This window comes from Pseudochaenichthys georgianus, chromosome 8 (genome assembly GCF_902827115.2).
Source record: "Pseudochaenichthys georgianus chromosome 8, fPseGeo1.2, whole genome shotgun sequence".
NCBI classification, from domain to species: Eukaryota; Metazoa; Chordata; class Actinopteri; order Perciformes; family Channichthyidae; genus Pseudochaenichthys; species Pseudochaenichthys georgianus.
The window spans coordinates 10,808,331-10,952,509 of NC_047510.2; the positions used below are offsets into that span (position 1 = coordinate 10,808,331).

Consider the following 144,179-nt stretch of genomic DNA (forward strand, 5'->3'; position numbering starts at 1 on the left):
CTAATGGCTCTTCGGGCTTTTTACAGGAAAACAAGATCTCCACTCTTTCTTCCATATACACACTCTCATTCGCTCTCTCTCTCTCTCTCTCTCTCTCACACGCACGCACACACACACACACACACACACACACACACACGCACAGGATTTCAACACCTCCTCCTGTACTCCTTGCAGCAGCAGAGCTGTTACCTAGTTACAGGCGAGAGGCTGTCTGTTATAATGTCGTTGCGGTGGCTTCAGTGTATCACTCGTGGAGAGAGGACGGAAACTGACCGACACCCCGGAGGACCAGACACTTTCACAGCTGATGATGAAGATAAAACCCGTCCCGACAGGGAATAAACCAACGTCAGCTGCTAATGAAATCTATAAATCCTAATATCACACGACGAGAGCGGGCTTAAACAAAATCGCGGTTTGAAAAGTCTCCACATAAAGGTAAGTGTATAGGTCTACGTTAGGAAATGTCTAATCATGGATTCTTTTTATACTGTATAGGCTATGACTGAGAAAGAGCCGTGTTATAGACTGATGTCACTGCAAATCTGTCTCCTCACTTCTGTATTAAACACCGTTTACGATACCATCCAAACACAAAACACCTAAGGGTTAGGGTTTAGAAACTTTATTAGCTTCTCTGTAATAATAAACTGTAGCTTTTCCGTACATTATTAGATTATATTATGTATTCATTGTAATCAAATGTATGCCAAATAAACACAAAGACACACAATTGTTACACGCAACACTTTACTTTGTTTCTTTGTGTTCATTCCGTGCTCTTTGGCGTCATTGTATGTCTATTTTAATTGTTGTGTGTCTCCTTGCAGCTGTTTCTGTGTCTTTTTGGACGTGTCTCATTGCAGTTGTTTTATGTCGCTTAATGGCCATTTGGTATCTCATTTTGGTAATTTAGTTTATAGTCATTTTTCATTTCTTAGTTGCTATCTTGCATCTCTAAGGTAATTTTCTGTCTCTTTGTGGTCATGTAGGGACTTTTTAAGGATGTGTTGTGTCGTCATTTTTGCACTAGCTATATGTGCGTTTTTTATTGGCAAATGTTGTGTCCTTGCGTATAATTGTGTCTCTGTGGTCATTTTAGAATTGTTTTTGTGTCATTTTGGCATATCTCTGTGAGTTTTTTGCATTCATGCCAAAGTCCATTTTCCTCAACTGAAAAATGATATTCATTTTCATAATAGTGAGTAGTTACAATTCATTAAAAAAGTCTCCAAAAAGCTACGTCAACTTCATTTTCCTTTAACAAGCGTGCACCTGTTATGTTCTTTGGGGTTTGGCATCACACGGTCAGTGGCCTGCCTTTCTCAATAAAGCACATTTCCCTATGAGTACAATGTCCTTCAAAGTCAAACCATACTAAAACAATTGGAACCGTAATCTTATCTGTGTGTGTGTGTGTGTGTGTGTGTGTGTGTGTGTGTGTGTGTGTGTGTGTGTGTGTGTGTGTGTGTGTGTGCGTGCGTGCGTGTGTGCGTGCGTGCGTGTGTGTGTGTGTGTGTGTGTGTGTGTGTGTGTGTGTGTGTGTGTGTGTGTGTGTGTGTGTGTGTGTGTGTGTGTGTGTGTGTGCAACACGTTCTCACTCCCATCCCGTCACATATTGACGGACGGTCTGGGCCCCTCCCCGTCGCTATATTACGTACAGGGTACCCCTTGCCCGTCAGGCTTCTACGGGCAGGGCGTCCCATAGACCTTCATTGCGGACAGCGGACCCCTTGCCCGTCAGGCTTCTATGGGCAGGGCGTCCCATAGACCTTCATAGACCACGTGATCAACAACGATGGCCGACCTTCGTGTTATTCTCGGTGGAAAATGCCTATTTTAAGGTTCATTTGGCCATTAAAATGCGTTTTGATGTCATTTTATGCGAGTAATGAGTTTTTATTTCTGATTATTTGTGCAGTACATGTACATGATGTTTAGTTTGCTATATGACGAAGATTACTTCATGAATGTGTACACATGGTTGCTAACGTTTTTTTGGTGGAAATGTGTTTTTTCACAGCAAAGTCACCCTCTGTACTTGGACTTATTGGGAGAATCTAAAGGCAAGAACATCCCAAATATTCATTTAGGTCTTTATTTTAGACCTTTAGTGTTGCCGTCTGTGAGGAAAATACATGGGGCTCAGAGCCTCGTATTTTTTAAATCTTTTTTTCCTTCTAATTTGTTATTCTTTTCAAAATAACACACTGTTATTTACTCACCAATAACACACAATTATCCTTGATTTTATTTATTGGTTTAATTCCATAATCTCGGTCTTTTTTGGCGTCCGTCAGGAACTGAATTTCAAAATAAAAATAACCGGAAACAGACGTAGGCATTTCGAGCGATTACCCAAGATCCTCAGCTACACTGATTGGATGTTTTAGCCGCAATGCATGCTGGGATTTGGTGTTTATATTATATGAAATCCGGAAAACATTTTAAAAGAATAAAATAATACTTAATTCCGAGTGCTCTTGCTTTTCTCTTTGATAGTCATCACATAATGGCATTGTAATACACGGTTCGGCTGCATTAAATATTACAGATCTGCCGTAGTTCATTATTTATAGAGCCCTGATGAGAAGACCTTTGGAAAAACTGAAGAAATGCCGCCGAAACTGAATAATTGACGTGGATCATAAATATATCAACAATTAAAATACATCTTCAATTTCTCTTCACACAATACGTCTCCTTGCAGTATCAACACTAATTTGGCTGACTTTTACATTTGATATAATTCATAGATAGGTTATATTTACACCATAACGGTGCACAGCTGATATAAAAGGACTTGTAGTTTTTAAAGATATTACTGATTTGGATTGAATTTTGAATGTAAGAATGTAAATACTGAGTCTGAAATAGTATAGCAATATGCTGTAAAATTATGTGAAAGCATGAATAAAACTACACATCTTCAGATGTTGTACATTACAACAAGTGTCTGTGTGTACCTTGTGTGCCTAGTGGTTAAAGCACGTTATTGAATTATTGTTTTTATGTGTTATATTTGATTAAAAAAATATTAAGAGTATATACTTTCAGGGGGAAAGTAGAAGGTCTGTGATAGAAATATAGAATATAAAAAATCAAGAAGATACTATAAGTGATCTCTACAATAAAACTGTTTAGTGCAGGATGTACAAAGATATTAATAGGAGGAGGTGCAAAACAGAAAAACGAATTAACCTTTATTTAAACATTAAATAACAGATTACGGTCTTCTTTTAAATAAGAAAAAAACTTTGGGGGTATCTATCTACAGATAAATATTAAGCCTGACAAAGTACTTAACGTCTAATATATTGCTTTCCTGCAATGTTAACTATGTTGAAGCACTTATTTTAACTGATATTATACATATGAATTATACTCTTATGTATGTAGATAGTATAAGAAATGTGCAGAATATGACAGTTTAATGGTGGAGGTACACACATATTGATAGATGTCTTGTAATGCACTGTTGAGGGAACTGTGACCCAAGTTTTTCATTCATTGCATAACTACACCGTAGTTGTGTATATGATATGTCAATAAACCTTTAAAATCTTGAAATCTTGAAAGGGATGTGCAAAATAGCCATAATATATAGTCTTTAATTAACTATTAGTAGAGAATAACGAGTAATTAATATACTTTATTACTCGTTTCCATTAATGTCAACTGCAGATACATGTTTAGTCTTCTCAAGCACCAACTATCAAATATCTCTCCTGATTGTTGGCACTTGACAATCACCTTACCTGAATTTTACTCAGGTGTAACTAGTGCTGCGTACCTGGACTCACATTCAGGTTCAGGTCCGGACTCAAGTCCAGAGGTTCAGGTTCAGGTCCGGACTTATAAGTCCGGACCTGAACCCATGGCTTGTGTCAAGTTGTGTGACTAAAGTGAACTTATTGTGAGCTAATTATCAATTGAAAATTAACTCATAATCAACTCAAATTCAAACTCGTCAGGTTTATTGCGCTCCCTTCCAGCTTGTGTCTACATTTCTCTACAAAGTACAAATGTAAAAAAAACACTTTTTGCCACTTTTCTACAACTCTGCTTGTGTACATTATACAGTACATACTACATACATAGTGATGTACATACATACTGTTAGAAATTAAAATCAATGTTGATATGGCGTAATTTTGAATTAAATACACTATTTAATTTAAATCAGTTTTATTCTGAAAAAACCGGAAGTTCACAATATTAACTTAATGCTTTTATTCTGAAAATTCTTCTCTTCCGGTTAGCATTAGCATGTGGCGAAATGCTACCTTTTCAAACCGTGAATCGAAGGTGAAATTACATGTGATGTTGTACACTGAGCACACTGGGATTAGCACTCATTTATTGACGCTGAATAACGTTTATCAGGGAATGTTTAAATAACCACAGACACCAGAATATACGTAAGTGCTAGTTTTTTTTCGAGTCCAAGTACCGGTTCCCGACGTTCCGGTTTTAACCGGACTTGAACCGAAACTTTTTACAAGTCCAGTACCGGTTCGGCGTACCGGTACGCAGCACTAGGTGTAACTAAAGCCTGATTTAAGGGTTGTTTATATTTCACATAATTAATCAGAATCTGCAAAGTAACTCAAATAAGTGTAGTGGAGTAAAAATACCAGGTTAACCTCTGAATTGTAGTGGAGTAGAATTACAAAGTAACAATGAGCTGTCATGTGGGTATATATTAATGCTGCGCATTATGAACAGCGATTTTCACCCATTTATTAATTATATGTTTTAAATTTGATAACACCAATGTGTTTAATACTGGCAACTTCTAATTGTGGGAAAAACGAAAACGTTCAGTAGAGACGTCCCATAGGACATTTTCGAAACACAATAGTGTAGTGTGTAGTTCTGGGGGGGCGTTCGATTCCAGTTTTGGATAGTCTGGCGTGGTTTCGTTCCATTTCAAACAGCTGTTTGACGCTCGGCGTAACCTTGGTGCACTGCCACTCCAACATCCAATCCCAGACCTTGAAGAGTAATCACGGGGACTGTAGTCCTAAACGATAGCTGGGGATTATGGTTAGTGTAGTGTCTTCGGCCATCCTAAACTCAAAAATGTTGACAATCGCAATGATGCTCGAAATGTCCCTTATAGGCCTACGTCTGTTTCCGGTTATTTTTATTTTGAAATTCAGTTCCTGACGAACGCCAAAAAAGCCCGAGATTATGGAATTAAACCAATAAATAAAAGCAAGGATAATTGTGTGTTATTGGTGAGTAAATAACAGTGTGTTTTTTTGAAAAGAATAACAAATTAGAAGGAAAAAAAGATTTTAAAAATACGAGGCTCTGAGCCCCATGTATTTTCCTCACAGACGGCAACACTAAAGGTCTACAATAAAGACCTAAATTAATATTTGGGATGTTCTTGCCTTTAGATTCTCCCAATAAGTCCAAGTACAGAGGGTGACTTTGCTGTGAAAAAACACATTTCCCCCAAAAAACGTTAGCATTCATGAAGTAATCTTCGTCATAACTAGCAAACTAAACATCATGTACATGTACTGCACAAATAATCAGAAATAAAAACTCATCATAAAATGACATCAAAACGCATTTTAATGGCCAAATGAACCTTAAAATAGGCATTTTCCACCGAGAATAACACGAAGGTCGGCCATTGTTGTTGATCACGTGGTCTGGGAGCTGTTGCAGCGTCCATAGCAACCACCTTAGCAACCATGAATGTGTACACATTCATGAAGTAATCTTCGTCATAACTAGCAAACTAAACATCATGTACATGTACTGCACAAATAATCAGAAATAAAAACTCATTACTCGCATAAAATGACATCAAAACGCATTTTAATGGCCAAATGAACCTTAAAATAGGCATTTTCCACCGAGAATAACACGAAGGTCGGCCATCGTTGTTGATCACGTGGTCTATGAAGGTCTATGGGACGCCCTGCCCGTAGAAGCCTGACGGCAAGGGGTCCGCTGTCCGCAATGAAGGTCTATGGGACGCCCTGCCCGTAGAAGCCTGACGGGCAAGGGGTATCCTGTACGTAATATAGCGACGGGGAGGGGCCCTGACCGTCCGTCAATATGTCACGGGATGGGAGTGAGAAGGTATTGGTGTGTGTGTGTGTGTGTGTGTGTGTGTGTGTGTGTGTGTGTGTGTGTGTGTGTGTGAGTGTGTGTGTGTGTGTGTGTGGGTGTGTGTGTGTGTGTGTGTGTGTGTGTGTGTGTGTGTGTGTGTGTGTGTGTGTGTGTGTGTGTGTGTGTGTGTGTGTGTGTGTGTGTGTGTGTGGTGTGCGTGTGCGTGCGTGCTTTTAGATGACCTATTTGGCATTTATAAACAGCATGTAAAAATTCAGCCCAATTAAAAAAATGTGCTTGAAATATTTCGGACACTCTTTACCCCATACATTATGGAAAAAATTATTATAATGCATTCACAGCTTTAATAAATAGGTTTGAATCGTTGTACTTTACTTTTTGCTACGAGGACTGTATCTTGTTCTCAGAATTGTATCATGATTGTTTATTTTTCAGTCAGTTTAGCTTGTGGAAAAAAACACATTATTTTCCTGGAAATAAAAACAACTTCCCAACTGTGTTTATGAAAGTGCGTGCGTAATTACCATCCACCAAGATTTATTTCATTAAGCGAAGCAAAACAGCATCATGCTCCTCCATTTGAAACCACTTATGACAAAATACTGCAATTTATTAATTTTTCCAGGAATAGAAGAGTTGAAACTAATTACGGCATGGAAGCAAAAGATTCAGATGCTATTCAATGTGCCATCCTGAAAACTGAAATTATAATGCATTCACACACACGTAATCGACACACATTCAAAACAAAGAGTCACACACACACACACTCAGACACCAGGTGGTAAATTAATCTGCACCAATCCACAGCATAATTTCAGGCGAAATTGGCTTCAAGGAGATGAGAAAGGAGGAACAATCTGCTGCCTCCTCAAAGACCATAGCAGCATTTGGAAATAACAACATTTAATATCTATCTACAAATTGATGGTTGGCGGTGTTACTTCCTCTCAAGCCCTTTTCAGACATAAATAGGTAGTACCACTGGCTTCATGGAGCTGTACAAGTGGTGGCTTCATGTGTCTTTTATGCAAGTTTCCCTCATTCAGTCAACAAAAAACGTTTATGGTTAGCAGCTCCATTGCTTTAAAAGGTAGAGTGCATCACTGCTGGATCCTAAAAACTAATTTTGTTGTGGAAACCTTGGATAATCATAAATCATGAGATCAAGGGAGGCAAATTAATCTACTTCTCCTCCCTCTCATCAGTTCCAGAAGAATAATTGTATAGCTATTTGCTTTCTGGCAGAGAGTTAGATGAGGAGATGTATGGTAAATAGCTTAGGAGAAGAGAATGGAAGCTTAAAAAAGGAGCAAGGTTCAAGGTTTGCGATATTTGTGATATGTATGTGAAGTCATTTGCCTCCATATTCATCCAATGGAATAGTTCTACGCATCTTATACTTACAAACAAAAACATATCATATCTTATTTAATATGTGTAGATAATTTACTTTTGCACCATTTCTCTACTCTTCTTTTCTGATTCATTCTTTGTTGTATAACAGATATATATTTTTATCATCCTTCAGAGAGAGAAGAAAATATAAAATAAAGCTAAACAAACAAGCTATTCAAACAGCTCTGCGGACGTCCTTATCCATGACCATGACCTCACTGCGGAGAACTGAATCAGTCCAGTATGAGTGGCCCTATGAAACAAGAGAGAACATTTTGTACAATCGATTGAAAGTGGTTCTAAACTTTGACTGTCACACTCAAAGCGTCATGAATATAAAACTGTGATATTTATTGATACATTTTATACTTTTTATAATCAGCTTGAGTTTCTTCAAGCCAGATTAGGTGTATTGGTAAAACGATGCTTCACTTTAGAGCTGAAACATAAAACAATTACTTGTCAACTTTTAATTTAGTTTATTGTCTAATTCAGGATTTTTTTAAATGTGGCTTTTTGTTGCTCTCTACCCCTCTATTCGAGTAAACTGAATGTCTTTGAATTCACGACAAAACAAGAAAATTAAGGCTATCAGCTTGGGTTTTGGGAAACATATTTGTTAACAACTAATGGGTAATCCGGAAACTAACTGAAGGATTAATCGAAAAGGAAAACATTTGTTGGATACAGCCCTAGTGTGCTCAACATTTGAGGTTGCTTTTTTTCAACATATTTATCATCCAGGAGTCTTTAGTTTTTTTCCACCTGATGAACATAAGTCCAATGTTCACTCCCTTTTAGCTCTGTTTTTGGTCACCTTTTGGAATTATCTCGATCTTTAGCTGCAAAATAATCCACTATTTTCACCAGCTTGTCTCTAAGCGTGTCTGCTGTTGGGTGATGAGCCGGCGAGAGGGTCGTTATTGACTTATTCTCCAAAAGATAAACAATAGCAGGCATAATGAGAGTGTTGAATTCATTGTCACCTTCTCGTCAATGTGTCCTGGAAGATTTTCAATGTCCCAGACTATCAAGCCTTTTAAAATAAATACACTTTAAATTGGGTAACACTTTATGGTAAGAGTACATGAATCATCATGAATTCATGCATGTAGTACTCATGAACTATCAGTAATGTATAAGGATTAATAGTATATCATGCATGACTTAATGCAGGAACAATACCTTAATAATGCATCAACTAAGGTATCTCAATCATGGCTTCAATCCACGTCCTCCCTAAAGTAGGCCTCATAATCTTGTGTCTTTGCCAAACATTTTTACTGCTTTCTTATGTGACATATGTGAAAATGTGATCTTGTTGGCTTTGGATTATAAATTAAAGTTTGTTAATATTATGAATGAGTTATCTTTTATGGTTTGTGAGCTTTAAGATAATACTGTATGATACATAAAAAAAGTCCTAACTATATCATTGATAATTGAAAATAAGTCAAAAATTATGATTGTCACGGATGAGTGAAGGAAGCAGGACCCAAATGCAGATAACTCTTGAGAAACCCTTTATTCCAAGGATACAGAACAGAACACTCTCCGGTGAACTCCGTCACCAACAAACAATGACCCAACACTGAACACAGACAGAGACAAGACTAAATACAAGAAGGGGTAATCACGACAACCGGGCGGACTGCCCGGGGACAAGGCAGAGAACCAGGAAGGGGTCTCGGGCGGACGGCCCGGGGTCAAAACAGAGTCCAAGGTGGGGACCATGGAGGACCGAAGGCAGCGGCAGGAAGAGTCAGGGACCCGGGTCCGAGGGCGAAGGCAACGGCAGGAAGAGTCAGGGGGCCGGGCCCGAGGGCGAAGGCCGCGGCTCTCAGGGGGCCAGGCACGAGGGCGAAGACCGCGGCTCTCAAGGGGCCGGGCACGAGGGCGAAGACCGCGGCTCTCAGGGGGCCGGGCTCGAGGGCGAAGACCGCGGCTCTCAGGGAGCCGGGCACGAGGGCGAATACCGCGGCTCTCAGGGGGCCGGGCTCGAGGGCGAAGACCGCGGCTCTCAGGGGGCCGGGCTCGAGGGCGAAGACCGCGGCTCTCAGGGGGCCGGGCTCGAGCCGGTGTCGACCGGACAGGATCAGGAGGCCGGGCAGGAAAGCGCTGATGGGCCCGTTCCGGAGATCGGGCAGGACCCGGTGTCGGCCGGACAGAAACCGGAGCCGGTCGGACAGGCTTCGGCAGGATCCCCCACGGAAAAGGACCAGGAGTTGGCAGGAACCCCGGCGAGACCGGTGATGGACATGGGGCTGGCAGGGCCCCCGGTAGCACCTCCAACGGCACGGGATATAGGGTTGGCAGGACCCCCGGCAGAAGAGTCTTCTGCGGGACCTCCCACGGGACAGGAGAAAATGTTGGCAGGACCCCCGGCAGGGGAGTAGACGGCGGGACCTCCAACGGCACAGGACACAGGGTTGGCAGGACCCCCGGCAGGGGAGTAGACGGCGGGACCTCCAACGGCACAGGAGAAAGGGTTGGCAGGACCCCCGGCAGAAGAGTATTCTGCAGGACCTCCAACGGGACAGGAGAAAGGGTTGGCAGGACCCCCGGCAGGGGAGTAGACGGCGGGACCTCCAACGACACAGGACACAGGATTGGCAGGACCCCCGGCAGGGGAGTAGACGGCGGGACCTCCAACGGCACAGGACACAGGGTTGGCAGGACCCCCGGCAGGGGAGTAGACGGCGGGACCTCCAACGGCACAGGACACAGGGTTGGCAGGACCCCCGGCAGGGGAGTAGACGGCGGGACCTCCAACGACACTTGCGTAGGGGCTTGAATAGGGAATGGAGAGGGAACTCGAGCGGAGACTTGAGAGGGGGCTCGAGAGGAGACTGGAGTGGGGACTCCAGAGGGGACTAGAGAAGGGAACACGAGAGGGGATTTGAGAGGGGAACTAGAGAGGGGACTCGAGGAGGGACCAGAGGAGGGACCAGAGGAGGGAACTCGAGAGGGAACTCGATGGGGGACTGGAGAGGGGACTCGAGATGGAAACAGAGAGGGAACTCGAGAAGGGACTACAGAGGGGACTAGAGGAGTAACTAGGGAAGGGAACTCGAGAGGGGAACTAGAGAGGGGACTCGAGGAGGGACTAGAGGGCCTAAAGGAGGGCCTAAAGGAGGACGGAACTCGAGCGGGGACTTGAGGGAGGAACTGGAGAGGGAACTTGAGATGGAAACAGAGAGGGGACTCGAACAGAGACTAAAGAGGGGACTAGAGGAGAGACTAGAGGAGGGACTAGATGAGTACTCGAGGAGGGACTAAAGGAGGGAACTCGAGAGGGAACTGGAGATGGAAACAGAGAGGGGACTCGAGAAGGGACTACAGAGGGGACTAGAGGAGAACTAGAGGAGGGCCTAAAGGAGGGACTAAAGGAGGGAACTCGAGGGGGAACTGGAGAGGGAACTTGAGATGGAAACAGAGAGGGGACTCGAACAGAGACTAAAGAGGGGACTAGAGGAGGGACTAGATGAGTAACTAGAGAAGGGAACTCGAGAGGGAAACTAGAGAGGGGACTCGAGGAGGGACTAAAGGAGGGAACTCGAGAGGGAACTGGAGATGGAAACAGAGAGGGGACTCGAACAGAGACTAAAGAGGGGACTAGAGGAGGGACTAGAGAAGGGAACTCGAGAGGGAACTCGAGAGGGAAACCAAAGAGGGGACTCGAGGAGGAACCAGAGGAGGGAACCCGAGATGGGACTGTGGCAGCTGGGACCAGCTCTGGGTCTGGAACCAAGGCAGCTGGGGTCGGAACCATGGCTGCTGGGGCCAGAACTGGGGCTGAAACCATGGCTGCAGGGACCGGAATTGAAGCCAGAATCATGGCTGTTGAAGCCAGAATCCTGTCTATAAGCTCCAGCTTCGACGCCAGAAACACGGCCGTATAGGGCGCTCCCGGAGCCGGGACCATAGCCGCTGGGGCCGGCCTCGGAGCCGGAAACATGGCTGCGGGAGCCTGCACTGGGGCAGGAACCATGGCTGCTGGGGCCCGTACTGGGACTGGGACCATGGCTGCTGGGGCCCGTACTGGGACTGGGACCATGGCTGCTGGGGCCCGTACTGGGACTGGAACCATGGCTGCTGGGGCCCGTACTGGGACTGGAACCATGGCTGCTGGGGCCCGTACTGGGACTGGAACCATGGCTGCTGGGGCCCGTACTGGGACTGGGACCATGGCTGCTGGGGCCCGTACTGGGACTGGAACCATGGCTGCTGGGGCCCGTACTGGGACTGGAACCATGGCTGCTGGGGCCCGTACTGAGGCTGGAACCATGGCTGCTGGCGCCTGTACTGGGACCATGGCTGCTGGGGCCCGGGCTCCCTGTCTGGTCTTGCGACGACTCCTCTTAGCAGCCGCCTGAATGCTCCGTGGGCCTCCATAAGCCTGACGAGTTCCAGCATAAGACTCATGAATAGGAGCAGGAACTGGGGAAGAAGCAGAGGTTGACTCCAGACGGAACACTCCGAGACGTCTGTAGTCAGCAGGCTGGAACTCACACCTCCAGAGGAAGTCCAACATCCAGTCAGGTAAGAATTCCACCAAGTCGGGCTTCTCCATCGCCAACCGGTGCGCCTCTACCAGGGCGGCCTCCTTCAGCCGAACACTGGACGCTTCCTTCCACCAATTGTGGCAACATTCCAAAGGAAAAGAAAACTGTTGCAGCTCCACCTCAAAAGGGTCATCTGCTGGGTCCATTTCAGGTTGGGTCATTCTGTCACGGATGAGTGAAGGAAGCAGGACCCAAATGCAGATAACTCTTGAGAAACCCTTTATTCCAAGGATACAGAACAGAACACTCTCCGGTGAACTCCGTCACCAACAAACAATGACCCAACACTGAACACAGACAGAGACAAGACTAAATACAAGAAGGGGTAATCATGACAACGAGAAACAGCCGGGCAAGGGAGGAGAAACACAAGGACAACAGGTGAACACAATCGGGTAATCAGGGAGGGAAACAGACAGAAAGCAGACAGGCAGGAAACGGGGGTGAACACTTAACACAATAAGACAGGAAACCCAAAGACAAGAAAAACACCAACACAGACAAAACTACAAACGTGACCTAACATGTGCATTGTGACAATGATTTAATTTGCATTTGTAATATTGCCAAATACATGATGCCTAAATAGACATAAGGGCTGACTTTATTTGAGGGATCACAAAGATGATTGATGCATGAGCACCAAATGGTTAATAAAGGTGATTTCACATACGCCATTAGTCATATGTTATTTATCAGTGTAAACGACGGAACAGGTCACCACTTTATTTGAAGGGGCACAAATGTGATGAAGTATGCTTAGTTAATCAGATCTATATGAAGAAGACATGAACATCATGAATAACTCAGAAGCCATGATGATTGAGATACCTTAGTTGATGCATTAAGGTATTGTTCCTGCATTAAGTCATGCATGAGATACTATTAAGCCTTATACATTACTGATAGTTCATGAGTACTACATGCATGAATTCTTGCTTTTTCATGCATTAAGTTATGCATGAATTCATGATGATTCATGTACCCTTACCATAAAGTGTTACCTTAAATTGTACTTAGGGGGATTAATACCCAGCAGACATTATGACGGAAGAGGTTTACATTTGGTGGGCCAGCAGTAGCCTCCTGGATAATGTCCGGTAAATACCAGCTAATGGAAACACTGTCATCGTATTGGCTTGGGATCCAGGGATTCGCATGCGTTTTGTTTTTGGTGGAACAACATAAACTAATTTTCATTTCATTTTGCTCTATAAAAGTGAAAGGAGCTGCAGATTCAGGTGATGATTCTCTGTGGTTTCGTAAACAAGTATATGGCATGCCAATACAATCCTGAAGTTGAGTACAAGTACCTGCAGGTTGGTTTGTACCTGGATGCATCTGTGGATCTGTGGTTTGTCAGGATGACAAAGCTCCTCTCTGAAATACTCTGAACCTTTCAAGTGCTCCGGCTGCAGAGACTCTGACCTTTGTGATGGATGCTCAGCTCGCCGCTGCAGCACAGTGTTGGCATTTCCGCTCAAACCTGTGTGAGATACAAATGCTCCCTCAACTGAAGCTCATTATGCTGCCTTGATGAGGGATGTTATATTATGTAGATGTATTTAGTCTGTTATCTACTTAATTGTTTGCCGACAGAGGGCCATTTATATCAACACAGCTATAAAACCCTTTAACTTTAACCCCATGTTAAGCATTTATAAGCACTAAGTAAACATTTAATCCATGGCTTATAACTCACTATATTGTACAATTTCACCAGACCTCGTTATGTTGTAGGGAAACCATTTTGTAACAACTGACAAACCTTTATATTTTGCATATGTTGCTAGAAACATACTTGTGTTTTTATTTAAGTCACAGTTTATAGTGCACAATTGGCTGTAACTGTAATTGTGTGCAATGTTTCATAAAACAAACAGAAACAAATTCCTTAGTATTTCTAGATATTAAAATAATCAGTGGAGGCTTATTCATAACAACGTTTTATATATTTTGAAACTATTTCAATGATTATTGTCATTTATTGAATGAAATAATTATTTTCACATGCAAATGTGAATACTCAAATACTACACATATAAAAATGCTCACTGTCAGTTGCTAATGGTTCAAACAGTAAAACATTCTGTTGTTTGTATAATTGTTCAACAAAGATTAGAAGTTGCTGTGAAGAAATGAACTTCAAGTTTATAGTACTTATTGTTTGTGTGTGGGTAACTTCAGAGAAACATTTCTGAGATAAGCTTTCACCTTCAGCAGCTCTGATAGCTGCATGTTTGTTTTACGGCACTTCTGGTAAAAATACAAATAATAATTTGTTTAAGAAGTCCTAGATTGCTTAAATCAACTGTGACATCCGCTGTGAAAAGATTTAGAAAATAAAAAATTGTAATAATGCTTACCCAGTGCTGAATAATAGCATATCCTGTTGTACAGAAAATCTAACCAGTGACTGCCAGTTGAATTATTTTAAGCAGCAACAGAAATTATTGAGTTATTATTAGCAATAATTTCACCCAGCTCTGATTGGGTGCAAAGAGAGCGAACGACAAAATGTAAAACTTAAAGCAGTCAGTGATACAAAGTATAGTATCCAGAGGAAATCAGTGGTTATACAAGTTGGGGAAAAGTGTGTCACAAGTAACAGCATGACCTCAAGAGAAGTGTCCTTGATACTTATCACACTGTAGAGTGTAGACCAATAACAACGCAGTGAACATCAGAAGATTCAAATAGATCACATTTCATTTTAGCCCTGTCCTCTTTGATCAAATGTCAAAACGTTTTCTTCCTTTAACAGGGGACAGCAGCAGCTTCTTGCTTTTAAAGTCAAAGCAGAAAGATATTGATCAGTCTGATTGTTTGCATTCAGATATGTTGGCTTTGTCGGTCACATGACCTGCACTGATTGTTCTCCCCTCGTGTCATTCAATGGAAATGAAGACAGACGAGTATGCCACCAGGCTCAGGTTCAGAACCTCAATTTACAAAGTGAATAGATTTCCTCCCTCAGAGACAGTTGAAAAGCCTGAAGTAGATTAATGAGGACACTTTAAATAAAATACAATGCAGATTTCAGACTTCAGGGTGTTTGAGATGAGAGAATTGATTTCTCTGCAGCATTACAGCCTGCAGCATTACATGTTATAGCTGCTCTTTACTGAGGGTTTGGCTCAAAAGAGATGTATTATCTGCGCGAGTCGCATGTAGTTTTTTTGGAACCATCTCGTACCCTGATAAAATCCAGCTGTGATTTAATGCACTACTATTTGCATGCTACTTGTTTTTTGTATCATTCTCTGTCTTTTCCATTGCATAAATTAGCATTTACCCCGAAAGATACAGTTAACAGTATCAGATCACTGTAACAGGTAGTTTACTAATATTCCAGACTAACCGAATCAAAATCAGGCCAAGAACGTGGGGTGGCAAAATAAATAAAATACATAAAAAAATAATAACGGAAACTAAATATATAGAAATAATTTGCCTTGATCTGAGCTGTTGTTATCTAGTTTGTATTCTATCATTTAGTATTCGTTTATGCCCATCTGTCTTTCAAACATTTTCACTTGAGAAGAGAAAATGTTGTGTCTTTGTTTGCGGCAATGTGCTGCTGTTGTATTTGTTTGCGTTTGATGTACGACAATGATCTCTGGGTTTTATCTTCCGCTGGTTTCCATGGTGATCCAGATTTTCAAATGTAATGTTATCACTACAGGAATTGGAAGATATTGAGAAAATGATTGATGTGACAGTGTGGTAAAATCAAAGAAACCACGCACTCTGGTCCCATAAAAAGACACACAGCACATTTGTTGATTTGCCTATAGGTTTTGTTTTTTTGGTTTGTTTTTCATGTGTGTTTTAAATTGAGCTCCAGGAATATCATTTATAATATGATTATAGACTCTACCGCTGTCACCACCGAAGTGACAATAACCCTCCAGGCGCTTTGTTTGATGAACTCAATGAGCACACGGTCTATGTGTGTTTTTCTCGCTGTTGATTTTCTCACAGCAACATTAAACATTTGGTGGAAGAAAAAAAAGAGATATTAAAGAGATAGTTTGTATTTTTTGAGATGGGGGTTGTAAGAAGTACTTATCAAAAGTCAAGTGTAATACCTACATTAGACAGGCATCAACCCAGTTAGCAAAAACCAACAGGAGTACCAGTAGGAGGTAAAGCAATGTAGTGATATGTGGGGCAGCAGTAAAACACATTTTAACTACTTAAAATGTTATCAGTTTAAGTTTGTGCTATATTGAGAATATTTCCAACACTTTTCCTTGCTCTCAGATTTTCTGTAACTGTAGCCGTTATCTATGATATCTCCTGAAAGGCATCAGACTCCAAAGAGAAAATCAGTAATGTCACCTTAATTTGTGTTATTGTGTGACTTTGGTGAATCAGAAGGAACATTTAAACACTGAAGTCTCACAACAACACAAACTGATCAGCACATGAAACTTTGGAAAGCGATGTTGCCACGGTGTTTGAGTGTGTAAAATACAGCTTAATGCGTTGCTATCAGCTGCTATTGCTAACAATGGCTACAGCTAACCTGGCTAGAACTTGGTTTTCAGACTTGTTTCAGGGTTGCCAACTCTCACGCATCTGGCGTGTGACACACGCTTTCACTCTCAATCTCACGCTCTCACGCTGCCCAAACTATTCTCACGCCAAGAACAAAGAAAAACAAGATGAACCGGCGATCGTTTTTGGTTGGTTATTTACAATGTTGAGTTGACAGCTGCTCAAGCTATCGATCCGCTCCCTCAACAAATTAATTTTGTTGGATACATTTTCCCCACCACTCTTAAAAAGGTCCCATGTCATGCTTTTCCGGTTATTACCCGTCCCCTTGTGGGTTATGAAGGTTTTTATGCATGTAAACGGTGTGCAGAGTCAAAACCCTCAAAGTACACCATGTAGCGAGTAAAACTCTAAAACAGAAAATACCTCCCCAAAACACCTCGTTAGAGATACGTCACTGTCCATTTGATTCTTCCGGGTACATCATGATGTCATGTCGTCCCCGGAACGAAATGGACCAATCCGTGGAGCCGTTACGTTACATCCGCGGAGCCGTTACGTTAAGCCCCCGCTGATTGGTCCAAATTGACCAATCCACGGACTTCCTCACACACACTCTCAGTGCATGCAGCTCTGCTGATCTCTCCTCCGTGGCTGCAGGCTGATAACAGACAGTTGGGATCGCGGCGAAATTCTCTCTGCAGACCCATTCTCACAGCGTTTATCAACCTTTTTGTTACTCAATATCAAGCCACACTTATTGTTTTTACTTCGGCTGTGACTTTGTGTGTGCTCAGGGTGAGTTTGGCTGTGTTTCGCTGTGTATCGCTAAACAAGGAAATCACACCTCCACGGAGTTGGTATTGCACAGATCTAAGATCCAGTAGAAATGATAAAAAGTAAAAGTCTGCTGCTTATTGTTCTACTAGGCCAAAATAGACCACTGAGACAAATGTAACATTTGTGATATTGGGCTATATAAATAAACATTGATTGATTGATTGAATAGAGTCAAAGAGTATATGAGAGTAACCCCCTGATCCCACCAGAAGCGTCTGCGCAGCGAAGCGTCCCAGAAGCTCCTCGCCGCAAGGAATTTCTAAAATATAGGATGAATCCTATTTTTGACGTGCAGCGCAGGCAGGAAGTGATGAAAATCACCTTGTTGTCTGCTTTGCTGGTTGAGGGGGTGCACCGGGTGCACCCAAAACCGGCTCCTTCTCCTCCCCCCCACCACCGTTTTTCAAGGAGAATACATGCCAGCGTTCTCCTCCGGTTTACAGGCACTGTAAATTATATATATATAGAATAATTATGATGATGAATGCATATTTTTTTACCACTAAAATACAGCAACACATCTTTGATTCATGTCGTTTATAACTGGAATATTACAATTATTATTAACTGTGTCTGTAGTCTACAACACAACACAATAGGAAATAACAACAATAAACATGATTTAAACAGACACAAACATAAACCATTTAACTACGTAGCCTACTACTTGTAGAAGTACAAATGTCCAGGAAATATTCCAAAATCAACAACAACTGCGAGGCTGCACACACGACGCTCCGCTTCCGCAACGTTTTGAAATGCGCCTGGTGGGTTATGACGCAGCGCAGCGCAGCGCAGACGCTTCTGGTGGGATCAGGGGGTACCAGGCGCGTGGAATGGAATAGCACCCATTGACTCGAGTGGCCGCGATCGCTAAAAACGTCGCAGCCGCAGCGCAGACGCTCCTGGTGGGATAAGGGGGTGGTGAGAGTGCGTTAATTAATATATTTGGCAGTTTGGAGTAAGTCTGTAGATTTGTTTGTGTGCGTGTGTTTAGATAATACATTTTAGATAATTAATTTTGTTGGATACATTTTCCCGGAAATGATTGCGATAAACGATAATACCGTTGTATGACCATTTTAGATCACTGACATAATGATAATATATAATAATAATTCAAGTACATCCTTTCAAACTGCTAGTCACATCCTCATGTAAATGGCAATTTATCGAGGTCAGAAAAGTTATGGAGTTCATTTTTATTTATCGTACGATAAGTCAATTAATTGCTTATTGTGACAGGCCTATGCACACAATAAAACAGTGGAAACAAACATGTGTTTGACTTTCATTAGTGAATGAAACGTTGTGCCCTTTATAGTCTGTGTCCAATATTGTGTATTTGTATATTTTATAGCCTATATATATATATATATTAGGGCTGTGCATCTTCACTGGTCTCACGATTCGATTCGATTACGATTATCCTGTCAACGATTCGATTCGGTTCGATATCCCGGTGCATCACGGTGCATCACGATTCATACCAATGCGTTGCATCCTCAATTTTCTATATTACTGCACATGGCTTATTTTTCATCAATGCATACATGCAGTAAATACATATGAACTCTCTTTTTATTAATTAGAAAGTGCTTCAGAAATCAATAACATAAATGTCTTGACATTAATTTATAAACCAAAATAAATGAATTGTATAGGTCTAGCCTCCGTGTGTGAAGTTGTTCCATCCTCAAAAACAAAAAGCTAATGCTTCTGCAGTCTAGCTGCAGCTTCTAGCAACGGCCTTCTGTTAAGAAAGGACACTGAATGTCCTGAATGAGGCATCACATACATGACTTGAGTCTGAACACAGCAGACAACAGGAGTATTTACAACAGCATATACAAACAAAAATAGTGCATGTGGGTGCACACTTACATTCTCTGTCTTACTGTTACATAAATCCCATGAATGTTTGAGATTAAATTAGCTGCATTATATCTCAGTGATTAAGTGAATAATAAAGTTTCTATCGGGTCACTATCAGCCTGTCACTCATTATTTTTCAGGGAGGGGGCGGGGCTTGGAGGAACGGAGGGGAGACGGTGATCGCGGAAGCTTTTTTCCTCCTGCCTTCACAAACTTTACACACGTATATATCGTCTGAAAACTGGTAGAGGACATTCATACTTTGCAATCCAAGACTTAATTAAATCCACCAAAAATCTGACATGATTGTAACGCGATTATTTTTGAAAAACATAAATCCCTATCACACACTCCGTGTTGCTGCGGCTCGGAGTGATTGAGAGCGGGTCCTTCTGCTGTCGGTTCTGGACTGGTGTTCTTGTGTTGGTGGATAAAGCAGACTGCTCCGTGTTGCTGTGCCGCTGTCACGTCTGTTCCCTGATCTCTGCGTCACCGACCGATTTGATATTAAAGTGACAGAAAAAATGTTATAGTAAAGCCGCGGCCGGAAAATCAGGAAGCAACGTTACTACTCTATAACCGATTATCTTCCGTCACTGCATCGAGACCGAATCGTCCACGTCCGCATCGCAATGCATCGTAGAAACGATTATTTTCAACACCCCTAATATATATATATATGCTAAGGTCCTGCTACTGACACGATAGCAGTTATTTAGTGCGCATATGTGTAATTAAACCCATGATATCAAAATCTCACTCCAGCCAGGTACCCAAAGTTGGCAACCCTGTTGTTTTACTGCTTTAAAGCTCACATGTCTGACTTATATTCCAAAAGAAGCCATTAACCTTTCACTACCAAGTTATAAGTCAAAGGTATTGCTGATTGGTATCAACATTTGATCTGTTAATAAGAGTGAGACATTTTATCAAGCATTGTTTTAATGTAAGCTAGGCTAACTTAGCCCATGGTAACGTTTCGCGGAATTAACGTTATAACAAAATATTATTACCTTGACTGCTAACAGCTAATTGCATCCTCATCAGGTGTAAAGCTATACAACACATAACAAAGGAGTGCTTGTCTTCACTCCTAAATCCCATTTTATAATATCTCAAGACAAATTCTTAAAACAAAAACAAACCCTGAAAAATCACACAATCAGCCAACATATTGTTATTCAAAGCTTGTTGCACCAAAGTGTCACTTCATGCCTTACACGGTTTCTCTTTATTTCAAACTGATAGGTGTGTTGCTCTCTAGTGTGTCTGATTGTTATTGCCTGTTTATATGAACCTGAGAATATTTAAGACTTTTTATATAAATATATAAATCTATTCAGAAAATAAAACACAGCTCTAACTGTAGCCTATATAAGTTAAGACAACCTTTCAAATTGAAAGTCATCGTTTGCAATATAAATGCTACATTATGAGATTATCTTCATGTTTTTTCTTTTTTGTTCATTTATTCTGGTTAACTTGAGATAGGCACTTTTATCAGATGCTTATTTCTCACACCGTCTGTTAGTTGTATTGTTAATACAACAAATACAATAATTATTAAGACAAAATAGGCCTCTTTCACCACAGAATTAAATTACAGTAAATTGTCAGAAAGGTAAAATTACTGTTTTATTTGTCTAAGGACACATTAGTGATGTCCATAATTTCTACTTAAATGGAGTTGATTTACTGCCATATTTTTCCACATTTGTACACAGCACCGCACACAGTGAAATGAAGACTCTGCAAGTTAACCATCCTATAGTGGGCAGCTTTAATATGTAAAAACGCCTGGGGAGCGTGGGTGTCTGTCACCTTGCATCTCGGGGCTCGTCAACGGTGCCCGGAAGACAAAATGGCCCCTTTTAAAATGTATTTGTTCCCGGTTCCTAAGCCAAGTTCCTACTGTGGTTATTTTTAATTTATATTTTTGATGACATGTTATATTCGTATCGTCCTTGTGTGGTGTGAACTCTTACCTGTCCTATCCTGTGTTTAATTCTTATTGCTGTTCCACTATGACTGAATTTCCCAATCGGCATTAATAAAGGTTTAGCTATGTTATTGTACCTTGAAACTATTCCAGAAGCATGTTTCGTCTGTAAAAGACTTGAGCCAACTCAAATCAAATTTCGCTTAATAATTCATCCTGTTTCTGCACCCCCGCAGTGCAGAGGAGAGTGCCGAGCTGTCTGCTCCTGACACTGATGTCAGTATTCTCATGCATTCTGGGTACACATGCCGGATGAGGGTGTTTTATCTTTTCTGCACAGATAGCTGTCAGTTTTAAACAGTTTCAAGTCGATCAGAGTGACAGTGGGATGTAAAGGAAATAATTCCAGATAAAACTTTATAGCTGGCCATGGCCACCCTGCTAGCATGGCTAATATATTAATATATTTTTTTATGAAAAAAGGCTAATTATCTTTGCAATTTTCTATATTAAAATGACTGTGTGAATCTGCTGACGATTGTGCAAGCTTTTAAGAGGTCGTTTAGCAAACGTTAGTCTCCCCTGTGTGTTCTCAGTTCATATTACCAGAGTGCTGCTGGGTTGATCAGGAGATGTCAATTATCAGCCTCGCCCACGTGTGGGAACACGCACTGTTTATTTCACCTGCCGTGTCAAAAGGAACAAATATAGCTGCTGTTGTTAAATCAATCTACCAACAAACATCCATCTTCTCCCGATTTTAATTGTTTCCTTTCAGGCTCATCATTTCCTATCCACCTGTTTCCACTCAGTGTTTTTTTGTCCTTCGAGTGTTATCTTTGTCTAGTTCCTGTGTTTGTCATTACAGTATTTTATGATGTTTATTCCTCAGGTCTTTCAGCAGAGCTTCAATAAATCAAGGCAAACAGCGCATGTGTGTGCACACATTTCCTCTCATTTCAACATCACTACCCCCATGAGCACTATTACATCATATTGGTGAATTACTTCGTCACCACTATCATACATCTAAAATAGAAAGGGAAAAACTGGAAAATAAAAGTAATTTTTCGCTATTTGATCACTTTTTGCAATCTGTTTAGTGTCTGTTGCAGTTTTGCAAATTCTTTTTATTTAAATGTCTTTTGAGTTTTTCTGCATATCAAATTTAAATAATAAAACTTTCAAGTGATGCAATAAGTCTTGAATAAAACAGAACTTAATAACAACTTAAGTACAATCACATGATTTTTTCCAATTATTTTAAAATGTAAAAGATTAAACATGTTGGTAGCAGTACTTGCAACTTAAGCCTTTAGGCTTATGTTTGACATTTTATTGATAAATTATACAATTAAGGATCTCTACCACATGCATTAAAAGTTATTACTCAACACATTTTCCAAAAATAAAAAAACAGATATCAAAACACTATGTAACACTAACAGTCAGTTTGTACAGAAAGTGCATGCAATTTGAACCAAAATGTCCCTTAAATCTATTTAATCATATCTGCAAAAACCAAACAAGTTGGAATGTGCAACATGACGTTTTTCAGTTGAAAAGGTATGTGTTCTTGAAGTCAGCAGCACTTCGGCATTGTAAATATTAATAATAATAATAATGCATTTTATTTATATAGCGCTTTTCACAACTCAAAGACGCTTTACAGTATGAGGGAGGGTAGACAAACAAGGACAGGCAAACAAGTAAGTATAGTAAAATAAAAAAATAAAAAGGCAGTCAAGAGGAAGTTAATTGAGAGGGGGGGGGGCTTATAGGTAGACAGAGTTGAAAAGATGTGTTTTGAGGCGGGACTGAAAGACTGTGAGGGACTCAGAGTCACGGAGATCTTGGGGGAGGGAATTCCAGAGCCTAGGAGCTGCCACTGAGAAGGCTCTGTCCCCAAAGCTGCAGAGTGTGAGTGGGAATGGATAGGAGTCCGGCTGCGGTGGATCTGAGGGACCATGGGGGTTGATAAGGAGTGAGAAGGTTTGTGAGATAAGGGGGGGCCAGATGGTGGAGTGCTTTGTAGGTGAGGACCAGAACTTTGTAGTTGATGCGATGGGAGACAGGAAGCCATGGAGGTCTTTGAGGACTGGGGTGATGTGATTCCATGATTTGGTATGTGTGAGGAGACGTGCAGCTGCATTTTGAACCTGTTGGAGTCTGTTGAGGGATGTAGTGCTGATGCCGTAAAGAAGTGAGTCGTTCGGCTGCGGGGCGGGTGAGAGAGGGTACGATTTTTGCAATATTGCGGAGGTGGAAAAATGAGGTTTTGACTGTTTGGCGGATGTGAGGTTCAAGGGAGAGGGTGGGGTCAAAGATTACGCCAAGGTTGCGTGCCTGATTGGAGGGGGAAACAATGGTGCCATCGATGGTGAGTGTTATGTTAGTGACCTTGCTGAGGGTGGATTTGGAGCCGATTAGGAGGAGTTCTGTTTTGTTGCTGTTCAGTTTGAGGAGGTTATGTTGCATCCACGTTCTAATAGCTGTCAGACAGGAATCGGTGTGGGTAAGGGGTGGGTTATGGAGGGATTTGGTGCTGAGGTAGTATTGTGTGCAGGAACATCTCATCTTGTCCTTCGAAGGCAAAGATGTGTTTTCATTACAGCCTTTTCCAGTGGCGTTTCTATATGTACAAAAGTGGTGGGGCACAAACAACTTAGATGTCTATATAAGCTTCTGCAGTGAGGTTCATGGCTGGTGAGGCACTGGCTCTGACTCTTCAGGTTTACAAATATTATATATTTTGACCTAAATCAAAATATAATATTATTTTCAAAAGCTTTTTTTGTCTGATGCTTCAATTAATTTTAAACAGACAGTTCAACAGAAGGATACCCAAAAACTGTAATTTTATCATTTAAATATTGAATTGTTCTCTCTTAGTAAGATCCCATTTTCAATAAAATTGCGGTCTTACCTTGACTTGAAGATTAAGTCAATTTGCCTATCCTTCTGGACAAAAATCTCTATTACTTTTTTGTAAAAGTCCTCCTTATGTTCTTGTAGTTTCAAAAGTCTATCATAAATCTAATCTAATCAATAGATTTATGATTCGAAAATTATAAAAGTAGGGTAGACATGTGGATATTATCCGGCTGAACAAAACGTACATTTATCTAACAGGTTTGTTTCCCACAGATCTTATTTGGAGCTATTTTCTAAAATCCTATGGAGAAATATCATTGCTTTTTTGTCGAGGGAAGCCATGCGCAGTTTACTTCCTGGTTTTAGGACGCCTCACTGCAGCTCTCTCTCGTCTCCTCTTCACACACCACACTTTTCGCTGCACACGTACTTACAGCCGTACTTATCAGCTCTGAATGATGTGAGATGACGTATGGTGGGGATGGCAGCTCTATGCCCCTCGGGTCATTATTTTTTTGCCACACACATTAAATAGGAAAATATTCTGAGCATGCGCAGTGTAGTTTTTACAGTCACCATTGACTTAGACAAGAGGGAGGGGCAGGATCGGGTTTTGTCCCACATGGCTCTAAACAGCTTAATAGGCACACTGTAGACACTAATTAGAAGAACACAGACTAAAACAGCAATGTAAAGACGAATCAGATGATTAAACATGATCTTAAAATATATTTAATATATTTTTTTAAAAATTGTTTGCATTTTTTTGTAATCATTATTTTTAATACTTTCTGCTGACACTAGGTGGGGCTGTGCCCCACCTGCCCCTAATGACCAGTCGCCACTGGCCTTTTCAGAGATCCACCATGTATAGAAGTGTAGAAGACTTTACAGCAGCTAATTGATTTTCTCCCTCCAACAGAGCAGATGGGCGGGAGCTGAGACGTCAGGAGGATAATATCGGCTGAGAGATCCACGGGTGTCGCCTCACTTTCCAGGGATGGAGATGACGGATGAGACATGGGAAAACGGCAGCCTTGCCAGCCCCTCGCCGGGACTCCCCCTGTTCCTGCTCATGTTCAACAACAGCGATCTGAATTTTACGCTGTTCAACGACACCAACTCCACTGCTGCGCCCATCTTCTCGAGCCTTAGCGTGGCCGGGGTCCTCATACCGCTCATATACATAATCGTGTGTGTCATCGGCCTGGGTGGAAACACTCTGGTGATTCACATTGTGCTGCACTACTCGAAGATACAGTCAGTGACCAACATCTACATCGTCAACTTAGCCATCGCCGACGAGCTCTTTATGCTTGGTTTGCCTTTCCTGGCGGTGCAGAACACGATGCAGTCGTGGCCATTTGGCTCCTTCATGTGCCGCCTGGTGATGACCGTCGACTCCATCAACCAGTTCACAAGCATATTCTGCCTGACAGTGATGAGCATTGACCGATACTTCGCCGTAGTGCACCCCATTCGCTCATCAAAGTGGCGCCGACCTCAAGTGGCCAAAATGGTGAATGGCACCGTGTGGGCTCTTTCATTTCTCGTCGTTATGCCTGTGGTGATCTTTGCCAACATTCAGAAGGGGGGTGGCACGTGTAACATCGACTGGCCCGAACCGGCGAACATATGGAGCGCGGCTTTCATCATTTACACCTTTACAATCGGATTCTTCTGCCCTCTTCTTATCATCTGCCTGTGCTACTTGCTCATCGTCTTTAAAATCCGGAGCTCTGGAAAAAAAGTCCATGCCACCTCCACCAAACGGAGGAAGTCTGAGAGAAAGGTGACGCGCATGGTTGTTATTGTCGTCGCCGTTTTTGTGTTCTGTTGGCTGCCCTTCTACGGCCTTAACATCATCAACCTGCTCGTGTCCCTGCCCCCTGAGTACCATGGGCTTTACTATTTTGTCGTTGTGCTTGGCTACGCCAACAGCTGTGCAAACCCTATTGTCTATGGCTTTCTATCAGACAACTTCAAGAGGGGTTTCAGGAAAGCCCTGTGCCGCTCCACGAGAAAAGTGGAGAACCACGAGCCAATGGAGCCTCAGCCGGAGCAGAAGGAGGGCAGGGCGGGGCTCAAGCCCAGGGAGAGCCTGAGAAGGGGTCTCAGACAAGTGGAGTACGAAGAAGTGGAAGACATTTCGGAAATGACTGTGATCTCCAGAATCGGCCAAAACGGCAACAGCAGCTTTCCGCCTGAGAGCACACAGCCGCTGTTGTCCGATAAAGCAGCAACTCCGGGAGCAACGGATCCGTCAAGCCCGGACAGGAGGGGCAATTCTGGGGACGTGAAGGGAAAAGATTCTGCCAATGGCTCCACACTGACTGTACCGTTACTTCTCAACGGAAACCAAAATGGCAGCGTTAAACCTCTGCCAGAGGACGACTTGGAACAGAGCGCTTAACTGTAAATAAGCTACTTATAGTGTAAAATAAGGGCCGTATGTAACAGTATTAAGAGACAGTTTGTATAAAAGAATACGCATAAGTAAACTTTAGAGACACTCAGATGCAGCTAAGTGTTTTTTGAATGAATGGACTCTAAGTTCCTTTAACATTAAGTTAAAGTTTTACCAAGATACAAAGTGTATCCCTGTATATATTGTGTACATATGCATGAATATGAATGTACAAAGTTGTGCCTTTATCACTTATACTACTACCAACTTTTTTCAAATGTAATGTGTTGGTGCCTGTACTTGTAGCCTTTTAATTCTATAATGTGACAAGATTCTGCTGAAACTTGACTGTTTTTAAGCTAATGTCAACCATGGCATGGCTAACACCTTTATTTACCATAGGAATCACATGCCTGCAATCCCATCTTTTACTAATTATGTGTATAGGAAACACAGTGTTATGGGGCACCTAAATATTGCTAGCATTGTGTTTGTAATTTCAATGAAGCTTGTGTAGGTAGATGGATGTATAAAGCGTGGGTGAGGTTGTGGCAACTTGGCTGGTATGTTCAGTAACATTGGGCGTATGACAGCAACAATTTATTTATTGATTTTCCCAAATCACCAAACTCTCTTAAAAGGCCTTGATGTAACTGTTCATTTCAGCCCGATAAAGGAGATTTCCTATATCATTTTAGGCATAGAGTTTTTCTGACCAAATGTTTCCTTATTATGGAAATGAAAAATATAATTTAGTTATGAAATGTGTGGTATAAAAACATAATTTTCCAAGAGATGTGTTTACATGCCTTCACTTGATACAGAGTTCTCATTATGAACAGAAGCTTTTATATTAATGACTGACATCCAGATGTTGATCCTGATGTTTGGAAATCAATTTTAATTAAAGTGTTGTTGCTGAAATGTGGTGACTGTTGTAAAGGTTGTTGTGCATAATAATAGGTTGGCACTCATCTTGTAGCACATGAAAACCTTAGACAATACATGTTGTTGTTCTGATTGCAGATCAAGATGGACTGAAAAACATTTTTGCTTTAATTAATTATATTGATTTTAAAAAAACACATAATTTCCTGCATACAATCAAATATAATACAATACATACCTGTACTACAACATATAATATAACAGGTATTTCTAAAACAAATTATTTGTAATAGCCTGTACAACATTGTCAAAAATTAAAAGTTAATAATCATTTTCTTATCAGAAGAAACAGAGGTTATACTTAATTTGGCTGATAAACTATTTTAAGAATGTCCGTTATCACGTAAAACAAACAGTTCAGTTTACAGTTCATTATTATTCTTTATCAGACACATTTAAGGACAAACACAAATCCTTTTTTTAAAGAAATAATTAACAAGAATGCATTTTGAAAAATGGTTACAATCAAAAGCAGAATAATTTGTAATATTGTTTTTTCAATTGAAAAGTTATTTAAGAAAAAAAGGGTTTTCTTAGGAGATTCACAGAGCTTCATTTTAATCTAGGTGACATGGCTAACTTTATATTCTCAGATTTGTATGCAAGTTTAATGCAGTATTTATTGTCCCACTGAGTGTTCTAAGTTTATGTTATTCTGTTCTTGTTCCCCACTCAACTCCACTCTACACAATTAAATTAAATTAATGTAAAGGTTAAGATACACCGTTAATTGTCCTCTCAGGTAAATGTATCTACCAAGCACATATAAAGTAATTAAAATAAGTTCCACTTTTTCCAGTTGCGACATTAAAGTGAAGAGCACATACCAAGTCTAAAAATACTTTAACTGAAGTGGGCCGAGCTGCATGATGAGTGCTTTTACTTGTGTTGCTTACATCTTATGTTGATGCTTATACCAGCATACTTTTACACTATGTTAATGGTCCTTTTTACTTATTAAGTAAAGGTTCTCCGTCATCCACCACTTTTGGCACATTTGACTGTGACATCTACATTTATTGACAACACACGTTTTTAAAAAGATATTATACTCTCCACCATTCATCAGAAACTGTCCTCACAGCCGTTCATTCATGAGTGTGAACCGTAGGTGTGAACCCACCACACGTACATTGAGCTGGCTGTAGATACAGTGAAACGGGGTGTTACTGTGTTGCTGCTGCTCTTCAGCCCACGCTCCCCTCCTGCAAAGATATGCTGAGGAGGAGCATCAGATCTTCATTAAAGGCACATTAAAAAAAGATTTGTTTGGCTGTATTTTATTTGCAAAGCCCTCCGGAGGGGTTTGGCGATAACGGAGATTTGTTGAGATTGTGGAGCTGTTTACTCTTCTCTGCATGTAAGATGTTTGTGTGTGTTGTTGATCTATAAATATTGAGCTGTGGGTTCCCAGACTCCCCTCGGCGATAACCCACCTGTGCTAACAGCACACCGCGAGGTGATAGTCAGCCAGTGACTCAGCATGCTTCCCTGCCCACAGAAACACACCCACTCACAATATGGTCAAGTTAACGCTAATAGATCATTATTCACTTTTTTTGTCAGGAGAAACCATGGAAACTCTGTGCAAAAACGGCATACCGACCCTTATCGAACATTAATGCTTCCCTTTGGGGTGGGATTACAAGTCTTATTTTATTATGGGGCACATATAGTGAAGTGTATCAGGTGCAAGTGGAAATTGAAATCTTAATGGAGAAGTGAAAATATTGGCAATTAAGTCCAATGGTCAAAAAATAAATAAATATTGAGAATAAATGTAACGTTAGGGCATCTACTGAAAGTTAAAAAATTTCCGCGACATTAAGACGTTTTCCCCTTGAATTGCAGAATATAAAAAAATGTCTCATCTGCAGAAGGTATGCCTGGCCCTGATACTTTCACATTCAAACACACAGTGATGTTAATTAGCACAGTGTTATTAGGAGGCATGAAGAGTTTCATCCCACTGGTCTTTATTACTTTCATTCCTCACTGAATTTTGAATTGTTGTTCTTGATTTAAATGCAGGAAGAGTTTCCCAACACACACACACACACACACACACACACACACACACACACACACACACACACACACACACACACACACACACACACACACACACACACACACACACACACACACACACACACACACACACACACGTTCTCACTCCCATCCCGCCACATATTGACGGACGGTCAGGGCCCCTCCCCGTCGCTATATTACGTACAGGGTACCCCTTGCCCGTCAGGCTTCTACGGGCAGGGCGTCCCATAGACCTTCATTGCGGACAGCGGACCCCTTGACCGTCAGGCTTCTACGGGCAGGGCGTCCCATACATAGATATAACAATAGATGGCTCATGGGAGATTTTCCAGCGTAGCTGACTGGCCACCATCTTGCTACAGTCAACAGTTACTCTGATTCGCCTTATGGTAGCTGTTGTAAGGTGAGTGATCTGCACAAAAATACTCTTAACTCGCTGAAATCTTGACTGATTTACAAACGGTTTGGTTTATTATAAACATTATTAGCATGGCTATGATACAGGATGCTTGGACATGTTGAAATTGCAGCTTTTATTTGTGTATGTGGTTGTATTTATTAGCTGGTTAATAACAAGAGGCTGTCAGTGAGACCTAGTATTACAAAGTTCACCCAGCAACTTTACACCAGTGGGAGAGGCAGAACTGCTCTTTCTTTTCAACACAACTTAAGTTACACATGATTTCTTCCAAGTGGTTTGGCTTGTTAAAAACATCTTGCATTATGATACAGGAATTTGCTGGCTTTGTGTTTACAGAAGTACCTGACTATGCCGGACTTTTGTGCAGCCTACGGATGCTCCAATCGCCGCTGTCTGCAAACAAGAACCCGTGGGATCACCACATATGTTTATGTTTGCTCAGTCTAATAAACCCATAACATGGTTGTGAAAGAATACCAAAGCTGAGGCTGGACGATGATTGATTGTTAGTGTGCCATGTGTCACTGTGTGTCTTATTGGTTTTGTGGTATGCTGTATTTTATTTTATTGTGTGCAAGACACATTTAAAACAAATAACGTTGAACCTTGAAGCCCCATCTCTCCCCACCTGCTCCTGCTTCCTACATCCCCTCCATACCACACCAAGTTGTTCTTCTTAATAATAATAATACATTTATGTTGGGGGGCCGCCTTTCATAACACCCAAGGACACCTTACAGGGGCATAGGGGCAATATAGGGAACAATTTAAACAGTGGATTTTGTGATATATCAGCCGGGGTGAGTCAAGACAAACCACAAATGGACTACAGAAGGACATATGGTACAGTTTATATTATTCTTGGTCTTTTTTCAATAACATATTTCAAAGGTTCTGGATTTGTTTACAAATCTAGAAACTAAATACAAAACTAGGATGATATGAAGATCTCATGTCAAAAATAATTGTGATAAATTAGACAGAACTGGCCTGTCTGTGAGTACATTTTATGTTGATTTGGTTCTTCTGATAAAGGTGTGAATATCTAAATAATATACCAACATATGCTATTGTCATTAGTTGTGTCCCTGTTCTTCAAGCTAAGGCATTGCTCAATTAACAACTCTTGGTTTACAGAGTGGTAACATGAGACCGATTTTTATATATAAAATATAAATGTATTTTAATTTTATAATTTATTTATAATTTATTTTAAATATTGACAATATAATAAAATAAATGGAAATATATACACCGGCAAATATTTAATATAAATACCTTGTGTGTGTGTATAGCTATTGCTTTATCTGATTAATGTTATTCTCATATGAAAGTCCATGATTATAAGTATGCAGTATCATAACTACATCTTTGATGTTTATAAAAAACCAAACCGTTTGAAAATCGGTTGAAAATTGAGCAAGCTATGGTTATTTAAATAGTAAACCATAATGTTATGAATGAGAGCACTGCCTGTAGCGAGATGGCGGCCAAGTGGCAACGTCGGTCTCCATTGGCCAGCAGCGCGTGTGAGCCATCTAGTGTTTATATATATCTATGGTCCCATAGACCTTCATAGACCACGTGATCAACAACAATGGCCGACCTTCGTGTTATTCTCGGTGGAAAATGCCTATTTTAAGGTTCGTTTGGCCATTAAAATGCGTTTTGATGTCATTTTATGCGAGTAATGAGTTTTTATTTCTGATTATTTCTGCAGTACATGTACATGATGTTTAGTTTGCTAGTTATGACGAATATTACTTCATTAATGCTAACGTTTTTTTGGTGGAAATGTGTTTTTTCACAGCAAAGTCACCCTCTGTTCTTGGACTTATTGGGAGAATCTAAAGGCAAGAACATCCCAAATATTCATTTACTGTAGGTCTTTATTTTAGACCTTTAGTGTTGCCGTCTGTGAGGAAAATGCATGGGGCTCAGAGCCTCGTATTTTTTAAATCTTTTTTTCCTTCTAATTTGTTATTCTTGTCAAAATAACACACTGTTATTTACTCACCAATAACACACAATTATCCTTGCTTTTATTTATTGGTTTAATTCCATAATCTCGGTCTTTTTTGGTGTTCGTCAGGAACTGAATTTCAAAATAAAAATAACCGGAAACAGACGTAGGCCTATAAGGGACATTTCGAGCATCATTGCGATTGTCAACATTTTTGAGTTTAGGATGGCCGAAGACACTACACTACCCATAATCCCCAGCTATCGTTTAGGACTACAGTCCCCGTGATTACTCTTCAAGGTCTGGGATTGGATGTTGGAGTGGCAGTGCGCCAAGGTTACGCAGCGTCAAACAGCTGTTTGAAATGGAACGAAACCACGCCAGACTATCCAAAACTGGAATCGAACGCCCCCCCAGAACTACACACTACACTATTGTGTTTCGCAAAATGTTCTATGGGACGTCTCTACTGAACGTTTTCGTTTTTCCCACAATTAGAAGTTGCCAATATATGTATTAAATATTAAAAATATGTATTAAACATATTGGTGTTATCAAATTTAAAACATATAATTAATAAATGGGTGAAAATCGCTGTCCATAATGCGCAGCATCAATATATAGCATTAATATATACCCACATGACAGCTCATTGATACTTTGTAATTCTACTCCACTACAATTCAGAGGTTAACCTGGTATTTTTACTCCACTACACTTATTTGAGTTACTTTGCAGATTCTGATTAATGATGTGAAATATAAACAACCCTTAAATCAGACTTTAGTTACACCTGAGTGAAATGAGATATTTGATAGTTGGTGCTTGAGAAGACTAAACATGTATCTGCAATTGACATTAATGAAAACGAGTAATAAAGTATATTAATTACTCGTTATTCTGTACTAATAGTTAATTAAAGACTATATATTATGGCTATTTTGCACATCCCTTTCAAGATTTCAAGATTTTAAAGGTTTATTGACATATCATATACACAACTACGGTGTAGTTATGCAATGAATGAAAAACTTGGGTCACAGGTTCCTCAACAGTGCATTACAAGACATCTATCAATATGTGTGTACCTCCACCATTAAACTGTCATATTCTGCACATTTCTTATTCTATCTACATACATAAGAGTATAATCCATTATGTATAATATCATTTAAAATAAGTGCTTCAACATAGTTAACATTGCAGGAAAGCAAGACCTTAATCTGTTATTTAATGTTTAAATAAAGGTTAATTCGTTTTTCTGTTTTGCACCTCCTCCTATTAATATCTTTGTACATCATGCACTAAACCGTTTTATTGAAGAGATCACTTATAGTATCTTCTTGATTTTTTATATTCTATATTTCTATAACAGACCTTCTACTTTCCCCCTATGAAAGTATATGTACTCTTAATATTTTTTTAATCAAATATAACACGTAAAAACAATAATTCAATAACGTGCTTTACAAGGTACAAGGTACACACAGACACTTGTATGTACAACATCTGAAGATGTGTAGTTTTATTCATGCTTTCACATCATTTTACAGCATATTGCTATACTATTTCAGACTCAGTATTTACATTCTTACATTCAAAATTCAATCCAATTCAAATCAGTAATATCTTTAAAAACTACAAGTCCTTTTATATCAGCTGTGCACCGTTATGGTGTAAATATAACCTATCTATGAATTATATCAAATGTAAAAGTCAGCCGAATTAATGTTGATACTGCAGGGAGACGTATTGTGTGAAGAGAAATTGAAGATGTTTTTTAATTGTTGATATATTTATGATCCACGTCAAGTATTCAGTTTCGGCGGCATTTCTTCAGTTTTTCCAAAGGTCTTCTCATCAGGGCTCTCTAAATAAATAACTACGGCAGATCTGTAATATTTAATGCAGCCGAACCGTGTATTACAATGCCGTTATGTGATGACTTTCAAAGAGAAAAGCAAGAGCACTCGGAATTAAGTATTCTTTTTATTCTTTTAAAATGTTTTCCGGATTTCATATAATATAAACACCAAATCCCAGCATGCATTGCGGCTAAAACATCCAATCAGCGTAGCTGAGAATCTTGGGTAATCGCTCGAAATGCCTGTGTCTGTTTCCGGTTATTTTTATTTTGAAATTCAGTTCCTGACGAACGCCAAAAAAGACCGAGATTATGGAATTAAACCTATAAATAAAAGCAAGGATAATTGTGTTTTATTGGTGAGTAAATAACAGTGTGTTATTTTGAAAAGAATAACAAATTAGAAGGAAAAAAAGATTTTAAAAATACAAGGTTCTGAGCCCCATTTATTTTCCTCACACAAGACTAAAGGTCTAAAATAAAGACCTAAATGAATATTTGGGATGTTCTTGCCTTTAGATTCTCCCAATAAGTCCAAGTACAGAGGGTGACTTTGCTGTGAAAAAACACATTTCCACCAAAAAAACGTTAGCAACCATGTGTACACATTCATGAAGTAATCTTCGTCATAACTAGCAAACTAAACATCATGTACATGTACTGCACAAATAATCAGAAATAAAAACTCATTACTCACATAAAATAAAAACGCATTTTAATGGCCAAATGAACCTTAAAATAGGCATTTTCCACCGAGAATAACACGAAGGTTGGCCATTGTTGTTGATCTCGTGGTCTGGGAGCTGTTGCAGCGTCCATAGCAACCACCTTAGCAACCATGAATGTGTACACATTCATGAAGTAATCTTCGTCATAACTAGCAAACTAAACATCAAGGGCGGCCATCGTTGTTGATCACGTGGTCTATGAAGGTCTATGGGACGCCCTGCCCATAGAAGCCTGACGGTCAAGGGGTCCGCTGTCCACGGTCTATGGGACGCCCTGCCCGTAGAAGCCTGACGGGCAAGGGGTACCCTGTACGTAATATAGCGAAAGGGAGGGGCCCTGACCGTCCGTCAATATGTGACGGGATGGGAGTGAGAACGTGTTGCACACACACACACACACACACACACACACACACACACACACACACACACACACACACACACACACACACACACACACACACACACACACACACACACACACACACACACACACACACACACACAACCTCATAAGAAATTAAAAAGATTCTAATTTGTATTTGTATTCTGATGCAGGTTGATTTTGTACATCACATACACTGCGTTGTGTTCATTTGTTTGTTTTTCTCATAATTGTGCCACTCCAGTTATAATATTTTGTTGCTTATGGTGTTTTTTTACCTTTGGACAGAGCCATAGCTGTTTACAATCGTTATGCTAATATTAGCTAACTGGCTTCTCTTTTGAAGAGGCCCCATTATGCTTTTGGGGTTTTCCCTGTCCGGTAGTGTGTATAGGTTTGTGTGCATGTAAAGGGTCTGCAAAGGCTAAATCCCAAAATGTCTCTCCCTCACCCTGCCTGAAATGCCTCCATTGGACTCCTTTGTTTACTTCCGTAACATAGGGACATCACTATGGCCCTTGTCTCATTTCTCTAACTCCCCTCTTCAACTCCCCTCCTCGACTCCTATCCTCAAGACTTAGTCTTGGAGTCCACAGGAGATGCGAACGGAGGAGTCGGGGAGGGGAGCCGAGGAGAGAGGAGGGGAAGCAGCAGGTGGTTAGAGAAATGAGAACTCCTCTCCTCTGAGCGGTCATTTTAAAGAGACGTCCATTAATGATGACAGGAGGCACAGCAGCCCTCTGTCTGATGGACAGATGTGTTCATGACGACTTATATATTTATTTTTAATTCATTCACAGTGCAGTATAATGAGACAATAACAGGCTACATATGCGGACACACACATACACACACACACACACACACACACACATATATATATTTATATAAATATATACCATTTCAGAATCAAACATAGCACTCTCATAATAACGTAACACTATCAGAGACTGGATATATCCCACCCCCTCTCCCCTCTCTGGTCGCTACAATGAGGAAAATAAATTACGGGCCAAAAGTTTTATTTACAAGTATTAGAAGTAAGCAGAGGACACCAAACCAACTGAGACCTGTCTGTCCACTGCATCTACGCACTGTACAACACACACACACACACACACACACACACACACACACACACACACACACACACACACACACACACACACACACACACACACACACACACACACACACACACACACACCTACACACTGTACCACACACACCTACAGCTCCTAAAGCATATAATCAGGCTACAGCCGTTGTGTATTTTATTATGTGAAGCACTAAATGGTTTTAGAAAAATATCGACTCTGTTTGTAGATATCTACTAAACTACAGCAAATACAGAGAGTAATGTAGGCCTGTTATACTGAGTGATATATATTTTACACACTGCTCTGCTTTCTGCAAGGACCTCACAGCTGTTCTCTCTGTAAACATCGCGTTGCGATGAGAGCAGTTAATCAAATAATATCCAGTGCGTCACGACGGTCACGACGGTCACGACCAGGGCCAGCCCTCGGCCATGCTAAGATATATAAAGTATGAAAACGGTAAGCAGTATAGTATAAAATATATAGATATTAATTTCATGATGATAAACATTGTGGAACAATGAACAATGATGAAAAATGGGAATGGATGTGGCGACGTAAAACTGACACAAAACAACAACAAACTTTTGCCAGCCAATGGGAGAGTTTCATCAGCAGCACGTGGTAAAAACCACCAATGAGCGCTCAGCTCGAGATACCAGCGAGCCGTTTCCCATCAAGCATTTCGCTTCCGCAGCTCGTGGAGAGCAACTGCGCCAACTCGCCTCGCCTCGCTCTCAAGGCTGCAGGCGTCTTTGTCCCGCGAGATTTCAAAGTCTCATGTGGGCGAGCCTCCAGAGCAAGTCGGACAAAATGACTAACCATCATGCAACGCACAAGCAAGACGTTGATCGCAACTGCGCAGGTCTGCGCAGGTCTTGCTTGTCTCAAACAAGCCTAGTGTCTCCTCGGTTAGAGCTCCTCCAGAGAGCCTCCCCGATCCTCGGTCCTCGAAGTGCATTTAGAGAAATGAGATGTCCTTCAACATGGCGCGCTGAAATTCATTTCCGGGTCACTACCGGAGGACCGAGGAGTCGAGGAGGGGAAATTTGAGTATTGAGAAACCTCTATTGTACGTGATAGGCTAAGGGGCGGGACATCTCTAGAACTAAAAACTAAAAGCAAGTTTTGTGTTTGTACACAGGACTTTTACCTTTTGCCAATCACTTAAACAAGTGAAATAATGACTATAACACTAATTCGATGTAATATATTATAGCAGGTTGCCTTTATTATGGAAAAAAAGTAATGTTACAATCAGCAAGCCGGTAAACCCAGTTTACAGTTAAAGGTGGGTAGGTAAGTTTGAGAAACCGGCTCGAGATACACTTTTTGTTATATTCCATGGAATGCTCTTAACATCCCGATAGCAATGAATATCTTAAGAGCTTACATAAAAAAAAAATACATAAAAAAATGTCATCTGTGGAAGCCGTGGTACTGTAAAAAGCACGACCAATCATCTGAGCCGGCCCGGCTAAAATAACTGTATGGCTTGCCTGCCTGCCTGTCAGCCTTCCATCTGGGCACAAACTTATCTCGTGCCCTCATTGGTCATGTGCGCGTTCCTGTGTGTTGGAGGAGGGGCTCTGCAAGGAAGTAGGCTTGTTTGAGACACATTGCGGCTCGCCTCGAAAGTAGTAGAGATGGCAAATCCGGATCATTTTATGGACTCGGAGTCTTCTGAGTCAATCATTGAAGAGATCCGGATCATACGAGTCATTTGAGTCATTTGAGTCATATGAGTCAGCATGACCAAGACCGTAGAAATCCTACCGGTGAAACCGAAAAGTTGTTGCATTTAACCAGCATATTAAACTAACGTTACATTAACCTCCGCTACACAGTGTCTTTTGCTTTAATAAAACATGTGTGTGTGTGTGTGCATTTTAAAAAATAAGTGTTTTGCATTAGGCTATATGTATATAGTTATTTTAATATGTTCCTGTACTTAAGCTAATTTTGCACAATTGTGTTTTGATTTAATAATAATAATAATAATGATAATAATAATAATAATAATAATAATAATTGTATAATTACATTTTATATATTCTAACTGTTTTGCAATTTTCTATCATTTGTTTCTTTTTGTGTGCCATGTTCAAAATAAACGAGTTTCCAAGTAAGATCCTTATTGGAAATGCAGATATTATTACAGGAGACTGTTGCACAACATGACCATTTTGTTAGAAGTCTACACTGAAACTTAATTTAGAGCCGGAAAAATCGCGGGATCCGTGAATCCAGGTCAATGATCGAGAGAGACCAGTAGCCTACGAGGACTCAGAGCCGTAACATATAGCAGGCAGCAGATCCAGAGATCCAGCAGACTCGTCCCCATGCACGAATCTACAGCAGACTCAGCCCCTCCTCCGGCTCGCACGGCTCCCGCGAGTCCCACGGCTCCCGCGAGTCCCACGGCTCCCTCGACGAGTCGCAGCAGACTCAGAGATTTGCGGACTCAAGGCCCTGACACACCAAGCAGTCACCAGAGGACTAGCCGACGCCGAAGTCGGCTGTTGCCTGGCCGTGTTCTCCTGCGTTTTGGCCATGTGTCGCACGGGAACACACCGCACCGACTTCAGTGCGTGAGTGGCAATAACTCTCCTTACCAGCAGGCGGCGGTAGTGTGTATTCGTCATTCAAAAGAGGCAACAACCGGAAGACAGAGAAGAAGAAGAAGAAGAGTATCTTTTCTCCGTAATATCATACAGAGCTGGCCTCTCCTGGATCAAGGTGATGAGCAGGTCTTCGTTTGCATCATTCCAGATCGCCATGATGAGATGAAAATGAATAGCAGTCTGTGTGTGCCTTCTTAAATCGTTTGTTTACGTCCCTCACTTCCGCTTCGCTTCTCATGCACTGATTTGCTAGCTGAACAGCCAATCAGAGTGATTATTTGGTCCGACTGCCAGACCCGATGCATGGCCGATTCAACATGTTGAATCGGCCATGCATCGGGTCTGGCAGTCCAAATAAGGCGTGTCACGGTCGACGGTGCGGGACACACCAACCTGACTACGGCGCCGCGAATGCCCGACAGCCTCTGACGGCCTCTGACTCCCAAAATCGGGTTGGTGTGTCAGGGCCTTTAAGTCGGACAGCTCGGACTCGGAGTCGGCTTGACTGGCTGGGTTTGCAATGGCGGAAATTCCATTTTACCCACTGTAGACAAAGGTGATCTCCATTGCTTTATATAGGTTTGTTAATTCAGTCATGATGATGAACCACACCAGTGACTGGGTTCCATAATTAGAAATGCTCCTCCCTCTTAATGTTTGCAAAACTGATAGGTGGACAGGCTACAAATGATCAGTCCCTTCAGATCCGCACACATGAAGCTTCATGAGCATGAATTGAACAGACCTGCTGCTGTGTTAATTATTTAGCTGCCACTTTAAGCTTTATGATGTGTACAACATGGATGTAATTTGATTTAATCTTGCCATTTTAAATGATGTATTCAATAAATAAGGTTAAACCAAATCATTACATTACAATAGATTTTATTTTAATGATTTGGTTTAACTTAAAGAGAAACTTTATTGTTATTGCACATATTACAGGTACTGAGACAATGAAATGCAGTTTAGCTTCTAACCAGGTGCAACAAGCAGTGAAGTGGAAAGTAATGTACACAATCTACAGAATAACATATAGAATGAATTGAATGATGAATAAACAGTGGGGTATGAATACACTAGATATCAGCCTGTGAGCAGTATGAACAGTGTGTATATGCTAAGATATATAAAGTATGAAAACGGTAAGCAGTATAGTATAAAATATATAGATATTAATTTCATGATGATAAACATTGTGGAACAATGATGAAAAATGGGAATGGATGTGGCGACGTAAAACGGACACAAAACAACAACAAACTTTTGCAGAGCCAATTGGAGAGTTTCATCAGCAGCACGTGGTAAAAACCACCAATGAGCGCTCAGCTCGAGATACCAGCGAGCCGTTTCCCATCAAGCATTTCGCTTCCGCAGCTCATGGAGAGCAACTGCGCCAACTCGCCTCGCCTCGCTCTCAAGGCTGCGGGTCCCGCGAGATTTCAAAGTCTCATGTGGGCGAGCCTCCAGAGCAAGTCGGACAAAATGACTAACCATCATGCAACGCACAAGCAAGACGTTGATCGCAACTGCGCAGGTCTGCGCAGGTCTTGCTTGTCTCAAACAAGCCTAGTGGCAGATTTGTTCCGGCTGTGTATTTTCAAATTCTAGCCACTCGAGCTGGTTTCTCCAAAATTACCTACCCCACCTTTAAGGCTGATGAGAATTTTATTATTTTTGCAGGTGTTGGAATTTTCCAAAGTATTTAACCTGTTGAAAGTTTCATGGGACTAAAGCGGTGCTTTAAGCACCGGCTCATCTCAAACTCCTCTTACTGTCGACCTGTAAATGTGACGATGTACAAAATCCAGAAATGATGAGTCATCAAGATATGAAGCAGGTTCTGCACACGCTGCGAATACCATCTGCAGTTTGCTCCAAAGATCCCTGAAGGACGACATGTGGGTGTGTTTGATATGAGTCACAATGCAGCTGCCAGGTAATTATGCAACAAAGGAAATTAAAAAAATGGAACACAAAGATAATTTTAGCTGTCAGTTAAGGTCAGTGGTTTGTTAGGGTTTTAAGAGAAGAGATAATTGCAAATGTTGAATAAGACCAGATCATTCATCATCAGACAACCAGTTCCCTGCAGTGGATCTGCACCGTATGGAAATCAATCAATCAAACACACACACACGCGTGCGCGCACACACACACACAATACGCATAATTTGTATTTATATCTAATATTTAGAACATAATTAAGACATTTGATTTCCTTTGCAGCGTCTTGAGCAAAGTTTGTCCCACCTTCTCCAACCCATGCTGACATGCTGAGGGTATTAAACTGCAACTATGAAAGGAAAACAAGTTCACAAACAAATTTAAAAAATGAATATTATCATAAATATGCAACAAATATAATAATTTTATAATATTAAATAATCTTGCTTCAATGTTGGTATTATGTTATTCTTTCTTCATATTATTTGACGTTACTTTTAACAGCTTTTCACTTTTACACTTATTCTTGTTTTTATCCTTTTTCTCCCCAACAACTATTTTTTGTTTGATTTTATTTTTAAAGCATTCGCCAGCAGTGAAATGGTACTGCATTGAGTGTTCAGGGCCCTCCTGTAGTCGAACTAGAAACTGCAATAGTACATCCAAAATAACGAATAACGGTTACAATACAAGCATAATTTATTTAAATAATAACATCTAGAACCAATTATTAGAATCATTATTTCAATTGTTATTGAAAGCATAACTACGGAAGAGGATTAGGGCCACATGATTTTTTATTGGGAGGATTTGAAAAAAAACCTTTTTTTTTGTTTTGAGAAAAAAGTCAGAATTCTGAGAAAAAAGAATTCTGACTTTAATCTCAGAATTCTGACTTTTTTCTCAGAACAAAAAATAATTAATGTGGGCCTAATCCTCTTCCGTACTACAACAACAACATTTTGGTTTTGGGAAAAATGTGGTACTGAGTTGTTTTAATAACAGTTTTCTGTTTATCATGCAGGTTTGCTGGCCTCAAGCGGTCACACTATGGTACTACAATATATTAACATGAGCATTAAATTAGATGTGATAGCGTACATCCGGTGAACTGTCAAAAATAAAATTCACAGACAGAGCGGAAGTTGCGCACTGTGACCACCGGAGGGCAGTATTTCAATTAAATTCAAAACAATTGTGTCATCTGAAAGACAATACAAATAATTTAACCAAATAATAATATTTATATTATTAATAATAAAACTATTATAAATAATGATAATAATATTAATAACAATAAATTAGTAAGTAATATAATTAATGAATAATTGAACCAGGGATGATATAAATAGGATAGAATGTATTCTATACACCACAACAGAAAATGTACAGATACTGAAATACAATAACTTCATTTTCAAATAATTTAAAGACATGTTTCTTGTAGGGATATACAAAATAGCTCATGATTTGTAAAAATAACTTTTTTACACCAATATGTTACATTTTTGTCAACGTATAATATCATTATAATCAGCATTACGACTGCTGCACTCGTAACACCACAGGAAGTAGCAGCCAGTTTCTGCTTTACGGCAATTTGCCACTTCCTTTCACACCGGCGCTCCGTCGGGCATTTACACCGTTTGAGGACCGGCTGGATTAAAAGTCCGATTGGGTGTAACATCATTAACGGTATGATTACAGTAAAACATCATCACACCGTTTAGAAACGAACGTTTTCAGTCGTGTTTTAAGATAAACCCTTGCTGTCGCTTTTTATTTGTTTAGGGCCTGAACACACCCTTAGCTTAGCATAGTTAGCGGCCACCTGGCGATATGACTAGCATGTAGCTCCGTTAGCTCACCGAATTATGGGTTACGGAAAATAAGAACCTTTATCAGAAGACATTTTGGGTTTCATTCTTTGATAATTCAATTAGTTATTTCCCTGAAATGTACCTCGTCCTTCAATTGAAATGTTTCATATAACCAATATATATACCATGTTATTTGTTACCAATGTTACGCTTCAAGTTAAGCTAATGCTAAGATAATGTTAGCTAACGTTGCCAGATGTCAGCTGATCGATAAAAGATGCTGCTACAAATGTACACAATACAAATAGTGGAAGTAATGAGGTACACTAACACGGTTACTGTACTTAAGTACACGGTCGAGATGCTTGTACTTGTCTCCAATATACACATTAGGGCCTCTGCGATATTATTAGAAAAACCTTCATACTGATAAACGCAACAAATGTACATTTTATCGAACAATACACATTCTATTTATGCTCTAAATGCTATTATATTTTTATTTTGGTGTAATATCTTGTGGTTTTGTCATTGGTGCCACTTTTAGCTATAGGTAAAATGTGATAAACACAATAGATTATATTAACAATGACTAAATAATTATTTAAACTTAATCAGCACCATTACCTATAGAGGAAACTGTTGAAGCTTAAGGTGCCCGTTTGATAAATATAAGTTTCTTGTCTAACAGTACCACCGTGTTGATGGGTCAATGAGGACTAGCCCACTGCGCAAGCTGATCAGTGCCTATGTGTTTTAGTGCATTGCTGGAGAAACCTGTGCTGCTCATTTCCTGAGACCCTGTGCTTGTTAACACTTTGATGCTATGTACTGTATTTATTTATCTGGCCATCATTGCAATCATTTAATGAAACTATGGTTCACAGAAATGTCTTCTCCACTCCGACTTCAGGTCATGGCGAAGTTCAATGCCCCCGTGATCCAGGACAATCCATCCGGATGGGGTCCCTGTGCGGTCCCAGATAAATTTAAAGACATGCCCTACCAGCCTTTCAGCAAAGGAGACCGTCTCGGAAAGGTTCGTTTTTTCACATAAAAGAAAGTGTTTCACTCTAAGAAGCAGGTTGTTTTCAGTTTCCTCACAATGCATTTCTCTCGGTCAGGTTGCTGACTGGACTGGAGCCACTTATCAAGACAAAAGATACACAAGTGAGTAAAACTGCTGTCCCGCCAAATGTACCTCCACCTAACTTTCAATAAAGTGTCTTTCACTTCAGAGGTTAGGAAAAACAAAAGTTGATTTCTCATGTATATATATTTCCTTCAGATAAGTATTCCTCTCAGTTTGGAGGCGGTAGTCAGTACGCCTACTTTCATGAGGAGGACGAGACGAGCTTCCAGCTGGTGGACACGGCCAAGACGCAGAAGACCGCCTACCAGAGGAACCGCATGAGGTTTGCTCAGGTAAGGCAGACCGCAGAAACATTGAATGTTGCCTCATGTATTAAAATGTAAAGGTTGTGTATTATATTTGAACCGGCCCATAACATGTCTTTTTGTGTCAACAGAGGAATATGCGCAGGGAGAAAGATCGCAGGAACATGACTCAGTTCAACATGCAAACACTCCCCAAGAGCGCCAAGCAAAAGGAGAGGTGAGAAATGTACAATGTTAGCTGATGTTATTGTTAGAAGAATGATCCCATTATGGTATTAACCTCCCATTTTGTTTTATTGCAGGGATCGTATGCGCCTGCAGAAGAAGTTCCAGAAGCAGTTTGGTGTCCGTCAGAAGTGGGACCAGAAATCCCAGGTTTCCATCGGTTATTCCAATTTGTTACTGCATTAGAGCTGCGAGCGCTACTCATCGGTCGATTAGTCGTTTGATCATTTATCAGCCTTTATTTTAATAGTGTGAATCGTTCTTTTTGGTGTCAAATTGTTGATGGCAGAACATTTACTTAATTTCTTTGATACATTTTGAGGAGGCAACGCCTATTGATCCTTCTGTGTAGGGCTTTGTCAACATGGGTGTTAACATTTGTTCTTCCCATACCACCCACCCCCCTCTCGTTTCTTCCTCCTCTGTGCACATACACTTTGAGGCCCAGCTGAAGCCCCGAGACTCCTCTGTGGAGGTGAGGAGCGACTGGGAGGTGAAGGAGGAGATGGACTTCCCCCGACTGATGAAGATGAGATACAACGAGGTGGCTGACCCCGAGGACATGTAAGTCTGCTTTTTTAACCATTTGTAGAATTCCAGTGGTAAGATTTTTTTCTGACTTCTGTTGTGATAAGCTGTTCAAGAACCATACATTTCCCTCTGGTCAAAAACTATTGTCCAATTGCTGCACACAGAGGGTCATTTACAGGAGTAATGCAAATAACACACTGTTTTGCCCTGAGATTGTCAGTCTGCTAGCATTACAAAATGTTTTACGGAAAAAATAACCTAATCTGATGAATCCATTTATTTAAATGTAGGATTTTGTTTAAAGATTTAAAAAATCTTTTTTGAGGTGATATGACAGACACACCATTTTTATTTTATTTTTGCAGTGAGTGCTGCGGGGCTTTGGAGCACTACGATAAGGCCTTTGACCGGATCACCACCCGCAATGAGAAGCAGCTGAAAAGCATCAAGAGGATCTTCCACACCGTCACCACCACTGATGATCCCGTCATCCGCAAGGTGCGCACATTTTACCATTATCAGCAGATACAATAAACAAACAGTGCTTTTCTTTTACATCAACATACATTCTCCTGTTCTCCTTCTAGCTGGCTAAGACTCAGGGTAATGTGTTTGCCACCGACGCCATCTTGGCGACCTTGATGTGCTGCACACGCTCTGTCAACTCCTGGGACATCATCGTGCAGAGAGTGGGCAACAAGCTGTTCTTTGACAAGAGAGACAACTCTGACTTTGGTGAGAGATCTACTGACACCGGGGCTTTCACAAAGATATCTCAATTTACTCTTGACAGATTTGGTTACTTTTCAGATGACAGTTTTTCCTCTCCTTACTGTCCAGGAAAGATAACTTAGTCCAGATGTGTAAACTTAAGAATACTTTAAAAAGCTGTTTAGATCAGCTGTGAGTTGTATGGCCACAAAGCTGAGCATGGGGCAGTTTCTTCTGAAAATACATCAACAGTTTAATTCTAACAAATAAGGGGTCAAATAACATTATGAAACACACGGGAAGCTTGTAGTCCACAATCATTACGTTCACTTAAAGTACTAAAACTACACTTTTATGCACATTTTTTAAATACCTTTTTTCATAATTTTAATACGTTTGCTAATAATACTTGCATACTTTTAAGACCAAATGTCTTGCCGGAGTTTTACTTGTAGTAGAGTAATTTTACCGTTTTGTATTAGTACTTTTAATGAGGCAAAGAATCTGAATACTTCTTTCTGTACTGTATTTTAACCTGCCTGTAACCGCTGCTCTCAGATCTGCTCACCGTGAGTGAGACGGCCAATGAGCCGCCGCAGGACGAGGGAAACTCCTTCAACTCTCCTCGTAACCTGGCCATGGAGGCCACGTACATCAACCACAACTTCAGCCAGCAGTGTTTACGCATGGTGAGAACAAGTTCACAATGTAAAGCCATTACCAGAGTCTCTGTGCTAAGCTGGTCAAATCCTTGTGTCTGCAGTGAGAGGTTTCTATACAGCTATAACGGGGAAATGGAAACGTGTAATGCATTTTAAAAATGAGGATTAAAACATCAAACTGAGGTTCGAACACTAGCATTTATTGGGCTTTTGGGCTAATATACGTAAACTTGTTTTTGTTTGTTTCATTTAATTTAGTAGTTAAAATTGAAAATTAAGTTACGTAAAAAGGTTCGGTGATATAAGTATAATAAGCATTTGGTCAGAATAAACCTGCCTTTGTTAGTATTTAAAAAGTCATTGAGATGTTTTGGAGTTGTATCCCTTACAAAGACATAACTAAACTGGATTCTGTTTTCATTTCTCCAGGGTGGAGAGAGGCACAAGTTTCCTAACCCCAACCCGTTCGTGGAGGAGGATACGGACAAGAGTGAGGTGGCCTCTGTTGCCTACAGGTATAAACGCAAGATAGATGAACTATGTTTACGTACACTATGTACACGTCATTGGACGTAATAACGGCTTCCTTTTTTGTTCTTTAGGTACCGTCACTGGAAGCTCGGGGAAGACATCGACCTGATCGTCCGCTGTGAGCACGACGGAGTGATGACCGGCGCCAACGGAGAAGTGTCCTTCCTCAACGTCAAGACCCTCAACGAGTGGGACTCCAGGGTAAGAGGCAGCAGAGGATTTGTTTGTCTCTACATGATTCAAGTCTTTTGCAAAGTCATGAGCTACTTTTGGTTTAGTTTATTTCACAACTAACAAGTACCATATGAATTAGTAAGCAAGAGGCCAGTAAGTGCCAGGATGTCCACACTGTTGGAGGACTTAATTACTGAGGACTGACTTATGATATACTTATAACAAATACAAAAGGTTGCCACAATCTTGTGTAAAAAGAAAATTAGGAAATAATCCAGTTGTTATATTTATAATAACGATACTTCCAAAACTTGTGTTAAGAAATGAAATCCTGACTCATCCTTTGAAGCAAGAGTATCAAGCATTAATGTCAGTTGAATGGTTGCTGATGTATCTGCTCCGTCTCGTCCTCAGAGCTGTAACGGGGTGGACTGGCGTCAGAAGCTGGACTCTCAGAGGGGAGCCGTGCTGGCCACTGAGCTGAAGAACAACAGCTACAAGCTGGCCCGCTGGACCTGCTGCGCCATGCTGGCCGGGTCCGAGTACCTCAAACTGGGGTGAGGAACACACACCATTCTATCATGCTGAATCTATGGAGGAGTGCGTATGCAAATCCTTCCTCTTGCCTCTTATGAACATTTCAATTTGCACATACAAAAATGTTCTAATGTTGAACTATCAAATGTTTTTATTGCGCTAAGCTGAGTAGGAAAGGTCGGTGTACGCATGAAAGCAATGTGACAAAGTGCAACGGAAACACATTTAGCAAATAAATGAAGAGCATCATTTATTTGTACGTTTTATTCCTATTAAATCAGAAACACACTGCCTGAAACAAACCACTATACCTGTGCTTTGCGTCTATGATGCAAAGTAATGTCTTAGGGATTCAGTTAACTATATAGAGACAATAAGCCCAAGCTTCACAGACCATAGTGTGTGAGAGCGTGCACTGACTGCCTCCCTCTCTGTCCTTCAGGTACGTGTCTCGGTACCACGCTAAGGACTCGGCCCGTCACGTGGTGCTGGGAACGCAGCAGTTCAAGCCCAACGAGTTTGCCAGCCAGATCAATCTGAGCATGGAGAACGCCTGGGGCATCCTGCGCTGCGTCATCGATATCTGCCGCAAGCTGGACGAGGGCAAGTACCTCATCCTCAAGGACCCCAACAAGGTGAGCTACATCTCAAAGATTCATCAAAACATCCTGTTTTTTAAAATGATCGTGAACTGTTGAGCTAATGGGTCGATATTCTGTGTTTCTTCTGTTAACAGCAAGTGATTCGGGTGTACAGCCTGCCTGACGGGACCTTCAGCTCTGATGAGGAGGAGGAGGAGGAGGAAGATGAAGAGGATGAGGAGGAAGAAGGTGAGATTTAGTTGCTATTGCTACATTAGTGTCTCATGTTAAGTAGTTTATTTTACAGTTTGAGCTGCAGCAGGCTGATGGATTGTAATTCTGAAGTCAAATGCTAAATGTACTTGAAAAATGTAACCCAATGTAGTAAAATTGTTCCACCCTTCGGTCATAAACCTATTATAGAGGTTGTGTAGAAGGGAACTTTTTTATTTAATTCATTAATCTGGCCCTAGCTTTAATTATTTTCATATTTCTTTTGTATCTATAAAAGCTACTTGGAGTCAAATAAACCTGTTTTAGTACAATATCTGGTATGTGTTTCTCTTCCACAAAGCAGGTTTCCTCTTTCCAGATTACATCCAATCTGGATCTGCAGTAATCTGATCCTTTATATAACTTGTTTTGTTTAATGATATTAAACTGTTTTATTTTCTCTTGTTCTAGATGAAGAGGTCTGAAGTGTGGTGTCGTCTACACCGTGACCGACGCAATTAACATCATACACAAACACAATTTAACCTTTGACATTCAATAAAGATAGATTGGCCAACACTTTGTTTCTTAGTGTTTTATTTTTCCAGTACAAATGTCCAAGAAGGGGTTATGAAGCATTATCGTGATGCATATCAACAATTACACATTAACATCTCCTCTCACACATCCCTGAAACTGGCCCTCCCGCTGTACTTCTTGGAGACTTCAACCTCCAGACGGGGAAGATAGACGAACTAACATCTCTGTTAACCGCCTTTGCTTTCTCACTCTCTCCATCCCCACCAACTCATAAAGCTGGCAATGTCCTTGATCTCATATTCTCAAGGAACTGCACTACTTCTAACCTCTCTGTAAACCCGCTCCACACATCCGATCACTTCTTCATTTCATTCTCTCTACCCCTTTCCAAACATAACAAACTAAACTCTTCTCATCCTGCACCTGTCCGCTGTAACCTCCGTTCCCTCTCCCCCTCTACCTTTGCCTCATCGGTGCTCTCAGCCCTCCCTTCCTCTGACTCGTTCCAATTGCTGCCTCCAAACTCTGCTGCAGAAACTCTCCTCTCTACTCTCTCATCCTCTCTGGACTCTCTCTGTCCTCTCACATCTCGGCAGGCTCGTCAGTCCCCTCCTGCTCCCTGGCTAAATGACGCACTGCGTGCTAATAGAACCGTCCTTCGGGCAGCAGAGCGGAAATGGTGGAAATCCAAACACTGTGACGACCTCCTAACCTATCAGGCTCTCCTCTCCTCTTTCTCTGCTTCGATCTCTCGATCTCTCAGGCAAAAAGCACTTTCTTTCAAGATAAGATCCAATCTTCCTATTCTAATCCCAAAAAACTATTTTCCATCTTCTCCACCCTCTTGGACCCCCCCAAAGCCCCTCCCCCCTCCTGTCAAGCGACTTTGAAGGTTGATGATAATCGCTCTTCTTTTTCTGACTCACCTTTACTCACCGCTGGGTCACCCGCACACTAACCTCCTTTTCCCCTCTCTCTCCAAGTGAGGTTCTTACCCTCATTACCTCTGCCCGCCCCACCACCTGTCCTCTGGACCCTATCCCCTCAAACCTCCTTCAGACTATCGCTCCTGATATTCTACCGTTTCTCACCCACTTCATCAACACTTCTCTAACTTCTGGTCACTTTCCACACAGTCTCAAGGAGGCAAGAGTCAACCCTCTCCTAAAGAAACCCACTCTCAACCCGTCTGATGTTATAAACTACAGTCATTGTGCATAATATGTATGAATATTCATTCAGACCTCCGTCTAACTCACAGATGGAGATGATGATCTGTTGAGTCCATATAGTACCTGACGAGGGGGGGGGGGCATCACACCTGATCAGTACATCTTATCTGTTCTGTAGGTGCACCTTTACCAGCTCTGATAAACATATTACTGGAATGGGCTGTTCTGCATACTTTTACTTTTGGTAGGCCTACTTTAAGTATATTTTGATGCTAATACTTGTGTACTTCTACTTGAGAACATTTTGAATGCAGGACTTTCACTTGTAACAGAGTATTTCTACACTGTGGTAGTTCTACTTTTACTTAAGTACAATATCTGAATACTTCTCCCACCTCTGTGCAGTAGTTCATCTCACTCACCTGACTTTGGATAAGAGAGGAGGAATATGTCACTATCTCTATTTCAAAGCTGGAGTGAATCAATGCACTCTGGGGTTGTCAAACCGAAGGCGAAGTTGTAGTTTTTATACCTGAAGAGGTAAGGCAAGGCAAGGCAAGGCAAGGCAAGTTTATTTATAGAGCACTTTTCAACGCAAGGCAATTCAAAGTGCTTTACAAAAAAAAAAAAAAAAATGAAAGACATTAAGCATTAAGAAAAGCTAATCAAATAAACATTAAGAAAAAAAATACATGGATAAAAGTTACAGTGCAGTCTAAAATATAAATAGTTCAATTAAACATTACAAGAAAAAGTACATGGATAAAAGTTACAGTGCAGTTTAAGATATGAATAGTTCAAATAAAAGCAGCGACAAAAAGAAAAGTCTTCAGCCTGGATTTAAAAGTAGTCAGAGTTGCAGCGGACCTGCAGGTAGTCAGTGATCTGCTCCATGTTACCTCTGAATCACTCTGGACAATGAGAGGAATGTTAGGGACCTCCTCTCCCTCTTCTGGCAGGACGGTAAGTGTGTCGTCACTACCGGGTCTCCTGTTTTTCTGTACCTCTGCATGTTTGTGTTGCTGATAGCTTATTATTAGTTTCATATAAGTCGATTTTGTTAACAATCTTTATCCCGGCAGTTACCTCATATTGTACATCTTACCACACGTCAGTACGGACCAAGCACTCAACTCTCCTTCTCTTAGAGACTCGGTTATTATTATTCCACGGTTGCTTTACTCCTAGGTTTGACTAATGGAAGCTACCTTAGCTTGACCGCTAGCGATGGCTCTCCCTCTGGTGCTCTCTCCTGAGTCCTGTTCTACTCAAGTACTCAAATATTGTACTTGTACTACCCCTAAATTACATCCAATCTGGAACAGCAGTAATCTGATCATTTAAAGAACCTGTTTTCCATATTAATAAAAAATCATAGTATATCAGCCCGGGTCCCTTTCTGAACATCATATTAATCTTGTTTTGCTTACTGATATAAAACTGTCTTCCTTTCTCTAATTCTAGATCAAGAGAACTGAAATGTGGTGTCGACTCCATGCAGTGACCAAAGCAAATCTACATCATACATAAATAAACACAATTTAACTTTTGACATTCAATAAAGACAGATTGGCCAACACTTTATTGCTGTTTTATTTTTCCAGTACAGGAGTTATAAAGCATTATTGTGACACATATCAACAGTTACACATTAACAACACCTGTCGAAGTTGTTATTATAAAATACATTTGACAAGATATTGCAGAATTAAAAACCTCTGCAACTCTTCTTACTCCCAGATGAAGTTCAGAGACAAATCACTGAGTCTCTCCTGCAGCAGTTGATCCACTCTTTGACTCTGAGCGGCGCTTAAGGTGTTCTTCCAGTCACCGATCTTACCTGTAAAAAAAGAGAATACTTATAAAAAAATTATTATATGTTTCTGCACAAGAGCTGCAGTTACATTATAATCAATGCTGACATTTATCTTTTATTTACTTAAGAATTATTTTTGATATTCCTCTGCTTTATTTGAGAATCCCCGTTTTATTCTACATATACTTCTTCACTACATTTTGGAGGCAAGTATTGACTTTATTAAAAACTCATAGGAAATAGCTACTTTATACAAATAAAAACACAATTTGCCTATATAATATGATGCAGCACTGTACATGAAATGGGCTCATACAATTACAATAATATAACATGTAAATGTTGGCGATTAAAACTAATCTATATTCTATAAGACTATGAAAATAGCCAATCTGAACACTGAGTGCTTTTCTTTTGATACTTGAAGTACATTAATTTGATCCCCCTTATGTACTTCTAATTAAGTGACATTTTCAATTATTGTGTAAAGAGTCTATAACTTCTTCCATCACTGGTTACGTTACCTTTGCGCATGAAGTCTGCCTTCACCTTCTTTTGTGGCAGAAACTCGTAGTTTGCTCTCAAGTCTTTCTTCATGTTGTTGAAAGTAGACTTTTCCACAACTTTCTCAATATCAGCTTCACTCAGGTTCTTCCCTAAGAAAGTGCAGATCTTCGTCACTGCCGCCTTCAGGTCCTTTAAGAGAAAAAACAAGTTAAAACGTTGACTAGTAATCTATTTCCATATTTTAAATTAATCGGATATTTTATTTCATAAAACTAAAATCATTTGAAATGCATGTATTCCTCCCACAAAAATACTTTACAATTACAGCAAAGACCATCTTACCAAAATCATGTCCTCATAGCTCAGGAAGAGGATGTCGTACTGGTCTCTTTTTAAATGCCACTCCCTGATGTGGTCAAACCAGGAAGATGCTCCCACTGTAAAATGGAGATGTAGATATCCCAGAAAGGTAATGTGCATTTCAAAGCATTAGTACATAATAAAGAATTTCCCAATAAATGATAACAATTGTAAAACTAATGTTAAAAGACGTCATAGTATAGTTTGACATCAGAAAGGGATGACAACATGTTATAGTATGTTTTAAAAATGGGTGTCATAGAAAAATCATATTATATTATAGCAATAAAGTCATTAAAAAAAAAAGTTTAGTATGAAATGAAAAAGTATTTAATAGAAAAATGTAATGTAAATAGTCACAATATAATATGCCATGAAAAGACGAAACAATAGCTCATTAAAAAAGGTATAGTAAAGTTTAGTGAATTAATTTATTGTATGAAAATGTTATAAAATGTCATAAAGTATTCCATTAAAATGTTATCAATAAATTAAAGGGATTGTATTTCATAAAGGTTTCCAACCCATTAAAAGCAGTTGTTAAATATGTCACAAATGTATATAAATAGGCTATTATATAATATTTAATTTCTCTTAGTATTGTATGTTATAACATTTTGATTAAAATATCATCATAGTATAGTTTGTCTGCAAGCAAGACTTCTGTGTCTGCAGGTATTGTCAACATAATCTCAGCAAGTGAAAACATATAAACCTTTTTTTATTTAAGATTAAGGGTGCTTTCCAATCTTTCTCTCAAATTGTCATGATCACATGGTTTTAATTAGCATTAATCAGCCCTGGTCCCTTTCTGAACATCATCTTCCAGCCTCTGATTGATTGATTGATTGAAAAGTTTATTAACCTCTTAAGCCCGAGGGTCCCCCCAGTGGACCCCTCCCACCGTTTTTTTACGAGACTATGTCTCAGGGCTTCTTAACATTTATGAAACTATTGATGTTCCATACCCTTTTAACGGTAAGAAACTCAGCTAACTGACAATGTGAACCATTTTTAGCTAAAAGAAACACAAGAGTGTTTGAATTAGCATGGAGCGAAAAAATGCTAACTAATGCTAACGGACTTTTGCACAGCACTCACGGTAGAAATGCCCTTATTACTTATCGTAACTGCACAAACAAGATATCCGATTAAAGCTGAGACTCCACAGATTCCACACATGTAATGTCATCACTGTACGACCCCGAATTATTGGAGCTATCAGCCAGAAAAGAGAAAGTAAACAACATCCGGTTTCAAAAAAAGTTGTGTTCAACGGAATAAAAACGCCGCTCAAGGTTAATCCAATGTCTTTGTGTCACGTAGAAATGTTTACTGATAATCCATCATCATATTTATGGCAATATAGGCCTACTGGGTGTAAAGTTTTGCCGTCCAGGCTTGTACTTTCAGATATGCTTCGTTTGCTTCTCTATTACGTCCGCAATGGTAATGTTTACGTGGATTTGGGAACTGCCCATCGATTCTATTGGATGTAATGGTTAAGAAAAAGGTGTAAATCACCCAAATCGACCAATGGGTTCCAGAGATATGGTCCTGCGTAAAGTATAAAGAATGCCAGCCAGCATAAGTACATTACGCAGCAGACTTTACTTATTGTTTACTACGGAAGGAAGCAGGAATTGCAGGACCCAGAGAGCACAGAGCGGACAGCAGATAACGGAATTGCAGTTTTATTGCTTATAGATTATCAGAACATTTCAAAGGGGACACAGCCCCATTGGATATTAACCTATGGATTAACTACATCATCGTTTTTATCGTTTTAATGCCATTGAAGACCAGTTTAGACCAGACAAAGAGGAAGGTAAGCCATGTTAGCCTAGCGCATGTTAGTACCTAGCGCCACTTGTTTTGATGTACGTTTTTGTTGATAACCTCGCGAGTTTGTATCTTTCAGTGTTGAGGTGGGCACCGTTAGATTCTGTGTCTTTACGATCATAAACAATGTGTTGGATGTGCAGCTAGGATAAGTAATAAGGGAGCTAGGAGTGATTTTCGGTGCAGTAATAGGTTAGCATTTTTCGCTCGGGGCTAATTCAGAGGCTCACTGTTAGCATTGTGTGTTTTTTTTGAAAAAATAAATGAAAAAGATCAGTTAAATGAGTTTTTTCCCGTTATATGGATATAAATATTCATAGTTTATTAAATATTAAGGTTCCTTAGACGTTGTTTCCTGCAAATGACGCGATTTCGGGTCNGTGGGGCCTAAGAGGAGAAGTTTTATTTTTTTTTTTTCACAACAGTTGTATTTGGATGGAATGAATACCTATAGTGATAATTCAAAGTAATAAAATGATTTTTACAGTGAAAAAGTTCAAATGGAACTGATGGTTCCCAAATTACCCAGAGGTGAGTCCGCCTGGACTTTATTTTTCTAAACCTCTCTAAAAAGGTCAAATTTCACTTGTTTTGCATCAATCTTGATACAGGGTACTTATTATATGTTATAGTTTGGATTCCTAAAGCTTTTAGTCTACTAACCCATCATTCAAGGGTGGTTTTCACTATAAGTAATGGGTTTTTTTAGGCGGACATTAGAATTTACATGTTTTTACTATGTTCCATCTGAATTTACTTTAAAATAAAAACATCTATATTGATTCTGACACTTCTACATCCAACTCACAGATGTAACCTTGCTTTGAGAGAAAAGATTATTAATTTACCCCTTTTAGAAGTGAAGATATAGTCTTTGTTGTGTTAGTGGCATTTTCGAGCCTGAAACCTGAAAAACAGGCTCAGGGCTTAAGAGGTTAACAGCTTGTATATTGGGTACAATACAGTACAGCTCAAAACATACAATTGTTAAGGGGATGCAGACCAGAGAAATACTTTCGTCTTGTTTACATCAAGGTCCCCCATTTCCAATTCATCATATCATTTAAGACATATAAGACATATTTGACATACAGATGGCTTATTTACAATTTACATACAGGTGGTTTTTTACATACAGATTGCTTATTTAAAATGTTCATTTTAGATTTCGTTCTAATACATCCTAACCGGACATTTAAGACATACCAAGTCTACAGATATACAGTTAGTAACAGAGTCTAAAATGCGAGTATATACATAGATGGGGGGGGGAAGCTGTCCATTGTACGACAGGTTGAGATTTGTACCATTACCGGGGCCAGTTTTGCAATGCTCGCCCCCGAAGGTGCTCTTTAAGAGAGGTTTTGAAGGTAAGTATAGTTTTACTTTCCTTTACAGTTGTGGGAAGAGCGTTCCACCTTGATGTGGCATAATTGCGAAACGTGTATTCCCCCTTTTTGTGCCAAATCTGGGTTTCACATGATTTGTGGAGCTCCCTCTGGTGTTATGATCATGGTATTCCTTGACCTTTGGGAAGAATGTTGACATGCACATGGGTACCATAGAGGTGTAGTGGATCTTGTAGACCAGGCCCATTGCAAGTAGCTGTACTCTGTCGTCTACTCTAAGCCATCCTAGGTTGTCAAAGTGGGCAGAGGTGAGGTGGGTTCTAGATGAAAGGTCAAGCAGTAGTCTGACCAGTTTATTTTGCGATGTTTGAAGTTTTATTTTTAGCGCCTTGGAGGTGCTATGGTACCATGACGTGCAAGCATAGTCATAGTACCCTTGAATGAGTGCTCCTGCCAGAGTTTTCAGGGTGTTTTTGTTTACCAGAGAGGAGATCCGGTATAGAAATGTAGTTCTTTGATTGACTTTTTTTATTACATTGGATGCCATTTTGTCACAGGAGAGGTTTGCCTCAAGAATACATCCTAGGTATGTAATTTCCTTCTTATGTGGAGGTTTCTTACCGTTGCCTGTCAGATACTGCTCAAAGAAGTCCTCAAAGCTTTTGGGAGTCTCCAGGTCGCTACAGTTAAAACAGAAGTGGTAATAAGAGACGATGTTGTCCTTTGGATTCCGCATCACGTAGATAATCTGACATTAAACAAAACATTAATCAGTCCACAATCAAACGACTATGTACTATTGTCCCCTCCAGATCTAACTCCATTGAAAAGATGCATGATTAAGTGATACCTTGGATTTTTGAAGTAATCGAAAAGGAAAATGTTAAAAAAGGAAAATGTTCAAGCATCCTTATTCTGACGTATATTTCAGAAAATATCTAGAATCTTTTTCCGGAACAAGTTTTTTCAGATTCATCTTATAACATTTTGTCTATATATCTTGCAAACTTCTTAGAAATATTTGATTACACTCTAATTTATTGTTCTGTCACTGAGTATACTAATGCAATGCTATACTAATGCAGTTCAGCATTTAGACAAAAGCAGAATTACTCCCTTACATAAGTAACCCGTTCACGTATCTAACAGATATTCCCCACTCAGCGAGACACCCGCTGAGAAGCCAACTCTGGTTATTGGTAGCTCTATTATGAGACACGTGAATTTAGAGACCGAAGCCTCCACAGTCACATGCATTCCGGGGGCCAGAGCGGGAAACGTTGAGGCGCATCTTAAACTGCTGGCTAAAAATAAACGTAAATACAGTAGGATTGTTATTCAGTCAGTAATGATGTTCGTTTACGCCAATCAGAATGCACCAAACTTAATGTGGAGTTGGTGTGTAGTTATGCTAAAACAATGTCGGACACCGTAATCTTCTCTGGTCCCCTCCCCAATCTGATCAATGATGACATGTATAGCCGCATGTCATCATTTCAGCGCTGGTTGTCTTGGTGGTGCCCAGCAAACAATGTGGGCTTCGTAAATAATTGGACAGCCTTCTGGGGAAAACCTGGTCTGATTAAGAGAGACTTCCTACTTTGGAAGGTGCAAATCTCATTTCGGCAAACATTTCAGGGTTTTGTGGACTTAATCCATGACAAACTGGAGTTGAGACCAGGAGGCGGAGTCGCAGTCTTACACGCTTCTCTGCGCTCTCTCTTAGGCAGTCATCCATAGGAATCCCGAACCCAATAAAATACCCAATATTAGCGGTGTGTGTGTCTGCCCAAGGACAATTTAAGGTAAAACCTAATAGAGGTGTCATACATAATAACCTAATAAAAGTAAATGTAACAACTACTACAGTGCAACAAAAGAGGAATATTAAATGTGGTCTCTTAAACATAAGATCTCTAGCATCTAAAGCAATATTGGTAAATGATTTAATATCAGATTATAATATTGATATATGCTGTCTCACTGAAACTTGGTTGAGACATGAAGAATATGTCAGCATAAATGAGGCCACTCCACCCAGCCATATCAATACTCATATTGCCCGAGGCGTGGGCCGAGGAGGTGGAGTTGCAGCAATCTTTGACTCAAGTTTACTTATCAATACTAAACCAAAATTAAATTATACCTCCTTTGAAAGTCTTACGCATCCGACCTGGAAAACTTTGCAGCCAATATTATTAGTGTATCGTGCACCAGGTCCTTATTCAGAATTCTTATCAGAATTCTCTGAGTTTTATCAACTTTGGTAATTAAAACAGATAAAGTAATTATCGTAGGTGACTTTAATATTCATGTTGACGATGATAAAAATAGCCTTACCGTTGCATTTAACTCTATATTAGATTCTGTTGGTTTTTGTCAGAGTGTACAATAAACCAACCCACTGCTATAATCACACTCTCGACCTTGTTCTGACTTATGGTATTGAAATTGAGCAACTATTAGTAGAACCGCATAATCCTGCTTTATCCGACCATTTCTTAGTAACTTTTGAAGTACTATTACGAGGCTACAAAGCATTAGTCAAAAGCTCCTGCAGCAGAAACCTATCTGTTAGTGCTATAGCCAAATTTAAGGAAGAGATTCCACCAATACTTAACTCGATAGCATGTCTGCATGTAGGGGAGGAAACTTATACAAAATGTACACCACCCCAAATTGATCATGTTGTTGATAGTGCTACAGATGCGCTGCGAATACAATTAGACTCTGTTGCTCCTTTGAAAAAGAAGAAAATAAAACAACATAGATTAGCTCCATGGCATAATGCCGAAACCCGCAAAAATAAAGCAGAAGTCGAGACAACTTGAAAGGATATGGCGTTCCACTAAACTTGAAGAATCTCTTGGCATATTACTCTCAATGAATATAAGAAAGCACTGCGTAAAGCGAGAGCAGCCTACTACTCTTCATTAATAGATGAGAATAAGAATAATGCAAGATTTCTTTTCAGCACTGTAGCCAGGTTGACAGAGAGCCATAGCTCTATTGAGCCTTCTATTCCCATAGCACTCAGTAGTAATGATTTTATGTGTTTTTTTAACGATAAAATTGTTACTCTTAGAAACAAAATGAATGACCTCTTGCCTTTGACCAGTATAGTGTTATCAACGGCTCCCGGAAGCGTGAGTTCTGGTATTATCCAGTAAACTAGAATGCTTTTCAGCCATAAACCTTGAACAATTAAATTAAATGATTCTCTCTTCTAAACCATCAACGTGCATGTTATACCCAATTCCAACTAAGCTGTTGAAGGAAGTTTTTTCATTAATTAGCACTTCTTTATTAAATATTATGAATATGTCTTTATTATCAGGCAATGTTCCACAATCATTCAAAGTAGCAGTGATAAAACCGCTTCTTAAAAAGCACAACCTCGATCCAGAGCTTTTAGCCAATTATAGACCTATTTCTAATCTTCCGTTCCTCTCAAAAATTCTTGAGAAAGCAGTCGCAAAACAGTTGTGTGATTACTTAAAAAACAATGATTTTTGAAGATTTTCAGTCTGGCTTTAGAACACATCATAGCACAGATACAGCTCTGGTTAAAGTCACAAATGACATTCTAATAGCCTCTGACAAGGGACTTGTCTCTATTCTTGTTTTGCTCGATCTCAGTGCTGCATTTGATACTATCGACCATGATATCCTATTGCAAATACTAGAGCACTTAGTTGACATACAGGGAACTGCTTTAGGCTGGTTTAGGTCCTATCTATCTGAACGCTCTCAGTTTGTACGTGTCAATGATGAATCTTCCACGCAAACCAAAGTTAGCCATGGAGTGCCACAGGGCTCAGTGCTCGGACCTATTTTGTTTACATTAGATATGCTTCCGTTAGGCAATATTATAAGGAATCATTCTGTACATTTTCATTGTTATGCAGACTTAAAAACGTGGATGACCTTAAACTTTTTGATGTTAAACACGACCAAACCTGAAGTTATTGTACTTGGCCCGAAGAATCTACAAAACAAATTATCTAAAGATATACTAACTATGGATGGCATTCATTTGGCCTCCAGTGAGACTGTAAGGAATCTTGGTGTTATATTTGATCAGGATTTATCCTTTAACGCCCACATAAAATCAATTTCAAGGACCGCCTACTTCCATCTACGTAACATTGCAAAAATCAGGCATATCTTGCCTCAAAACGATGCAGAGAAACTAGTCCATGCATTTGTTACTTCAAGGCTGGATTATTGTAACTCTTTATTATCAGGGTGTACCAAGAAGTCAGTCAAGTCGCTTCAGCTGATTCAAAAATGCTGCAGCTCGTGTACTAACCAGAGTTAGGAAAAGGGACCACATTACTCCTGTTCTGGCTGCCTTACACTGGCTCCCTATAGAACACAGGATAGAATTTAAAATTATTCTTCTCGCCTACAAAGCCCTTAATGGGCAGGCGCCATCTTACCTTAAATAACTCATTATACCCTACTGTCCTACTAGGGCATTGCGTTCCAAGAATGCAGGGTTGTTGGTTGTTTCTAGAGTCTCTAAAAGTACAATAGGAGCCAGAGCCTTTTCTTATCAAGCTCCACATTTGTGGAATCAGCTTCCAGTTTGTGTTTGGGCGGCAGACACCCTATCCGTTTTTAAGAGTGCGCTTAAGACCTTCCTTTTTGATAAAGCTTATAGTTAGGGCTGATTAGATTCAGCCCCTAGTTTTGCTGATTTTGGCTTAGTTTGTCGGGGGACATCTTACTTCTTCCTTCTCTCTGTCTATACCTGTGTACTCTCATGTTCCGATTAACCCAGCTTCCCCAAATGTCTTTCTTTTTGGTGTCTATATACGCTAGGATCCAGAGTCATGGATGATCCTGCGGTCCTGTGTCCTGCATCGCGAGCCCTGGATCTTGAGTCGTGGCTGTGGTCCTGGATCATAGGTCCTAGATGGATATCCTCGTGGATTCATCTTCCTATTATACACACATGCATTTCCAAACATTTGGACTACCTATGTTGCAAATGTATTATCTTTTCAATTTACACACGGCATCTATTGCACGTCTGTCCGTCCTGGGAGAGGGATCCCTCCTCTGTTGCTCTCCCTGAGGTTTCTCCCATTTTTCCCTTTAAAACTGTGGGTTTTCTTCGGAAGTTTTTCCTTGTACGATGTGAGGGTCTAAGGACAGAGGGTGTCGTATTGTCATACTGATATTTTGTACAAACTGTGAAGTCTGAGACAAATGTAACATTTGTGATATTGGGCTATATAAATAAACATTGATTGATTGATTGATTGATTGATTGATTGATTGATTGATTGATTGATTGACATAACATGACCTATACTCCGTTGCTGTATTTTTATGTTGGCCCTTATCAAACAGTTGGTGGCTGTTTATACTGACATTTTTTTCAAATGTTCTCTATTAATACCTAGGATTTGTTTGTAAATGAGGTCCTTTTCAAATGAAAAAAAGGTTATACATTTTGTTTCGGCCCTCTATAAAATGCTGACCTTTGCCTTCTTGTCCTTTAGTCCTGGAGGTAAGAGAGTCGGGGTGAGGTGAGAGGCAAAGAGTCGTGGAGAGGGTCGAAGAGCGTAATCCTCTCTAGACTCCCTGTACTCCAGCCAAGGCATCTGCTCCAAGTTGTTTTGATATTTGTTCAGACCTCCTTCTAAATCGCAGATGGAGATGATGATCTGTTGAGTCCATATAGTACCTGAAGGGGGGGTGCATCACACCTGATAAGTACATCTGTTCCCAGCAATGCACACAACTGTAAATGCAAATTATGTCATGAAGAGTTCCTCTCACTCACCTGACTTTGGATAAGTGACGAGGAATAAGTCACTATCTCTTATTTCAAAGCTCTGGAGGGAATCAATGTACTCTGGAGTTGTGAAATCGACGGCGAAGTTGTAGTTTTTATACCTGCAGAGATAGTCTGTGATCTGCTCCATGTTACTTCTGAATCACTCAGAACAGTGAGAGAAATGCTAGAGATCAGAGTAGAGCAGGACGGACACCTGTTAGCTCTCGGGTAGATTAGCAAGACTCTGCACTTTGATTCGTGCATGTGGCTTCTTCCTGTATGAGCCTGGATTACTGACGGCTTGGTGCACTGCACACTGCCACCAACTCTAAACTTGAAATATAACACACCGTTGAAGGTTAATATAATATCATAATCTTTGAATACATTTAGCATGTTTTATGTTTAGTAGCAAAGTGTGTTTATATTATGTAGAGGCAAGCTTATGTATTTAAGTCATACCTTCTTTTTAAAGATAATTGTACAAAACTACAGCTGTTAATAATATTTAATAAGATTACTTTTCATATTTTCAATGATTCATAGGCCTATAAATTGTCAATGTTAAAAGAAAAGCCCAGCCCAGGTTGTAATTTGTACATTTCCGTGTCACTTTAAAGCACTAATAACATACTCACAACTAGACTACAAAATTAATATAAAGTCTGCAACATTTTAACCAAACCAAACCTCAACTCCAGAGGGTTAGAGAGGGAGACAATGAAGTTAGATTATTATAAATATACGCATAACTGTGCAAAATAGTACTTTCGATCTAGTAAACAGTAACACTGACTAACTAATTTCTAGTTAAGACTATACGAACGTGACGTGTCCACTGCCTTCTCTAAGAGAAACTTAGTGGGGTCGAAACAATCGTTATCAATACAAAACATGTATAAAACATATAAAACTCATGTTTATAGCTTGACTATAACAGCATATTGATGCATTAAACAGTTTGATGACTGTGATTGTAATATTTTAACCAGTCTCACGTCACCTGCTAGAAATGTTAAAGCTGGCGTCAACGGTTAACACTTCCGGTGAACACATTCAAAATAAATGACTTTATCCATTTGTATTTGTTGTTGTTGTTTTGATATTTTTGTATTAGTATTATTTAATATTTACATGTTAAGGTAATCATTTGAATGCAACTCAACTCAAAACAGAACAATTCAAGGAAGATGTATTTTTTTTTAACAATTCCCTTTTCTTTTACATCATAGTTAATTACGTGGGTGTAAATCCGTTCTAACGGATGTTGACTCGGAGCTGCAAACGTCAAACAACTTCAGCAACGACCGCGGGTGACAGGCAGAGTCTCTCTCTGAAGCAGGTAATTTGTCTTTCAGCACCATGACAGCTGCATCATTTCGGTCACGACCAGATATTATGTTTCATAACGCGACAGCTGTGTAGCATTTTAACGGGCATGTTTCGGGGCAGTCAGTCAGTTGTTGCAGTCTAGAATGGCGACGCTAGCTAGCTAACGACGGCTAGCCAACATGTTTTCTCAGACTGAACAAGCACACTCTTGTTGTCTTTCAAATTACCAGCTAAGAACAAACAAACGCTCGCTGTCATTCTTATTTCTCACCCTATTTTTAAAAGCCGTGTTAGACAAATGGCCTAAGACGTGTCTTTAAGCCAACACTAGTGATGCGAACACCACTGCGCTTATCTGCGTTACGTTAGCCGCGTTAACGTTAATGATAATGCGAGGTGTTTGCACTAGATACACGGCCCCACTCAAGTTTACATTCATGCTGTTTACAGCTAGCCCCCGTTACGTCACTAAGTTATTCATGGTTAGTTGTGCAAGTAGCTTTGAGCTGGATTATCTTGGGAAGGATTAAAACAAACATCAGCTAGCTAACGTTAGCTCGTAGGTTAGTTTAGAAGCATTGGCGTTAATTTATGAGAAATGACTCCCAGTACATTTGAATAAGGGTTCAGTTATTGTCCTACAAAAAGGTAGCTTCATAAAGTCTTGTGCAATGGTGTTCCTCTTTTTGGTTTCTCTCAGCTGGTTATTTCCAGAGCCCAGGAGGCAGCTCTGCAGTCTTGGGCTCTGGCCCATTTGATAGAGGACTTAGGTCATTTCTGAAATGATTGAGATTTGAAATATAGATACTTCAATCTCTCTGAGAGAACACTGTTGAGTGATACATGCCCTTGCAATTCCCCTCCAAACAATGATTCACCAGCTTTTGCTTCTCTCTATTCTCTCTATTATTGCGCCAGAAATGACGCCACTGTGTATTGAAGTGATCAACTTTAGTAGTAAGCAGTTATTGGTTTATTATATATGTTTTACTAACACAACAATACCATAATCAGCTGAAGAAAAAACATGATCTTCAAGAATACGATTTTTATCATAGCCAAAGAAGTGACTTTGAATGACATCTATCCATCTCATCACTTCTTATTTAATTGCATTAGCAATTTATGTAGCTTTTTTTGGAGTGATATTTTTACAGAAGATCTTTTTTGTCTTTCAGTGTCAACCTGTACAGTTTCAGGAAATGTTATGCAAATTAAAGCTGGAGGTCTTACGAAGGAAGGAAAGATGGATTTTGTGCTAAATAACTTGTTTTCTTTGGAGAAAAGAGTTAATTTATAGATGAAATACTTGAATGTTAAGGCCCATATAGAAGCACTCAGATGTTGGGCAACGCAGCCTCTTTTGTGACATTGTTATTGTTATTAATGCAATTTTTACATTGTTGTCATATTACAGGTCCAAGTGCATTTGCCAGATTCCTCAGACGGGATCTTTCTTTTGGTAGCAGGTAATGATCTTTCTCCGTATTAGCAGCAATAATAAACCACAGAAAAGCAGCAACATTTAGTCTAAATGAAAGTGATAGTGATTTTTCACAAAGGTAGTTTTTATTTCAGGCCTGTTGTTCTTGACTCTACGCAGGTGTTATTCTGTAATTCTACTTTTACAGTTTACACACAAACTGTCACTGTGTTACAATCTACACTTTCCTGTTTGGCTACCTTTTGAAAAAGGAAATGCCTTGCGCCACTAACCGTGAAGAAACTGAAAGAGCCCCTTCCTGTTTCCCTCACTTACACATGTTCTCCCCCAGTGCATGCAGTTTCACAATGCTCTGTTATGTAATGTTCAGATGTACCGGTAGCTCTCTCCAGCCAAGCCATCCTTTTTGTCTTAGTTTGTAATCATTTTAAAAGCGCAGTTTTGAAAGGCTTTACATTGTCATGTTCACAAATCAATGATAGTAGAGGGTGTTCCAATCAACCAGGGCATCACAACGCGTGAACAACAAAATGTCACTGCGTTTTACTCGGTTGCTTTATTTGCAGACTGACATCAGCAGTTACACGGAGTACTTCATCAGCCTCTCTGCCTGCTGTTGGAACAGTTTACAACCTGGGAGGAGTCTGTGTCGGAGAGTAATGAGCTCAAACTGGGCATGTGTTTTTCTCTTCTCACAGAATAAAGAGTTGAGAGGGGAGCACCGTGTCCAACCCCTTTCCCTATACAGACATCCGGCCAGAATGTCCAGTGATCCTCCTCCTCCGTACCCCGGGGGTCCCAGCGCCCCCCTCCTTGAGGAGAAGAATGGACAACCTGGTAATAAAACCAAGCACGCAGGATTGTGGTGAATGGTAACAGGCACAGATGCAGTGTGTGGCCACATTTAAATCGTTGTGACTTGAATCAGATGTCACCATGGAGATTTTAATACTAGTCTCTGAGTTTGTTAAAACTTCTGATTTGCCATCCTATCAACTTAACACCTTTTTTCCCCTTTGTGTTATCTTTGCAGTTCCTTTGAGGAATGCTCCGATACAGGGACAGCCCTTACCTCCAGACTATGGCCCTCCACCCTATGAGGCCACAAACCCCGGCTTCCTGCCCCCCCATGTTCCTGGAGACGGACCCATGCCCATGCCCATGCCCATGCCTCTACCCCAAGGTGCTGCAGACATTTTGCGACATACAAAAACATCGTAAACACACTTGATGTAATGTTCAGCACAAATGAATCTGCATTTAATGAATTGACCATTCACTGATTCTTCAAGGTTACACTACAGCAAACTGTCTCATCACATTTAAAGCTTTTTAAAGAAGGTCTATCATACAGACATTTGTCAGTACATTTTTCCCAAATCCACATGAACCACTGTTCACATGAGCAAACATTAAATGCAGCTCTGACTTAATGAATGCTTGCCTCGTACTCACAGTTGGAAGGAACACCGTAAAGAAGTAGAACTTACAGCTCAGCAAACTCTAAGGAAAACGATGAAGCCAACTCCACCAATCTGTTTAAACTAAATATTCCCTGGTCTAAAAAAGAAAAACCGCCGAATCTGTCAGCATGTCGATCCTTACTAAACCTCTTTGTAACCGATAGGCTTCCAACAACTTTGCTGCAGAGTAATTATAAAGCTGGAAATGGTTGTTTGGTCTTGGCATTATTTATTACCATTGCACAATTATCAGGAAAATGCTGATGCAGTATATTAAGTGCTGCTTCCTCCTGTACAGGTGGCCACTACCCGCCCGGTCACTTTCCGATGCCGGGACCCATGGGCCCTGGTCCCAGTCACTTTGTCCACATGGGGGGGCACACAGCCACCGTCCTGGCTCCTCCTGGAGCTGCCACCACTGTGACCGTCCTGCAGGGGGAGATGTTCCAGACCAACCCGGTGCAGACTGTGTGTCCGCACTGTCAGCAGGCCATCGTCACCCGCATCTCCCACGATGTGGGCCTCATGAACACACTCTTCTGCCTCTTCTGCTTCTTTGTAGGGTGAGTAGAAGACTGATTAAAGGCACCGAAGAGCACCTTTTTGCATCCTTGGAAGGCCTTTGTTGAATAGGTATCACTTAGGACTTCTTTTGAAAGAGTGAAATAATGAAGGGATTTCATGGCTGGGCGAATGAATGCCTTCTGGGTGTTTCAAACATTACACTTATTCATATCATTGAGTCAGAACCTCAAGCTTGCCATTGGGTTTTATTAAAACCTAAATTGATAAACACTTTGATTTAAAGTATGCAAAATTACTGTGTCAGAAAGTAGGGCTGCAACTACGATTGTTTTATAAATGTATCAATTGTTTTACTGTCTACAAAATGCCAGAAAACACTGAAAAATGCCCTTTCCATTTTCTAAAAGTCAAAGACAATGTCTCTAACTTTTAGAAACCGGAAACCTCCATATGCTAGAAATACAGCATCTTCATGAACATCTAACAATTTATCGATTTTCAAAATAGTTCCCAATTTCTCCGTTGATCGACTCTGTGACTAACGTTGCTCAAACTCCGAATGATGCCTTTGAAGTGTTCACTCTGCCTGTTCTCGGTAACCCGTCTGCATCAAAGCCAGTGCGCCACTTCATGGTTTGGCACATGCAAATACCGTTTCTGTTCTAGACTACATGTACAGACATCTGGTGGGGACAGTTTCACAATTCCTATTTTGTATTATGCACACAGACCTGTATTTGAGTAGGATCCCTATAGTTTTGTATCTACACTTCATTTATAACATGTTAACAGAAGCTGTCCTCATGAATGCAGAACAGACACAGGCTACTAGTTACTGAAGTTGCTCCTATCACAAGAGTTCTGCTGAATCCTGCATGTTCAGCAGAAACGTTTGATTTCATTGGATTTAACATCAACAATCATATGCAGGTGTCTTAATGTGCCATTTCTCCCCCCCCCCCCAGGTGTGATCTGGGCTGCTGCTTGATTCCCTGTCTGATTGACGACCTGAAGGATGTGACACACACCTGCCCGTACTGTAAGGGCTACATTTACACATTCAAGCGTATATGCTAACCACCGACAGAAGTATGCAACAGAGACGCGTGTGTACACACACACACACACACACACACACACACACACACACACACACACACACACACACACACACACACACACACACACACACACACACACACACACACACACACACACAGAGCTCCTCCTGCTGGTAGTAACATGCTTTCCCCTCCATTTTTGCAAAGTGTTGTGAAGCCCTATTAAATTGTAAGTGCAGTTTTCTCATTTGCTCACAGAGTATTTACTGTATATATATTTCAGCATAACTCTTTCATGTAAAAAACATGCATTTAAAATGTACAAATCTCACAGAAGATGTAGGACACTTAGATATCCGCAGAGGTGGATACGCAGCAGGCCCATTGGTGCATCTGGTCCTGTGTAGACACCTGAAGAAAAGGCTAGTGAAGTCACGCATGTGAATGGCAGAAGATACTGGGTCGAAACGGTCAGTTAGTGAAAGCTGTGAACATGGTCACTTTATTTATTAAATGCATCTGTGAATCTTGCTGAGAAGCAAACGTATTGAAGTCGAACATGCTGGGTTAGCTTTGTTATTTTTTTCCTGTATTTATTTCAGATATTCTATCCACTAGCTTAACATGTTAATATTGATAACTGTGAACATGTTTGTCTGTTTCCGATCTTTGCTCTAACAAACCTAGTGTTTTCCTTTGAATCATTATCCCGTACTGAATGTGAGCAAACTAACGAACCATTTTAAACGGATGTATTTGCTTGTTTAGGAATGCCCAAGATTCATGTTACGTTCTATATTTATTAATCTTCTGGGCTTTCAGTCAGTAGTCACACATATTTAGTGATTTACAGTCCTGCCCTCTGTCCATTATGTACTTATTTGATAGTAAATCAAACATTTGCACTTTAAGTTGCCCTCTGATGCATTCATCCACCTCGTTAGTGTGTGGGAGATTTGAGGATTCACAGCGTCATCTCACGAGTACAAGCAGTGTAACATTTAGGTAGACTTTAAGTAGAGGTGTAGTTACTTAACGAGACACACTGCATGGCATCTTGGCAATCTTACGTCCTCTAAGACCATGTTGGCAAACAAATGACCGTGGTGCATCACCATCATCATCATCATCATCATCATCATATGTTTAGCCTGTAACCCTCCTAGTAATGGCATCAGCCCTTAAGATTACCTGCATTGTTCAGATGCATGTTAGAAAACAAATACCGAGGTACTTTGACTAATACTAAATAGTGAACATCTGTTAGGAATAAGCTTCTAATAAATGATTGTATCAGATATCCTGCAACATAACAATGTGATTCCATAGAGATGACTAACAATGGAACATGCATCGTGTGCCCACCACAGCATGCTCAAGCTGCCCACCACCCTCTCTCACAATGTGCAGTTTGTCTGCATGAGCCACACCTCAAAACAAAGAATTGTCACTGGCTAGTTCCTGGACTCTATGTGCATTGGATTCTTTTTCTTCTTCTTGAGGCTAGCTAAACTGCGAGAAAGTGAATTTTGATTTGAAGGATTGCATTGAACTTTTAATACGCAGTACTGTATGCCATTCTTGTGCATAATGCTGGTCTGCATTGCTCTCTAAATGTCTGTGATATGTATAACTATGTCAACATTTGTTTGACTGTTGTATACAGGTACTATTTTATCAATAAAAATCAGAACATGATGATTGATGAAACTCATTTTAATGTTGTTTGGAAAATGAACTATGTCTGCAAAGTAAAACATGTATGGAGATCTCACCTGCAAACACAACATAAATGGGAATCATCAGAAGAATGCCCGAAACTACCAGAGCCCGTTAACAATAGATATAGGCTTACCAAGCTAAGTCTGAAGGTAGTATCTTTGCCAAATAAACATCATTTTTATATTAAATACAATTTCCAAGGTGCTAATCCTTCAGTCTCTCCATCTGTGTCCACACTGGGCCTGGCAGCATTTGTAGAAGGTCGTCATCGGTTCATCAGCTGATCTGGTCTGAATCTGCATGAAATACGCCCGCAAATGCCCACACTTTGGACACGTTTCTGTAAAGTGATACAAGCAGAATGAAACGTCAGTCACTGCAGCCACCTTTGGTTTGTGCTGTGTCAAAGAGAAGACCGGGTTGAGACGATAAAGTCAATCAAAATATTAAGATTAAAACAACATCATCTCCAAATCTGTGTGTATGCACATTTGATTACAAATAACAGCATTTCCAATTGTAAGAGGTGAATTAGTGCTGAGATTATACTAGAAATGTTATGTATTCAATTAAAGAAAAAACAAAACCCAGACCACATGTATGAACGTCATGTGCTACAAAGAAAACAATCTATGGAAGAGTAAACAATGTCAGCGAGGACATGTGGGAATGACAGCTTTAAACAATAATAAAAAGCAAAGCCATTATGTAATAGAGAAAATGCAGGGTTTTTGAGGTGGCAGACAACAGATCTAAGATTACTGGGCCGTATCTCATTTCAAAGATTTCGACTCCTTGGTCCTCCGGTAGTGACCCGGAAATGAATTTCAGTGCGCCATGTTGAAGGAAGGACATCTAATTTCTCTAAATGCACTTCGAGGACCGAGCATCGAGCGTCGAGGAGGCTCTCTGGAGGAGCTCTAACCGAGGATACACTGACGGGTCCTCCACGGCTGCTTCGCGGATGCATTTCCGGGAACAGAGATATTTCAAAGAGTCGTGACGCACGGCCGGACTGATCTCAGCCAATGACAGCTCTGCATGCATCCCCATGATATTATTTTATTAACTCCTTTCTTCGCTATGCGATGTTTCCAGTAAGAACAGCTGGGAGGTCCGTGCAGAAAGCAGAGCAGTGTGTAGAATGTATATGACTCAGTATAACAGGCCTACATTACTCGCTGTATTTGCTGTAGTTTAGTAGATATCTACAAACAAAGAGTCGATATTTTTCTAAAACCATTTAGTGCTTCACATAATAAAATACACAACGGCTGTAGCCTGATTATGCTTTAGGAGCCGTAGGTGCGTGTGGTACAGTGTGTAGGTGTGTGTGGTACAGTCTGTACGTGTGTGGTGTGTGCGTAGATGCAGCGGACAGACAGGTCTCAGTTGGTTTGGTGTCCTCTGCTTACTTTTAACACTTGTAAATACAACTTTGGGCCCGTAATTTATTTTCCTCATTGTAGCGACTCTGGTAGTGTTACGTTATTATGAGAGTGCTCTCATACTTGTTTGATTCTGAAATTGTATATATTTATATAAATATATATATATATGTGTGTGTGTGTGTGTGTCCGCATCTGTAGCCTGTTATTGTCTCATTATACCGCACTGTGAATGAATCAAAGTAAATATATAAGTCATCATGAACACATCTGTCCATCAGACAGAGGGCTGCTGTGCCTTCGGTCATCATTAATGGACGTCTCTTTAAAATGACCGCTCAGAGGAGAGGAGTTCTCATTTCTCTAACTGCCTGCTGCTTCCCCTCCTCTCTCCTCGGTTCCCCTCCTCGGCTCCTCCGCTCGCATCTCCTGTGGGCAGGACTAAGTCTCGAGGATAGGAGTCGAGGAGGGGAATCTCAGAAATGAGATACAGCCCTGGTCTCTGGTATAATCATCAACTAAAGCCTTAATACTGTGGATCGTTTTCATGTCACTTACCAGGAGTTGAGTCAACGTTTTCCCAAGCTGCAGCGCCACCAAGAACATCATCCACCTCTTTCAGCTTAGGAAAGTTCCTGTAATTTACCTGTAGAAAAACACAGCCACGTGTGAGCCAGCAGTACCATCTTTAGGACAAAATCAAGTTGAAAAAAGTCATGGTATAGTTTGTCGAAAATAAATAAAAAAACACATAGCAAAATATGCAAAAAAAGTATAGTATGTCAGAAATGTGTGAAAAAACAACAACACAGTATAGTATGTCGCAAATATGTAAAAAAAATAAACAGTATACATATAGCATGTTTAACATATTCAAATAAAATCTAATAGAATCTGAAAATTCGACATAGTATGTCGAAAATATGCACACAAAAAGAGATAGTATAGTATTTCGAAAATTGAAAATGTACAAATAAATTGGCACTATTACTTACAAATAAATAAAAATAAAAGGTAATTGTATGGTGTTTCGAGAAAAGTCACAGCATACTATGCCAAACATATTTTAAAATGTCACAGCATATTATGTTAAAAGTCATGGCATAGTTTGTCGAAACTAAGAAAACAAGTCATTGTATACAGAATGAAAAAATTAATAGTTCAGTATGTCGAAAAATATGAGAAAAAGCCATAGTATAGTATGCAAACTAAAGTCTTAGGGTAGATTGTCGAAAATATCTTAGTGGAGTATGTCGAGGAAAAGTTACATGACACGTTACTTCCAAGCCAGGAAGGCCTTTTGATTTAACTAATATTTGATAACTAGAAATGACATGATGACATTTCATTCGAACATAACTCACCTTTCTTGTGATGTTGTGAACATACGGACAGGTGTTGCAGGCGAATCTCATGCACTTCTGTCCTTCCTCGACAATTAAAACATTCCCGCAGGTTGGACAAAAGAGAAGCATGTTCCCCACACATAAATGTAGCTAAACACTAAACCAACAAACTCAATAAGTATGGTTTTGTACACAACTAGCTTACTGCTTTAGTGTCCCTTGTGTACACTGGTGCATGTGGATCAGCGGAAGTGAAGCTGGTGCTACTCGTATTATCGGTCGTTTGGAAACGAAATATAATGAATGTGGCACTGACTTTATAATAATTAAACAACCACATCCCAAATAACTATCACTTTTAAAGAAACATTAATGAACATAAACATTTTGTCGTTTAATAAAACCGTTAAGAAGACTCTGAATTTAAGTCCACTTAGGGGGAACCATTTGACCTGAGCTGCGGTTTCCTTACGGTATGTCATTTCAGCACACCGTTTGTTTGTTTATTTCATGGCTTTTTTGCAGCAAAAATAATTCAAATTTAACAATGTTTTTCAACTGTCTTTGACACATTGTAGTCCTACGGTACATTTTATTTACTCTTACTTAGTTTTCTCATTTTATAGTTTTGCTATCCTGACAAACAGGCCTGTTGAATTATGTTTATGACGGAGGAGCAGAGTGAGGAAGCTCCTGGAGGAGGACTGTCTGTAAAAGAGGAAGATGTGGAAAAAGAGAATGTGACCGAGATGGCAGCTTTAGACGAAGAAGAAGAGGAGGAAGACGAGGAGACTCTTCCTCACCCAGAGATCCTGGACATATTCGAGGAGGGTCTTGCTCAACTTGTTCAGGACCCTTTACTCTGTGATCTGCCAATTCAGGTCTGTGTGTCTGTATTACACAGGGCCGAGCACAGCCTTTTTGATGGGCAGGTGCTCAAGTTCAATCAATCAATCAATCAATGTTTATTTATATAGCCCAATATCACAAATGTTACATTTGTCTCAGTGGTCTTCACAGTTTGTACAGAATATCAGTATGACAATACGACACCCTCTGTCCTTAGACCCTCACATCGTACAAGGAAAAACTTCCAGAGAAAACCCAGTTTAAAGGGAAAAATGGGAGAAACCTCAGTGAGGGCAACAGAGGAGGGATCCCTCTCCCAGGACGGACAGACGTGCAATAGATGCCGTGTGTAAATCGAAGAGATAATGCATTTTACAGCATATAGACCGAATGTTAGGAAATGCATGTGTCTATAATAAGAAGATGAATCCACGAGGATGTCAGCAATCTTGTGGGAGCCATCAGTGAAGTAGTATGATGAGAGTCAGGCAGGACCGCAGAGGTTCAGCCACGACTCAAATCCAGAACTCAGGATAGAGGATCCAGGACACAGGACCGCAGCAACAGGATCAGGAAGTTGAGGATCAGGAAGCTGAGGGGGAACAGGGACCTTTAATTGGTCAAATTTACTTCCAACTGTTTCCATTGAATGTCAAACCACACATTCTAAGAGTACACCTCTCAAATCATGTATTTCTGGGAGAGTGAAAGATAAATACAATTTAATTGAGGTCAAAGTTTATTTTTTTCCAGGCCAACGTTTTTCTAGGTCATATTTTATTTATTTATTTATAGAAGGACCATGCATACAAAAACATTAATCGCAGCAAAGAGAAGAGATGCAATATGCCAGATTATAGCTAATAGCTAATTTCCATCTGTGGTCCTAGTGTCATATTCTTTTGATTATTGGGCAAACTTGTAAATTGTCTTTGAATTTGTTCCTGAAACCTGATCATCTTTATCTATAGGTAACTTTGGAGGAGGTTAATTCGCAGATCGCTTTGGAGTACGGCCAAGCCATGACAGTCAGGGTTGTAAAGGCTGACGGAGAGATTATGCGTAAGTGTTGAGTGTTTTGTTGAATTCTAAATGCGACTTTGGTCAAAGTACTGAAAACTGTCGTTCAATATGTGTTTTTGATCACATAACAATTACCATTTTTTTTTACTCCACAAGTTGCATTTAAACATTTACTATGTCTGTCTTTTTTCTTTTTATTAACCATCTACAAAATAAACGTTCCTCCCTTAGCGATAGTTGTGGTGCAAAATGCAACCGTCCTGGATCTGAAGAAGGCCATCCGCAGATTCATGGAGCTGAAACAACAGCGTGAAGGCGGAGTGAAACAAGTCAGCTGGTAAACATGCTCACAAACACTAAACCATAGAAGATATGTTAAATTAAGAAAACAGCCAAACCAAAAGCCACCGTTTGCTCTCTTTGTTTTACAGGAGATATGTGTGGAGAACGTTTCTGTTAATATTTCAAGGGGAAAAGCTTGACGATGACAAGATGAGGCTTAAGGAGTAAGTGCATGAAATAATCCCCTCTGTCACGTGTTCTCATCTGCTGCACCGTTTGACTTTGTTTCTCTGTTCAGCTACGGGATCCGAAACAGGGATGAAGTGACGTTCATGAAGAGACTCAGGAAAAAGTGAAACGACCCACCCAACGCTTGAAACGTCAGGCGAAAAACAAAGTTCCTGCAGTGTGTGCTGGGACCCCCTGCCACGCAGACATCAAGTGACTTTCACAAAGTTCTCATGAGTACGACTTGCTTCAGGCAGTCGGGACATCTTAGTATAAAATGAGCACGCTTCTTGAAGAGGCTACATGTAAATACATCTTGAGTTGTGATTTTGTAACGTTTTCTACAAACATTAAAACATATGAAAGTGTGTTGGTGTTTTACTTGCATGACAACAAGAGCATTCTGTAACATTTTCCAGAGAGGTCAGCTGTGAACTGAGGATTTGAATATTTCCTGGTATGAGTAAACACTACCAGCCTGTGTTGACCTGGTTTGAATATTATCTGTTCGAGAGACACTGGGAGCAGCTGATGAAATACGGTAACACATACATGATTCTCTTTAATATAAAATTATCTTCAACTGAGTTGTAATGTTATTAACTGTATGAAGATAGTAGTTAAATGGTATATAGTGTAGTAGTGAGTTATTATTATTTTACTTTTGCTTGCTCAAACCAGAATTTGTCTTGTACATTTAGTCTTTTCCTACCACCGTCTTGTTTTTGAAGGAAAAGCAATGTTTGATCAATATTCAGTATATCTTATTAATTACCACTACTTTTAAAATGCATTTAACATAGCATTACTATGAAATGTAGTAGAGCTAACGGACACTGAGTTAGCAGTATGTTTCAGTCGACCTTTGATCATAAGCAGTTTCTCTAATGTAAATGTATTCTGTATTGCTGACATTCCGAGCTGCACAGCAACATTGTGTCAATGTTTTAGCACATTTCTATTATTGGGTATCAACTGCAGTCTTTGATTACAAACGTTTGGTCTGCTAACATTTGCATGGGTGTGGTTCATTTGTCACATGGAAGATAAATAAGCAAAGGATACCTGCAAACATATTTTTCAAAATAGATCCTACGATTTAGTAGATAATCAATATTTTCTAACTTGTTCTTTATTTTGAGAAGATGTCATTCGACAAAAACTGGGTGACGGATTAATATATTTTAGGTAGTGCCAGTGAGCATTCTCACTGCAAAACCTAAACAATGTCTGCTACATTTTGAGGAGTTTTGCACTTCAAATGCATGAACCAAATATCAGTCCTTTGTTAAAAAAAGTCCAACAATTTCTCATGTCTCTTCAGCCTCCACCATGACTTCTTCAGACAGCGAGCTGAACAAGATTTCCACAGAGCTCAAACACCTTTCACTCAAGAGACAACAACTTCTGGAGAGGAAAAAACTCCAGTGCATATTTCAGGAGTTGAAGAATCGTGTTCAACTTGAACAGCCAGGTGATGTATAAATGAGCATTAAAGAAATGTCTATAAGTATTTGCAACAGGAGAATGAAGTAGCTATCTCACATATTCTGAATATTACATAATCAGCTATGCTATCTCATGCGAGTCACTTTTTTTATTTTCCTAGAGGAGGGTGACTCGTATCAGCATGAGATTGACAGCATTGATGACACACTGAATCAACTGGCGGAGAGGAAGGCAGAGCTCCAGAAGAACCACGACAACATGGTCTACGGGAACGATGAGAAGAACAGCCTGAAAGGTGTGTCCAAATGTACTGCAGCACACCGTTTCTCCATCATACTTATGTTGTGTTCCTTTTGTTGTTAGAGATCACCTCCGTCCAGAAGTTTGTGCCTGACGGTCCTGGGATTTTCTTTGTTGAGCACCCGGATTTTCTCGGTGAGTCAGTGAGGCTCTGATGCACATTTTTAACGGTTCAATTCAAGGCAGAACTTGCACACAGTCACTGTGTTGCTGTTATATCTACTGAGAATAATTTTCACCCCACTTCTGTCAGTAATCAGTGTAACATTTTCTTTTAAATGTTCTTTATTTTTCAGCTTCATCAGTGAAAACTATGTGATCAATTTAAGTCTATTTGTTTTACCCCCATGTGTTTTAAGAACAGTTGAAAAAAGGGTTTGTTTTAAAGGCCTTAAAAAAAAAAATCAGTAAACAACATTTGTTGTTGGTTTTTTTTCAGGAAGGGAGGGGGTTTGCAGGCAGAAATTAAAAGTCACCTGGTAAAAATATGAATTTAGCACATGGCCTCTGCCAGCCAGTCAAATGGCAGTTTACATCCATGTCTGTCCAAAATATAATGACTTTCTCCGATAGTAAAATGGTTTTGTGAGGTCACAGTGACCTCTGAGCCCTAAATTCTACTCACTTCATCAAGTTCCAAATTAAAGAGACATTTCTTCCTGGCGTTCCTGAGATATAGTGTTTAAACCTGAAAGCATGCGGTCACATGCTGGAGAAAATTAACTCATGTCTTACTTCATGCACCTGCAACTTTGTCGCACTTGTGTCAGTAAATGTAACCAGAATATGACCAGAATTATATCAGATAATTAATTAAATTACAATGTAAGTTACTGACACTTAACTGCGATTTTAATAGCTACCATTTTTCATAATGTTCCCTCCAGAAGTTTTAGATAAATATTAAGTTTGATTTTTGTTGGGAAAAAAAAGATTAGTTGTTGTTTTGTTCTTCACAGCGCCTACAGTGATTCTGGACGTGGAGAAGCTTCCCCCCCGCCCCACCAGGACGCAGTGTCCTGAGTGTGAGCAGTTCATCATGACAGAGACGTTTACCTCCATCAGCAGCGTCACCTGGCTCATGTGTTTCATGACGGCTTTAATTGGGTATGGAACCATTCCCTTCATCCCGGTGAAATATTGGCATGAGATGATTATTTAGCCTGTTATCATTGGTGCAGCCAGAGCCATGTTTCCAGGTCTGTTAACTTTTTATTTTGTTCCTTATTTTGCAGTTGCATTGCTGGTTGTTGCCTCATTCCCTTCTGCATGGATAGATTCAAATCCACCACACACAGATGTCCCAAGTGTCGAACGTCAATCATAACTATTAAACAGATGTGAGAGAAAAGCAGTTGGTAAGAACTTGAACCTGAAAGAGTAGCAGACTTAATAATGGTGATGTAGCATACAGCAGCACTTGCAGATTTGTTTGTGTTTCATGAGCACTGAATATGAGCGGTTGAAGGATGACGCTCATGTCAGAGGGACAAACTGGTGTCTGTATTTATCCTAGATGTATGGATATTTTAGACAAGGACATTACGTGACATCCATTTTGTCAAAGCAGACAAGCAGACCTCTAATTCAATCATTTTGAAATTATAATCTGCTTTTACAGGCTGATAAGTGAGTTTGTTTTTGGTGTTACCAGTTAATTAACGACACTAACATCTCATTATAGCACATGATCCTTTTAAAGAGTGACATTTAGATCGTCAGAAAAAGCACTAATGTTCTTATAGGATAACTATAAAAAAAGTGTCATCGTCATCAGTCCTTTTTACAGCACCTTCCTCTACATTCACATGAGTTTGTTAACAGTTCTTCCGATAACCTTCAGAGGCAGACAGTGAACTCCTTTAGAATGCAACAGTGGTGCATCATGCTGTGTATATGTGTATATGGTTACTTTGATACTAAATGTTATTTTTCTTATGCGGGAGGTCACCAATTACGCAAAATCCACTTTTTCATGTGTTTTGTACATACATGTGTGTCCTCTCTGTGTTAAGAGATTCGGAAAGCTTCAGGAAAAAAGATTCTCTCTTTTTTTGTCCCGATCCATTTATATAAAAACCTGTCTGAAAATCAGCTGATCAGATGTTGTCAACTCTGTGATGTGACAACTGTTTTATTGGTTGTGCAACCAGCCAATAACCAACCATGGTAACACCCACCTTATCACCTGAATCTCCTCCGAGAGCACCATTGTTTTTTTTTCAACCAATCATTTCGCAGAGGGGCGTGGCCAGCAGCAGCTCATGGCATTTTAAGGTACATACACATAATCTGCACTTTTGGAACAGGGCTGAAATAGAGGGGGTTATGGCATGCTACAATTATCTGTTTGGTATTTCGAGCCAAACACTTTGGAGACATGTTTTGTATAGATCTGGGACCTATAATATATTGTTTAAAAAGCATTTAATAGGGGACATTTTAATGAAAAGGAAAGCGGTCGGACCACAGACCTTTCTGTTGCAAAGGCTGGGTATGGCCAGCAGATGTCACTATAACACAGATCAACTGTATTGCTATTTTAGTGTGAGGTGAGTGAACAACCCAAATGAGCAGTGGTTCAGACTGATGGATGTTGTTTCTCCTCAGACTGTTGGTCTGTTGTTACATTGTAATGCACAGAGATGAATAAACTACCTAAACAAAAACCAAGCAGGCATGTATGGAATCATTTTAACCCATGAAGAGTCGATGAATGGTCATTTTGATCAAGAGCACAGCAGATAATGAGGTCTCCTAATCAGTGTTTTGTTTTTTAATATCAAAGGCAGGGTGCAAAAATTACTTTTTTGTCCAGAAGCAAAAAGGCTAGTAAAATTGCAGATTTCAGTCCATATATCACTGGTGTTTTTAGACCTGTAGTTAATGCAAATCTACTGTAGCAATTTGCATATTTTACCAGTATTTGGCAAATGTTGTGCCCTGGGACTATTGGTTTTACAAAGAGTGTGCAGGATTTGGCTCGTGCTAGAATTCTTGTCAGAACTTGTTGAGAAATTGAATTGTTTGCAGTAAATCCTGGGTTGATCGGACTCATTTGACACTATGTTACCTCAGCGGCCTCATATCCTATCATTATCACATTCACACTATCATATAAACATCTGATTTATGCTTCACATTTTACACTTACACAGGGGTAGGTGTGTGTTTACAATCTGTTTTGATAGTGAACGACAGGGTGGAGTGAACAACATAACCCCCCCAGCTACATGCAGTGTGTGTCCTATCTTTAACCAGCATTAGGACATATCTCCTGCTTTTTCAGCTTTTACAACATTCAATAAAACGCTGTACATTCATTACGATCGGAGGACGAAAGGAAAGCAATAACAGTGGAATTATTTAAGATTGACATTTTAAAAGCTCCTTCCACTGTCATCTTAATCTGCCAGTACCAGTCCTACTTAATGTCAGTCTCCCATTACAATCAGAGGCTGTAAAGACCTCAAAGGAAGCAATGCAGGAACGTCTTAACTGATGCAGCACATATTCGATTATTACTGAGCTGATTATTATGGGGCAGAAAGCAAAACAGAGCTGCCCCCACCTCCAAAAAGCACTTATTTCTCCACACAGGAAACTACCTCCCTTGCATACAAAAAAAAAATCGTCTGATAGGTGCGTGAAATCTCCTCGGTCACTCCCAGTTTAAGTGCAGTTCATGTGAGTCCAGGAAGTCGGAGGAGAAGACGCCCACCGGCGCTGACATGTCCAAAGGGTTGACCCCCCCCGCGGGCACAGACAGGGTGAGGTCCAGCCAATCCATGTTGTCCATGTTGGTGCTGTGCAAGTGCGACGCGGAGGGGGAGTCCACCTCCATGCTGACCACGGGGGAGTGCAGCTCCTCCAGCAGAGTCAGAGTTTGGGGCTCCGTGTGAGCAGCCAGCAGGGTCTCCAGCTGGGGGTCGGAGGTCAGGGCCGCCAAGCTGGCAGAGGGGTTGAGCTGCGCTGCAGGAAGCTGGGCTACCTGGACCACAGGGGGAGGGCGGGACAGAGCCGTGCTGATGGGTAGGGTGGTGACACTGGCTGTCACAGGGAGAGGCTTGTCCAGGCAGGGAGGGTCCTGCCTGACGAAGGGGGAGATCTCTGTGAACAAGGACACAAAGGGTCATGGTGAGAATCCAAAAAGCTAAAAAATACTTTATGTCCCAGTCGGTCGTAAAAAGAAAGGTTGCATTATTCTCACCACCGCTCTCGATTAATACATCAAACAAGTCATCCATCTGCTGGCTGGCTGCGCTGGGACCCTGCAGAGAAATAAGGAAGGTAAGTAAATGTTTGAGTGGCCATGGAAACAATGTCAATGATATAGTGTATTATACATTTGACTCATATATTAATGAAGCCTTCGTTTAACAAGACAAGTCCCATTAAGATAACATGACTTCCAAGGGAGTCGCGTTTAAGACAGCAGCAATAGGGATTCTTTATTTAGTGTGTTACCTTACTACTCTATTCATCTTATTGTTGCCTTTTGTCTGCACCGCCCCTAAGCTGTGTAGATTACGTAACATTTCAAACACATAAAACAAACATATAGTTTAGTTAGTATTGGACATTTATTGAAATCACATTATGGAACACTACTATTGAAGTCGCAGGAGGCATAATTATTACATAAAGGTGGTTCTGCGAAGGTTCCTCAGCCGACAAAACGTACTCTGATCCTTGTTTTTCTTTTCTGAAAGATCCTGGTAAAAAAGACCATTTCTTTGCTTGATCATTTTCCCATATCTTTCAATACAAGTTAGAATATATGTTCCAAAATGATAGTTCCATTCAGTATATGAATATGATAATTGCAATATCAAGACAATGTTTTTTAATTAAATGTAATATTAAATTAATTAAATATTTCTTCCAAATCACCCTTGAAATTTTAAAACACAATAAAGTGAACACACAGTATTAACTGCCGAGGAGACCACACAGGAAGAAAGTGCTCTAGCTAAGGAAGCAATTACACATTCCTATTGAATATTGTCACCTGAACAGCTGTTAGCATGCTGCGTGTCTGCTTTACAGCGTCCTCGTAGCGTGGCGGGTCTTTACACTTCGACACATGGTCTGGCATGATCAACGCTGGCTGGCTGGGAGACTGCAAGAGAGGAGAAGACAACAGAGGCTCAGTCCAAATGAAAAGAGACAAAACATCATTCAAATGCACTTGCCGCTGTATCGATACGTAAATAAATCAGGAGTCATCATGTCCTTCAGACAAATAGAGCAAGTACCTTATTAGTAGCATCCTTAGGAGCAGCTTGGCTGGAGGAGGCTCCTACAGGGCCACCACTGGCTGGGAATGTTTCGAGTAAGCTTTGTGCTGCATTACCCATCATCCATGTCTGCAGGGACAGTGAGATAGGTCAGCAACACATTATCCAATGAAATGATCAGATTCAGAATCCAGTTTATTGCCAAGTAGGTTTTCAAATATAAAGACATTCCTTTGATGTATGATCATACAGAAACCCAAGAGGGAATACAAGGTCAAATAAGAGCAAGTGTTTTATGACACATGACTGCGAAAAAAACATGTATATCTAAATGAAAAGTGAATGAGCGGTGCAGTTTTTGGCAACATTGTGCATCACAACTTACACGTCTGTTGTCTTTACTTTTCTTAGGTACCTCATCAGTTAAAGCCTCACCATCTGGCCCCCCCCCCCACACTGACAGCAGTATGAGTGCTATCCCCAGCTAGCTTTGAGTTGCTAATTCTGTTGCTAATGCTGGCTGCTAGTATGGCTCAGAGCAGAGGGACGACAGAGGGCACTGCTGTCAGCCTCCACTCAGCGCCTGCTCCAGTTTCCACAAGCCTTGTTTTGATGTGAACAAGCAAGGGTTATTATGACGGGAACAAAAAAGATGCATTACCCATGACAGATCATCAATAACGTTACAACAAACCCTCTGATGTTTGATTAGCCGGAGCCATCATAAACACTGCAACAGATGTGTGACGTGCAACCTAACTTGAATTAACTACATGGAAAGCACACTTTATGATTTCAGGTGCACGCACACACATGGATGATAACATACAACTCACACGTTTTCAAGAAATCCAAACCTAGCTTAAAATCACAGCTGATAGTGACGAGTAAAACAGAGACGGACCGAGGCTCTGCGAGCACGCGTATGTTTTCTTACCTCTGTGGACGGCTGAGTCTGAGCGCTGCAGTGCTGCTGTAGCGCTGCTGAGGCCTCTGTTTTCTGTGGCACCTGTCCAGACGTCTGGACGAGGCCTGGGGCCGCGCTGCTCACAGTAGTGTGTGATTGAATGCTGCTGGGAGGGAGCTGGATCGCGCCTGCTGAGGGAGGCTGGGATGAAGCCAGGATGATCTGAGCCTGACCTCGCTGCACGCTTTCAGGCACTGTCTGGTTGATGAATGGATTCTGAGGACCCGCCTCCTCTTGTTTGACCAACACTGGAAGGCCAGGAGAACCACAAGACACTGAGTAGTTTGACACGTTTTCCTCTTTGACCTTGAAGGGAGCGAGAGGGCTGCGGTGAGGTGGAGAATCCCCCTGCTGACTCCTCTTCTCCACCTCCAGCTGCATCTTCAGCTCCTCCACCAGCCTCTGCTCCCGCTCCAGCTTCCGCATCAGCTCCTCAATCTGCCGCTGCTTCTCGTGGAGACGCTTGTCCTTCTCAGAGTCCTTAAAAAAGGGCCTCTTCTCGGTGGGTCTCTCCTCCGGTGGAGCTCTGTGCGGGGAGGCCACACAGGGGGCTGCAGACAGAGCGTCAGGAAGCCTGGTGGGGCTGTCCTCGATGCCCAGGCTGGACACCTTGGAGGCTATGGGGGACACAGGCGGGGTTAACCTTATGTTTTCAGACTGTGAGGCTGTGGCCTCAGTGGCGGTCTGGGGGTTAGAGTTCTCCTGATACATCTTCAGCCTCTCGATTAGATCCGTCTTAGTCCCAGAAACAGGCAGGGATCTGAGCTTTAGTTCCATTTTCAGCTCAGCAACCTGTAAAGATAACATATAAAGGTAAAATACCGCCTTAACGTCTAGCTCGCTCTCGTCTGCAGCATGCTTGAGGTGCATACTAGTGTTAGACTGTGTGCAGGCAGCAACATCTCACCTTCATCTCCTCCAGGTTAGCTGGTAAGTGGTCCGGCCTGCGGTTGGTCTGAGTGTGTCGGGGGTGCGCAGGGGGAGACGCAGCGCTTCCTCTCAGAGCAGCTCTGCAGCAGCTGCTTTGCACCTCAGGAGTTGGTCTGTTGTTTTAAGACGGGGAAAAAAGGGAGGAAAGATCAGGGATGGAATCTAAACTATTATCCATTTCTCCCAATCAACAGCTTCCATGTGAAGAGCCATCAGCAGGAACTGTAGAAGATATGAGACAAACAGCAGCTGGGGATAAACAGTTATTAGTTTATGTAAAACCAGGTGTTTTCATTTAGTTGTAATACATGTCTTTGATATAGACACTCCTATTATTCTATTTTTAGGCATATATTACAGCTCTCAGATATATACAAATATATAAAAAACATGTCTATGAAGTATTTTGCTCAAAATACCAATCAGATCACTCAAATGCTTTTTCTCTTGCAGGTTTACCACAAGGTGAGTTCCTTTTTATATCCGGCCTTTTTACACAGACTCTCTCCAGTAAAGGTTAGCTCTGAGTGTTAGCGATGCTTGCTAATGTAAACAAAGACCATATTACTTCCAAGACAAGTCACAATCTTTTTTTGATAGCGACGTTTCTGATAGGGCCGTGGGTGTGAAGCCATTTAGCATGGAGCCGTACTTGAGAGTGGCGGGCAGGACGGCCTGGTAGCTGTACTGCTGCTGCTGCTGCTGCTGGTTTAAGATCTGAAGCTGCAGGAACTGCTGCTGCTGCTCCAGCAGACGGGCGTAAGCCGAGTCCATCAGAACTTCACTGAGATCCTGCTTCTGGTCCGGGGGAATGTACTGATGGTACTTCAGCTTTTTCACCCGCGGTTTGGGCTCTTTGCTCTTTTTGCTGCGGCTTTTATCCCCGGGTAGCTTGGGTAAGCTTTGCTGCAGAACACGAGACAGAAGAAAAGCAGCATGTCAAAGCTGAGAGGACCATCTGGAGGATATTTGATTCCTGGAACTGATCTCAGTCCAGTTGATCAGGTAACAGAGTAAGCAGTGCCAGTTCCAACATTGCAAGACTTGGAACTGATACCGGACTTTTATAGTTTGAAACATTAAGGGAGAACATTGTTCTGACACCCGATGAGAACCGCACAATGAGGAAACGGGTAGTAAATGTGACCTTTATTGTTTTACCACCTGCAGCTACAGGATACACAGGGAAACGGCTTGGCACAGGAGCAGCAGGTTCTTGCTATGAAACCAGAAACTCAAGCTGGGTTAAGCAAGCAGCCGGCCTCTGATTTGTCGAACTCATTCCTCCTCTGTATTCCAAGTTCACCCTACGCTCAGAGGATAACCGGATTATGATAAACGCAATAAACGTTACTGCCTCACTCCCATCCTTTGATTTCAGGACAACTGTGGCTGGCACAGACCCCAGCCTAAGGATGTGCTAAATGACCCTGTTGTTCTTTGAAGTAACTTGGCTGTATGCTGACTTTCAGTTTACCCTAAAACTGATATCACTTTAAAAAAGGACAAAACACAGACTCTGTGTCTTCCAACAACACTCTTCACATTTCCAAAGGAAACAAAAACAGGCAATAAATCAAATTGAGCTCCGCGATTGAGGTCAATTTCATGTCGGCTGGGTGTAAATATAAAAAGACTCTTGAATGTACAGCTTAACTTAACTCACCCTTAATAAAAGGAAAGCTTCTCCTTTTCGCTAAACTGCAGCTCACCTTTACAAGAAGTGGCCCCGGGGTGATGTTTGGGACAGAGCTGGTGATTGGCTGAGGCGCAGAGGCTTGTTGGTGGTTTTGTCGCTCGCCCGTGGAGACAGGGCTGACTGCGTTTGATGTGCACTGTGTGTTGGGAGGGGGGGGAAGCGCTAAGAACAGAAGAGACAGAGAGAAACCACATGATCCGCTCAGTAAGAACAGTGAAGCCGCTACGCCTGCTAGTCATCATCCTGAGCAAGAAGATAGAGTACCTCAACTGGAATGATATAACAAGACACAGGTTGATAAACACGTAGAAGCACGAGAACAAAATGTGTCTACACATTTATTGTAACGTGTCTGTTAGGTACAGTAACAGACATATATATACAGTAACAGACGTATATATAAAAGGAGTTTTTCAATAGTAATGCCTCTATATGACTTGCATAAGAAAACCATCAGCAAGAAGGTTTTATTTGTAATAAAGTCATTGAGTCTGATTTTATTTGACAAAACATTAGACCAAACAATTAAAGGCTCGCAGACTGGAATAGCCATGTTTACATTGAAGAGGCAGACTTTGGCAGTGAGCAGCATGTCAGCCTTTGAAAAAAAACTAGACTTCTGAAAATAATTGTTCCCGTAGGCTATACTTAGTGGTTATCTCGTACACTGGGGCAGGATCAACAAAGAAAAAAGAAAATAATTTGACCAAAGAACAAATCAATACAACACATGTAGAGAATTCAAAAACAATCCTTAATCGACTCTCCATCCTGGACTGGTATGTAATATGTTTAGTTTATTTAGGAAACACATTTAAAGAAATTGTTTTACATACATATATGTACTTGTGTTGGTGGCTTAACAAAGTGAACTTTATTTCACCATCATTAAGGGATATGGTATTTAAAAGAAGTTGATTCTTTCTTTCTTTCTTTTCACTTACTTCCAAACTAATACAGACACTAGCCAGATTAAGATCTTATCAGCATGACGCAGAGGTACTCCTATTCCACTAAATTATAATACAAATAATAGAGCTAAAGATAAAACTAAAAGTTCCTTGTATTTGCCTCAAATCAAGTCTCGAATTGTCTTCTCATAAGTACACAATGATACCACTGGCTACCACAGCCTTCTTTAAAGCAGTATTATTTTAATCATTTTTAAATATTATACTTTTTATTTTGCTGCAGGACCTCTTTTCACCCTCTGTCTGAAATCAGAGCGCAGTCTGCTCTGATTGGTTAGCTGGCTGGCTCTGTTGTGATTGGTCAACCGCTTAGAGATGTCCCGCCCCTTAGCCAATAACATACAATGTGTTGGACTGATAGTCAATAGAAGCGCCAGTGTTTCAGTGATGTCACTATGTTAGGGAAGTAAACAAAGAAGACCAATGGAGGCGTTCAGGCATCGGGTGGGGGTGTGATTGTAGCCTTTGCAGACCATTTACATGCACACAAACACACTACAGGAAGGGAACACCCACATTAAATAATAGGGCCTCTACAGAGAACCGCAGTGACGCGTCCTAAAACCCGGATGTAAACTCCTTCCGGTTCCTTCGTCAAAAAGCAATGCAATTTCTCCATAGGATTTAGGAAAATAGCTGGAAATAAGGTCTGTGGTTGAAACACATTTAAGAGACGGATCACGTTTTGTTCAGCCGGATAATATCCACATGTCTATCCTACTTTTATAATTTTCTAAGCATAAATCTAGTCGCAAGAAGCAAAATGCTAACGTTATGCTATAAAGGAACTACAGCAGGGTCGCTGCTCCAACGTCACGCCGACTTAAGATCCATATTCAAACATACAGATTGTAAATGGTACAAGTTGAAGTGTTTGTTTGAACACTTTGCAGGAGGCAGGGACTTGCTTTCAAGCAGAACAGGGCAAACACACTTAGCGGGAGTGTTTTACGTGTTCGATGTAATGACGTAAAACGGCCTGGACAACTTCTGTAGTCCGATTCAGCCACTTAACGACCATCGTTTTTCAGACACGTAAACTCTTCAAAAATCACCAGCGGGGCCACTGCTGATGTATTTAATGTCTTAGAACAATCTAGATCTGTCTCTTCAATGTGTCTCAAACACAGACCTTATTTGGAGCTATTTTCCAAAATCCTATGGAGACATTGCATTGCTATTTATCGAAGGAACCGGACGTGGTAAAAATGCTAACTTACTTCCGGGTTTTAGGACGCGTCACTGCGGTTCTCTATAGCAGTGCTTCTCAAAGTGTGGTCCGCGGACCACTGGTGGTTCGTGAGCGCCCCCCAGTGGTCAGTGAGTATATTGGTAACATTTCACATATGAAATAAATAAATGTATGTGTTTTTCGCATTCTCGCGGGAATATCTCCGCAATGGAATGCGCTTAAGTTTCACTTTCGATTGCATGATATAGCCCAGATAAGCACCTTCATCACACATGTTGCCACTTGTTTGTACAATTTTCAGGCGATTTGTAAAAAACCATGTGTTTTTGGATATTTGTGGAGTTAGGTGGTCCGCGAGTGTTTTTTTATTGGTTAAGTGGTCCTTGGTATGAAAAAGTTTGAGAAACACTGCTCTATAGAACATGGGAAGCTTCTTCCCTTTATTTTAATAGTTGTTTGTAATTTATATATTGTAAATGTACAATACATTGTATTGTTGTACCTGTACTGGAGAGTTTAAATGAGAGGAAGTGGAAGTGGCCTCAGTCCCTCCAGACTCCTTTGGAGAGGCAGACGTGGAGCTGGAGGACTTTTGGCTGGCAGGCTGTGGGGGTGATAATGCATCGCTGCTGTCCTCATCAAAGTTGTAGATGTCTGTTGGCTTAGAGCAGGTTACCTCACCACCTGTGGGGCAAGAATCAAACATTAGCAACCACAGCTTAACTAAAGGAAACTTAAAGGAAACTCATTGGATTGTGGGTTATGGCACTCCACTTAAATTCAAATTGTTATAAGAAAGTTCGTTTTTTTTTCCATAAAAGAAAACTTGAGTTATGAGTTATAACTAAATAGTAAAAAAGCCATCACTTGAATGAACACACGACAACACAGAAGAGCTGAATAAGCTAACAAAGACATCTGCTGATGTTAAGCATGTAAAATATTTCCACAATTGTACTTAGCGTATATGCATATTAACATTTGATCATTAGTACTTAACATATAGAGGAGCTACTTGATGTTTGGCCCTTATGGTGGTGCTAGATGAAAAGTCAGCTCATGACCAAAGTGTTTACGATTTGTCCTAAGAGTGAAGTAAACATCTGGGCTGAATTTCATGGCAATCTATCCAAAAGTTGTTGGGATATCTTCACTAATAACCAAAAATGTCAACTTCACGGTGGAGGTAAAGCCACGGTATCACCAACGTCAGTAGGCTTCATCCAGTGGGCTCAATGAATGTTTGTTAAAATGTGATGTTAATCTGTCAAGCATGTGTAATAACACCAGTAACAGCTAAAACATGTGCCTGCAATGCTGGCTTAAGTGAACTGGCTGTTACACAACTGTTGGTGGTGAGCTTGGCACCAAAGAGGGCTACAACACACTCTGGAAGGCTCAGGTCTGCTGACAGTGAGGATGATACTGATACCGTGTATCATTGTATCATCATCACATGTATCATACAGAGTGTGATGCCCCTGTGGGTCCATCAGTAGAGAGGGGGGGGCTGGTCTGTCTGTGCTGCATTGGCTGCACTGATTGCACTGATTGCAGTAACTCAGGGCACCTGGGTCTGGTGCTCTGCAGCTATTTTAAAGCCTCTCTGCTCCTGTCTGGGCTCTCTGCTTCTCCCTGCAGGCACCCTGGTTTTGTTGAGTATACTATGAGGTTCTTCAGTTGCTTTAATTTGTGCACTTCAACACTCTCACACACATACATGTCCATACAATCCTCACCCTGCATTTACATTACTGATACCACTGACATCCACACCTCATACTTTACTGGTTTTGACTTGATTTGGTTTGTTTGTCCTAAATAAACACATTTTGTTAACCGTCAACATGGTGTCTCCTTTTTGTTGTGGCCTTTTGAGCCGGGTCATAACACATGGGGGCTCGTCCTACGGGTTATTTGGTTAAAAGTTTGTGTAGTGCTCAGAGCACACGGCGTCATTTGAGCAGCTAATTAGTTGATGTGGTCCAGCTGTGTGCTGGCTCGGCGCTGCTATTTGGGGGACACATCATGTTTCTTTGGGTTTCAGGAAGCTTTAGTGTTTGACATGTCGTCAATCGGAAGGTAAGATGTTGCTGCTTGTTACGCTTTTGTAAAGAGTTTTCCCCGCTAGGCTTAAGTGGCGTTTCCCCTTGGGTTGCGTCTGTTTGTTGTTTTCATAGTGTTGTGGCGACGTGGTTAGTGTCAGCTGTTTTCGGACAGCTGTCTCGGGGGCACGTCCGCGTGAGTTCTTGGTGTTACCTGCGTGCAGGTCGCTCCATAACTCCGCCGGGTTCCAGTGCGTAATTACCCACCGCAAGCCACACGAAGACTAGGGGAGATTAGGAAGATTTAGTTTAGGCAGTTAGGGGGAAGTTCTCTGTTGGGTTAATCTTATGCCCATGCGTGTTGGCAGTTTAATACTTTGCTTTCTGATTGGCTATTACGGCTTCTTTGTCAGCGTTTGTGGATGCGCCCTCAGTGTCTTTATTAGATGATTGCCAGAAGGCGCAGTTGATCGAAATAGCAGAGCACTATGACATTGCTGTGGTGGGGAGCAAGCGGAAACATGACATTAAAACTGTCATTGTGTCATCTTTGTTTGAGCAGGGGGTGTTGCAGAAGAGTGAGTCTGGTGCGGCAGGGTTCGTGCCGGTAGTGGTTCAGACAGCTGGTTTGACGTTCGAGCAGCAAAAGGAGCTTTTGGCCATGCAGTTTGAGCAGGAGAGATTGAGGTTTGAGATGAGCAGGAGAAGTTGCAGGTGGAGAACACGCTGGAGGTGGAAAGGATGAAATGTGAGGTGGAACATGCTAGATTACGGCTGATGGGAGAGGGCAAGCTTTCTCCAGGGGAGGTTGGTGGTGATAGGTCGGCATCAGGCAGTGGCGATATCATTTCTTACTTGCGATTACTCATTACTTACTCACTCTATTTGAACGCATAGCAGATGCAAGACACTGGTCAGATTCGGACAGAGTGCTGTTACTTCAGTGTGTACTCACTGGGCGAGCACAGGAAGCCTATTCAGCTGTTTGTGGCGAAAAGGCTTTGGACTATGATAGAGTAAAATCAGCGGTGTTGAAGTCTTACGAACTGGTTCCTGAAGCGTATCGTCAAAGGTTCAGAAGTTGGGTCAAGGGAGATAAGCAGACACATGTGGAGTTTATCCGTGATTTAACTTCTCATTTTCAGCGGTGGTGCGCGGCAGCAAAGGTTGCAAGTTTTGACGGTCTTTGTGAACTCATTGTCTTGGAACAATTTAAAGACATTCTCCCTCAGCGTGTGGCCACTTATGTGAATGAACAGAAACCTTCCACCGCGTTTAGAGCTGCTGAATTAGCGGACGATTTTGTGTTGACACATAAGGGCAGTTTTACTGAGAAGTATTCTAGGGGTGATTGGAAACGTGGAGAAGACGATGGCTATGCCCGCGGTGGTGCAAAGTTTTCACCAGGCTCCTCCCGTAGGTTTGTAGGTACAGGGCGACCCGAGGGGGCCAAAGTGGACCTATGTCATTATTGCAGAGGAGAGGGTCATTGGAAGGAGCAGTGTCCGTTGCTGGAAACTAAGGGGAAGCCTCGTTTGGCCCACATGCTCCAGCCATGTGTTCTGCCGTGTTGAAAAAAAACCTGTTGGGTGTAGGCTCGGGCATGGTGCCTGATAGGAAGCCGATTTGTGCTGACCCGGATGCGGGTTCTGGTTTTGAGCCGTTCATCACTGAAGCTGTTGTATCAGTAGTCGGTAGTGACAAATATGTGCCGATTAAGGTGTTGCGTGATACAGCGGCTAGATACTCATTCATTGTTGAGTCAGTGTTGCCTTTTCGTCAGAGACAGAAACGGGGGATTTGTGCTGATGAGGGGCATGGAGATGGGCTTGATCCTGTGCGACGTCATACAGTAGTGCTGGATTGTGAGCTGGTACGGGGAGTTGTGTCTATCGGCGTGCGTCCCGCGTTGCCACTTGATGGGATATATATGATTTTGGGCAACGATCTCGCTGGTAGTGCTGCGTGGGCTGGTGTGCCACCGCCTGTGGTGGTTTCCAGGCCGGTGGCATCTGGGGAGTCAGATGAGAGTGGTTTGCAATTTCCAAGTGTGTCTCCAGTTTATAATATTGCACGTGTGCAGAGCCGTAGGATGTCCACTGACCTACCTGTTTCGGAGTCTGGAGAAAGTGGTCCAGCACGGTCCTTTGACTTTGAGATCGAGACGAAGGAGAAGACAGTCAAAGTGGTGAAGGAGAAGAAAGAGAGGAAACCCCGCAAAGCGAAGGAGAGGAGGCAGAAGGAGAGGAGGCCGAAGGAGAGAAGGCCGAAGGAGGTCGGCGAGGCCGATGAGCGCCTACATGCTGTGGCTCAACGCCAGCCAACCCAAGGAGGAGTGGGACATAAAGGCAGTGGAGGCGAAGAAGCAGTACGAAGTCGCAGGGCTGGAGTTAAGAAGAAGGATGTTGGGTTGTCGTGGACCCCTTTGGGGCCCCGTCTTAAGGGGGGGGCTGTGATGCCCCTGTGGGTCCATCAGTAGAGAGGGTGTGGCTGTTCTGTCTGTGCTGCATTGGCTGCACTGATTGCAGTAACTCAGGGCACCTGGGTCTGGTGCTCTGCAGCTATTTTAAAGCCTCTCTGCTCCTGTCTGGGCTCTCTGCTTCTCCCTGCAGGCACTCCGGTTTTGTTGAGTATACTATGAGTTTCTTCAGTTGCTTTACTTTGTGCACTTCAACACTCTCACACACATACATGTCCATACAATCCTCACCCTGCATTTACATTACTGATACCACTGACATCCACACCTCATACTTTACTGGTTTTGACTTGATTTGGTTTGTTTGTCCTAAATAAACACATTTTGTTAACCGTCAACATGGTGTCTCCTTTTTGTTGTGGCCTTTTGAGCCGGGTCATAACACGGTATCTACCATCATCGTCTTCTTCCACACCGGAATCCACAGGCAGGATGTTCTTCTCCACCAGCTCCATGGCTCCCGGCCGCTGGGCCAGCTTCTCGTTCAGATCATCCTCCAGCCGGGCCCTCTTCAGCTTCAACTGTGTGGCCTGCAGCGAGGCTTCAGCCTGCGTCTCTGGGGAACACAGAGAATCATTCGCTGTGAGAAGACTAGCATCAGTTAGACTTTTAAAGGGAAGCTTTACCCACAAAATGACCACTTGTATTGCAATATCTTGAGTTCTTGAAGAACACTTTTTCTCACATGCCTTTATGACGAGTGTTGAACACAAGTTTAACAACAGCAAAACTATACCACATTCTTACAGGCAAGTACCCACTACTTTTAGGATTGGAAAGACTAATTTCATCGTAAAGGGAAACATCGTTTTTTAACTGAGCAAATGTCATCAAATGCTTTCACTCAAATCATCCGTTTGCAAACTCACACAAAAAGTGAAACTTCATCCAAGTTAATTTAGTCAGACATAAGATCACTACTTCACAAGCGCCTTTTCGCATTACTCGTCAGGACTTGCATTAACGTGAGAATGTTTATTTAAAAGTGTTTTAAATAGTCAATAGAGAATGTCTTTGCAAAGTAGAGATCATACGACTGAGTGCATGAGTCTTGGATTTTAGTGGTGGAGTTTTGTGAGAGTTTGTAAAGCAAAGTTTTAATTTAGTTTTGCAGTTTTTAAAAGGGCTTCAATTCAGCCAACAATGTCTCCGTCCGTCACTCCTTCATTTATATGAAGAAAAGACACGGGGTGAGTAGTTGATGTATAAATGATTATTTTGGGGTTAAGTCTTCCTTTAACTGCTTTGTCAGAGTGACTCACTGGAGACCTACATAACTTCTATGTTCACTTCAAAGACATTTATCTGGTTCTAACTTTGTAAAGCAAATTGAAACAGCCATTGGATGAATGAGCACTTATTCATCTCTGTTATCTAGAAGCCATTACGAGCTCACAGGAGAAGATTACCTTGCAGGATGTGCATACGGACCAGCTCGGAGCGCTCAGGTCTCCTGCACAGTTTGTGCTTTAGGAAGCTCCCAGTCTGTAAGAAAATACAAATAAATAACATATATTTTGGAATTATCATCTGGATTTAGACCAATACGGTCAGTAGCTTCCGTTTGACTAGTCTTACCCTGGCTCTCTCCAGGCTGCGAATCTGCTCATGAAAGGCAGCAGGTGTTTTCAGGGCTGTGAAAAGGTGACATAACATTTTAGATTATTATTATTATTAGATTAAGGGAAGCATTTTGAATGAACCAAAGTCCCTTCCTTCACAGCTCACAAAGCTTCATCTCTGCTCGATGTATATATACTGTAATTAATCATGTTGTCCTTTTGACATTTAGACACAAATCAACAGCAAATATAATATAAACGTTTGGCGGTAAAAGGGCTGGTATTGTTTCCAATAACACAGTACCAGTACATATACCACTTCCCCTACAATTATGATTTATCAATATTGTACTGTATTTGATACTTTTTCATTCAATACCCATCATATGAATGGAGGCAGCAACATGCCACCAACACCCCATCTCAATGATTGCTATACCAATACATTTTGGAAGTGTTCCAAATGTATACAAGTTCACTAGAGCAACAGAGTCAGTATGGGTTGAATCTGCTTACGGTAGCGGGCCAATTGATGGTTGCATTAAATAAAAAAACTTCTCGGGATCTTGGTACAGAATGGATTGAAGAGGTATTGCTTGAGTCTGGAAGATTCAACTTGCGACTGGGTTATTTTGGTCGATACCTTGAAGGTATAAAGCGCTAATATTCAGCTCAACTTATAACATATTAACTCAAGGACAGTAGAATTCTGCCTGGAATACAAAAGGAAGGGCATTTGCTATATAATGTAAATACATCCGTCTGTGTTATAAAAATATATCCCTATTGTATCATTTGATTCAGAATGCTTAGGCAAGGCAAGGCAAGTTTATTTATATAGCACTTTTCAACACAAGGCAATTCAAAGTGCTTTACGAAAAATGAAAGACATTAAGCATTAAAAAAAGAAAAGCTAATAAAATAAACATTAAAAGAAAAAATACATGGATAAAAGTTACAGTGCAGTTTAAGATATGAATAGTTCAATTAAAAGCAGCGACAAAAAGATAAGTCTTCAGCCTGGATTTAAAAGTAGTAAGAGTTGTAGCGGACCTGCAGGTTTCTGGGAGTTTGTTCCAGATATTTGGAGCATAACAACTGAATGCTGCTTTACCATGTTTAGTTCTGACTCTGGGGACAGAAAGCTGACCAGTCCCTGAAGACCTGAGAGATCTGGATGGTTCATAGTTTAGCAGGAGGTCAGAAATGTATTTTGGGCCTAAACCATTCAGTGCTTTATAAACCAGCAGCAATATTTTGAAATCTATTCTTTGACACACAGGAAGCCAGTGTAAAGACTTCAGAACAGGAGTGATGTGATCCACTTTCTTAGTGTTAGTGAGGACTCGAGCAGCGGCGTTCTGAATCAGCTGCAGCTTCCTAATAGATGTTTTAGTGAGACCTGTGAAGACACCATTGCAGTAGTCCAGTCTACTGAAGATAAAAGCATGGACAAGTTTTTCCAAATCCTGCTGTGACATTAGTCTTTTAATCCTAGATATGTTCTTGCTTAGAACATTTGTGTCATACACAGGTCACTATGAAGTGCACATAAGCATCATTTCACCATCTCTAATATGTTGTCAGCATTTCCTTGACAGTCCATCCTGTTATTCACATTCAAGATCATCATGTCATGTCCTTGTCTCTGTCCTCCTGCGTGAGCGTGATATTAGTAAGCAGGAGCTCATGGGAGTCAGACAGGAAGTACCAGCTTTACTGACTCAAGCAGAGAGTGACTTTTTGATCTGGCAGAATAAACGTGTCCTGTTTTAAACGAGGTCTGGCTCTGAGTAGTCACCTCTGCTATCACCCGCACTGTTTGGAGACACACTGGCTGGAGTGGGAGAGGTGCTCTTAGGAGTGTGTCAGAGAGGAAAGCAAAACATTCCTCCTCGTCACCTAAACCTCAGTGCATACCTAGCATAAGCCTATAAGTGGGAGCAGCAGAGTGCTTTAGTGGAGGGTGGCCGTAGGTCTGAGCGAGGGCCAAGCTTGGCCGGGCCCCTGACCTCCACTGCGGGCTCAGGCGCTGACTCACAGGGCCGAGCGGAGCCACAGACTGCAGGAGACTCAACGGGAAACAGGACGAAGAGAAAGAGATTTGTCTTATTTTCTTTCTACCTCTCCAGCGTTCAGCACGATTCTGTCACTTATTCAGCTTATCTTTTATTGGGAGTAGCACAGGGGACTGAGTCTGCTCCGCTCCAGTCCATCAGAGGATGGACGGTGTAAAGCACGAGTGCTCTCTTTCTGTTATGGCACTGGGTTGTTGCTTGACGGCTTATTGTGGTAAATATTTAAATTATTTTCCCGGGTTTTTGTTGGTTTCAAGTAAAATACAAGGCTTTTTAGGGCTTTTACATAGAATTCAATTAAGTACTAATTAGTATCTTGTTGATATAATAGCACAAACATGCAGCAAAATGATACCCTATGAATATAAATAAGTTCCATAATTACTTTGAGAGCAGTCATAATCTAGCTAGAAGTGACATCGAAATCTTAGGAAGCTGGTAAGTTTGCACGATAGTCAGCATGGAGGTATTGACACACTTAATTCATGAGCTAAAGTAAATTACATTTTATTTGCAAGAACAAGAGTAGAGAATTACATCGCGAAACTATAAAATCAACACCAATATTAGACTTTTTAAAGCCTACATTTCAAACGGTTTAATTTGAGACTCTAACAAGTGGGAAATATCTTTCATCATTATGTTTACACGAGTACAAGAACATGACTGTCAATAACAGTCTGAATGAGACAATACACTGTTACACTGTCTAGATAAGGATATATAAGATATTGATTCATGTGCAGACGTACACAATGTTTGTATGCAACATATACAATTCTAAAATCCCGAACTTCCCTAATAAATTGGTTAGATGTGCAAAATAATCTTTTTAACATTGTGATGACCTGTGTGAGCTCAAACATCGTCACCTTACATCAGTGGTGGGCGAGGAACTCAGATCTTTTGAGTAAAGTACTTTTACCACTTTGTATAAATACTCTCTGATAAGGAAAACCAAGAAAGACTATCAAAGCATAAGCATCAACATGCATTGCAATTATAAAAAGCAATAATTGTGCTGGCTCATTGCAAACAAATATATAAACATGTATTATTATGATGCATTCATGTGCTCATCCCTTTGATAGTGTCGCTGATAAATAAGGATTTTTATATAAACTGCTTGTGCATTACATCAAGGGAATAATAAAGGTAATCTTACTATATACAAATTCCTGATTAATTATCTGTTGAGTAATTTGTAGAGACCTAATCTAAATATTTAAAGTAATTGAAGTTTAATAGTGAAATAGTGGAGTAAAAAGTACAACAGCTGTCTTAAAGTGCAAAATAATGCTACTCTAAACCTGCTTTAAAGACAACTAAAGCAGGTCTGTTAATACACTTTGTAGAGCATAACCACAAATAACATTATGACGTTTAAATGGGTCTCAAATTGTTTTAATGGAACTACAAATATGTCCCCCAAAAGCACCGAAGATGTTTTGTTGATTAAGATGCAGTAAAGTAAACAGATGATTTGAATCCCTAATATTATGCCTGCAGAAAGTTTAGAATTGTTATGAGAGAGAGAGGAATTCTGGATTTTGGACATATTGGTAACTTTCTTGCCGACTCGACTAATTTCTTTAGGTGAAACTATTGCTAGTGTGTGATGTGATAACTCACGCGGCATGATGCCTTGCTCCACGAGCTGCTCCCGACTTCTCCTCTGCTGCAGACAGAGCTGGAGGACTGCAGAGACACAGAGGTCACAGTTCAACTTTAACCATTCAGAGCCGAGTCCGCTGAGTACTAACAACCATCTCTGCCATAAACCGTGAAACCTGCCAGACTTCAAATACAACAAAATGCTTATTATTTCTCAATCAATAAACCACCCCAAAGGCCGGAGAGCATTCCCTCTTCACCACCACTGACATCCAATCCACTTCCTGCATGCTTTCCACTGATGTTTATCCCACAAGTGTACTCCAGTTACTTCAGGGCAGTGCAATGCGATAGGAAAAAAAGCATCAGTATCTCTTACTGGGATGCAAATACACAGAGAAGTCAAACAAAGTATCTCCAGTACAGAATACACACAGATGAGAGCGGGATTCATGTCTGCAGTCGCAGTAATGAGCAAAAATGGCAACGGTCATAACGGCAGCAAACGGTGAGTCATGTGTATTTGTTAAATTGTTTAGAAAATGTAATCTTGTTTATAGTGGATAAGCAAGGAGCAGAGGCACATCAAAGACGGACTATCTTTCAGCAGAAATAAGAGTCTCGCATGCAGGCCCCACACCGTCAGTATAAACTGTAGTTAAATCCCAGTTTAAACATTTATAAACAAGTGAGCGTGGACATGTTATTCCAGCAGAATAACACCACTTTATGCAGAGAACACATGAAGGGGAAGGTGGGTGATGGCGACGAACGAGGCAGCGGGTTGAGGTACACGAGACCTCTCATCGTAACCAACGTAGTGAAGTGAACCCGGCTTTGCTACAGCTCCTCTGTGGCTCAGGGGAAACAGCGACTCCCACTCACACACAAACACACACAGACGTGCTGCGACTCTCCTGGGAAATGCGCTGCGTCTGAACAAGCCTCCGTGACTCACTCTAGCAAAAATAAACTGGGCAGCTGTGAGAACAAGGCCTGGGAACCATGCAATTCAGGGGTTGTTAAGGGGGTGGGGTCTACGGTTGTACGCGGAGCGCCGAGGGGACATTCACTGGCTGCCACTGGTGGGCAAGGGAACTCAGAGTGACAAGTGCAGAGGCAAAGGGCTGAGACCACTCTCACCGTGTGCCCGCCCCGCCTGCTGTGGTTCCTATTGAAGACCCAGGCGGCTTGAGGCAGATCATACCAGGACATTGTCAAAACAAAAGCATTGCCATCAATTTGTCTCAATATTCATATCCACTGCATTTGGAAAAAGCGCCACAGGCTCGAAGATTTATAAGCACATATTGCTGCATATCAAAAGCATCAAAAGCTTCTTTCCAAGAGAATAAAGAGTTTAATTTGAGCGCCAGTATGGGGGTACACCTCATGCCTAGGGGTCCCTACTCATTTTGTGTCATGCTGTGTTCAACGTGAACCCTGGCTCACCTCTCCACGATGCAGACCGGCTCCGCTCTCTTGCTCACCAGCAGAGTGTAAACAGAGGAGAAACAGCTCTGCTCAAATCTCTGTCTACTGATGTAATCTCTAATCTCAGAGCGAGTTGTTCTCAGCGAATCATCCCTGGAGGTCTTCCATCACAACTTTGATTTTATTTGACTTTTCTGGGGGGGGGGGTTTTCCAGTAAAAATAAAGTCCAAAAAAACGGTTTGGTGTGGCTTCAGATACTGCTCGCGCGGATTAAGATGAATTTAGTTTCGGAACAGAGGGACACTGGGTCATGATGACTTTACTGTCATAAATACCACATTTAAACACAATCCCATTTCAGCAAACACCAAGTCAAACCACGAATATCGAGTTTACAAAGATCCACTAAGTCATTTGAGTGTGCAGCGGCTACTTCTGATACATTGTCCTATGATGGAGTCACACGTCGTGTACTAGGCACATGCATCTAGTATAATTCATCCGCCTTGTCTTGTCCTGAAGAAGGAGAACACAAAGGAAGTATGGTATATTCAGAAAGTGAGTATTCGGAGGTCACGTTAACAGTACGTCAAAGCACAAATACACCTAAATAACTGATAGTGTGATACTGTAGAAGTGTGATACTATTATAAAAGTGTTTAAAATACAAATACCATTATGTCAGGCAAATAATCTGGCGCCTCTTTAAAAACATAGATGTTTGTTACTTGTTTAGCTTTGTTTAGCTCCTACAAAGCCCTGCACACAAATACGTTTCTTTTTCACTTTTTCTCTAGCTATCCCAACATTTCTTATCAGGAATTCTTTTGGGCATACACATCGAGTAGAGAACATCTAATATTGTGACATTAAAAATCAGGAAAGCTTGAAGGGGCCTCTTTGGGGTCTTCCCTTTCCTGTCGTGTGTTGCATAGGGTTGTGTGCATATAAATGCTCTGCAAATGCTAAAATCCCAAAGTTCCCCCCAGATTGAGTTTCTGTCCCACACACTCGACCCCCCCGCCTGAAACGCCTCCATTATGCACCTTTGTTTACTTCCGTAACATAGTGACATCACTCATTTCTATTGGCTAGCACTCTAACACATTGTACATGATAGGCTAAGAGGCGGGACATCTCTAAGCGGTTGACCAGTCACAACAGAGCCGGGCAGCTAACCAATCAGATCAGACTGGGCTCTGGTGTCAGACAGAGGGTGAAAAGAGGTGCTGCACATTGAACATTAAAGCATGGAGACATGTAGACACACAAAATACAAATATGGATCTGAACATTAGAATACTATGGCTCCTTTAAGCACTGAGTGTCATTTTTATATAACAAATGTATAGAAGGTTAAATGTACCTTTATTATGATTTTAAATATATCTAAATCGAAAATGTATTGCAGCAATAAACGCTGATATGGGCACTCAATGAATTTAAGACGATTTGTAAGTTGTTGTAATTTTCCCTCAGCAAAAGGTCTTAAAAAGAAGGAAGTGAGTCCATGAGTGGGCATGTCTGTGTTGGCAAACTGCGGTGGGTTTGTTTAAAAACAGTAATATTAGTCAGATCATGAATTATGTGTTGATTTTAATAAACCTGAACATCTTGCATGGTGGCCCTGACAGAGAGGAATGTACACAAACTCAGCATGTATAGTATTATGACCTGGTGCCATGTTATACATCTTCTTACTCTATCCTAAAAGTATGGCTAGGCAATGTGATTATTAAATATTGCAATATTTAGATCAAATACCCTTATATTGATATCACAGCAATGTTATAGGGAAGACTATTGGTGCTTATGCCAAACTATTTACACAATGAGGTTCCTGATAAATATTCATCAGTAATGTTGATATAGTGACTTAGTGGGTAAAGGCCAATACCAGAAGAGCTGGAGACATCTGGTAAGTCCAGACGTGATTACGTCACTTTACTGTAATGCAACCGTGAAAACCAGGAAAAGACAACACTTATGCCGTATTACGACATCCATCATTTTAGAAATCATGCCAAATCAAAAACTATTCAAACATACACTCATGACCCTCGGGAGCTTTCATCAAATATGACTTCAAAGAAGCAGTCATATTGGTTGTCAGTTAAAGAAAGCGATGTTACGTTTTCGAAACAAAAACAAAGTCACTATTACTCCACTTCTGGTCTAACCGAGGACACGTTTCCCGCTAATGGATGCAGACAAAGAATATAAAAAATGCAAATAATGATAAGAATCTTGATCTATATATACCGCAGTATATCGGTGTATTGCACTCCATCTGAATCAAGCTCATTGTGTGTACTAACATTACAGGTGTTGCTTATATAATGTGACGGAAAACCATAATAGTAGTTCAACAGTGCCAATATAAACACAGTCAGTATAAAGTGCATGTTCCCCCTCGCAGACTGTGGCTGTTTTCTAGAGAAACTTTGATTCAGGATCCATCAGGACACAACAGTCTCTCCTGCATGGCATGACTCATTGTGATGAGCTTTACTTTTGCCCTGTCATTTCCTGTCGGGGATGAGTCTACGTCACTACAACCTCTTCTCCGACTGGCAGCTTTAGTAAACAGCAGAACGAGTTTAGCGTAGGAACACATACAAATACAACAATGGAAAGCATGCGCGGGTGAGACAAGGAAAAAGTTCAAAAGGCACCTGATTTGAATTTACCCCTGCAGATGGAAGGGGTCTCCACTTCAAGGCAGGCCATGGAGGACAGCGGTGGGTTGCTTGGCGGCCAGGTCTGGAGTCCCATGGAGGGATGAGGCCAGTGGAGAACGAGGGGGTCAGGGGGAGAATAGACCCAGCGCTGAGCGAACGACAGCTGGCTCTCAGAGCTGCAAACAGTCCCTCCTCTCTGGCTCTGTGCTGGCCTCTGTGGAGAAAGTGTGTGCCTGTGAGTGTGTGTGTGTGTGTGTGTGTGTGTGTGTGTTTAGTGCTCAGTCAATGTCAGGAGGAGGGAACACAGCGCTGCTCATGTTAACCCTCTCTGGGTCATTTCGCTCTACTCACAGAGGGCTCATCAGACTCCAGCACAAAACACAGAGGATATTTTCTTTTATGAACACTCAGCAGGGAATCGAATATTTTATCACTAGCCTTCACATCGTTGATTCAAACAAGCTGTTGGGAAAGTCAAACGGGCACATCTCCATGAGAAACTGTGTTTTTTTCCTTTTTCTAAAGAAGTCGTTGTCGCACTGCATAACAATAACAAGAAAAAACACACTGGGCGCTCAGGGTCATGGAAGCTTATCGTTAAGCATTTGGTAATCCTTGTTGTTTACATGAATAGATGCAACAACATTGATTCAAATCAGCAACTTCATCCTAGCTGTTGGATGGTTTGTTTCAAGTGGGGTTGTGTACGGTACTTACTCATATAGTCACTGCACGATACGCATTGTACTGCGGTATCAAAACCTATTCCAGCCACCGAACAAAGACTGTTCCTCGGAACATCTATATCAGTTTATGGATATTTGCCAAGGAGCAGAGTGTGTGTGCTGTGGGAAACCAGAAGATCATATCAAGTTGTTTTTTGTGACGTGGCCTATGTAAGCAAAGTTATGGAATGTGTTATTACCAAAAGTTTTTTGATAGTATAGTAGATATGAGATTTGGACATGCAGAAAAGGGCTGTGGGTCGGACTCAGCACCAGAACATGTGACCAGTACATGTGAGCTCCATCCACTTGTTGAGCTACTAAGATAGATAGATAGATAGATTCAACTTATAGTCATCACACAGTACAGGTACCATGTAACAAAACGGTCTCTCTGCATTGGACCCATCCTAGTGTTCGGAGCAGTGGGCTGCCATTATGTACGCCGCCCGGGGAGCAGTGTAGGGAACGGTGCCTTGCTCAGGGACACCTCAGTAGCACTTGGTCTTTCTGGGACTTGAACTGGTGACCTTCCAGTTGCCAAGCCAAGTCCCTATGGACTTCGCCGACACCGCCCCGGTGGCACACACGCTAAAAAAAACTTTTTTCCTAAACCTAACCACTTGGAGTTGAGACCAAACATTGGGTAACCTACCATCATTACAATGCTATAATAACGTCATAACATAGTGTAAGTGTAATCATACCATTGGGTCTGCATCTTCTTGCTTACTGGTGGGTGCAGTTTGCCCGTCAGATGCATTAAAGTGGTATTGAAAACAACTACTGACAGCCATTAAATGGCCTGATAACAATCATAATGGGGGCCAAATATATCACACACTGATGCTGATTTTGATAAGGTGGACATTTTGTTCAAAGCCGTAAAAAACTGGCTTTTCAAACTGGGGGCGTGAAAATATCCATTTAAGTTAGGTATACACTGATTATAGATAAATACCTTATAAAACCCAGCTTCAAAACATCCAAAATGTATTCCCCAGGAACTCCATCTTGCATGTGACTATTTGTCCAAAAATGTGATGAGAAAACATCTACTTGGTCAGAAGAAAATCAAAGTGGATTAAATGCAGCAGCTAATACGTATGCATAGTCGTTGCTTACAATGGTGGTTAGATCCATCCACGACTACAAACGCACCAACAGGAAATGAGATAAAAGGGAAATTACACTAATTGTGGAGAGTTCTGTGTGTCTCAGTGGGTCCAGGAAGGCTGGTTAGACTGGGATTAAGAATCAAGAAATATGCATGTAAAACAGCATGGGACACATGGAGTTGATAAAGCAAATGGGACTCGTACAGTCAGGCACAATGTTTTATGACACTTCACAGCTGGGTTTGAATAATGGTGAACAAGACCATAAAGAAACATGGGAGGGTAGTTGGAGCTTTTGGTATGTGGAAAAGCATATTTCTGCATGTCTCACCGTCCGTACATTCACAGAACACTTTTGAATTTCCATTTCTTTCAACAACTGATTTCATTAATGCCTTAACACCTGTTTCGTCCCACAATCGAAACCTCTCTCGTGTATCAAAGTCAGGTGTGGGTTATCACTGTCCCTTTTCAGTCCAGAACAATGCTGTTTCTCAACTTCAGTAACAATTTTAAAGTCTAATTTCTTAAACTAAAACGTCTACTAATTCAAAATGTCTGTGTTCAATTAAAATACTGCAACAATTTCACTGCATTGACTGTTATTAATAGTTATTCCAGCTTGATAAAGATCACGGTATAACATGCAATTGCTTTCCTCGGGCCAGCTGTTTTTAATTTCTACAACCTCATAATTACTCATTTAGACGAGAGCAAAAACATTCAAGTTTACAGGTGCAGTCTCTAAGCAGTGTTTGATTCAGGATTCAAACATATCTTTATCTTCACAATAAATCACATCACTGCCCGATATATTCCTACAAGTATGAGAAGATTAAGTGTACTTTCTACACTTGTCGCTCTTTGACTGGAAAACCAGGCAAAATACTGATTCATTGACCAAACCTAGGGCCGTAAGCACGAAGCCATATGGACAGACTTCTTCTTGTTCATGAAAGACTTTTATAGAACAAACCTCTTGGGGTGAACAAACTAAACTGAAACAATATGTTCAGTTCTCAGTTCAGTTGAGAGCAAATGTGCTGGGACTCAAAAGTGAAACCAATGCAGAAGTGCACATTTCTTTGATATCCATCACGGGGAAACGCTGGGGAAAAAGAAGTCCAATTGTAAAGAAGTCTATGAGAAAATTACAAGGCGAAGTAGTCGAAGAGGACTGTCCTGGATGTCTTCAAATGACCTTCTCATACTGCCTGTGCTGCAGCACTTCTTTTCACCCTCTGTCTGAAACCAGAGCCCAGTCTGCTCTGATAGGTTTGCTTGCCAGCTCTGTTGTGATTGGTCAACTGCTTAGAAATGTTTCGGATGTGTCCCGCCCCTTAACCTATCACATACAATGTATTGGAGTGCTAGCCAATAGAAGAGCGAGTGTTACACAGTGATGTCATTATGTTAAGGAGGTAAACATTGTGTGGAAGAGGAACTCCCGCTGGAGGGAACTTTGGAATTGTAGCCTTTGCAGACCATTTACATGCACACAAACCTACACATGACAGGAAAGGGAACACCCCAAGAAGCATAATAGGTAGAAGAAGTGTGTTCCACAGAAACAAAGAACAAGGGTTTTGGGATAATTAACACTATAGCCACTTACGAATAACGCTACAATGATGTCATTTTGAGAAGTTAGGCAGTAAGCTTAAAATTGTGTTTTATCACCATTGAAAAATGGAAACAGTTAATTGCAAATACTTAATTGCAGAAACGAAGGGCAACACTTGTTTTCCATCTGGAAAACGTATTACTCATGCGTATTCAGTTAAAACCAGACTATAGTTCAGCACAAAAGATCTTTATGTTGGAGCAGCACACATTCTATACACTGTCATCAGTATCATATGTTGACATGACATGCCACAAATCACGATTTTCATTTCATTTTTCATTTCAAACCTTTATTTAATCAGATTGAGATCATAGATCTCTTTTTCAAGGGAGACCTGCCGCAAATAGGTTCCACATGAAACATAAAACAATAAAGGACATCATACATTATATTTACAGGATACATAGTTATCGACATTTACATGTGCCCATTGTGTCAACAAGCATTTCATTTAGCCTAGCTTTAAAAACATGCAGAGGAATGAGATTGCTCAGTTTCAATTCTTGCTGAAGATTGTTCCAAGCAAGTGGAGCTGCGCACATAAAAGCTGTCTTACCGAAGACAGTCCTTGCTCTTGGCACAACTAACAATATGGAATTCAATGATGTAATCATGTATGAACACATAACTATACATGTTCCCAAGGAAAACCTTTGATTGTATTATTTACTTTGGCTCTGATTATGTGTTGGCTCCCGCCGGGAATTTAATCTGATCCCCAACGTCATAACGCAAACAAATCATTGAAAATAATGTGTTTTCCTTGTTGCCTTGCTCTTAAATCGCCGATGATCTTTCTGTCCTTGAGACCGCAAAGGGAAATTATTTTAGTCACACGGAGACCCTCAGTGAAACACGACTCCTGATGATCCAAAAGCTGTGATATTTAGGGTCAGCAGAAATCAATCATATGTATGTACACTGCATCACATATTGTGTGTCTATGCCTGTGTGATGGGGAGTTTATTTAAATGTGCATGTGTGTAATGTATGGATATGAATCGCACATATCAAGTAGTGCAAAAACAAAAAAACATCAGATTCTCATGTTACCACAAATTAAATGATTATAAAGGAAATGTGTCTGTCTATACATGTCCTTTACTTCAGTGTCAGTATCATTTTAATATTACTTGGGATTGTTTGTGTTGTGAAAAAACGTAGGCGTACTGACATTTGGATGAGTACTTTTTGTGACACAGAGCCAACCATTGCATAATGTCATTCTGCCCCCCCCCTCTCGATGAGAATCTCTGTAATTAGGAGCTTCACATTCCCCGAGGGTGGACAACGCCATTCTCATGTGCCCCTTTACCACAGAGGAGCCGTTTTCCAGTGGAGCAAACCAGCTGCATTACAGGTTTCTTCACAATGACTCATTTCAATGACGAGAAGTGAAACATTTGGTAGTAATTAAGTGATATAGAAGAATCGGAACCTGGCATTACGGAGCAAAAACACTAACACAATTAGGAAAAAGGGGATGGGTGGTGTACAACGCAATGTTGTTGGTATTGTGAGGCAATTTGCAACGTGAGCCTTGACTCTCAGCCAGGAACAATGCCAGCCTTCATTGTGCTGACCATGTTAGATCCATACTCTCATTTCCCTATGCTGTTACAACAGGGCCTGAAAGGAATATTGATTAATGCATATAAGAAGGGTATTAGGTTGGCATTCTAAAGGGTGGAGTTACAGTAAGTGCAACCAAACAAGTATTTTTCGGTGATGAAAATGTTAAATCCAACTTTCCTGAACTTTAAACAAATTGACACAACCAGACTGGAACACACCATGCTCGCGACCTGTCAGTTGTAAGGTAGCCACGCCCTAAAGCACACAGCGTTTATTGTCTATTTTACAAAATGGGACCACAATTTACAAATGAACTTTCAGTTTTGAAGTATTTGAGGAGAAAAAGTTACTAACTTATTTCCTGAGATGTTCTTGATATGTATGCACAGTAAAGTAATACTATAATAATGTGTCTGCCCAATGATGTAACACAGTTTACAAATACAATATATGGGTATTTAAGAAGAGTATTACGCGGGTCTGTCTGGTCATTGTTGATCAGGGCGGTTGAGTCATTGTCCCCTGCACACTACAGACATAAGGAACTATAACAAACTGAATGTAATTGGATACGAGTCAAAAGGAGACAACTCCTGCTTTTGAATGGATGCTTTTTATTAGCTGCGTTGGTGTATTACAGTAGGCTATGGTGTTGTTAAACTGCTTCAATTCCTGCACTCTGTAGCGAACACCTTTGAGTATTACTGACAGCTTTATGAGTGACCCTTAAATACTGAATGGAAAACACATTCACTCCATCGACATTCTCCCCTTTATGGATGAAAAAAGTAGTTCTTATGTTTGACGTCTATATAATATGGTACATTAGATGAAATAGACAAAAGCTGGATATTATTTATGAGTCTAAAGTTTCCTGGAGTTATTTTTCTAGTTGTGCTGCACTGCCGTCATACAGTTGTCCTGGTGAGACAGTGCACTCCATCATTTTGATACCAACACCGTGAAGGCAATCATTGACATCATCTCATGCGGGGGCTTCAAACTCACGCACTTACTAAGATGAATACCATCTGCTTGTTTATGCTCCGAGTACAGTACAGGGTCAAGGTCAAACAACATTTTATGACAAACACTTTAACTTGTAGCGCATGAAAAGAACAACACCAAAGGTCAAAACACTCTGAAAGCACCATAAGCCGATTTCAAACAACCACTTAAAGGGTTTGGGAGTAACCCTATCCGTTCTCTGATGATGCCTGGTGATGGGCACTGTAATGAAATTCAGGTGCACTGTGATGAGGGAGTCATCTATACAGCGCCTTTCAGCTCACATAGGTATTTCCTATAAAACCCAGACTGCATCAAATTCCTTGTGGATTTTCACTGGGGTGGTTCCAGAAAGAATCCAAGAGAAAGTCTCGATAAGACGCACATTTGGAGTAATTTAGGGGCAGGTATGCAAAGTAGACAGCTCCCTCCATAACACGCAGCTCACTTCTGGCGCACTCTCAGCCAAGATGTCAGACAGAATAAGATCGCAAGCACTTGGTTGAGCATGTGTTGCTACACCGAAGACAGATGTTCAGTTTAATCAAACTAGGAATCTGTTAATCAGACTAGTTCTCAAAGGATCAGGTGTTGGGCTGTGCATGACTGATTGAACATTTATAAAACACTGACATTTCAAGCCTCAGAGTAAAGTTATTTATCATGGTAGTGAAACGTCTGGGCGGCTGCCACGGCATTATCCTCAGTAAGGCATTAGGTGTATCAGATTACACCTGGACCTAAATTTAGGCAAAGACAATAAAGCAGGAATGTGCTTTAATGATGGGATGTTCTGTACGCTGGCTGGGGCCTGATCATCAGCCAGTAAATGGGTATAAACAGCTTTTGATTTCAAATGAAAAATATGAGAATATTCACTGATGTCAAGAGAGATTAGATATGTTTGCAGTAAAAGTGAAAATATATGTTCACAGGGGAGTCTCCACAACAGCATTGCATCCCATGAAGGCCTCTGCAGATGGTGGGAAAGCCAGAGGGAAATCCCAGTAGGCCTGCAGTTTGCTTTGAAGCTGCGCGACAAGCAGCTGCCACGGGACGCAAAGAGAGGCAGGCTACATTAACATCGCCACCGAAAACAACTAATTGCACACACTTACCAAAAAGAAAACATATTCACAGCTGCCTAAAGGCAAACTGCAACCATGTATCATTTGTATTTGCTCTTTTGGATAAACCAATCAAACACATTCTTTCCCACGTTTTACCAAGATAACCAATCAGTCAATATTTACAGCAATTTATTGAGACGCCGAGGCTTGCGAAAAAAAGTCATTTTCTTATGATATCCAAATACCATAGAAATTGACTAGACTGATTTACCAGCATGACTCAATGCATCCAGATAATACAACTGAGTCATGCCACAGCGTCATATGTATTTCCTTAGCTGTGGCATATTTTTTTTACGAGTAATCCCCTAAAATCTATTTACGTTTATTATTATATGCTCTTAGAGTGATTCAACTCAAGGATTTTATTTCCCAACTTCTCTCATATCCGTTTTCTGTTCATGTAAAGCTGGTCCGAATTGAAAATGTTCTACTTTTATTTAACTTCAATGTAATTGTTTCTTTATTATTGTTGTTTTAAGTTAAACATGTATACATATAGTCTTTTTTTCATGATTTTATGTTTTTAAATATATTTCGTATTTCTTTCAACAACAAAAAAGCGAATCACAAAAAACGTACTGCTATCTTTGCTTTGACCTGATTTGATACCATGCACATAACCAACTAGAATCACATTGCATGTGAGTACTTCATAATAGAGGTATCTCAGATGCATATTCTGTATAATAATACATTGTTATAGTTTTACCCATGACAGAACCACTGTCAACACGAGCAAGAATTATCTTTGTTTCCTCAATCATGGTGTCTTAAAAAACTTCTCAAATCAAATAAGGCCTACAAGACTAAATATTAACTTATCATTTTTAAAATGTCTTCAAAATAACCGTACAAAGCAACTCACTTAATTAAACACATTAACAAGACAAGAAGGCAAAGGAGGTGTGTCTTCCTAACGTCACTGCACAGAGGATTACTGACATCATACAGTTCATCTAGTTTAAGGTTGGAACATGAGGACAATAAAAGATTACAGCTGTTTTACATCGGGTTGATTTGGCCCCATAAGAAAACATTTTAAAAAGTGTTGAAAGAGTCCTGTGTACACAGCCATAAAGAAAGGGGGAATGTTTTAAAAGGGATGTAGAAAATTGTCGCCATGAAAAAAACAACCCACATTGGCCAGCGATTATCTCAACACAATAAAGCAGGCGCAGACTCTGCTGCTAAAAATAGCCGGTCGTATAGCCAGAACAAGCAGCTGGACGAGGGGGAGAGAGGAAAAGAAGAAAATCTTTCCGTTTCTGTGCGAGTCTGAGGCATAACGGGGTCCCCATAATCACGTGGACTTCATGTCAAAAAAACAAATGTTACAACTCCAGCGATGGAAGGGCACATTCTTCACACTTCCCCTCTAACATTCCCTGATTTCAACAAGCAAAACTTTCCCATAAGCGCAATTAACCCCCAAGTGGCTGTTACTCAGAGCCGTTTCACACAACATGCGACCCCCTCCCATCACCTCCTTGTTGGGGTTGGTTTGGGGTCAACCAAAGACAGAAATAACCTCTTGTTTGCTCGCTGGCATGTTTCAACTCGTTCTGTTGTTCTGGACCTGAAACCCATTGACATTGATACTGTAGGATCTGTGAGAGACAGTTTAAACATGCAGCTTGTATTTGTAATAATTGCTGGCTAATAATATGAATAGAAATGTAATTTAAGGATCCAGTTCAAGAAAAAAATAAAGAAAAATAAAGAAATAACACCATGATACTTCTGCAGTTGATTAATTACATTACATTCTGCCCCTTCCTTCAGACATGCTCACAGAGCCCCTCCTTCAACACACATGAACGCACACATGACCAATGAGGGCATGCACGAGATAAGTTTGAGCACGAGATGGAAGGCTGACAGGCAGGTAGGCCATCCAATTATCTGCCGTGGGCCGAGGCAGATAATAGGACTTGCTTTTTACAGCGCCACGGCTTCCACAGATGAAATATTTGTATGTATTTATTGTCAAAGCATTTAATGTATTCATTGCTATTGGGATGTTAAGAGCATTCCATGGAATATAACAAAAAGTATTTCTGAAGTGAATTACCTACCCACCTTTAAGTATTAGATATGAGTATGTATACATTTTCTGAAATTGAATGTCTAAATATGCAAATTAGGTATTATCTTATGCCAACTTTTCAGGATAAATCTACAGCCGCACATACAGTAGACAGCTTTAGTAAGATAAACTCAAATGTGAATTTATTGTGTATTATGAATGTTTTTTTTCTACTTCTTTCTATACTTGTCTAACATAAGACATTTCAAAATTGAAATGACATGACATAAAAAAGTTCTTGCCTGTTATCGTCTTGCCTTTAAATTCTTCACAGCTATTTTAAGAATCTTAAGTACATTTTTGTATTAGATTAGTAGGACTGATTAGAGGACTATTAAAGTGTTTTAAAACTTAATGTAATATAATCCCAGGCCTGCATCTCTGCTGACTCAATGAGAAAGGTTCTTACTTTATATCAGCTATCATCTTCACATTGCATTAGATCAGTGTTTCTCAAACTTTTTCATACCAAGGACCACTTAACCAATAAAAAAACACTCGAGGACCACCTAACTCCACAAATATCCAAAAGACACATCGTTTTTTACAAATCGCCTGAAAATGGTACCAACAAGTGGCAACATGTGTGATGAAGGTGTTTATCTGGGCTATATCATGCAATCGAAAGTGAAACTTAAGCTCGCTCTATTGCGGAGATATTCCCGCGAGAGTGCGAAAAACTTAAATTAATTTATTTATTTCAAATGTGAAATTGTACCAATATACTCACGGACCACTAGGGGGCGCTCACGGACCACCAGTGGTCCGCGGACCACACTTTGAGAAGCACTGCATTAGATGAAGGTGCTTTCAATTCTAATGACATAGGCAGGATTCTGGTTTTAGCGTTTGGCTAAGTCGCAGACTGTTGTGATGATATCATTAGAAAAACAAAGTTTAGCAGTTGCTTAAATGTGGACACGTCATTAATCCGAGTAACAGTTAATGCACTGGGCTTACTGATGAGGTGCTGACATTTGGAACAACAACATATTTCCATGCCCGAGTGGAGAAGGAAAACCTCTTCATTTATTCAGTTTGGGGTACAATGACTACATGTTGTTGTGCAATTAAATGGACATTCATTTCAGGAGCTTACTACCCAGTATGCAGATGCTTTCCTAAATCCTAAAATTGAACATTTGCTTCCTGATTTTTCCAACAATAAACCCTCCTTCGACACAGCCCTGTGCTACCATTTCTGTGTCCCTAGAAAAAGATTAGAAATAACATTTGCTCACTGGAATAACAGGTAACAATAACAGTGTAACCACGGCCTCAGCCTGAGGAGAGACGGACAGTCAGAACACAGTCCAGACCACAAGGGAAGTATTAACTGCTCCATAAATGCCAGGAATATAAAGTGAGCAGTGGAGCTTTCAAATGTTTAATGGAGCGTTTACACTAAAGGCAGCATGGGGGGACTTAATAATCACATTTATGTTCTTGAACCAAGCAGAAATGTAGTATTCAATTACGGAATATGTTTTTTTTTATGATGTAAGATCTCTTCCTTTGTCTGTCTGTCAGTATATGTTCCCTCTATTCATCTACTGTCATCTCCCTGCAACCAATTTGCTTCCTGCCTCAGCTCTATGGGAAACAGTGAAGTTACCCTGATTACAGACATTTCCTTCCTCCACCATTCACAGCAATGCCTGGAATGGCTGCAGTATTTACTCAGGCCCGAAGCGGTACTCTGCAGATCCCACACCCACATGGCATATGCATCATAGGGCTACAAAGGCCAAGGGTTCCTGGGAGAGTAGTGTTCTTAATCCAGATAGGAATATATCACAAACATATAGTATTTGGCAGGATTAATGCAATAATGCAATAATGCAATAAAATAATCTGATTAAGTTGATATTTAAAATGATTTACTACCTGATTCCATGGGCACCTCGAGGAGCTCAATGACTTGTTTCTTGCACAACTCTCTACAAGAGAACATGGCCCCTCGGAGTCCCCCTGTGGCTTTGGCCCCCCTGAAACTCCCCCACATTTCCCCCAAAATTAGTGACAACTATTTCATGATTTCATGCCCACTTCTTGTGGCTTGAAACTTGCAAAAACGGCCGCTGTGAGTCCTGAATGTTCTAATATCATACCACCACTCTTGATGTTGAGCTAACCCGAACAGAAAACAAATAATAACTCTATTATGGGCCTTTAATGTAGGGTTCACTAACCCAGGAAAAACACAAGCCTGGCACATGGAGGGACATTTTTCCTGTGCTTTGGTATATTTTGTCACAAACAATCAGGAAATATAGAACAGCTCAACTCTATTTATATAGCAGCTTTCGTACAAATGTGCTGCAGAAAGTGCATCACAAAGCAGGATTAAATAAATGAAGACAGAAAAGACAAATTGACTAGAACAATTACAGCAATAAAATGTTAAAATTATATAATAGTCGATAACAAACACAAGTGGCACAAGTTATTTAAAAAGTATAAAGCTTTAATGCAACATAACATTTCCCTACATTTAGAAACATAGGTCTCTTCAAGAGAGAGTTTGCCATACTGTCACATTTCTTATTTTTTTAATTATCTGGGCTTTATGCAGTTTTAGGTATATTTGTCAAAATAAAAACTAAATGTAAAACTATCCCTTATATCTTATTTTGTTGATTCAACGACGAGTGCAAAAGCAAACCATGATGTCTACAGACACACTCTCTGGAGATCCAGGCATGTTTGCATATTGATGCAAAGTAAGGGTTCCACAGATAACCATTTGTTCAGGCTTCCTCTCACAGCGAAAACACATTCAGGTGAGGTTGCCCATAGGTATGAATAGGAGTATTTATCTGTGCCCTCCTCTTACCCACTGTCAATATTGGCTGGAGTCTCCCATCTAATGGATTACACTGCCATCTAGTGTAATAAAAAGGTACAATTATAAGACATTTTCCAGTATGGTGTAAACCGTTCGGCAGCTTTTGTTCTATTCCAAACAATGTGAGAAAGAGTAACACTATATTTGTGCCACATTTAGTGAAGACTGAAAACAAAAGCAGGTGCAGCCTGATAGCTCCTTTAACCATCGGAGACACTTCTAACCCTGAGACAGCGTGGGGACGAACACACTTTTCATTTTGCCATTTCAATTAGAATGAGCCTAACCCAATCTTGTATTATCACCAGCTGTACGGAGGACATACCAGATACACTCTGGAGCCTCGAAGATAACTGTGGAGTTTCTGTTTGCTGAGCTTGTTGGCCAAATTACACTTCAAACCGCCAAGGACCATCCAGTGTTCAGTCTGCCATGTTGAGACAAGATGGGCTGCACTGCAAATTAAAATTGCTTTAGTAGCAATATATCTTAACATATATGAAAAAAGCAACCAGAATTAGATTGAATATCTTTGATAAAAAATACGTTATGAGTCTTCAACAGTTCAAATCTCCAGTGGCGTACAAAAGAAACTGGAGACATGTTGCTTTTGCAGTGTTAATGGGTGAATTATTACATTGGCATTATTACTGTATATTACACTGGTGATTGCAGGCAATATCCTTGTGTTTCAGCAAAGACTTAACCACAGTACATAGGCCTACTGATTTTAGCTATTACTATTATTGTTATTTAAAACAAATGTAAATGTATTTTTATTTTATTCTAAAATTGAGCCACTGTAACTTGGGAATAAATAACATATTATATTCTGGCATATGCATGCTGCAAATATGGATACAGATTTAATATAAATAACATTTCTTTAACTGTTGGCATTCAGTAGGTCTTCGTTATTATAAATAATCAAGTGTGGTTTATTCCCATCTTATTCTCAAATAACTCTGCATTCATGTTAATTATATATAACCAAATGCATGCAGAAATGGACCCTGAAATTGACTTGCAAACCTTACACGTGTAAGACATTTTGATAAGCTTGCCGAGTACAGTTAGCTTAACTTGCTTTTTCACTAAGCGGCCTGATGTCGGACTGTCAAACTTTGGCTACGGTTACATAAATTAACTGACAAAATTATTTGTATTAATTACTTTCTTTGTCTCTTGAGTTACCATGTCCATTGGGGGAGGTTACTTCCTGGTTCAGCAAAGGGCGAGCGCTGAGGACTCATAAATACTCCAAGGAGCCAATTGGGACAGATTGGGACAAACCACCTGCTTCCATGTTAAAGGGGGGATTTGGGTTTTTGTCAGTGTCCTTTGTGTGTTCTGTTACTATTAATTATCCCTTAGTTTCAAGTTGGTTTGGCCAAGCCACTACGTATATAGGTTCCTTGGTTCTATTTCGTCCCTACTGACCGCCAGAGGCGGTGCTTTAGCACTGGATATGTCCATCGCGCGCATGCGCAGCTCGAGTACCAATAACAACAAAGTCACCTGTGACCCACGTGACACCGGCTACATCAGCCGGTGTCGACAGAGGATCTGTTCCTTTTCATCTTCTCGCTGCGCGAGAGTACCTTGGCTACATTTTTTGTAGCCTACAGCGTTCGTTCGGAACATTTGTTAAGGATTCTCTGCAAACAGCTGGCTGCGTGTAGCTTCGCGACTCATCCAGTCGGGGCCGCGGGATTACCCGTCCTCCAGGAGCTGCGGCTGGCTGCGCAGAGACTTCGTTCGGACAGGTTGGTGTCGGCTTGGTTGGCGACGGCAGTGTTTCTACTCCCTCTCCCAGCCTAGTTGTCCTGATTTCTGTCTGTTTGCTGAGTCTTTTGGTGACGGAGGTGTTTTCGCTCCCTCTCCCAGGAGTATTGCTGTGCTTTTGTACTGTTTTGGCCGCGGCGCTGAGCCAAACGTCATTAGCATTGAGCTAAACCTCATTAGCATTGAGCTAAACTTCATTAGCATTGAGCTAAACTTCATTAGCATTGAGCTAAACTTCATTGGCATTGAGCTGTACTGGCTAGTTAGCAGTAGCGGCTGCAGCCACTCGGCGGACGCCAGGTTGAGCACCGGAGTTTCCCGTGCCGTTCTTTTTTCTTTAGCTACAGCTGGCATTCGCCTTTGATTTAACGCTAAAGTTGCCGTGTTTATCCTGTTAAACAAGTAGCTGGTGAGGTCTGTGTTCCCACACCCGCTCCCGGTTACGCTGCATCTGGCGTTCGTCTTCAGTTTAACCAGTAAAGGCAGTGTTTGCGCCCCCGCTCCTGGTAGGCGCTAAACGGCCTGGTTTTTTGCGTTAAGCAGGTAGCTGGTGAAGGCTGTGCTCCCGCACCCGCTCCCGGTTACGCTGCGTCTGGCATTCGTCTGTAAATTAACCAGTGAAGGCAGTGTTCTCGCCCCCGCTCCTGGTAGACGCTAAACTGCCTGGTGTTTTCTGTTAAGCAGGTAGCTGGTGAAGGCTGTGTTCCCGCACCCGCTCCCGGTTACGCTGCATCTGGCATTTGTCTGTAAATTAACCAGTGAAGGCAGTGTTCTCGCCCCCGCTCCTGGTAGACGCTAAACTGCCTTGTGTTTTCTGTTTAGCAGGTAGCTGGTGAAGGCTGTGTTCCCGCACCCGCTCCCGGTTACGCTGCATCAGGCATTCGTCTGTAAATTAACCAGTGAAGGCAGTGTTCTCGCCCCCGCTCCTGGTAGACGCTAACTGCCTTGTGTTTTGGTTTAAGCAGGTAGCTGGTGAAGGCTGCGTTCCCACACCCGCTCCCGGTTACGCTGCATCTGGCACTCGCCTCGGCTCAGCCAGTGAAGGGCAGGTAGCTGGTGAAGGCTGTGTTCCCGCACCCGCTCCCGGCTTCTCTGCATCTGGCTACCTACAGAATGGCTCATTCATGTAGCGCCTGTATGGCTTCTCTCGAGCCCGAGGACGGCCACGACCGTTGCCCCTCTTGCCTCGGCCTCGAGCATCTAAGGGAAGCTCTCACAGTAGGGGCCTGCATGAACTGTAGCTGCATGCCCCGGGCACTCAGAGTGGCTAGAATCACTGAGGTGGAACGTCTGGCGGCAGCCAACGGACACCTCTCTTGGTCACATCCTCCCCCAGATCAGTTCGACCGTCCCTGGCGACTTGAGGGAGCGATGGCCATGGGTGCACCCCCCAATAAGAGGACTAGGAACAGGCTGTCCTCTAGAGTGGATCAGCTAGCTACCGACATGGACACGATGAAGTCGCTCCTCGTGGCCCTTCAGCCGGGGCCCGGTATAGGGGCTGCTAGCGGGCCGCCTGCCCCTCCTTCGGTTGCTGCCCCTCCTTCGGTTGCCGCCCCTCCTTCGGTTGCCGCACCTCTGTACGAGGATGCCTTGTCGCTAGCGGCTTCGGCTAACCTCTTCAATGAAGAGACGGAGAACGGAGAACGAGGTCCCGCTCGAGGAGTTTTCCCTCTCCTCTGCTCAGGGGTCTCTGCAGGACGGGGAGGACGGCTCCATGGCGGCCATCATTCGTACAGCCTTGGAGCACCTGCAGATTCCGGTTCCGCAGGCCAACTTGGCTCCGGCTAGTGCCTTCTTCAGGCGTAACCCAGCCCGTGTCCCCCTCACCGTTCCTCCTTCAGAGGAGTACCTGAGGGAGCTCCAGGCATGCTGGAGGGACACCAGGGCCTTTAGCCGCACTGGTTCCGATGCCCGGACCTTGGCTGCCATGCAGGACCCGGCGAGGGCGGGGCTGGGTGGCATGCCACCCATTGAGCCTGCCATCGCCTCCCTGATTCTGGCTCCTGACGAGGCTTTAAGGCCTGAGGTCAGGTGCCCTCAGCCTCAGTGCAGGGTCACGGATGGGCTGCTCTGTAGGGCCTACGACGCAGCGGCACGCATGGGTCGTACCGGGAACTCCCTCTCCCATCTAATGCTGGCCGTCTCCGCCTCGCTGCAGCAGGCTCCGGCCGAGCCTTCTTTGCTGGGCCTCAGCGATGCATCACTGCAGGCCTTTGCCCTAATGACTAGGGAATTGGGACGAGTTATGTCTTTTCTGGTACAGACTCGTCGCCAGGTTTGGCTGGCCCAGTCACCACTGACGGAGACATGTAGGAGGGTCCTACGTAGCGTGCCAGTCGAGCCAGGGGAGCTGTTTGGGTCAGCTGCCCTGGAGACACTGGAGCGCGCTGCCCAAGCGAGGCAGACCAGGCAGCAGCTCTCGGGTCTTCGCAGTCCCGCGGCCGCTCCCGGCAGGCCCAGGGGCCGCTCTAGCAGCCGCGCTCAGCCACCGGCTTACTGGGGTGGTCGGCAGAGTTCCCAGCGGCCCACTCAACCGGCCAATGACTTTCGTGCCCCAGGTCGCCTGGCTTCCAGGCGGCCTCGCGCTTCAGAGCCTTACCGGCGCCCCCCGAGGGGCTCCAGGGGCCGGGGGGCTAGGCCCTGAAGTCCCGGGGCCGGTCGTCGGCTGGTTTTCCCAGCAGCAGCTCAGCTACTGGGCTGCCTGTATTTCCGACCCCTGGGTGGTTTCCACACTAACCCGGGGCTACGAGTTGCAGTTCCGACGCCGGCCCCTAGCCTTCGGCCGGGTCAGAATGACAGTTGTCAAGGACCCGGCGAAGGCCTTAGCGCTAGCCCAAGAGTTGTCCGTCCTCTTGGCCAAAGGCGCAATCAAGCCAGTGGACCCCCTGCGTCAGAGCGTTGGGTTCTACTCGACGTACTTTCTTGTGAGCAAGAAAGTTGGCGGATTCCGTCCAGTTCTGGACCTCAGAGGAATCAACAGATTCCTGAGGGTACTACCCTTCCATATGCTAACCACAGCAGACACCCTTCGTGTTGTCACACAGGGGGAGTGGTTCACAACCGTGGACTTGAGGGACGCCTACTTCCACGTGCCAATTGCATCCCATCACCGGAGGTTCTTGAGGTTCGCCTTTCAGGGTCGACATTATCAGTTTCGGGTGCTTCCCTTTGGTCTCTCTCTCTCCCAAGGGTGTTCACCAGGGTTGTTGCGGCAGCACTCGCTCCCCTGCAGGCACAGGGCATGAAGGTCCTGCCATACCTGGACGACTGGCTGGTTTGCGCGCCGTCCCGGGCCCAAGGGGCCCAGGATACGGCGCGCCTCTCATCCCACGTTGCCCGGTTGGGCCTGACAGTGAACACCGGGAAGAGTTGCCTGGACCCTTCCCAGCAGGTCACTTATCTGGGGATGGTCCTAGATTCGGTCACCATGAGGGCCTACTTGACACCTCGTCGTGTGGACGACATTTCCCACCATCTTCGCATCTTCAGACTAGGCAAGAGGGTGCCTTACATACAGTTCCTCCGGCTCTTAGGCAGACTGACAGCTGCCTCAGCCGTTGTGCCCTTGGGCCTGTTGTCACTGCGCCCCATGCAGATGTGGCTGAACAGCCGTCACTTGGACGCCAAGCGGCACAGGCACAAGAGAGTCAGGGTGTCTCAGCGGTGCCTCCACTCTATGTCCCGCTGGAGGGACAGGGCCTATCTCCTGAGGGGTGTGCCCATGGGCACCATCCCATCCCGCCGGGAGACTGTCACTGTGGATGCGTGGGGCGGTGTGGCAGGGCAGGACTGTGCAGGGTCAGTGGTCTGCCCAGGAAGGTGCACGCCATATCAATGTGCTGGAGCTTCGAGCGGTGTTGCTCGCACTCATGCACTTTTTACCCCAACTGGCGGGCAGGCATGTGCTCGTTCGTTCGGACAACATGTCCGCAGTTGCCCAAATCAACCACCAGGGGGGCGCCAGGTCCGCACAGCTGCTCCGCGTTTCGCAGAGCCTCTTGCCTTGGGCGCTCCCCCGCCTCACCAGTCTGCGGGCAGTTTTTCTGCCAGGGGACCTGAATCAGGTCGCAGATTTCCTCTCACGGCGCAAGCCTCCACCGGGGGAGTGGAGGCTTCACCCGGAGGTGGTGGAGATAATTTGGAGCCTCTTCGGCAGGGTCGAGGTGGACCTCTTTGCCTCGGAAGAGTCGAGGCACTGCCCCCTCTGGTTCTCCTGGTCGGAGGTGACCAGCCCATTGGGTCAGGATGCCCTGGCGCACGACTGGCCGGACACTCTCCTGTATGCCTTCCCGCCGTTGCCTCTGATACTTCAGACGCTTCAGAGGGTCCTTACCCAGGGGCACAGGCTCCTTCTAGTCGCCCCCCGCTGGCCGGGGAGAGTCTGGTTCCCACTGCTACGCAGTCTCTGCGGCAGCCCACCGTGGCGTCTCCCCGACAGGAAGGACCTCCTGTCACAGCTCAAGGGTCAGATCTGGCATCCCGACCCTCGCCGCCTTCAGCTCTGGGTTTGGCCTCTGCAGGGCCCAACCCACTGTTGAGCGGTGTCACGGCATCTGTCAGGGAAACTATCCTGAATGCCAGAGCTCCATCCACTCGGGCACAGTATGAGTGCAAATGGAGGCTCTTCTCCCACTGGTGTGTGAGTAAGGCTGAGAATCCGGGACATTGCTCCGTGGCCACCATTTTAGAGTTTCTGCAGTCCCTTCTGGATAGTGGACGTTCTCACTCCACTTTGAAGGTGTATATGGCTGCTATCTCTGCCCGACATGTCGGAGTCGATGGCGCCACAGTGGGGCGCCACAGGTTGGTGTCCCTCTTTCTAAGAGGGGCTCTACGGCAGCGCCCCCCTAGTACCCCAAGGGCCCCGGCTTGGGACCTGCCCCTAGTGTTGGATGCACTATCATCTCCTCCCTTCGAACCCTTGGCCCAGGTCGGGCTTAAATGGCTGTCCCTGAAGGCAGCATTTCTGCTTGCCATAACCTCAGGGAAGCGAGTCGGAGAGCTTCATGCCCTCTCCGTAAGCAGTACATGCCTGAGGTGGAACTCCGATGGCTCGGGTGTCACCCTCTGGCCGAATGTGGCGTTCTTGCCCAAGGTGCTTCCACTAGCCCACTCCAATCGGCCTATCCAGCTGGCACGCTTTAACATTCCACAGGAGAACGGCACACCTGAGTTGCTGTGCCCTGTGCGTGCCCTGAGGGCGTATATTGATGCTACGGCCTGTATACGACAGTCAGAGCAGCTCTTCGTTTGCCATGGCGGCACTAGGAAGGGTCGTGCTCTCTCGAAGCAGCGGCTGTCCCACTGGGTGGTGGATACCATCACATGTGCCTATGGGGCCAGTGGCCGCCCCCCGCCATCAGGGGCCAGATGCCACTCTACAAGAGGCGTCTCAACATCGTGGGCTGCCCTAAGAGGGGTGCCCCTGGAGACCATCTGCGCCGCGGCGTCATGGGCGTCTTCGGGCACATTCTCCAGGTTCTACCGGGTCAATGTCGCCACTCCTCACCCCCTGGGGGTGGTCTTGTGGCCAAGCTCCGCTGCTTCCAACTAGGTGAGTAAGTGCTTGGATTCTTCATGACATGGTTGGTATAGGTCATCCAGTGCTAAAGCACCGCCTCTGGCGGTCAGTAGGGACGAAATAGAACGATAGTTACGGCTGTAACTACGGTTCTATGAGTCCCGGATGACCGCCAGAGTTTCCTGTCACTCAGAATTCTTGTGTGCTCGCGAGAAGATTCTGGGAACAGATCCTCTGTCGACACCGGCTGATGTAGCCGGTGTCACGTGGGTCACAGGTGACTTTGTTGTTATTGGTACTCGAGCTGCGCATGCGCGCGATGGACATATCCAGTGCTAAAGCACCGCCTCTGGCGGTCATCCGGGACTCATAGAACCGTAGTTACAGCCGTAACTATCGCTTTTCGTTGTAGCAGGTCAGTTTGTTGAGTTAACACCTTTTAAGTTGATGCCATGTTTCTTTGAGGTATTTTTCTGTTAACCTCTTTTGTAGGCCTAGTTATTAGAAGTTATTGATTTATGATGTTTTCTGTGGACTTTCGAGTAAATAAAAAAACCAGTTTATTTAAACCACTCCTGTGTCCTCCTGTTGTTCATACCCCTCACTGTTTATTCATCATTCAATTCATTCTATATTGTACTCTGTAGATTGTGTACATTACTTTTCACTTTACTGCTTTTTGCACTCCTGGTTAGAAGCTAAACTGCATTTCGTAATCTGTACCTGTAATCTGTAATCTGTGCAATAACAATAAAGTGTAATCTAATCTTGAGCAGGAACAAATGTATTTACTTAGTACATATCTGACATTAACGATTAAACACATTTGTGCATTCTTTATAAATACAAACTGGTCAAGACCACTGACGGAAGTAGTTTTGCAAAGTAATGGTTCTGTCTTTTACATGTAGGATTCAACCCCCCTTGTATTGATTTGTTTTAAAATGAACAGACACTTGAGTCATTCATTTGTCGTGATATAATAATTGTTCATCTGCAACGAAGAACGCCAACGCAAATTCCGCCATTGCAAACAGTCAAGCCGACTCCGAGCTGTCTGACTTCAGGCAAGCTTTTTGAGACCTCCCCCAGCTGCAATCGGCTAATCTACTTTCAAGGCGCCACAATAATAATACAAATGATGGTTATTACCTTACTTTTGTCTATTTATATTCTTCTGTGTTGCGTTTTTAAGGTGCAATGCCAAGACACATTCTTTGTATAAATCAGCACCACATTTGTAGTTCTTCCGGTTTGCAAAGACATAGGGTCTTAAAAATATATATCTACTAAGTATATACAATATCTAGTATAGCCAAGCTATTAATTACACTGCATCAAGATTATGTATATTAACACAAATATGTTGGTTTATATTAAAAAAAATATGTTGGTTTATTTAAGATATTTTAGCTATTCTAGAAATGGGGTTTTTTGGTTGGTTCTTTCTTTTTTGGTTACTGTGAATATCTACAGTATTGTTGGTTACGAATATCTACAGTACATTGTTGGTTACTGTGAATATCTAGCACATTGTTGGTTACTGTGAATATCTACAGTATTGTTGGTTACGAATATCTACAGTACATTGTTGGTTAATGTGAATATCTACAGTACATTGTTGGTTACTGTGATTATCTAGTACATTGTTGGTTACTGTGAATATCTACAGTACATTGTTGGTTAATGTGAATATCTACAGTACATTGTTGGTTACTGTGATTATCTATAGTGCATTGTTGGTTACTGTGATGTTCTACAGTACATTGTTGGTTACTGTGATTATCTACAGTACATTGTTGGTTACTGTGATTTTATACAGTTGGGACGTTACTACTGCTATTTCTACAGTAACTCCAGAGTTGCTGTAATTTTTGGTTGGAGACACGGTATTATACTCTAAAATCGTATACAGTAATTTACTGTGCACAAACACTGAAAATACTCTGGATTTCACAGCCATTTTTTACAGTGTATATCTGGAGGATTGATAGTGTGACTCTGAAACTGTGGAGGAGTCAAGTTTGGCTCTCTCAAACCTCAATTATTTTTCACAAAAAAACAATACCTATAACTTAACACAAATAATCAAAAAGGAGGTTTAATTATTAAACCTTTAATCTTCGCCTCTCACAGACACAAGGGGGCAGTGAAAACTGTGACGCAGCTCGTCAGTTGGCTTTGAATCTGGGAAGTTAAAATGATATCTGAAGTGTTGCTTCAGTACCACACAGTGATCATTTTAAAATCTCTCCAGTCCACATGCCCTCCATCATCCATCCATCCATCCATCTTCTCCCGCTTATCCGCCGTCGGGTCGCGGGGGTAGCAGTTCCAGCCCTCAGCTCATTCCAAATATAGAGCTAAGTAGCCTACGAGGATAAAGGAGTGTGATAATGTTAGTCAGTGATTCTCTGCCTCGGAGGCGATGGTGGGGAGTGAATCCATCGGGATTATGTTATCTGTTCTCAAAAGTCCAGCTATATTGGTGAGGTACTCAGGAAACTGCATTTCAATTTACCTTCAACACTTCATTTCAAAGATTATTTTTATGAAGTGTGACGGGAATGATAAAAAGTTTCTCTTAAGTTCTTACTGTATTTAAGGAAGTATAATTCCTATATTTTAAAAGGGGTTGTATTAACTGATGATGGAGGTTAGCACACTGTGCTGCTTTACTGCAACAAACACAAAGCCAGAGCTCATGAATCTACAAAAATATGTTGTTTCTGCGTCTCTCGGTGTCTCGATTAGTGAAATGTAGTGGCTGCTTGGGGAACCATGACAAACTTGGGGCACAGCCGGTACACCGGAGGGTTTAAATTGAAATGAAGGGGAATTCCAGCTTTTCTCAAGGATGAATTTCAACAAATATGTATCTTGTTGCTGATATTTGGAGTCAAAATGTCATATGCAATATGTGTGTTATTGTACTTTTGTTGATTAATGAGCATTTGCCAACTAATCGGAAAATGATACACTAACAAAAAAAACATGAATCACTTAAAAACTTAAAAAATATATAATAATAATAATTGCAAAGAAATGTAATAAATTGGTGAGAGAAATTCTGGAAAATTTGAAAAGGAATACACTTGTTCTTTATTCAGTGGCCTAGACTTTAAATCAAATGTCATTGAAATCCATGACGCTATTTTTTGAACTGGCAAATGGCTGTTTATACTGACATAATACAATCAGTGTTTCACATTGTGCACCTGCAAAATGTATTATTGTGCATCCTTATCTTTGATGAGCAGTTATTGGCGCTGAACTCTAAATTAAATCAGTAACTCACTATTCATTTCCAGTTTTTGCTCCGAATTTACCTATGTGAAATAAAAATGTAAAAATTCAAGTGAAAACAATTCGAATGTCCACATTCAGATCCCAAAAATTCAAGTGAAAATCGACATCAATATTTCGGTGTATAAAATTCGATGTCAAAATTGCGATGCAGCATCATCCGGGCTACTCAGACAGCGACAACGCACGCCGCCGTGTGTAGGGGCAATCGAGCCTTAATGCAATCAAACCGACTTCTGGCCTATCAGAGCACGGCTTTGTCAGTCATGTGATCACAACAACCCGGGAGAAAAATGACGGAGAACAGTGGGGCTCGCCGCTCGGGTAAGTAGTCAGTTTGTGCTCTTTATTTTACAAGCAGTGAGGGCTCGACAGCATTTGTATCTTACATTAGCTAGCTAAATGAGTGAAGTAGCCTTGTGCCTTGCTGTTAGCAAGCTCCGTAGTTATCATTAATTGAAGTAAATCACAACGTTACTGTGTCCTTTTGTGTGTGGGGGACGGTTTGCAAAGTAACGTAACGATCACTTCGGTTAGATAAGTCAAGTCGACCATGCTACACTATACGAAATACTCTCTTACAAAAGCCCTGCATTTAAACATGTTAATATTACTTTAGTAAAAGTATGCTAGTATAATTAGGAAAGTGCTGTTAAAGTATTTAAAGTAGACACAAGTTATAGGCTACTATTATATTATATCATTTGTTTTATTGTTATTACCGATGCAAGAGTTGACTTAACTCATTTTGAACAATGAGCTAACTAATGATTACTTTCATAATGGTTTAAAGCGCTGATTATTTTTCTACATTAATAGATGCAGGTCTGGTTTGTTCAAACTCTCCAAATAGGCTATTAGGACATGCTTTCATAATTACCCAGAGTCCGAAGTGACACCTTTACAATGTTAAAGCTGTTAGATAAATGTAGAGATGTAAAAACTAAAATATTCAAGATAGTGTAGTGGAAAAGAGAGTTTTTAAAATGTTTTTACTAAAACAAAATCTCTTGTTTTGGACTGACAGTAATGATTCAAGAAATAGTAGATACATAAATACACACACATCAATCTGTGTGCATTTGTTGTGGATGGAACACAACAAATGGTGCTCTTACCTGTGATGCCTCCTCCAAACATTATAACCAGACTGTATCATTCAAACTATAAGTAACAGTTTTAGCTACTTGACTTTAGGCAAACAATTCAAAAGACAAAATCAACACAATTTATTGAAAGACCAGTCTTTATTTTACGGTGCCTCTCCTTTTGTTTGTATTATTAAACCCTGTCAATCTAAAAAACTGAGCAACTCAACAGTTAACTTTATATTTCTTATTGTACAAAGCATCTATTACACTATTTGTTCCCCTCTCATATTCACAGGATGGATGACTTGAAACTTTGGGGGAGACCTCAGCTTTATGAACGTCCTGTCTGTTGCTTTGGCCAGAGAGGACCAAGGGTCTTTTCCTGCGAGGAGGACCTGGCCTGAGGGAGGAGGACCAGGCCTGATGGAGGAGGACCTGGCCTGAGGGAGGAGGACCAGGCCTGAGGGAGGAGGACCAGGCCTGAGGGAAGAGGACCAGGCCTGATAGAGGAGGACCTGCACCAGCTGCACCTACAGAACTTAGCCCATGCTGGGCATAGCTGTTACCACCTGCACAGGCCTAGCCTGTCACTTTATTTGACAAAATGTGTTTACTTAATCAATTAACAGATTAACATTTAGTTTAACTTATGATGGTTCATGCTTGATAACGCTTTGTTCACATTTCAATAAATTGTATTTGCACTCCTTTTGTCCGTTATTCTTACTGAAAATGTTAAATTACACATTCACATCTGACTGAAATTGGCACCATTTATTTGGGTATACCCAGTCTCTGATAGTGTTGCGTTATTATGAGAGTGCTCTGTTTGATTCTGAAATTGTATATATTTATATAAATATATACGATAGGCTATATATATATATGTGTGTGTCCCCGCATCTATAGCCTGTTATTGTCTCATTATACCGCACTGTGAATGAATTAAAAGTAAATATATAAGTGGTCATGAACACATCTGTCCATCAGACAGAGGGCTGCTGTGCCTCCTGTCATCATTAATGGACGTCTCTTTAAAATGACCGCTCAGAGGAGAGGAGTTGTCATTTCTCTAACCGCCTGCTGCTTCCCCTCCTCTCTCCTCGGCTTGGCTCCTCCGCTCGCATCTCCTGTGGGCGGGACTAAGTCTCGAGGAGGGGAATTAGTGAAATGAGAAAGGGCCTAAGTGTCTCTTAGTGAATGTCCTGTACTGCTCTTCAATCTCATAACATCAGCTTTTCCTTTCCCTCTCGGATGTTCTTCTGGACCCTCAGAGAAAGAGAAAATGGTGAAACAGTCCTGTCTCTCAGGCGTGTCCTTTCCTAACAGAAATATCAAAAAACATATTATTGCAGAGCAAGTGTGTTATTTAACAAAGAGGTGTGTTTGTTTCTTCAGGGGCTATAAATATAATGATTTTTTAAATCCAACAGTGTACTACAAAGATAATCAGATTATGAATAAACCATTCTAAATTCATCAATATTGAAATAAATGTATTATCAAAATAATATTTAACTGTTATCAAAACTTAGTGCAACTGTAGAAGCATGCTCTGTTCGGTTGTCTCACTGAAAGACAAAGGGTCGTAGTTCTCACTATGTTCAATAATATTTGCCTTAAATACATTGAAATGTGAAAGTTGAATAAAAAAGTGATGTTGCTTGGTAAAATGTAACCTTTTGCTAAGAAAGTACACTCAACATCACTGATGTGTAGGTGATCTAGTATTTAGTCATGATGTTTAATCAATCAATCAATCAATGTTTATTTATATAGCCCAATATCACAAATGTTACATTTGTCTCAGTGGTCTTCACAGTGTGTACAGAATATCAGTATGACAATACGACACCCTCTGTCCTTAGACCCTCACATCGTACAAGGAAAAACTTCCGAAGAAAACCCAGTTTAAAGGGAAAAATGGGAGAAACCTCAGGGAGAGCAACAGAGGAGGGATCCCTCTCCCAGGACGGACAGACGTGCAATAGATGCCGTGTGTAAATTGAAAAGACAATACATTTGCAACATAGGTAGTCCAAATGTTTGGAAATGCATGTGTGTATAATAGGAAGATGAATCCACGAGGATATCCATCCAGGACCGATGATCCAGGACCACAGCCACGACTCAAGATCCAGCGCTCGCGATCCAGGACACAGGACCGCAGGATCATCCATGACTCCGGATCCCAGCGTATATAGACACCAAAAAGAAAGACATGTGGGGACGCTGGGTTAATCGGAACATGAGAGTACACAGGTATAGACAGAGAGAAGGAAGAAGTAAGATGTCCCCCGACAAACTAAGCCTATATCAGCAAAACTAGGGGCTGAATCTAATCAGCCCTAACTATAAGCTTTATCAAAAAGGAAGGTCTTAAGCGCACTCTTAAAAACGGATAGGGTGTCTGCCGCCCGAACACAAACTGGAAGCTGATTCCACAAATGTGGAGCTTGATAAGAAAAGGCTCTGGCTCCCATTGTACTTTTATGCCCCTTTCACACCAGCGCCTTTTCAGCTCCGGCTCGGAGCTAGAGCCTGAAAAGCGCCGGGTTTTCCTGTTCACACCGCAGCGGGGCCGGCTCTTAGCTCCGGAATCCGCTTCATTTCCAGCTCCAAAAAATTGTCGGTCCAGAGGCAAGAGCTTCGGAGCTAAGAGGCGACGTCGCTTACGTCTCTCTTACGTCGAGGCGTGCAGGAAACTAAACCCACCTCGACTGTCATGCCTGCCTACAAGCAGTAGTGCTTATAAACACACTTTATAAAGTCAGGCAACACTAACCAGGCTTCGTGTGATTCTGTTTATTTGTGCCTTACTTTGACCATCTGTTCACTGTTATCGATCATTGTGGAGAGAGGCAGACGTGTTGTTTTGTATTATTGCAGCTATCGGATGCAAGTAGTCAGTTTAGCTTCGGTTGCTATGCTAACATCACCCGTTTGATACCAGAGAAACTTTCATAACAGCGTTGTGATACCAAACAGCGTCAATTCAGACTGACACACATTCACTTAGGCTAAGGGGAACTGGGGATATGCATCAGCTGCTTGTGTGAGTCGGACAGTGAATACTTTAGAGCGGCCGCTGCAGTGTGAGCTAACCGGGAGCTAACGGGAGAATAAACTCCCGTGGAAGAGCAGCCAACACTGCAGCGGTCGGTAAATGCTGCAGAAACACATTAATAAACAATGAACCACGGCACTCTGGAGCAAAGTATAAGGTTGGAGAAGTCGTTATTCAATTTATTCTGGCTTCGTGTGATTAAAAGCAACACGATCATCGACCCGACGCAGTTGTTGTTGTTGTTGTTGTTGTGAGCGCCGTAATGGGTGCCGTTGAGGAGCAAATCAGCGATGTAAACGGTGACGTCATGACGCAGCAGGGGCAGCTCTGGGGCGCCAGTGGGCCGTGTGAACAGAGCGGGAGCTGAAAAGGGAAACCGGAGCTGAACCAGAAAAGCTCCCGCTCGGAGCTAGAAACTGAAAAGCGCTGGTGTGAAAGCCGCATTAGAGATTCTAGGAACAACCAACAACCCTGCATTCTTGGAACGCAATGCCCTAGTAGGACAGTAGGGTATAATGAGTTCTTTAAGGTAAGATGGCGCCTGCCCATTAAGGGCTTTGTAGGCGAGAAGAAGAATTTTAAATTCTATCCTGTGTTCTATAGGGAGCCAGTGTAAGGCAGCCAGAACAGGAGTAATGTGGTCCCTTTTCCTAACTCTGGTTAGTACACGAGCCGCAGCATTTTGAATCAGCTGAAGCGACTTGACTGACTGCTTGGTACTCCCTGATAGTAAAGAGTTACAATAATCCAGCCTAGAAGTAACAAATGCATGGACTAGTTTCTCTGCATCGTTTTGAGGCAAGATATGCCTGATTTTTGCAATGTCACGTAGATGGAAGTAGGCGGTCCTTGAAATTGATTTTATGTGGGCGTTAAAGGATAAATCCTGATCAAATATAACACCAAGATTCCTTACAGTCTCACTGGAGGCCAAATTAATGCCATCCATAGTTAGTATATCTTTAGATAATTTGTTTCGTAGATTCTTCGGGCCAAGTACAATAACTTCAGTTTTGGTCGTGTTTAAAATCAAAAAGTTTAAGGTCATCCACGTTTTTAAGTCCTTAAGGCAGCCTTGAATTTTATTTAGATGATTAATTTCATCAGGCTTGATTGATAAATATAGTTGAGTATCATCCGCATAACAATGAAAGTTTACAGAATGATTCCTTATAATATTGCCTAACGGAAGCATATATAATGTGAACAAAATAGGTCCGAGCACTGAGCCCTGTGGCACTCCATGGCTAACTTTGGTTTGCGTGGAAGATTCATCGTTAACACGTACAAACTGAGAGCGTTCAGATAGATAGGACCTAAACCAGCCTAAAGCAGTTCCCTGTATGCCAACTAAGTGCTCTAGTCTTTGCAATAGGATATCATGGTCGATAGTATCAAATGCAGCACTGAGATCGAGCAAAACAAGAATAGAGACAAGTCCCCTGTCTGAGGCTATTAGAATATCATTTGTGACTTTAACCAGAGCTGTCTCTGTCCTATGATGTGTTCTAAAGCCAGACTGAAAATCTTCAAATAAATCATTGTTTTTTAAGTAATCACACAACTGTTTTGCGACCGCTTTCTCAAGAATTTTTGAGAGGAACGGAAGATTAGAAATAGGTCTATAGTTGGCTAAAACCTCTGGATCGAGGGTGTGCTTTTTAAGAAGCGGTTTTATCACTGCTACTTTGAATGATTGTGGAACATAGCCTGACAATAAAGACATATTCATAATATTTAATAAAGAAGTGCTAATTAATGGAAAAACTTCCTTCAACAGCTTAGTTGGAATTGGGTCTAACATGCACGTTGATGGTTTAGAAGAGAGAATCATTGAATGTAATTGTTCAAGGTTTATGGCTGAAAAGCATTCTAGTTTACTATCTAGTGTAATATTAGAACTTACGTTTCCGGGAGCTGTTGATAACACTATACTGGTCAAAGGCAAGAGGTCATTAATTTTGTTTCTAAGAATAACACGTTTATCGTTAAAAAAGCACATAAAATCATTACTACTGAGTGCTATGGGAATAGAATGCTCAATCGAGCTGTGGCTCTCTGTCAGCCTGGCTACAGTGCTGAAAAGAAATCTTGCATTATTCTTATTCTCATCTATTAATGAAGAGTAGTAGGCTGCTCTCGCTTTACGCAGTGCTTTCTTATATTCATTGAGAGTAATATGCCAAATTAAACGAGATTCTTCAAGTTTAGTGGAACGCCATATCCTTTCAAGTTGTCTCGACTTTTGCTTTATTTTGCGGGTTTCGGCATTATGCCATGGAGCTAATCTATGTTGTTTTATTTTCTTCTTTTTCAAAGGAGCAACAGAGTCTAATTTTATTCGCAGCGCATCTATAGCACTTTCAACAACATGATCAATTTGGGGTGGTGTACATTTTGTATACGTTTCCTCCCCTACATGCAGACATGCTATCGAGTTAAGTTTTGCTGGAATCTCTTCCTTAAATGTGGCTATAGCACTAACAGATAGGTTTCTGCTGCAAGAGCTTTTGACTAATGCTTTGTAGTCTCGTAATAGTACTTCAAAAGTTACTAAGAAATGGTCGGATAAAGCAGGATTATGCGGTTTGACTAATAGTTGCTCAATTTCAATACCATAAGTCAGAACAAGGTCGAGAGTATGATTATAGCAGTGGGTTGGTTTATTTACACTCTGACAGAAACCAACAGAATCTAATATAGAGTTAAATGCAACAGTAAGGCCACTTTTATCATCGTCAACATGAATATTAAAGTCACCTACGATAATTACTTTGTCTGTTTTAAGAACCAAAGTTGATAAAAACTCAAGGGCATGTTTAATGGCATGTATATCACAGCCTGTCCTCAAATATGGATCAAATATAAAAGTCAGCCGAATTAGTGTTGATACTGCAAGGAGATGTATTGTGTGAAAAGAAATGGAAGATGTTGTTTAATTGTTGATATCCTTCATGACCATAGGTGAGGGTAGGAACGAAAATGGCCCGGTAGACAGAGAGCTTTGCCTTCTGGCTCAGCTCCCTTTTCGTCACAACGGTGCGGTAAAGCGACTGCAGTACCGCTCCCGCTGCTCCGATTCTCCGGCCCATCTCACGCTCCATTGTTCCCTCACTCGAGAACAAGACCCCGAGATACTTGAACTCCTTCACTTGGGGTAAGGATTCATTCCCTACTTGGAGTGGACAGTCCATCGGTTTCCTGCTGAGAACCATGGCCTCAGATTTGGAGGTGCTGATCCTCATCCCAGCCGCTTCACACTCGGTTGCGAACCGATCCAGTGAGTGCTGAAGGTCGCAGACCGATGAAGCCATTAGAACCACATCATCTGCAAAAAGCAGTGGTGCAATCCTTAGTCCACCGAACTGCAGACCCCCTCCCCCACGATCAGAGATGGGGTCGTTACTAAAAAAAAGTAATATATTACATATTACATATTACTTTAAAAAAAAGTAATATATTACACTACTTCGTTACTATCTACATAAAGTAATTTGTTACTTTACTCGTTACTTTACTCGTTACTTTACTCTCAGGGCCGGCCCGCCCCTCCCTACAGGCAGATCACGCAGACTGCTAAAGTTTCAAATGTTCTCTTTAGTTCACGCATAAGACTGATCCAGATAGCTCCTGAATGTTTTCCTATCTGACCATGGCTGTCCTCTGTCTCCTGCTATCTGACCGTGGCTGTCCTCTGTCTCCTGCTATCTGTATATTTTGCGCAGTCTATCTCTGCTCACGCTGTTGCGTCAGCGTGTTCTCCTGCGTGTTGGCCATGTGTTGCACTGGAGCCAGACTTCAGCCGAGCACGTACGAACTGCGCATGCGTGAGTGGCAATAACTCTCCTTACCAGCAGGCAGCGGTAGTGTGTATTCGTCATTCAAAACAAGCAACAACCGGAAAACAGAGAAGAAGAACTACGTGTGTGTGATATAAATAAACAACAGCTATGTGCGTTAGCTTCACCTAGCATGTGTTCTTTGCAGGTATTTGTTGAGGTTTGATTATGACTGATTTTAGAAAGTAACGAAGTAACGCGTGTCGGGGCAATGTTAGTAACTGTAGTGTGATTACTGGATTATAAAAGTAGCGCGTTACACTACTCCGTTACCGACAAAGTAATATTATTACAGTAACGCGTTACAAAGTAACGCGTTACACCCAACTCTGCCCACGACTACGCCTCGAAATCCGATCCATGTATATTACAAACAGGATTGGTGACAAAGCGCAGCCCTGGCGGAGGCCAACCCTCACCGGAAATGGGTCCGATTTACTGCCGAGGACCCAGATACAGCTCTCGCTTTGGGAGTACAGAGATTGGATGGCCCTGAGTAGAGACCCCCTCACCCCATACTCCCACAGCACCTCCCACAGTAACTCCCTGGGAACTCGGTCATACGCCTTCTCCAAGTCTACAAAACACTTGTAGACCGGATAAGCGTACTCCCAGGCCCCCTCCAGGATCCTTGCGAGAGTAAAAAGCTGATCCGTCGTTCCACGACCAGGACGGAATCCGCATTGTTCCTCCTCAATCTGAGGTTCGACAATCGGCCTGACCCTCCTCTCGAGTACCTTAGAGTAAACTTTCCCGGGGAGGCTGAGTAGTGTGATGCCTCTGTAATTGGCACACACCCTCTGATCCCCCTTTTTAAAAAGGGGAACCACCACCCCGGTCTGCCACTCCTTCGGAAGCCGACAACTTTAAAACGTAATTATAGGTCGTATTAAGCGCTTGAACAAACGACATATTTGGTCGTATGGGTTACAGACTTCTTTACATGCAAACAACTTTTTATCTTCTTTTAAAAACAGGTCATAATCTTATTGTTATACTTAATAAATGGCTGGATATCACAGTCCTTATACTGTATCAGTTTGATTGAGTATTATTGTGTAGGTCCTTTTTATTTTACCGTTACTTTGGATGAGTTTTTCATAAGTCAGTCAAATTAATTTGTTTTCATATGCCATATTCATATGTATCACACACGTAAGGGTAAGACACAAACCTATTTAACAAATGCAATGCAATGGATAAGCTTCTGAAGTCACAGATAACGTCATATCTAATATTTAAACAAATCATTTCCTTGTCACTAAAGCATTGACTACGCTATTCATCGTCCTTAAATGCAGGCATTAAGTTACATGTTCTGTTCTACAGCCACGATGAGGCTGTTTCTCAAGTGTGAGGATAATACAATTAAAAGAGGCATTGGTAATAATATTAAAAACAACAATGTTTGGGTCGTTTGTCGGATAGGCGGTTAGCTGCAATAAATAACTCCAGTTCAACAAACCATATTACAATATCTAAGGGAGCGTTATTTCTGGACCATCTTGAAATGTGACGTTCATATTTTAAAGATACACAAATTTCATTGTGAGGTTGAATTAATATACACTAAGCCTCTCTTCAACAATACGTTGACGTTAGCTAGTCTATTTTATGCTATAGTAGAGCATAGCGAATTTAAACGAACCTTAACAATGCATACAGTAACCTAACTAGCAAACTAACTATCTAACATCTGGGAAAGGTGAGTTTGAGCTAGCTAGGGGAACGTTGCTATAGCTAACGTTAACGTTAGTGCTAGCATTATCCACGTCTTTAGGCAGCTCTTCTGATGATGTAGTACTAGTAGCAGCTTCACTTGTAGCTTCGGTGCTGCTAGCCTCTTTCTTCTTGTGAATTATATTCTTTTTAGAAAAGAAGTCAAGTAAAAAATGTTTGCCTGCCATTATAGAGCTTTTTCGTTAGCGCTCTTGAGGGAAAGAGCTGCCGCAAAATCGGCGGGCGGTAAACTGGCCGTGGGTGTGTCACTGACACACCCCCAGCTTGCTGCGGGGTCACGAGCGTGATGACAAATCATAATTATTTAAGGAAATCGTTTTTTTTGTATTATAATTACTGTGAAATGTATTATGTTTTTGTCATTATTACAACAAATACACACTTGCAACTGATAACACTGGCAATAATTTTATATTTATTAGACTATTAAAAAAAAGATCATGCTCCAAATAAGTGGGGGTACGGCGTACCCCCGCGTCCAACGCCCACTACACCACTGCATCTGACCAATCACGGCTTTGATACCGCCACTAGTGCAGGTGAAGAGATGTCGGTGAAAAGACATTTTCAGTCCGGCGCAAAAAGAAACTAGAGCATCACTCGAAGGTGGTTTATTGTATGAGTCAAATGTACAACTTGCGAACGTTGTATAAGTCTAATTGCTATATTAAAACATCAGCTGCAATTCACGACATGAAGAAGGCAGTCTCTGCAGAGCATATAGGCTAATGGAGATGCAGTTATTTCCAGCATTCTTTATTTACCATTCATTCAAGTATGTTATGCCTTTTATCTGCTAATGTACAGGAGGAAGAGTGATACACTGTCTATCTAGTTGGCTTACATAACAGTTAAAGTTTACAGCCTAAAAAATATGGAGCATTTTTTCCCCCTTTTATTCATTTTTGTCAATTTGCACATTTCATGGTGATGCTCAGCCTCTCCCCTTAACTCCTAACAGTCATCATCATGTCAACCACAACACAGAGAAATACTGATAGAAATTAGTGTGTAGTTGTTGATACATTGCTGACAGAAGGAACTACATTTGAATACGGGTGGCGCAGTGGTCTGTGCATCTGATCATCAGATCAAGGGGGGTGCTGGGGAACTCCATTTCGAAACCCGCTCCTGCCGCCACTGCGTCAGGCCGTTGTGTCCTTGGGCAAGACACTTCACCCGGATTTGCTCCTATTGTCCACATTACATGTATAATATCAATGTGTACTTGTAAAAGCACCTCGATGACTTCGAGGCGTGAAGATGGACGGTGTTGCGCTGTGCAATGATCATCAGATCAAGGGGTGAAACCCGCCGCTGCTGCGTCTGTAAAGTCGTTGTGTCCTTGGGCAAGACACTTCACCTGAACTTGCTCCTGTGGGTATTGTCCACTGTGACCATTGCATGTATAAAAAAATATGTGTAATGTGTATTTGTAAAGTGCTTTGAGCACTGGAAAAGCGCTATAATAAATGTAAGGAATTATTATTAATACAGATTTAAGAAATATCAGTTTTTGAGCATGTCATAAGCATGTTTTGTCTTGACTATATTACAATATATTATAGTAAAACAATATAGTATTTTTATTATTGAATTGATTATCATTATTAGTATAAGTAGTTTATTTGCATTAATTATATTTTAATCTTTTTGAGGCTAGTATTTGGCAGGAAATGCAAAATGCATCTGTAAACCCATACTGAACAACATACATGCACATTTACCATTTACCTCACTGTATAAAAAAGTAACCGTTGATAATAATAATAAACAGGAATTATATTTGCAAAATAGCCTACTTTGTTTCCAAAAACATTTTTTTCACTCATGTCGGTTGGGGCCCCAAGTTGGCCAAGCTGCATCCCACTCAATGTTTTACACTCTTGGATGCTACCAGTCTATGGATGCTATGCATAGCATCGTTAGCACAGATGGAGCTACCGATTGCTCAAATGCTAACCCAACTCTAAACATTCATTAACGTTAGCTTAATGAAAACACCAGTAACATAACATAAAGTACGCAGGGTTGACTTATCGAAGAAAATGCATTCATGGACAGTCTGTTTTGAGACAAACTTTCCGCCGGTCTCGACCGAAATTTGCTCGTGTCACTCGGTTATTTTCGGAAACCACGTGATGGCCTGCTGATGACGACATTTCCGGATTTCGAATGTGCCGTTTTTGTATTACTTTAACGGACAGCGGTACATTAGGTGCATTCTTTATCATGTTATAGTGATACAATTAGTTTGTGTTAGTTTATTTGCTCAATACAGCCTATATCGAGCGCATTCGTATGCATTGATGTTGAAGTATTTAGGCTACGCCCCTTTCGCGTCCCGGGGGGCTACAGCTGGCAGCAAAGTAGCCCCAGAGATAACTCTTTCTTTGTATTTTTTGTTTATTTATTCGAGCAGGTCAAAGTTACAAAGCACTTCTCATCTTATTAATCGACCTAGTTTCAGATAACCTTACCAGTGCAGTGGTAAGGTTATCTGTAGAAAAGCACCGTATTTAGGTCAGCCTTCACAGTAAGGCTACACTAAATGTTGTAATATTCATTGTGTAATGTGTATACTGTGTATATACACTTCCTGTGTATTGCTTTTATTTGTATTTAATTATATTATCCACCTTTTCCCACTCATTTCCCAATGGCTGGCAGGCAGGCAGGCAGGCAGGCAGGCAGGCAGGCAGGCAGGCAGGCAGGCAGGCAGGCAGGCAGGCAGGCAGGCAGGCAGGCAGGCAGGCAGGCAGGCAGGCAGGCAGGCAGGAAATTGACTCTCGACCGCAGGGTCCCTGGTTCAATGACTGGTTCAATGACTGGTCAATAAGTATTTTTTGTTTGTTTAGAAAAGCTACGGCTAAATGAGATAATGTAGTTAATAAATGTATTCTGTGATATGGTTTAGCCTTTCTCAGGCTACAACATGGTTAAGTTTACGAATATTATTAAGGAATACAAATCCCTCTTTGCAATGTTTACCAGCCTGCTTAGGCTTTTCAATCACAATCATTAAACTGGAATAAATACAATATTGTTAACATGAAAATATGATTTTATGTTGTTTAGAGTTATTCATTGGGAACTCGGTATGAGATACAGCACACTATTGAGATGTCAAATCTGCCTGTTTTACACACTTTGACCAACAGGAGGGTTTGTGTTCAGATGAAGCCCATGATGAAGCCTCATGAGATGAACCCTTTTGCAAACCAATTGGCTGGTAAGCTTCAAAGCTTCATTAGGCTTCATCTCGCCATCACTAGATACAACCAAATCCCACACAGTGTAACGCAAAGTCAAGCTGCTTTGAGCGGCCTTATTGCCTGCTGTGAGTCGTCGGGTAAAGTCTCACAATAGGTACCGCTACAGTTCCAGCGATTCGGTGGTTATCTGCATGATATTTGTACTCCTTATAATCTAAAAGATCTGATTACATACGTAGAATATGCGCACTTTGACATGGCGCTGCGAGCGTCGACTCCAGAGGGAAGCCATCATGCTCTTACTTTGAAACCTTGAAATGCGGAAATGTCGTCATCAGCAGGCCATCACGTGGTTTCCGAAAATAACCGAGTGACACGAGCAGATTTCGGTCGAGACCGGCGGAAAGTTTGTCTCAAAACTCTGTGGTTGCAGTCGAATAGTCCATTTAGCTTAGGAACCTTCCTAACGGAGAGAAACGACCTGGAAGTCCCTCAGTGGCAGCCATGATAAGTGCTGTTCGAATTCTCTAGATGATAGGAAAGGAGGTTTCAAACTTCCTTTATAACCTCCTTTAGCTTAGGAACCACTGGACCTGCCTTGACAAAAGGAGAGGAGAAAATGCTGCCCCACAATGCCTTGCAGCCGCAGCATTTGCCGTCACACAACATCCGGCCGTTCACGGAAACAACCGATTATGACCGAGAAATTATATCATGAAAGTTACGGTGCTTATTAAGCATTTTAAAACGTATGTGGTAAGTTGCCAAAGTGCTTTGTTTTGAAAGTTCATCAGTATTATAATCAAAAAGAGAAATATGAACGTTAAGGACTAATGTTTATAATAAATACATTTGTATTGATTTTAAGATCTTTTCATAGTTAATAAAATCATACGTATTGAGATCATTTGTATTAATGTGGACCGGAGGGAGAGGGTGACGAGCAGAAGTTTCACTTTCCTTTTTTATCTCAATTCCAACTTTGGTCATGAAGAATATGTTCCTCTGTTGTCCACGTTCATAAAGCAAAGCAACAGCATCAGAGCACGGAGCAGAGTCTCTAGATGAGTTCACAGTAGTCCCTCGTTCTTATAAAACATCCATGTTGTAGTCCGCTGTATAGAAAACTGTAGTTTCCATAGTTTCCCCACAGCAGCAGACGCACATTTATGACGTCCGCTGGCGCATCATAAACACGTCGGATAGTGAAAGTGCAGTCGGATTCTCCTAAGTCCTTTTGAATTCTCCTATCCACTATCCCTTATGGTGTTTTACATTTACAAATCACATATTTACTCACAAATTATTTTTATGTTCACACAAATATTTATGAGACAAATCTAAACCCATAGTAGTTGTATATTTCTGTCGATTTACTCATTCTGCAAGAGCCATGAAACTTTCAAAGTGATGAATTTAGTTTTAAAAGCAATAAGGTTTGTACTATTTTATTTGTATTGTGTGAAAGCAGTGGGTTGTTTTGTTTTGTCACATGGATAACGGCGGCACTGCTCGTGATTTTAATCACCTGTTCACCCGTGTGAGTTGTGTGTGGAAGAGAGGGTGGCTGTATATGTTTGTTGACCGCAAACTTTACGATTGCTTTGATTATCAATACCATGTCTGTACATGTTGTAATAAGTTGATCATCTTGTTTTTTTATTAAATAGAAAAATAATAACTCGGCCTCTTAGCAACTGTGTATGCTTCCTGAAGTTGTGACACATTAATAAATTAAATAATCCATTCATTCAAAAAAATATAAATTGGTGGTGGTCGTAGTTTTGTCTAGTAAAGAGGACTAGTGCTTCGATCTGATTTTTCTTTTGAAAGTGTGAAGAGGTTATATGGTTAAACAAATTGATATATAATCTTTAGAACGTCACATCATGTTACATACTGGAACACATACTAGGGACACATTAGAAACTACTGTATATTCATCATGAATTTGTCATTTCAGTTTTCATATTTCAGATTAAATACCACTAATACAACACTCGCAATCGATCAGTCGGTTTTAAATTGGCATGTGTTGCTAGCGTGTGTTGGCAAATAAATAAACCAAGCTGTCTGAAAACAAGTTCCATAAAAACTGAATTTACAGCTGTGACGCCGACAGTTGTCAGTTTCAATTCAACTCCACCAAACGACTTAAGCAATAGAGCTGTGAAAAATAATGAGAAAACAGAACAGTGTGGAGAGATAGACGACTTGGGGGGAGAACTTTTGCAGAGAGAAAGTGAACAGCAGCAATACATGTCCATCCAAGGTGGAGTGACATACTGCTCTGACAGGACAGGCGAATAAAAGCACATTCTGTTGTAAATGGAAAAGTCTTCTGGCCCTCAGACATATTGGGCAGCTTGATCAAGTTGTCAGAATCATCACAAACTGAAATGTGGCGTTAGCATCACCGTCTCATTTAAACAAGTATTCTGACTCAATGTGACAAAAACTCTGGAGCTATGAAGGACAAATTAGAGACAATTTCTATGTGATGACTTCCCTGAAACTGTAACTTCCACTGAATATGCAAACTATGGAGAATCGCAAGTAAATAAAGACAGCAAATTCACTCACTGTGTGTTAATGTGACAGACTGTTTTCATATACTCATTGCAGGCGAGGACAGACCTGAGACTTTCCCTCAAAGGTCAAATTTAGTACCGATTGGATTTGAGTAACCCTGCCAAGCGTCTGCTTTGTGTGTGTGTGTTTGTGTGTGTGGGTGCGGGTGTGTGTGCGACTCCTCCCAAAGTGCATGTCAGGGAGATCAGCTTTGCCGCAGCAAAATGTGTGGGCTGAAAATAGGTCTGATCGAAGATTAGTGTTTCATATTACATGGCACAGGAGACCCGTGCTGCTAAAGCTCTCAGTGATGTCCTCTTCTCCTGAGCAGCACACAGTGGACTATCACACCAGACAAGGTCACATTATCAACACAGTGAACTAGCACAAGCTAAAGACAGTGACAGGTGCAAACATGTAGACAGGTTTTTTGCTTTAAGTGATATTTATCCTTGACGTATTGCATATAAAATGTATTGCTGTTGTTATATATTTCTTGGAAGACAAAAAGCCCAATTATGCTTTCTGGGGTTTGACTTTTCCTTTAGTGATATAAAGGTTTTTGTGCATGTAAATGATTTAAAAGTTCCCTAAAGAGGGAGTTTCTCTCCCAGAGTTTTGACCGTCCAAGGGAAAAGTTTGTGCACGCCAACAATACTATATAACATATTTAAATTAGGGATGACGTTGCACACAAATGTGTGTAATTAATTTGCCAAAAAGAAGTTTAGAATCATTTAGCGTCTGATTTAAAAAAATGTTTTTAATATATTAAAGTTACCTCTGAGTTTCACTCAGCTTGAAATTGTGAGTCACAAACATCCCGGGAAAACACATTGTCTGTTGTTTGTGGAAACATTGTTTTCTATTTGAATGAAAATGTTTTGAGTGTGACTTTGCCTCTCACGCTCGTGTTCTGAAAGCGGCTACAACTAATCAAATAAGCCCAAAGCTCTGTAAACATAGTGATGGGTTTTTGTGGGTTGGCTCACCTGGGAGCGGACTGGACGGACATTCAAACATGACCGCTGCAGTCACAATTCTCCGGGACACGTGCCAAGGCTGGCAGCCTGATTCTGGATATCTCTTCTGTGGCAGGTCCACAGTGTTTTCCCTCCGAGCTGCTAATGTTCCCAGCACCAGAAGCATTACGCCCCCCACCCCCACAGCCTCACATATGTGGGTCTCTGACACATAATGCATCGCCTGCAGCAAGAGAGTTTTTGAAAGGCAAGGTGAACACTCAATGACATCTGAAAATAACCACCTACAGCAGCGACTCTTCAAATGGAAGAAACATTCTCTGCAGTAAAGCAATAATTATATATCTTTTTTTTCTACTGAACCTTTAATTAAGTGGCAGTAGTGTATCGTGGGTTAATGGTTTAAGCGTTTAGTATGGGGTTTGAATCAAGTTGTTATTAGTTTTATTAGCTTCCCTGTTATGAATTGTCTTGTAAAATAATAAAATATCTTGAGAACATGTCTTTGCAAATGTAGGAATGGAAATATCTTTAAAAAATCTATTGGCCCATACATTTCAAAGCACTGTTCAAGTTAAGACACTTTTTATTTACTTAATGTTTTAGAGTTGGAAGAGAAAACATACTTTTTTCAAATCGATCTTCAGTAGGTTAGGAACCCTGCTGGCCTGGCTCTGTGCAAAGAGACCACATGCTCCACTACCAGCACAATAAAGCTCACTCATTGATCTCTTGTTTGTCAAATCCACACAAAACAATTGTTTGTACAAGGATCTGAATTTAAGCTTTGTCCTCCAGCACATTTCTTCAGATTTATTTTGTAATGCTCATCCGACTGTGTGCTTGCTGTACTAGTGTCATTTCAAATGAGAGTATCATCAACTGCTTTTTGTTCTATAGCTTTTAATGTTTCTTTAATTAATCCATGTATTACTCTTGACATATTTTGTATGTATTTTAAGTTATAGGTTTTTTTTTGGATTGGAAGAAATTAAACTTCGTTACATGTTGAAATACTAAGTGTAAAGTATTCAAACCCCCACTAGCTCAGTAAAAAAATCAAATTATAAAAAAGGGTAGTATAATATTATCCAATTCCCTGCTAGAAAGTGGATCATTTCCAGACATGTCCACATTTTTGAGTCTTTAGAAACTACGCGATAAACATTATCAACATCATATTGATAAAATAAAGAAACATGTCTTTTTCTTTTAAAGCGGAGGTAAATAAAAATCCTTTTTAAATCAATGGAATATCTTGTACGTTAAATTGTTTCTTGAGTGAGTAGCAGTGTACAGAATAATGAACTGCCAGCTGGTCAGTATTGCATAATAAACTACTATAGCTCATCCTGTCTGGGTTTAATTTTGCATCATGCTTTTAATAAGTTACCGTTGCACATTTTGACAGGCTCATATAGTAGTTCAAGTTTAAATGAATAGCGAATTGACATGCATCACAGAGTCCGATGATGGGGTTCAGGGGAGAGAGAGAGAGAGAGAGAGAGAGAGAGAGAGAGAGAGAGAGAGAGAGAGAGAGAGAGAGAGAGAGGCCCTCCTGCCAGACGCCACAGACTGAAGCAGCAGACATACTTTACTCCCAGTGATCCAGAGGCTCATTATCCCCTGTGAAGCGTGCTGAGTTAGAGGAGAAGTCAACTCTCATCCTGCGATAACGAGCCTGGCAGTCCACTAGAGACTTTGGCATGAAGCTGGCCAAAGCACCCCCCCCCCCCCCCCCACTGTTGTCTCCCCAGCTGACTGAGGAAAATGAAGGGAGCCCCAGATGGGGTCCTGCATGGGCTGTTAGGTGTCTACTGCCAGGACTCACTGCTTCCACTGCTGCCTGTGGAGCAGGAGGACTTCACCAGACACATGCTGGGTGGCAGCTGAATCTTGCAGTTTGTGTGAATACAATTATCTCGTCTGACATTTGTACATCCTTCTTTTTTTTTTATGGCGGAAGCCCTTATAAATGATATTCAGACTTAAAAGGGCAAATTCCCGACAACAATAACATCAGACTAATTAGATTTTATTTTTTTGTTAAAGAAGAAATGCTCAGTAGTATTACGTAAAACGACAGGCCCAATCCTCATGAAACTTGGTTAAAGGGTTCATTGGCCAAGGGAATCAACATTTTAGAGCAGATCCAAGTCCTGGGACAGTTACAGAAATGATGTTCACATTCATTGCAAGAAAGGACATTTGTGCTGAACACATCATCTTGTATCATTAGCCAAAATAGTTTTTCAGCTGAAAAAATTACTTATCTCAAGTGGGTACAAAAACTCCCAATCAAGGTGTTGTTTAGACACCCCAAGCAAAGGAAACAAAAACAGCTTTTGTTATGACTTAAAGCCCATGAACACAGAGAACTTGGAAGAATCGGTCCCTATCTCTGAAATGGGCCCATCCAAGCAGCAAGTTAATAGAGCATTGGCCTTGGCAGAGGATTTTAGGACATGGTATGTATGTTTTATTCTTCTAATTACAGTGTGTTCAGCATTTCATATTTGGATAGTTTACTAAACAATTGATCCTGGGGGGTATACTACGAAGCAGGCTTTTTGCTTAGCCGGCTAACTTCAGGGAAAACTCCGGCTTTCCGGTCCAACGAAGCTGGTTCTCTTTTTAGCAGGCTAGATCTCCATGGTAACTTATGCTTAGCGGCTAACCTGGTCGGGACCAGGTTAGGTTGCAGGCTAAGAGCTCAACTCAGTGAAAGCACTGCCTGCTGACCAATCAGAGCTCAGTGTGCGGAGTTTAATGCGAAGTCATATTACAGGAGAAAGGAAATACAGAAAAGCTGCCGATGCAGGAAAGACAGCCGGCAAAAATCACCGACTGTGTGAACGTGAACATTAATAGAATATCACCTCCATCTTCAGAGCAATCTGACTATTATAACATTAGCGTTAAGAAAGCACTTAAATAGCTGCCACAACATAAGTACACTGAGTGCTGACGTCGATGTGTCCCATTATCATTCATATCATCATATCACATCATATATTTCCTTATCTGAGTCAGCTGAGCCGTATCTGGCCGTGCAACACTCACAGTGTCACATACTGTATGCAGAAGTATTATTTTAAGCAACACATTAAGTTGACAAAACACTCGAGACAAATGCAATTAAAGTCAGATCCACTCGTGTCTTAGTGGCAGTGATATCATAAACCTGTTAATGAACGCATTCAAACACTTGTTCTGTTACCAGCTGTATTCACCTTGCAGGTGCAGCTATGTGGCTTTTATCCTGGATAAAGTGTTTAAGTCATGGATGTTTAAAGTTTAACTTCTTCATTTTTGACTAGTATTAAAGTTCACTTTTCATTCAGGAAGTATGACGCTGCGCTGTCAGTGCGCTTCTCCATGCTTGTGATTGGTCGAATGCTCCAAATACCACCCTTTCATGTGAACGCGCACCTAACTAGATAGGACACGGCTGGCTTGAGCGATCCACTTGATAACCAGCGTCGTAGGACCGTTTAGCGAGAGCGCGTATGTTTTGGATTAGGCCAACCGGCTAACTCAAACATATCCAGGTTAGGTTGAACCAGCTTCGTAGTACAGCCCCTGGTGTTTCCTACATCAAACATTGCATGTATAGTTTTTTCAGATTAGTTTTTGAACATTAAACACATCATTCAAGTCGTGCTAAAAGTGGTAGTTAGAGTAATTTGTCATTGCAGATTCTGTTTTGACAGATTTTAATTATGAACATATTCTTTATATCTATGATGCCTGAATTCATTAAATAAGCCTTTTATTGTAAACAGCCTTTTTTATTGAAATGTCCTTATAACGCTTAAAACGATAATTTAGACATGATGATTGGTATGTGAAGGATGAATGTTTCCTGTACAGCTCTCAATATGTCAATATGCTCCACTGTTATTGTAGAGTGATTTCAGTCTGTTGGCATGTCTGCTGTGTTCACTAAGAGAGACTGGATCACAAAAGCAGAAATAAACTGACTTACAGAAAAAACAACAAATGAAAAGAAGAGAAGATGAGGGGAAGAGACATGTTTCTTAAACAGCCATTTTGATAAAAATAACAAGTTTCGCCTCTGTCTTTTTTACAACAGCTTTAAAGTCAGATCGAGTTTGAAGTCTATTTCCAGCTGTACTGGGACTGATTGCATTTACCTTTGTGTGACTAAAAGAGAAAAATATTCCAAATGCAGCATCTGAAACATCATCTGGGGCTCAAACTAATGTGCTCATAACAACATTTGTGAAATACGTTAAAACTAAGTTATGCACTAATATAAATTCCTCTTGCTCATGAACATGTGTGACAAGTTCACTTCAGCTTAACTAATTAGATTTC

At 41.4% G+C, this 144,179-nt stretch overlaps 8 protein-coding genes and 1 long non-coding RNA gene across 11 annotated transcripts; 6 read left to right on the plus strand and 3 right to left on the minus strand.

Moving 5' to 3' along the window:
- Nucleotides 1-208: 208 nt before the first annotated feature.
- Nucleotides 209-27,590, plus strand: LOC117451342 (somatostatin receptor type 5-like). Its single transcript, XM_034089603.2, has 2 exons — nt 209-441; nt 25,016-27,590. Exon 2 carries the CDS (start codon nt 25,094-25,096, stop codon nt 26,504-26,506), a length of 1,413 nt encoding a protein of 470 aa, XP_033945494.1. The 5' UTR covers nt 209-441; nt 25,016-25,093; the 3' UTR covers nt 26,507-27,590.
- A 14,528-nt stretch (nt 27,591-42,118) lies between these two features.
- Nucleotides 42,119-48,494, plus strand: eif3d (eukaryotic translation initiation factor 3, subunit D). 2 transcript variants are annotated; one of them, XM_034089800.2, is made up of 16 exons: nt 42,119-42,227; nt 43,266-43,391; nt 43,477-43,522; nt 43,641-43,777; nt 43,882-43,967; nt 44,053-44,125; nt 44,424-44,539; nt 44,872-45,004; nt 45,094-45,241; nt 45,776-45,906; nt 46,309-46,394; nt 46,482-46,611; nt 46,999-47,141; nt 47,564-47,756; nt 47,858-47,951; nt 48,387-48,494. In XM_034089800.2, exons 2-16 carry the CDS (start codon nt 43,269-43,271, stop codon nt 48,398-48,400), a joined length of 1,653 nt encoding a protein of 550 aa, XP_033945691.1. In that variant the 5' UTR covers nt 42,119-42,227; nt 43,266-43,268; the 3' UTR covers nt 48,401-48,494. The 2 variants fall into 2 exon arrangements, with proteins under 2 accessions (XP_033945691.1, XP_033945690.1); XM_034089799.1 differs by having other exon boundaries at nt 42,122-42,227; nt 43,240-43,391.
- Nucleotides 48,495-51,212: 2,718 nt separating this feature from the next.
- sult3st1 (sulfotransferase family 3, cytosolic sulfotransferase 1) lies at nt 51,213-61,561 on the minus strand. Its single transcript, XM_034088966.2, has 6 exons — nt 61,299-61,561; nt 60,994-61,199; nt 56,123-56,249; nt 52,293-52,387; nt 51,968-52,139; nt 51,213-51,467 (listed from the first exon to the last, which is right to left on the minus strand). Exons 1-6 carry the CDS (start codon nt 61,438-61,440, stop codon nt 51,358-51,360), a joined length of 852 nt encoding a protein of 283 aa, XP_033944857.1. The 5' UTR covers nt 61,441-61,561; the 3' UTR covers nt 51,213-51,357.
- A 14-nt stretch (nt 61,562-61,575) lies between these two features.
- Nucleotides 61,576-68,818, plus strand: cdip1 (cell death-inducing p53 target 1). Of its 2 annotated transcripts, none has more exons than XM_034088967.1 (6): nt 61,576-61,650; nt 62,525-62,634; nt 64,767-64,905; nt 65,102-65,251; nt 65,830-66,094; nt 67,022-68,818. In XM_034088967.1, the coding sequence occupies exons 2-6, from the start codon at nt 62,557-62,559 to the stop codon at nt 67,131-67,133; spliced, it is 744 nt and encodes a 247-aa protein (XP_033944858.1). In that variant the 5' UTR covers nt 61,576-61,650; nt 62,525-62,556; the 3' UTR covers nt 67,134-68,818. The 2 variants fall into 2 exon arrangements, with proteins under 2 accessions (XP_033944858.1, XP_033944859.1); XM_034088968.2 differs by lacking the exon at nt 61,576-61,650 and adding an exon at nt 64,042-64,093 and having other exon boundaries at nt 62,545-62,634.
- On the minus strand, nt 68,818-71,843 carry polr3k (polymerase (RNA) III (DNA directed) polypeptide K). The gene is made up of 3 exons (XM_034088969.2): nt 71,592-71,843; nt 70,786-70,873; nt 68,818-69,179 (listed from the first exon to the last, which is right to left on the minus strand). The coding sequence occupies exons 1-3, from the start codon at nt 71,700-71,702 to the stop codon at nt 69,052-69,054; spliced, it is 327 nt and encodes a 108-aa protein (XP_033944860.1). The 5' UTR covers nt 71,703-71,843; the 3' UTR covers nt 68,818-69,051.
- Nucleotides 71,844-72,058: 215 nt separating this feature from the next.
- Nucleotides 72,059-74,323, plus strand: snrnp25 (small nuclear ribonucleoprotein 25). The gene is made up of 5 exons (XM_034089578.2): nt 72,059-72,454; nt 73,394-73,484; nt 73,677-73,782; nt 73,877-73,951; nt 74,026-74,323. Exons 1-5 carry the CDS (start codon nt 72,233-72,235, stop codon nt 74,081-74,083), a joined length of 552 nt encoding a protein of 183 aa, XP_033945469.1. The 5' UTR covers nt 72,059-72,232; the 3' UTR covers nt 74,084-74,323.
- A 65-nt stretch (nt 74,324-74,388) lies between these two features.
- On the plus strand, nt 74,389-78,384 carry LOC117451328 (uncharacterized). Its single transcript, XM_034089577.2, has 6 exons — nt 74,389-74,496; nt 75,280-75,429; nt 75,565-75,699; nt 75,768-75,839; nt 76,664-76,811; nt 76,940-78,384. Exons 1-6 carry the CDS (start codon nt 74,415-74,417, stop codon nt 77,046-77,048), a joined length of 696 nt encoding a protein of 231 aa, XP_033945468.1. The 5' UTR covers nt 74,389-74,414; the 3' UTR covers nt 77,049-78,384.
- An 80-nt stretch (nt 78,385-78,464) lies between these two features.
- mrtfbb (myocardin related transcription factor Bb) lies at nt 78,465-100,829 on the minus strand. The gene is made up of 15 exons (XM_071203972.1): nt 100,592-100,829; nt 96,500-96,565; nt 92,806-92,861; nt 92,637-92,712; nt 91,622-91,783; nt 87,186-87,387; nt 86,065-86,069; nt 84,554-84,762; nt 83,494-83,747; nt 82,819-82,954; nt 81,882-82,703; nt 80,963-81,073; nt 80,716-80,826; nt 79,915-79,975; nt 78,465-79,814 (listed from the first exon to the last, which is right to left on the minus strand). The coding sequence occupies exons 1-15, from the start codon at nt 100,689-100,691 to the stop codon at nt 79,366-79,368; spliced, it is 2,820 nt and encodes a 939-aa protein (XP_071060073.1). The 5' UTR covers nt 100,692-100,829; the 3' UTR covers nt 78,465-79,365.
- Nucleotides 100,830-123,526: 22,697 nt separating this feature from the next.
- Nucleotides 123,527-125,132, plus strand: LOC139434308 (uncharacterized). Its single transcript, XR_011643669.1, has 2 exons — nt 123,527-123,656; nt 124,719-125,132. It is a non-coding gene; the product is annotated as an uncharacterized lncRNA (long non-coding RNA).
- The last annotated feature ends 19,047 nt before the right edge of the window (nt 125,133-144,179 follow it).

What these genes read in the sequence shown, in the direction of transcription:
- LOC117451342 (XM_034089603.2), top strand. Translation starts at nt 25,094, where the DNA reads ATGGAGATGACGGATGAGACATGGGAAAACGGCAGCCTTGCCAGCCCC.
- cdip1 (XM_034088967.1), top strand. Translation starts at nt 62,557, where the DNA reads ATGTTGACTCGGAGCTGCAAACGTCAAACAACTTCAGCAACGACCGCG. An exon ending in GGAGAAGAATGGACAACCTG is followed by an intron (nt 64,906 to 65,101) that starts GTAATAAAACCA and finishes TTATCTTTGCAG; the next exon opens with TTCCTTTGAGGAATGCTCCG. An exon ending in GCCCATGCCTCTACCCCAAG is followed by an intron (nt 65,252 to 65,829) that starts GTGCTGCAGACA and finishes CCTCCTGTACAG; the next exon opens with GTGGCCACTACCCGCCCGGT.
- snrnp25 (XM_034089578.2), top strand. Translation starts at nt 72,233, where the DNA reads ATGTTTATGACGGAGGAGCAGAGTGAGGAAGCTCCTGGAGGAGGACTG. An exon ending in TCTGTGATCTGCCAATTCAG is followed by an intron (nt 72,455 to 73,393) that starts GTCTGTGTGTCT and finishes CTTTATCTATAG; the next exon opens with GTAACTTTGGAGGAGGTTAA. An exon ending in GGAGTGAAACAAGTCAGCTG is followed by an intron (nt 73,783 to 73,876) that starts GTAAACATGCTC and finishes TTTGTTTTACAG; the next exon opens with GAGATATGTGTGGAGAACGT.
- mrtfbb (XM_071203972.1), bottom strand. Translation starts at nt 100,691, where the DNA reads ATGGGACTCCAGACCTGGCCGCCAAGCAACCCACCGCTGTCCTCCATG. An exon ending in TGTGGAAGAAGACGATGATG is followed by an intron (nt 87,388 to 91,621) that starts GTAGATACCGTG and finishes CTTGCCCCACAG; the next exon opens with GTGGTGAGGTAACCTGCTCT. An exon ending in AGACTCAGCCGTCCACAGAG is followed by an intron (nt 81,074 to 81,881) that starts GTAAGAAAACAT and finishes CTGTCCCTGCAG; the next exon opens with ACATGGATGATGGGTAATGC.
- eif3d (XM_034089799.1), top strand. Translation starts at nt 43,242, where the DNA reads ATGTCTTCTCCACTCCGACTTCAGGTCATGGCGAAGTTCAATGCCCCC. An exon ending in TCAACGAGTGGGACTCCAGG is followed by an intron (nt 46,612 to 46,998) that starts GTAAGAGGCAGC and finishes TCTCGTCCTCAG; the next exon opens with AGCTGTAACGGGGTGGACTG. An exon ending in TCCGAGTACCTCAAACTGGG is followed by an intron (nt 47,142 to 47,563) that starts GTGAGGAACACA and finishes TCTGTCCTTCAG; the next exon opens with GTACGTGTCTCGGTACCACG.
- polr3k (XM_034088969.2), bottom strand. Translation starts at nt 71,702, where the DNA reads ATGCTTCTCTTTTGTCCAACCTGCGGGAATGTTTTAATTGTCGAGGAA. An exon ending in TTCACAACATCACAAGAAAG is followed by an intron (nt 70,874 to 71,591) that starts GTGAGTTATGTT and finishes GTTTTTCTACAG; the next exon opens with GTAAATTACAGGAACTTTCC. An exon ending in AAACGTTGACTCAACTCCTG is followed by an intron (nt 69,180 to 70,785) that starts GTAAGTGACATG and finishes ATCACTTTACAG; the next exon opens with AAACGTGTCCAAAGTGTGGG.
- LOC117451328 (XM_034089577.2), top strand. Translation starts at nt 74,415, where the DNA reads ATGAGTAAACACTACCAGCCTGTGTTGACCTGGTTTGAATATTATCTG. An exon ending in GGAGCAGCTGATGAAATACG is followed by an intron (nt 74,497 to 75,279) that starts GTAACACATACA and finishes ATGTCTCTTCAG; the next exon opens with CCTCCACCATGACTTCTTCA. An exon ending in TGAGAAGAACAGCCTGAAAG is followed by an intron (nt 75,700 to 75,767) that starts GTGTGTCCAAAT and finishes TTTTGTTGTTAG; the next exon opens with AGATCACCTCCGTCCAGAAG.
- sult3st1 (XM_034088966.2), bottom strand. Translation starts at nt 61,440, where the DNA reads ATGGAGCAGATCACAGACTATCTCTGCAGGTATAAAAACTACAACTTC. An exon ending in CGTCACTTATCCAAAGTCAG is followed by an intron (nt 61,200 to 61,298) that starts GTGAGTGAGAGG and finishes CCCCCCCTTCAG; the next exon opens with GTACTATATGGACTCAACAG. An exon ending in GCAGTATCTGACAGGCAACG is followed by an intron (nt 52,388 to 56,122) that starts GTAAGAAACCTC and finishes TCCATTTTACAG; the next exon opens with TGGGAGCATCTTCCTGGTTT.